The sequence below is a fragment of the Convolutriloba macropyga genome, chromosome 11 (assembly GCF_964194025.1).
Source record: "Convolutriloba macropyga chromosome 11, txConMacr16.3, whole genome shotgun sequence".
Classification (NCBI taxonomy): Eukaryota; Metazoa; Xenacoelomorpha; order Acoela; family Convolutidae; genus Convolutriloba; species Convolutriloba macropyga.
Genome location: NC_134478.1, coordinates 13,867,368 through 14,011,546, shown reverse-complemented (window position 1 = coordinate 14,011,546; position 144,179 = coordinate 13,867,368). Strand labels below are relative to the sequence as shown.

General features: G+C 34.8%; 5 protein-coding genes and 1 non-coding gene across 7 annotated transcripts in view; 4 read left to right on the top strand and 2 right to left on the bottom strand.

Annotated features, from left to right (window-relative positions):
- Positions 1-24,679, top strand: part of LOC142349618 (protein FRG1-like) — a 281,897-nt gene extending 257,218 nt beyond the window's left edge. Inside the window, exons 3-5 of one of the 2 annotated variants that reach the window (XR_012760838.1) lie at positions 16,932-17,222; positions 23,117-23,464; positions 24,278-24,410. Coding sequence is in view for 1 of the 2 variants with exons in the window: in XM_075401304.1 (XP_075257419.1) it covers positions 16,932-17,222; positions 23,117-23,377; positions 24,278-24,400 (675 nt within the window). In the remaining variant the exon portion in view is untranslated. Of the gene's footprint in view, positions 1-16,931; positions 17,223-23,116; positions 23,465-24,277 lie in introns of both variants that reach the window. The other variant, XM_075401304.1, reaches the window with a different exon arrangement.
- Positions 11,443-11,513, bottom strand: Trnag-gcc (transfer RNA glycine (anticodon GCC)). The gene has a single exon. It is a non-coding gene; the product is annotated as a tRNA-Gly (tRNA).
- Positions 24,680-24,897: 218 nt separating the features above from the next.
- On the bottom strand, positions 24,898-35,250 carry LOC142349622 (dynein light chain Tctex-type 5-like). Its single transcript, XM_075401313.1, has 3 exons — positions 34,736-35,250; positions 31,725-31,841; positions 24,898-25,463 (listed from the first exon to the last, which is right to left on the bottom strand). Exons 1-3 carry the CDS (start codon positions 34,883-34,885, stop codon positions 25,161-25,163), a joined length of 570 nt encoding a protein of 189 aa, XP_075257428.1. The 5' UTR covers positions 34,886-35,250; the 3' UTR covers positions 24,898-25,160.
- Positions 35,251-58,855: 23,605 nt separating this feature from the next.
- LOC142349747 (transaldolase-like) lies at positions 58,856-72,448 on the top strand. Its single transcript, XM_075401494.1, has 4 exons — positions 58,856-59,417; positions 61,466-61,642; positions 71,057-71,336; positions 71,887-72,448. Exons 1-4 carry the CDS (start codon positions 59,295-59,297, stop codon positions 72,255-72,257), a joined length of 951 nt encoding a protein of 316 aa, XP_075257609.1. The 5' UTR covers positions 58,856-59,294; the 3' UTR covers positions 72,258-72,448.
- Positions 72,449-77,298: 4,850 nt separating this feature from the next.
- LOC142349621 (mediator of RNA polymerase II transcription subunit 20-like) lies at positions 77,299-80,767 on the top strand. The gene is made up of 5 exons (XM_075401312.1): positions 77,299-77,360; positions 77,701-77,789; positions 78,174-78,333; positions 79,076-79,333; positions 80,434-80,767. Exons 2-5 carry the CDS (start codon positions 77,776-77,778, stop codon positions 80,680-80,682), a joined length of 681 nt encoding a protein of 226 aa, XP_075257427.1. The 5' UTR covers positions 77,299-77,360; positions 77,701-77,775; the 3' UTR covers positions 80,683-80,767.
- Positions 80,768-102,533: 21,766 nt separating this feature from the next.
- On the top strand, positions 102,534-114,266 carry LOC142349970 (uncharacterized). The gene is made up of 4 exons (XM_075401842.1): positions 102,534-102,657; positions 103,447-107,462; positions 111,233-111,295; positions 113,769-114,266. Exons 2-4 carry the CDS (start codon positions 103,451-103,453, stop codon positions 113,783-113,785), a joined length of 4,092 nt encoding a protein of 1,363 aa, XP_075257957.1. The 5' UTR covers positions 102,534-102,657; positions 103,447-103,450; the 3' UTR covers positions 113,786-114,266.
- Positions 114,267-144,179: the final 29,913 nt, after the last annotated feature.

Sequence of the window (144,179 nt, the reverse complement as noted above, 5' to 3'; positions counted from 1 at the left end):
GCACGGAGGTCTAAAGGTGCGTGCCCATGAGTGATGAATTCATCCAATGGGTTTTGTTCATGCATGGCGTTTATTTGTTGCGTTTCAGGTGCAAGAATTTGCAGTTGAACGTCAGCTCGAACATTCATAGGATCTTCTCCGCTGGTTTGTTTTCTCTCAAGTAAGTATGTTTTCATAATTTTGGGGGTATCGTCATTTTCTGAGCTGCTCAGATAACTGATTGAATTGTCAGGTGTATCTGCTGCTGTGTTGATTTCGATTTCGTGCATCGGTATGCGTGAGTTGATGCGTAGCTCGAGCTTCTCTTTCGGGTTTATGTGTATTCTCGACAGATAGTCCGCTGCTAAATTGGCTTTTCCGGGTATGTGTCCCAGTATGATGTCGAAGCTGAGTGCATGATCGAGAGCATTCCAAAGTGTTGGCGGTATGATTTTTGTTTGAAAGAACCTGGTTACCGATCTGTTGTCTGTCAAAATGAGAATTGGTTTTTTACATCCCCATATAATATTTGCAAAGGTATCTAGGGCAAAGTGAACTGCGAGGAATTCTTTCGCATATATCGAAAGTTTGAGTTGGTTTGGGTGGAAAATTCTAGATCCAAAACTGACGGGTGCATAAATTTTCAGTTCCTGATTATCATCATTTGTTGTGTAGTCTTCTATCATCAGTACGTATCCGGCTGCGTAAAAGGATGCATCAGCCATTATTACATATTGCTGGTCAACTTTGGGTAATCTGAGTGAAAGGTCACAGGCTGTTCTTAGATCATTTGTGAGCTTTTCCAGCATAACTTGGTGTTCTTCTTCTATCACGAAATTGGTGTCTTTCTTAAGTAGACGATAGAACGGTAAAAGTTTTTCAGCAAGTTCAGGGATAAAGGCTTTGTAAAATTGAAAAAATCCGATCATTCGCTTGACTTGTTTTGGGTTTCGCGGCATTCTGAATGTTTTCAGAAAGGTTGTAATCTTCTGTGTAATTGGTGTGAGACCCTCAGAGGTTATCGTATTACCAAGGAATTGTATTTCTCTGAGTCCAAATGCGCATTTGTCTGTTGCGAGTTTCATTCCTGATTCTCGGATGCATGTAAAGACTGCTCGAAGTTTTTCCAACATGTCGTTTGTGTCATGTGCTCCGATGCCAATGTCGTCGACGTACTGAAAGCATTTATCCGCGGTTATCACGGGGTCCAGGTTTTGACGCATGAATGAGCTAAAAGCGCTGACACTTCTGCTTAGTCCTTGGGCTAGTCTTTGAAAAGCATATGTTCTCGATGCGAAGTTGAAGGCCAGTAACTGTACTGATTGTTCATCTGCCATTGGTACAGAGAAGTAGCCGTGGCTGCCATCCATCTTGCAAAAGAGTTTCTTGCCGGCTAAGTGGGTGCCCGCATCTGCTAGTGTAGCTATCGGGAAATTGTTATTGTTGTAGTCGTTTCTAATGAGATGGTTTATTTTTCTTAGATCTACTAATATTCTGAGCTTCCCGTTTGGCTTCCGTTTTGCAAATATTGGAGATGAGTAGCGGCTGAAGGGGAGCGTTGTTATGACTCCGTAGTACTGGAGAAGGGCTAGTTCAACAAGCAAATCGTCTTTGAGATGGATTGAAATTCTTTGAGTTTTTGAGTATACAGGTCTGTTTGTGTCTGGTGTCAATTTGACTGAGAATTTGTGAGTGTAGCCAATGTCAAGGCGGTGCCTTGTGAATATGTCATTGAATTCGACTAGAAGCTGTTCTGTTCTTTCTTTATCTTTGTCAGAGAGTACGCTGTCGCTCCATTTGAATGCGTTAAGAAAAGTTTTCCTGTCTTCGTTTTTCGAAAGTGGTTGAATTGCTTCAAGATTTTTAAATTTAACAAGTTCGTCATATATGCGTTTTTCAACTTCACTCATCTTCGATGTGTCGGTATTGGTTTCTGGGGTCGGAAACCAGAATCCGTTTTCGTGTTTTATTGTTATATGATTTATTTCGCCTTTTGCTGTTCTCTCTATAGATTTTTCTATTTGCTTTATTGTTTTCTTTGAGTCGCTTGATGGGAGAAGTTTTGGCTCAAGTGGTATCAGGTAGCGTGCTTGCTCTGGTGTGATGATTTCGAATGTTGCTACTGGAGAGTCTTGTCTAATGTGCAGTGGAACTTCTGTTGTATTGATTGCAAGTAGGGTGGTAGTTTTGTTTTTTGTAAGTTTGTCAAGCGTGCTTGTTAGACCAAGGCCCAGTTTTTCAAATTTGACAGTAGGCTCTACGAGTCCAGTTCTTGTGCATCAGTTTCCTCCGATGGGATTAGTTCCAGAAATTTTTGTTCCCCAGGTGATAGCGTATAGGTTGTTTTGGTTTTGAGCATGATTTTTTTTCGGCTGTTGAGACGTTTTTGTTTGTTGTTGCCTTTTATGTGCATTAGATTTAGCTGAAAATTAAATTCTGGTGTTTGGAGTAGTCTGTTGTGGGCATCAATAATAATCTCATTTTTATCAAAGAAGGGAAAGCCAAGAAGGATAGCGGAAAGTGTTTCAAACACCATGAACTGTTCCTCAAATTGTAAATGGCCAATTTTGAATGTCAGTTGGACTGTAAATAAAATGGGTGATTGGTGTAGGAAAGCTTTAGAAACGTTTATTTCAGGAGGATTTGTTTTTTCTGGTTTTTGGTAGAGGTTTCTGCTTATTTTATCAAAATGTTTCTTTGACATGGCGCTGCTGAATGCTCCAGTGTCTGCTACTGCTTTCATTATTAATGTTTCGAACTGCAGAGGTATTATGAATACATTTTCGCTATAGTTTGTCATGCTATCTGGTATATGTTGTAGAAAAACATGCAGGTTATTTAGTTTTTTGATTGCTGATTGAATGGCATGTTTCCATCGCGGTATGCTGGTTGACGTTCTGGACAATCTCGGGCAGTGTGCTCCTTGCTAGCACATGTTCTGCAAAATGTTCTCATTGGTGTAGGAGATCTTTCGGTACGTCCATTACTTCGGTCGTTTCGTTGGAAGTTTGACCTTCCTCTCGGATAATTTCCTCGACCTCTCTGAAAGCTTCCACGGTTACGTCCTCTGCTGTTGTAGTTGTTACTGTATCCTCGGCCATTTTGGTTTCCATTATACTGGTATGTTTGTCTGTTGTGGTTGTAGCCTCTGTAGTTATTTCCTCTTCTGTAGCTAGGGTACCGAGTACTCTCCACGCGCTGATGCGGTGGCTGTGCTACTTGCATTGATGCTATGCCTGCCGCCATTATGCTTTCTATGGCTTGGGCCACAGCAGGGTTTCCTGATGCGTTTAGTGTATTGAATGCCGTGGTGTATTGTGGTTCGGGGTTTATCTGATCAATTCTGACTCGTCGTTTGATGATAGCGCATAGTTCGTTTACAGTGATGTTGTCATTCTCTTTCAGCAACACTTTCTTGTACTTGAAGGGCATGCCTTGAATGAATTGTTCTCTTATTCGTCTTGTTCTTTCGTCAGTGCGGTCTATGTGAGCTGCAGCATCGTCCACAATTGCGAGGTTGGCGAGGCGTTGCAGATCTGTGAGGAAGTCATCGGGTTGTTCTTTCACTGGATCAAACTTTCTCGATTGCAGATCGAGCTCAAAGTTTCTTCTTTGGTCTGCTCCTGCATATCGGTTGCGTAGTTGTTCAAGCGAATCGTCTAGATCGTTTCTTGTGTTTTCGGCGAGTCGAAGGTAATAGTTGAGTGCATTACCGGCTAAGTGTAGGTGAAGATATCTTGCACGTTGGTGGTTCGCTTCAGGAATTCTAGATACAGCAATGCTTGCTCTCAGTAGTCCTTCAAATTCAGGCCAGTTTTCGTTTGGTAGTCCTGAGAACCTTTTCAGATGTACGTGAGGCGGACTTGGATCTGCCATTTTCCTTTAGTCAGTTCGTTGTTGAAGTGTTTTTGTGGAAAGAGCAATTTGTGCGCTTCTCCAATTTAGCTGTGTCACAGAGTTTGCAGTTTAGGCTATTTGGTTGGTCTTTTTTGTTCTTCGCTGCAAGTTTTTGACTTACTTTTCTGTCGATTGTTTTGTCGTTGAAGAATACGAACGGGTTTCTAGGATGATAGCCTTCCAATAGTGTCATAGAAGTACTGTTGTGGCTTGCGTTGTATTTTCTCTTTGCTAGCAAAACAAAGAGGTTGATGCTCAAATAATTTTGAATGGGTAAAGTTGGTTTGTGCTTGTGGTTTGGTTAATTTCTCGAATTCGGTAGTTTTGAAAGAAATTGTAAAGTTCTGAGTCTTTTGTAATACGGATCCGTTTGATATCGGTTTGATTGTCTTCTTGTGCGATAAAATAAAGGCTAATTCCGGTGTTTGTTTTTCTAATGATTCGAAGATTGTAAGTTTTTCCGTTAATGGCTAATTCCATCAGTTGCAAATTTTTCTTTCTTTTTAACAGAAGTAAGCGTTCAACATCTCTGTCATCATATGATAACTCTCTTCTTAGTTTGCTTCTACCTTTTCTATCTTTTTAGAAGCAGCTATGTAGGGGCTAGTGCCAAGTACTATATTGTATGAAGACAGAGTTATCGTTGCAATATCCTTTCTAATAAAGGCTTTTAATTGCAAGTTTTTGCTAAGTGCTATTCGAAGCGCGGGTTCGGTAAAAACGCTCTTTTTCTGCTACAAGTTTTTCAATTCAAGTAATATGGAAAGCAACTGAACTGTACTGAGCACAATCGTCTGTCTGAATTTCAAGATAATAAAATGCGTGCTGTATGAATTTACAAAAGTCTTTTTCAACCAATCAAAATTTAGCATCGTCATACCAAGTCTTTTTCAAAAAATTCTGTATCAACGATAAGATAGCCTCCAAAGCAAATAACTCAGTGGAGTAAATGTTGATGCATTAGATTGCTGTAATATGTCAATATTAAGAAAGCGAGTCAAGATGAAAAGCAAAATCAAACAACAACAACAACAAACATTAATTACATCAAAAAATTTATGTCCCTCTTAAAAACTAAATTTAATAACAAAATCAACATACCGTCAGATAAACCCAAAACTAAACAAAAATAACTTATAAATCCCCAGAAAACATATGCGACCAGTCCATAAAAAGGTTTGGTAACAATTATACAAGAAAGAACAAAAACAGTAAAGTAAAAAAATTAACTTATTTTTTTGAAACAGTTAACTTCAAAGTAATAAATACCATTAGGAATCAATTAATATTACCACAAATTTATGATTTTCACTACTTCTATAGAAGGGCATTAGGACCTGTCCTTATTCATTTTTTAAAGCGGCTAAAAAGAACAACAAAGAACAAACAAAATTTCAATTGAAACTTGCCAGAAAACGCTGTCAAAACCGTCAAGCCAATTTTTGGCACTCAAAATACATTTGATTGCGCCTTCTTCAAACAGCTATAATTTAGTATGTGGCTATTCATTAGTAAGACTAGGTAGCAAGCAGACAAAAAAGCGAAGTGCTAAAGTATGTAATTTTTTTTTCGAAACAAAATTACATTTAATGTCATGAAAGGCATTAATAACAAAAAGAGCTATTTAAATAGGGTCGTTTATTCAAAAAAAGCCCTCGAGACCTGTAATTATCCAGAGTATTTCTTGCATCTACAAAAAGAACGTCAAATATGACAAAAATCACATTAGTTTACTTTTTTTTGTGAAAAACCGGTGTCGAAGCCAGTAAGGTCATAACAAATTCTTTAAAAGATTTTGGGACACCAATCCCTCTTATTCCTCTGACACCCATAATGTTATATTTGACCTGTAGTTAACTAACGAGATTAGGTAACAGAAAGAAACATAAAAAGAACAAAATTGCGAAGTTGAAAAAAAATTTTTTTTTAACTTTGGAAAACGATTGTTTTGATCGTCCTGAAAGCCATCAGCTATCTACTAATATCAGAATATCGGTTCTTCTACTCTTCTATGAAAAACCAATGAAAGCTATCACTATACAGGAAATTTCATACGACCGAAATGACAAAGTATAAATGACAGTTAGAGACTAAATTAAAAAATTCAATTGATTTCTTCAAGAAAGAGGCGTCGAGGCCGTTAAAACGATGATATATATCTTTCAGAATTTTAATATGTTCAATTGTGCCTTATTCTGAATGCTAATGAGGTGACATGAGAACCGTCAAAAATGTGATAATGTGACAAAATTAGAAAACGTGAAAAACTGGCAAATATCAAAACAAAAAAAATCTGAAATCTTGTGGTATCAAAGCCAGAAAACAATAATTTCTGGCTTAAAACTGCAACTGAGAATAAATGTTAAATAAGTAGAAAGAAGAAGCGGTCGTTTTTTTGCTGACATTAAGCTGGAAGTTGTACAAATTAAGAAAAAAAGTAGAGAAAAAGTTAATTAAGCCATTATTTATTGAAAGGTCAATTATTTTTAAAAAAAAGAAACGACCATAAATTTTCAATTAAAAAACTTAATGCATTAGCTTGGAGCTGCTTAACAAGCAAATCGGTTGGACCTATCACTCCTGAGCTTTGATTTGATATGTTCTGTTTTTTATTATTAAAAAAAGTCTTTTTTTTAAAAAAAAAAAGACCGACTGAATAAAACCCGATTTTTTTTTTGGATTGTAACAGTCCTAGAATGGCCAAAAACAAGCCCTAATAATACTTATTGTCCCTTAGGAATAACTGATTTTTCGAATGTTGTAGATATAGATAATTTGTTAGTTGAAAACTCAAAATAAATTCTGCGTTTTTGATAATCAACGAGTAAAGTTGGCAAAAAACGGCAAGGTTTTAACTACATTGCACTCTCAGCGGACTCTGAAGTAGAAATAGCCCCCCTCTGAGTCTACAAAGATTTTTTGAGTGTTGTTTGGGGATGTACTGTCGGCAAATTTAATCAAAGTTATTGACTAAATTAGCTTATTTCGTGCTGTTTTTGATGAAAAAAATTAAATCAAAACAATCAACAATGCTTTTTCGTCTTCAAAAATAAAATCAACGACACTATTCTTAAAAATTATAACAAATTTTAGCAAAATTGACGAAAATTTAGGCAAAAATTCCGGAAAATGTGAATAAAAACAACGTGAATTCACTCTTCTTTTCTCAGAATTTTAAACCTCGATAACTCTCTGTAGAAATCGAAAATTAAAAAAATCTTTTTAATTCCATATTCTACGCTGGATGAGCTTTCTAATGATACCAGTCTCAACTCTCTACGATGAATATATCGAGCGGCGAAAATTCACGGAACAAAAAAAAACCAGTTGAGTATATAGTTCCTCCCCCCTCAAGAGGGTCGGAACAATAATTGGTTTCTTGCCAAGTTGTTGCAGCCGATTTTTGTTCCAATCCTTCATGAAATGATAGTGAGGAGTTCAACTCCGGTCCGTTTTTTATTAAGTCCCATTTGCCGGATCAATATTTTGAATAAATAAAAAATGGTGGCCATCAATTAGAAAGGCATTTTTCATGGCTTGTCTCAGAAAAAAGGCCAGATTTTTTATTCTGTTTCACAATTGTTCACAATCATTGCGCTACTATACTTTAAATTATGGCTTTATTTTTACCTGAGGCGTTGTTTGTTGTAGTGGATTTTTATCTGACTCATTCGTGAAACCTGAAGCTATGGACAGAAATAATTCTAAGGCTATAGTTTTATCTCAAAAGTTGAAAATTAATTTAAGTTATTTCTGCTGTCAGTATAAAACGAAACGGCAAGATGCTACACCGTATGATCGACAACATGATTATATAAAGTATATAGCAATTTCGTAGCAATTATATAACAATTATATAAATTCGCAGATTGAAAGTCACAGTATTATCAGAATAAATTGTTTTTAGATCTCTAATGAAAAAAAAAACAGAAGCCTATTTTTATCCAGAACCTTTAAGATCGAAAAGAGGCTTAGAATACGCGTCTTTTCGATTCGAATATACAATTGCTAGGTGCAGCTCCAAACGATGCCTACTTTTATATTCTGATATACGTATATAAGTACAGTTTTTGATAATTTTTTCCTAAAACATAGAAATTACTAGCCTGTTACTTTCCACACTTGTCTTAATGTGTGATGCCTTTAATGAAGAAAAGGCAGATCAGTTACACTGATGACAATTTTTTACCTAATGAATAGATACATAATTTTTGCGCTTCTGTCGGGCTACAGATGTTTTGTGGGGCAAAAGTTAACACAAATTTTTGTATAGCTCAGGAAAAATTTTCGTGTTAACCAGATTTTTCATTAGTAGCCGCACAGTGATAGCTAGGGCTGTTATTGGTTTTCTCTTGGTTTTTTATTTTGTCAAGGTTGTTTTACAGCCATATGACGTCACATCCACTTCAAATCTGCTTTTTGTTCGTTCTTTCATGCAATTTCAACTGAAATTTTTACTCTTATTGGAGCGAGTTTTTTGTTCATTTGCGTAATGAAATTTTATACAGGTTCTTAATCAAAATATAACATCTTGGTCTGTTTTTTGCTATCGTTTTGAGACTGCGGATCAACAAAGCTATTGCGGCTTTTTTTCTGGCAATGTGCCAGCTATTTTCAATTTTTCTTGTATGCGCCTATATTGTGGCGAGAGCCGGACTTCAAAGATTGAAAGACGCTGTTCTCAACCATATATATTTTAAGATACTGTCCAGACTGCTATTTTGATGAGAATTTGCTGTTTTTACGCTAGCATATTTGAAAAATATGCTGTTTTTACGCTATCATATTTGAAAAATTTTTTAAAATAATTTTATATGTTAATTGCAATCTCTGTTGTCATCTTTGTGCAAGATTTGTCCTTATTTTTTTTTTACAATTTGGAAATTTTTATTTGTTCATGGGAGCTGCCTTACATTTTCCCCCACTTTTTGTCAGTGAGAATTGATGTAGAGTATAGATTTGAGTCTTACTTGCGTAGTAAAAACAGCAAAAATCTAGTTGTTGGCCGTGAACTTGGATCGAACTGCTTTTAAGGTAGAATGGGAAAACATTGAAAAGATTTTTGATGTTTTTCCTTTCTTTCCGCTTCTCTTGTTTCTGTGTTCTAATTAGCTGCGGTTGTTTGAAACCCTCAAAGTGCAGCTAAGAGTCAATGAGTTAAATACTATGTTTTCATAAAATATTAGTGACTTTTTAAGTTGTATGTCCGTTTTTGCAGATTTTTGTTGTCTGCTTCTCATTTGGGAAATTACTGATGATTTGCTGTCTATTGAGGATTAATTATATCTTAAATAGTTTCATTTCATATCTAACGGTTGAATGGACTCTATTTCTAACAGTACAAATGTCATTGATAAGTTCGTAGCAATTATTTTAAACGTTTTGGTATTTTTCTATGCAAATTTGTCGCTTGAGCGTTTTTGCGCTTTTCTTCTAGAACATTCTTTGACTTCTCAACTGACTTTTTGACGCTTTCGTTCTTCATTTTAGTGATTTCTATTGCTCTCACTCCGAAGTAAAGCTTGTTGCTAATAAAACGTTGGTTGCAGCATAGCAACAAGAAGGGCATGATAGCCGAGTGGGCAGTGCTTTTGGTTAGGGACCGTGAGGTCAGTGGTTCGAATCCCGCGTGGTCAAATGTTTTTCCAGCGCGCCTGTCGTTTGGGAGCAATTGTTCCGACATTAGTCGGTTCATGTTTCCTTTTTTCGTTGTCTTGTTTTTTATTCTCAGTAATGATAGGTCTTATCGACTTCCTGATTAGGCAAAAGTCAATCATTTTGTTGTTGTACTTTTTTTACTTTAAAATAGCTTTTTTACTTTAAAATATCTTGTTTTCAAGTAGTATTTGATTTTCTTCAGTTTGCTCGTATTTTCTGTTCGATTTCTAGTCTCCGTAACGACTAGTCTCACGGCCTCAGTGAAGAAAAGTTTAGTGTACTTGATGGTTTCAGTTTGAGATAACGGTTTCAAAGGCAGAGGCACTATTTGTTTTTAAAAATATTGACTTGTTGAGTTTTGAAATAGTTTGTCGCTTGTACTTTTTGTTACTTGTCACTGTCTAAGCAATATCCGGTGTTGTCGACTTTCTTGTTCGACAAATTTGAGTCTTTTGATAGATAGCAGTTTGTAGCTAACGAGTTTATTGACTGACTCAATTCGTTTCCAAAAATTCTCAGGGATTTTTTGGTAGCTGCATTTGATAATACTTTTATTACGCTTCATTTATGATATGCCTTTTGATATGCTTTCAAATGACTCAAGGTTTTAATAAGTGTTTAAATGACTTCGACTCTATTTAATTAAAAGACATTAGTAGTAGCAGCTGTTTTTTGAAAAGTTTTTCTATGCGGTCTAAGGCCGTGTACTGTGAGCATTTATCTGAATTTTTTTATTGAATTTATTTACATTGAAATGCTTGTTTTCTTTGAAAAGTGTGAAATCTAAATTGTTCTAGGTTTCTTTCTTTTGTTTGTTTTCATTTGTGTTCATATATGCTTTGTTGACTATACCATGCTGCTCATCTAATGTAGCTGATAGTCAAATGTTTACAGTAATCGACTGTTTGGATCGTAATTCAAGCTTTGTTCTGCTATGTCAATTTTCGTCGAACAAAAGCTTTTTCCGCGTTGCGTATATTTCCCTCAATAATTTTGTTAAATTTATAGAAATTTTTAGGCTGATTCAATTCATCACCTTTTCTACTTAAAGAGCAGTTGCTTATAAAATGAGATTAAATGGTGTCAATATTGAAAATGAAATCAAAATAGAAAAGGGATGAAGCGGTTTTTTAGATTCCAGTTTCTCGAACTTTATTCTATTTTTGGATCTTTTCCGTTTGTGCCCCCCAGCTTAGTGGATGCATATTATTTGCACCCCCATACGCACGTGCCATATTTCTACATAATGATTTACTATGTAATGGTACGTACTCTGTAACTGGGGTTGCATAACGTACGGGGGGGGGCACAAACGGAAAAGATCCCTATTTTTAGTTACTAGGTGTAATTGCTATTTCACTGGCCACGGTATCCACTCAATTAAGAAACAGGGGTAACTACCGTTACTCATAGGCTATTATCATACTTAAAATCTGTACTTTGGAGTCTTTGTTCTTTTTTCGTTCTTTCATTTTTTTTATTTCCAATCGGGGTTATGTGAATCCATCACGGTGAGTTTCCGACAATCTAATGGTGTAAAATATTTAAAAATATAGGCTTATTTGCTACTGGCGAAAAAGACAAGTTCACTCGAAAAGTTATCGGCCGAGAATCGAACCCTGGTTAATCTCGACACGCGACAATTCAACCACTGAATCACCGATTAGTGCTAAGAATTTCCGAACCTTAAAATTAAAATAATCGTGGAAATGTTTCAAGTCCGTGAACGTTGTATTTTTAATCAGCCTTTATAAGCAAACTAATGCTGGTTTTGCAACAGTGTTATATACATAGCTCGCGAAGAGCAGCGACTGGCCACTGAATTTAAAAGACATGACTTTAAAAGAATTTAAAAAATTATGACGGTGTACAATGCCAACATTTAGAACGAAGGTTACTGGAAAAGGATGCATCGGCCGGGAATCGAACCCGGGTCTATCGCGTGGCAGGCGACAATTCTACCACTGAACCACCGATGCTTGATCAATTGTAGTCCTCTCGAACCAAATTGGAAGCAATTGTAGTCTTTTGACAGTTTTTATCCTAAAATATTCCGCTTCTGTGACTTTTCATTCTTGACTTCTTGCGGCCAAGAGTTTGATTTTTATTGGTTTGCTGTCTTTTTTTCCAATCCAAGAATTGGATTGCATTGGTGCTGTCTTTCTGCAATCGAAGAATTGGATTGTATTGGTGCTCCCTCTCTTTTTTGTAAAAAGGTTTTTAAACCTTTTTTTAATGAGTTTCATTAGAGGCCCTTAGCTGCGTTTAGTAGACCTTCAAGTAGTTAGAGTGGTGCAGCTACTGGGAAGGCCTTATCTCATGGTTAGAAAGTCATTTTTAGGCGTTTTTGAGCCCAAAATTTTGCAATTTTTCGCGTTTTTCGTCGTTCTCGAATTTTTTGTTGAACCAGTGTAGAATTGAGATTTGTAAAATTTGATAAAGATTTTTTGATAGGAATAATTGCTTCTTATGTCCATTTTGTGAGCTATATGTTTTGCTACTCCAAACAAACACGCAAATTTATAATAAATTTTACAATTTTTTGCAAGTTTTTTGAGAATGGTTGTCATTAAATTTTTTCAGCCCTAGGGGCCAAGGAACCTCCTCTAGTGTTTGACAATAGGTTACTGCATAGTTTTTAGTGGAAATGGAATGGTCTCAACTTTTTAACATTACGAATTTTAGCAGTTTTTTTAAAACTTGCTTTTTTTAAAGTAGTTTTTGACATTTGTTGTCATTATTTAAGCTGATCCAGCCGAAAGCGCCAGGAAACCTCTTCTTAGGTTTGATAATAGGTTACCGCATAGTTTCTAATAGTAATGGAATGGTTTTCAACATTTTAATATCACGAATTTTATTAATTTTTGATAAAATTTGCAATTTTTTCCTATTTTTTGACATTGTCATTATTTAAATTTTTCTAGCCCCAGTGAGCAGTAAACCTCCTCTAGGGTTTGATAATAAGTTGCTGAAGAATTTTTATTGGCAATGGAGTGGTTTTCAACATTTAACTTCAGTACTTTTTATGATGAATCTTGCAGTTTTTGAAAATGTTTGTTTTTTCTTAGGTTTCTCTGGCCTCATGGGCCAAGGAACTTCCTCTAGCGTTTGATAGTATGTTATTGTTTAGTTTCTGGTGGTAGTGAATTGTTTTTAAGATTTTGATATCGCAAATTTAAAGCAATTTTTTTTGACGTCCTGCAATTTTTTCTGAAAGTTTAGTGTTTTTCCCTAGTAGACCTTCAAGTGCTTAGAGTGTTGCAGCTACTGGGAAGGCCTTATCTCATGGTTAGAAAATCATTTTTAGGCGTTTTTGAGCCCAAAATTTTTCAATTTTTCGCGTTTTTTGTCTTTCGCGAATTTTTTGTTGAACCAGTGTAGAATTGAGATTTGTAAAATTTGATAAAGATTTTTTGATAGGAATAATTGCTTATGTCCATTTTGTGAGCTATATGTTTTGCTAGTCCAAACAAACACGCAAATTTATAATAAATTTTACAATTTTTTGCAAGTTTTTTGAGAATGTTTGTCATTAATTTTTTTCAGCCCTAGGGGCCAAGGAACCTCCTCTAGTGTTTGACAATAGGTTACTGCATAGTTTTTAGTGGAAATGGAATGGTCTCAACTTTTTAACATTACGAATTTTAGCAGTTTTTTTAAAACTTGCTTTTTTTAAAGTAGTTTTTGACATTTGTTGTCATTATTTAAGCTGATCCAGCCGAAGGCGCCAGGAAACCTCTTCTTAGGTTTGATAATAGGTTACCGCATAACTTCTAATAGTAATGGAATGGTTTTCAACATTTTAATATCACGAATTTTATTAATTTTTGATAAAATTTGCAATTTTTTCCTATTTTTTGACATTGTCATTATTTAAATTTTTCTAGCCCCAGTGAGCAGCAAACCTCCTCTAGGGTTTGATAATAAGTTGCTGAAGATTTTTTATTGGCAATGGAGTGGTTTTCAACATTTAACTTCAGTACTTTTTATGATGAATCTTGCAGTTTTTGAAAATGTTTGTTTTTTCTTAGGTTTCTCTGGCCTCATGGGCAGAGGAACTTCCTCTAGCTTTTGATAGTATGTTATTGTTTAGTTTCTGGTGGTAGTGAATTGTTTTTAAGATTTTGATATCGCAAATTTAAAGCAATTTTTTTAAAGTCCTGCAATTTTTTCTGAAAGTTTAGTGTTTTTCCCTAGTAGACCTTCAAGTGCTTAGAGTGGTGCAGCTACTGGGAAGGCCTTATCTCATGGTTAGAAAATCATTTTTAGGCGTTTTTGAGCCCAAAATTTTTCAATTTTTGCGTTTTTTGTCTTTCGCGAATTTTTTGTTGAACCAGTGTAGAATTGAGATTTGTAAAATTTGATAAAGATTTTTTGATAGGAATAATTGCTTATGTCCATTTTGTGAGCTATATGTTTTGCTAGTCCAAACAAACACGCAAATTTATAATAAATTTTACAATTTTTTGCAAGTTTTTTGAGAATGTTTGTCATTAAATTTTTTCAGCCCTAGGGGCCGAGGGACCTCCTCTAGTGTTTGACAATAGGTTACTGCATAGTTTTTAGTGGAAATGGAATGGTCTCAACTTTTTAACATTACGAATTTTAGCCTTTTTTTAAAACTCGCTTTTTTTAAAGTAGTTTTTGACATTTGTTGTCAATTATTTAAGCTGATCCAGCCGAAGGCGCCAGGAAACCTCTTCTTAGGTTTGATAATAGGTTACTGCATAGTTTCTGATAGTAATGGAATGGTTTTCAACATTTTAATATCACGAATTTTATTAATTTTTGATAAAATTTGCAATTTTTTCCTACTTTTTGACATTGTCATTATTTAAATTTTTCTAGCCCCAGTGAGCAGTAAACCTCCTCTAGGGTTTGATAATAAGTTGCTGAAGAATTTTTATTGGCAATGGAGTGGTTTTCAACATTTAACTTCAGTACTTTTTATGATGAATCTTGCAGTTTTTGAAAATGTTTGTTTTTTCTTAGGTTTCTCTGGCCTCATGGGCCAAGGAACTTCCTCTAGCGTTTGATAGTATGTTATTGTTTAGTTTCTGGTGGTAGTGAATTGTTTTTAAGATTTTGATATCGCAAATTTAAAGCAATTTTTTTTGACGTCCTGCAATTTTTTCTGAAAGTTTAGTGTTTTTCCCTAGTAGACCTTCAAGTGCTTAGAGTGTTGCAGCTACTGGGAAGGCCTTATCTCATGGTTAGAAAATCATTTTTAGGCGTTTTTGAGCCCAAAATTTTTCAATTTTTGCGTTTTTTGTCTTTCGCGAATTTTTTGTTGAACCAGTGTAGAATTGAGATTTGTAAAATTTGATAAAGATTTTTTGATAGGAATAATTGCTTATGTCCATTTTGTGAGCTATATGTTTTGCTAGTCCAAACAAACACGCAAATTTATAATAAATTTTACAATTTTTTGCAAGTTTTTTGAGAATGTTTGTCATTAAATTTTTTCAGCCCTAGGGGCCAAGGAACCTCCTCTAGTGTTTGACAATAGGTTACTGCATAGTTTTTAGTGGAAATGGAATGGTCTCAACTTTTTAACATTACGAATTTTAGCCTTTTTTTAAAACTCGCTTTTTTTAAAGTAGTTTTTGACATTTGTTGTCAATTATTTAAGCTGATCCAACCGAAGGCGCCAGGAAACCTCTTCTTAGGTTTGATAATAGGTTACTGCATAGTTTCTGATAGTAATGGAATGGTTTTCAACATTTTAATATCACGAATTTTAGCAATTGTTCTTATTTTTTGACATTGTCATTTAATTTTTTCTAGCCCCAGGGGCACGAAACATCTTCGAGGGTTTGATATGTTGCTGAAGAATTTTTATTGACCATGGAGTGGTTTTCAACGTTTAATTTTAGCACTTCTATGATAAAACTTGCAGTTTTTGAAAATGTTTTTTTTAGGTTTCTCTGGCCTCAAGGGCCAAGGAATTTCTTCTAGCGTTTAATCGTAGGTTACTATTTTGTAGTAGGTTTAGTTTCTGGTGTTAATGAATTGTTTTTAAGATTTTGATATCGCAATTTTTTCAAGTCTTGCAATTTTTTCTGAAAGTTTAGTGTTTTTCCTAGTGACCAGGGAATCTCCTAAGGGTTTTCCTTGTATGTTACTACAGAGTTTCTTTTGGCATTGAAATTGTTTTTAACTCTAGCGAATATACCTAATATCGCAAACATTTTTGAAAGTTTCTTGGAAAGGTTTGAAATTTTTCCGGCAGCAAGGTCCACGAACCTCATCCATGTTTTGATAATAAGTTACTGCACTTTGCTCGAGGTAATGGAATGGTTATCAATATATAAATTACACATGTTGCAATTAGCAATTTCCTGACAATTTTTTTTCGAATTTTCTCAAATATCATGTTCCAAGTTAATCGATCTTTATGAGCCAGTGAAACTATTTAGGGCTTGAAAAAGGGATACTGGATAGTCTCTGGAGACAATGAAATGGTTCTGAAGATATTAATATCCCGCATTTCAGCAAGATGTTAAATTTTGCAATTGTTTTTAAAATTTTAGAATTTTTGTTATTTTGTGAGTTTAACGAGCTTTACTGGCCAACAAAACTTTTTAAAGCTAGGCTACATGACAGAACTCCAGAGACAAAAAAAATAGTTTTGAACATTTTTTTCCGCAAAATTACCTTTTTTGCTTTTTTCAGCTTTTGGAAGCATTTCAAAGCTTGTGCCTAAGTTAATGAGTGTATTGACTTGTCATATTTGGCCTTCAGGGTAAAAACGTCAAGAGATTTAGCAATGGTTTTCCATGTTTATTTTTTTAAAATTTTTTTAAGTTCTCAACTTTTGGGAGTTTGTCTTTGGGCTGGGAATTTTCAATTGATCTGCTGGTCAGATTATATTAGTTCTCAATTCTTCATTCAATTTTTGGATTATATTTTAGGACTTGTGCTGCTGTGGTTTTTTTTAAAAAAGTCTTCACACATTTTATGTTTTTTGAAGTCTAATTTGAGTAGTGATTTTGGTCACGCTAAAACAGGAAGTGGAGCAAAAAGCGTGCAGTTTTGTGGCGTGAAGTTTTTTCACTCTAGTTTTGTAGTAGAGTGAGAAAACAGTGTTTGAACAAAAATTTGCTTTCTCGCTAGTGGTTTTTTGTTCACATACGGCAAGTTCATTTTGATTGTACTGTTTTTTGGACCGGGTTTTTTTCTAAGTGGTATTCCCAATCTTTTCAGTTCATTCTAGTCCTAGTTTTTTGTTTGAACCAAACTTCCCTTTCTCTCTAGTGGTTTTTTGTTCACATTTAGATTTTGAATTGGTTTTCCCAATTCACTCAAGTCCGTTCTAGGTCTAGTTTTTTGTTTAAACAGTAAAAATTCTTTGAATTGTACGTCAGGACTTGTCCTGCTATGTTTTTTTATTTTAGATGAAAACAGCAGAAGTGTTCGTTACAAGCTCAATAGTAGCAATCCAGCAGGGAGTGTTGCGTCAGTTTTGGCGATCTCTGGACAACGGCAAAATAGTGCTTGGGCCTCCACGTGCAATGGGCGAAGGACCTGCACCTGAAGAGCAGTTTACAATTATCAAAACGGCAGACACAAATAAGTTTGGTCTGAAAACGGGCTTCATGAAGTATATTACTGTTGGGAAGGATAATACATTACAGGGAATTTCAGAAGCTATTGGACCAAGGGAGTGTTTCGAAGCTGTTTTTCAGGTTTGTTCTGTGTTTTTTAAAACTATTGTCAACCAGTAGTCAAACAGAAGGATAAATGCAAAAGAAGTTGTTTTTCATTACTTTCACGATTCTATTTTGAATTGCTCCCCCCAGTGCTGATCACAACGCTTTTAAAATTTAAGACCAGATAACTGCAGAGAACTGTCCTCCATCTAAAAAAGGTACGAGAGTTGACAAATCCAGCGCGTGAATCCAGAGCCTGACAACCTCCTCCCCATGCACGTCCTTTTTTGCATAAAGTTGTATGCTAATTTTTTTACTTTCAAAGGTATTTGTGGTCAGTTTTGACTTTCGAGTTGTTTTCTGGAAGTCTACCGTCCTTGTTTGTTTGAAAGATGTGTTCAAATTTTTGTGACTTTTGAAATCAATTGGAAGTGAAATTTGAGTGAAAATTTTATTCACAGCGAAAAAGTGAAGCATTTGAAACAAAAAATTTAGTTTAGAGGTGTGAATTCTTCGAAACTTCTGAAGTATGGATCGAGTTTTGAAAAAAAAAAAATTACGATACGTGATATATCTTCTGTTTTAAGTTTTTTTCTCCTACAATTTTTAGTGGGTTATATGTGATTTTTAATAAGCATTGTTTTGATTGTTTCGGGCATTCATTGGACAGCTAAAGGTTTCTATGACTCTAACATTATTTAAGGCTGCAAAATAACCGTTCAGTTTTGACTATTTGGTGTTCGTTTTGATGCTTTATCACAGGCTGGTTATTGACAAGTCTCACGAGCAGGTAATCATATATTCTTTATTGTTAAACGTTTTAGTATGTTGTAAATAACATTTTTACTGGCATGTGCTTTTGAATGATCCTTTGTCGAGATTTGTAAAAATTTCATCATGCAGTCAATTGAGTTTTCTGACCACTTGTTTTCGTTAAGTATGACCTCATGTATCGAGTTTTGCCGGCTGAACTTTTTTTTGCTACTGTGTCTGTGATTGGTATTAATATATTGTTATATGCTTGGGTTACAAGTTTCAATAGGTACTCGAGTGTTTTGCTGACTTTAAGCAACCTAAAAATGTAATCAAATTTCGATTCTCATATTTGTCCGGGTAACTTGATCCATTATCGGTGCTCCATAGATCTGCTACTGTACGTTTTGTAAAGACTATTATTTTGATATATTTGTAACCATATAGATAGTGGCTTTGATCACTTTCAGATCGCTATTTTTTCAATGGTGGGGGAATTTTTTAAAAGCATCGTTATTTGTTTAAAAAAGTAGTCATATTGTTTTTTTTTCTTTCGAAGAGTTTTCGATTAAAAATTTTTAAATTGTCCAGTTCTTTGGATGGCTGTTCAGGACTGGTCCTGATGCCAATTTTTAATTGGTATTCTCCATCATTTTTAGGTAATTCGTGTGAAACGGTGGTTTTTAATCATACATTACGTACCCTATACAAAGAGGACTTCCCTTCACTTTTATTTGAAATTTAGAATTTAAACTCTGACTGACAGTTAGACCAGATCTTCAAAACTATATTACCGCAGAGCTATATTACTTGAAAGACGTCAGAGCTCAAAGTTTGATCTAACAGATGGATGCTATTAAAAATCAGAAGTCCAATTTCTTGCTTAGCAAGAATTTTGTCTTTGGTATCCGTGGTCTCCTTTAATCGGGTGTGTCAGCGGTTTTTTTCACTGCTGTTCTCCGAAATTCTGTGCTGTGTTCTTCTTTATATCGGTTTGTTGTTTCAAAAATTGATATACAGCGGAGAAAAATTCTGTCAGTTTGTGTTGAAATGGCATCGCTCTCACGATTCTCAAGCAAGCGATCAAACAAACTGTCGTTTCAGTTTTCTCGCATGTTTGAACTTCAGAAATATTTGACCCAAAATTGCGCAACAAACGTTTATGTATAAACTAAACAATATTTTGTTTCCCATTGTTTTTTATTACAGATTTGAGGCATATGATCAACCGGATCGTTAGGTGCGAGACTATGTAGTCAATGTGATGTTTAGAAAGGCGACGAAAGGCTAGAAAATTTCGAGAAGGTGTTTAATTATAGCTGCGAAGCTGTAAGCTGAGCGGAGCTATATTGCGGTGCTCTTGGTTTTTTTACAATTCAAAGAATTTGAATTGTGTTGGAGCGCTGACTTTTTTGTAAAGATCTGGTCACACATTATCATGACTTTTGAAGTCAAATTGGAGTGGTGATTGGTCACGCCGAAACAGGAAGTGGAGCGGAAAATCGAGTGGTTTTGCGGCGTGAAATTTTTGCTCTAATTTTAAAGTAGAATGAGAAACGAAAATTCGCTTTCTCGCTAGTGGTTTTTTGTTCACATGCGGCAATTTCACGTTGAGTTTTTTTTTCGGTATTTCTGATCGGACTTTTTCTAAATAGTTTTCCCAATTCATTCATAGTTCTTTCTAGGCCTTATTTTCTGTTTGAAGCCAATTTCTATTTCTCGCTAGTGGTTTTTTTTCACTTTGCGTCATTTTGACATTGATTTTCTGTATTCTTTTTTTTGATCTGATTTTTTTAGAAATGGTTTTCCCAATTCACTCATAGTCTGTTTTAGGTCTAGTTTTTTGTTAAGTCTTTGATATTTTTTGTTTTGTCGTCTGACGCTCTTTCGTTTTACATTTGTCAATTCAGCAAAAATAAAGTCAAATTTAATGAATGACTTCTTCCTCTCACTAACGGCGTTTGCGCGCGTGACGTCCCTTCTCATTGTCTCTAGCGAAGGATTTAAGATGATTTGCGTGATTAGATTTTGATCATACGTGACTCACCTCACTCAATAAAATGACTTTTGCTTTTTAAAACTTAAGTGTAATTCGAATTATTTGAAAGTCAAAGGAATTTTTATGTGCAATTCCATTGTAAAAGGTTTCTGTGGAATGAATGTTATCAAGCTTTTTTAATTTATCGCTGAATGTTTTTTACCTAGCTTTTTGAGAGGCGTCGATTTTTCAATTTAGATCTGTATCTGTTTCTATCTCTATAATACGGCACCCAAGTCTATTCTTTCGCTGCTATTCCTGCAATCTGTCGGCTGTATTTTACTACCGTTCTGTTCGTTTTCACGCCATTATTTCGATAATTGTATGACGCATTTTTTTTTGAAAACAACTACAGTGCAAAAAATGTTTTTACCCTGTGACGATGCAACATTAAGTTATGTCAGCTTTTTCGTTTGCTTCTTTCTTTCCTTTCTTTCTTTCCTTTCTTTCTTTCTTTCCTTTCTTTCCTTTCTTTCCTTCTTTCTTTTCTTTTCTTTTTTCTTTCTTTCTTTTTTTTCTTTCTTTCATTTTTGTTTCTTTCTTTTTTTCTTTCTGTCTTTCTTCCTTTCTTTCTTTCTTTCTTTCTTTCTTGCTTTCTTTCTTTCTTTCTTTTTTCTTTCTTTTTTTCTTTCTTTTTCTTTCTTTTTTTTGTCTTTCTTTCTTTCTTTCTTTCTTTCTTTCTTTCTTTCTTTCTTTCTTTCTTTCTTTCTTGCTTGCTTTCTTTCCTTTTTTCTTTCTTTCTTTCTTTCTTTCTTTCCTTCTTTTTTTCTTTCTTTCTTTTTCTTTCTTTCTTTCTTTCTGTCTTTCTTAATTTCTTTCTTTCTTCCTTTCTTTCTTTCTTTCTTTCTTTATTTCTTTATTTCTTTCTTTCTTTCTTTCTTGCTTTCTTTCTTTCTTTCTTCTTTCTTTCGGTCTTTACTAATTACTTATTGATCCCCGTTGTGCGTAGAACACTGATCTCGCAATAATTCGCTGCCTTCAATTCAAATTCTATGTTTTGAAGACCAGCTGAGAGACTGGTGGCGGTACAATTAGTGGTTTGAAAAAATTTTAGCTATTTTTTAAATATTTTTTAAAATTTTTAATAAAAAATGCTGATTTCTTATCCGGTCACATTTCTCCTTTATCTGTATGGCCATGTTATAAAATTGTTCTAACGCAGAAGAGGCAGAGGATTTTCTCAGGTATTGCAGAAAGGTTAACAAGTTGTCAAGCTTCACTCTACGCACATTATTGATCCTCCTTGTTATAATGTGATTCATTCTCTAGAATCAAATATCACCTCACGCTTGAGAAATTTGATTTTGAAAAATCGCAACAATCTAGTACTTATTGTCGCGGAATTGATATCTTGAAATGGTACCAAAATTTCCAAACGCATTTACAAATATGAAAATGCCAGATCTAAACTGTGCAAGATTCTGCAAGATCTAATACATTCAATGCATAATTTTACAAGCTTCAAATGCATGTCTCCAGCATGGTTATATGACTGTCGAAGTCACATACAATATTGGTTTTTCAGATCTTAAAAAAACTTTTCAGCGATTGAATATTCAAAATTATTAACAATTTTTCATCTGCAATTAAGTTAGTGGGACAGCAGTTGTTTATACCTTCGGCGAAAAATTACTGATTGCAAGCTAGATTTAGAGAAATCAATTTCCTCTCTTGTTGACTGTTTTTCATACCATTCTTTACTACTGAATTCAGAAAAAAAACAGTGTTGTCTTTGGCACTTCATCTGAGAAAAAAAAAAACAGAGTTTGTTGTCTTTGGCACTTCATCTGCAGCAGAGTCTATTAAAGTTGACAACCATATAATAAAAGAATTTGAGAATGTCAAATATCTCGGAGTAATTTTGGACAAAAAGTAGTTGTACCAACAACAAGTTAATCAAATACTCAGCGAGATGGCGCAAGGAATAAAAACACTTTGTCCTCAGAAACGTTGTACCATACCATTTGCGCAAAATCCTGCTGAATTCTCTTGTGATTAGTCATCTCCAGTACTCAGCTGTTTTGCTTTCTTCCATTTCAAAAAATTTTCTGACAGCCTTAGAAAAGCAACTCAATGGGGCAGTAAAAGCCTGTTACTTTCATCGATTTAACAATTCTTCCTTCTGTATGAAACTAGATAATTATATACTGCCAATTAAACAATTGCTTGAATGCAGAACAGCGCTGTATGTCAGTCAACTCTTGACATATAAGAAACCTGCCTTCCGGAGAATAACAGGATTTAGCTTGCCAACTTAAAAGGGAATGAATCAAACAGGAGGGTTAAAAAGTCTTCAAAAACGCTTTCCAACAGTTTCAGAAGGACCCAATGGGAAACATTGTCGGCAATGTTTCTTGGAAAACTTTTAGGTTTAACTAACGCTTCATTTGTATACTCACATGTGATCTTAGAATTTGTCTCTTCTACTTAGAGAAAAAAATCTTTTTTCTGTTACTTATAATTTACTCATAATTTATGTTATTTTTTTACGCTGCCATTTGTGATATCTTTAGGTTACCTGACTCATCATACTCATTTGATAATTCAGTGTTTTTTCGTCTGTAGCTCTGTATGGTCTTTTTGGATTAGCTACAACAAAATTCTTCTTTTTGACGTCACTCTGGTGATGAAGAATATATTTGTGTTTATTTTTAAACCCGTAATTTATGAAAGATCAGAACTATTACGGAAAAGCCTGAACTTTATCCCCAGATGTCTAGAGTGATTAAATCAAGCTTAAAATTGTTCACCAAGTTTTCTTGGAAATGGCTTAATCTTTTTGACAAGGTCGGGTTGAACAGACATCAGACCTAGGAAATCCGATTTGTAGGCAAGTTAGGAATGACCCAAGAGAGCACCTGTTTTGTGCCCCCCCCCCCAGTTCTTTATGCACCCATTTAAGCACATGCCTTTACACAATGAATGCGCGCTGTGAGTTCAAATAATGTGCACCCTACTTACATGTATAATTCTTACATATATCCTTAGTTTAAATTTTTATTGATATCGCATTATCCCCGCTCCGCGTTTAGTAAACATAGAACGTACCCATTGCCGTCTATATATAGCATGATGGTGTTTATAATTTCGGGGAGTGTGGCAATAATGGGAAATACCCTTGAATTGATGTGGTCTTTAGGAGGGCAAAACTGCTTTAACCTGTGGAAACAGTTGTTTCGCCAGCATAGAAACAAACAGTTTATCAGCTGCATCATCATCATCGGCTTCTTCAAACCAGCCAATCAGCGCCTCAGCTTTCAAAGTGTCTGATAAAGAGCACGTATGTCTCAGGACCAATCTGGACAGGAATCGTAAGGCGGATCCCTCAGAGCAGGATGTTGATTTCGGACGGTTGGATGTGGCCGAATTGAGTTACGTCAAGAAGTTCCAGAGTTTCCAGGTGCTATGGAGTTACTAACTGACCTCTGTGATTAATCTGACGCGCTCAAACAATATCCTGATGGTCTTATGCGATTTTATGCTTGCGGTAATTGTTTCGCCCGACTGATTTGACTTTTTGTCAAGAGAAATGGAATGAAATAGTAAATCCCGGGTTCATTAGGTCGTTTCTCTGAGAGCCTGAATATTGTCTAAGCATACGCTTCACCGAAAATTATTGCCTAAGCATACGCTTCACCGAAAATAATGCTAGACACCCTTAACTTGAGGTAGCTAAACTCTTTGATTAATTGCTCTCAACTGAAGCCCTGTTGGTCTTTTTTTGTCTCACAGATTTGACTTTTCCAATAGAGAACTGGAATGAAGTGTTAGAGTCAGAGGGTATTAAGTCGCAGTCTCATTCTCTTAGAGCTTATCTAGTCTCTAAATGTGTGGCTCATCGAAATTACCTAGGAGACATAATTTCGTGTTGTAAAGTGGAAATTTAACAGGTTTTGATCGGTGTTAGGACAATTGTCCCATTTCCATTTTACCCAACCTGCCATTTTACCCCATGCCAATTTCTTTTTACCCTATTGTTATATTTACCAGAACGACTATTTAGCATAATAATATCTAAGGGCCATGGCCATGCCTCAGGGGCCCGTGGGTCTGGTCTTGATATGAAACTATCACAATCGAACATGGGATTAAATTAATGGCTTAAGTATGTTAAAAAATCCTTGTAATAGCGAATGCTAATTTCTAATGGGTTTAGTGAACGAAAAGATCAAAGTGCATTGGGCATAATGGAATTGGGTAAATAATCACGCAATCGTTTTGATCATTTTCCAACTTAACTTGTGTTACAAATGGGCGCTAATTAGTTAATATTTAAAATCCTCAAACAATCTTTTTTCAGGATCGAAGGATAAAAATAAACCCGGGAGATCGATCAGACCTAGCGAAAGCGAGAGAAGATGGAAAATTACACGAAGCATTACTGGACAGAAGAGCCAAAATGAAACATGACAAATTCTGCTAAGTGAACAACTAACTATGGCGTTACATCTCGAGTTGAAGTTTTACTTGGTCACGCCGAGAAGGGATGGTAATGTTTTGTGGCTGCGAAGAATTCAACTGGCCTAACAGAAAATATCAATGATGTTTTTGCTGTCATCGAATTTTTTTCTGAAATTTACTGTCTATTTGCAAACTTTTTGATCTGAATATGTTTTTTGGTGTTGTAATGTTTTTGTCAAATATTGACTCGTTAGATGATTAATAGTTTAAAAACAGAAGAATTTTAAACATCAAACTTAAATTTTTCTTACAATTACTTCTAAGTAGAAGTAGCTAAGTAATAAAACAGTAGTTATTACACACAATCTGAAATCAGGAACTGTTTTCTCTCCCGAGCTATCAATTTTCAGTTTCTAGTTTATCTTTATTTGATCTTTGAATTTTGGCAATTTATTCTTTTGTAATATATCAACGCTCTTTAATAATGTAAGCCATTAGTTTAGTTAATCTTTTGACAAAAAATATTTTAGCCTAAAAGTACTAAACTTATGGACATTTATGTCATAGGACCGAAAGCAGTTCCAAATGGTCATAGTAATTGAAGTTCTTGATAATTATAGCCCCTGCCCCCGCAAGTTTCCGTGACTAGAGCCTATATATACTCGGCCTATATATACTCGGCAGATGCCATGACTAGAGCCTAAACCATTGGGCATCTTTTTTCACGGAGAGGCTATAATGGAAAAGAACCAAAATCGATATGACCCCGAATGTTCTAGAATTTACTCAAGATAGACAGCATATATGGTACAGTAAGCAAAGATATTCCGGTGCATGAAATGTACGGTGAATGAAGTGTCAGTTTCACGATCCCACATTGCCCTTCCGGAGCACCGAACCGCCTGTCGTTTGTTCTGGCCCACGACACAGAACACGACGAATCTAGTTCTATCACACTTGTACTCTTTGGCCTTTTGTTTGACCATGTCTGATATTGTGCACGCTGCCTTATCGCATTGGTCGGCTTTGTATTCGGGCATTTGACCGAGGGTTGATTTCATTGTTTCGGTGATATATTCTTCCATCTGAAATGTTATATTTGATATTTTTTTCTGAAAATTTCAAAAAAGGTCGATGCAACAGAAAATGTGGACCAAGTTGCAATTGCTTCAAGTGTTTTCTTCAGTGATAGTGGTCTGCTATATCTTGTTAGAAAGAGTTGGGAGTATTCAAAGGGAAGCGAAAAGTACATTGAGAAGAAAAAGTGACCCCTAAATAAATAATTCAATTTTTTTTGCGAAATAGTTTTGAGGTGAGTTCCTGTTCTCAAGAAGGCGAAAGTTTTAATCGGTAGATACCCAGCATCCAAATTAAACCTCCACTAACATAGCACGTGCAATGCACTCAATTTATTGTTCCGACCCCTCTTGAGGGGGGGAGGAACTATATACTCAACTGGGATTTTTTTTGTTCTGTCAATTTTGACCGATCGATATATTCATCGTAGAGAGTTGAGACTGGTATCATTAGAAAGCTCGTCCAGTGTAGAATATGGAATTAAAAAGATTTTTTGATTTCCATTTTTGACAGGGAGATATCGAGGTTTAAACTTTCGAGAAAATAGAGTGAATTCCGTTGATTTCATTCACATTTTTTCGGAATTTTTGACTAAAATTTCGCCAACTTTGAGAAAATTTAATAAAATTTTTCATGAAAATGTTGTTGATTTTACGTTTAAAGACAAAATACATTGTCGTTTATTTTCATTGAATTTTTTTTGTCAGAAATTCCGGCTAAAAATTTCACAAAATTCAGTTTTCATCAAAAACAGCACGAAATAAGTTTCTTTAGTCCACTCTGATTAAATTTGCAGGAAGTGCACACCCACACACCACTAACACAATCTTTGTAGACTGAAAAGAGGACTAATTCCACTTCAACTTCCGTTGAGATTGCTCTGTAAATTAAACTTTGCCGTTTTTTGCTAACTTTATTCGTTGATTATCAAAAACGCAGCATTTACTTTTGATTTGTTAACAAACAAAATATCTATATCAAAGACATTCCAAAAATTAAATATTCCTAATGGACAATCAACATTAGCAGGACCAGTTTTGTACCAATTTGGACCGTTAACATCCAAAAATAATTCGGATTGTCATCAGTCGGTTTTTTATTAAAAAATTTCGATCTTTTGTATATTAATTAAATAACAGAACATTTCAAATCAAAGCTCACTAGTGATAAATCCTATTGGCTTCCTAATAAGCTCAAAATTAATTTATCTAGTTGATTGCTTGAAAGCTTATGGTTGTTTTGACTTTTGAAATATTTGATTTTTAAATAAAAAATGGCTTATTGAACTTTGCCTCCATTTTTCTCTTACTTTGGTCAACTTGTAGCTTAGGGTCAGCAATCAAAGAGTACTCCTTCTTTCTGCTGAAATCAATTTTAGTCTTTATTGCGGTTCTACGCCTTAAGTTATTGTGTTCTGAGTTTGATGCTAGCAGATTTTACAATTTTTTTTTAATTTTTAGGTATTTGGCCATTTTTCATGTTTTCTAATTTTGTCAAAATATCAAGTTATTGTCAATTCTTATATCACATTTTTCACGTTCACAATAATGCACAAATGATAATATTTAAAACCTTAAAGATATAGATTGTGGTTCTTTACCGCTTCGACAATACTTTCTCGAAGAATTTAATTGAATTTTTCAATTTTGTCTTTAACTGTCGTTTTTACTTTGTCTTTTTACTCGTATTGAATTTCCTGTAAAGTGACTGGTTTTGATTGGCTTTTCCTGGAAGTGTAGATGAGCCGATGTTCTGATATTAGCAGATAGATAATGGCTTTCATGACTTTGAAAACAATTGTTTTCCAAAATGAAAAAAAAATTCAACTTTGAAATTTTGTTCTTTTTATTTTCTGTTTGTTACCTGGTCTAGTTAATTAAAGGTTAAGGATGACATTATTTTTCTGAAGGGAAGGTGTCAAAAGGGATTGGTGTTACAAAATTTAGTGTTTTAAAAGAATTCGTTATGAATTTACTGGCTTCAACATGGGTTTTTCACAAAAAAAGTAAATTAATTTTCGATTTTTGTCATATTTGACGCTCTTTTTGTAGACGTAAGACATATTCTGGATAATTGAAGGTCTCGAGGGCTTCCTATGGAAGAATAAACGAATCTATTCAACTTTTTCATTTTGTAATTAATGGCTTTCATGTCTTTGGAAATAAATTTTCTTCGAAAAAAACAAGCATTACATAATTTTGCATATTTTTCTTTTTTGTCTAATTGTTGCTTATTTTCGTTAATAAGCGGCCACATAATACATTATCGGTGTTTGACAATCGAACATTCTTTGGGCGCCAAAGTATGGCTTTACGGCTTCCAAAGCATTTTCTGGCAAATTTTAATTGATTTTTAGTTTGTTTACTTGTTGTTCTTTTTGTAACTGCATAAAGAATTGAATACCAAGAGTTTTTAATTCACTTCTATAGAAGCATTGGTAATTTTAAACCTATGGGATATTTTAGTTGATTCCTAATGGTTTTATTACTTTGAAATTAATTGTTTTTTTAAAAAAAATTCAGCGAATTTTCTAACTTTAAAGTTTCTGTTCTTTTTTGTCTAATTGTTACCAAGCTTTATTATTAACTGGTAAATAAACATTTTTTTTCTGGTAAATTACAAGTTATTTTGTTTATTTTCAGTTTTATCTGACGCTATTTTGACGTTGTTATTAAGTTTTGTTTTTTAAAACGTACATAAATGTTTTGATGTAATTAATGTTTGTTGTTGTGGTTTGGTTTTGCCGTTCGTCTTCGCTGGCTTTCTTAAAATCAGCATATCTCATCAATCTAATGCATCATTTTTTACTCCACTGAGTTATTTGCTTTGGAGGCTATCTTTTCGTTCATACACCAGTTTTTTTTTGAAAAGTACTTGAATTTTTTGTGTTTTTCTGTCTGTTCCTCATTTGGTAGACAATTATGACAAAATTGTGGATGAGCGGGGTCGGAACCTTATGTGCGATCGCACATAACCGAGCCGCCTTGTTTAATGATAAATTAATTGATCTTAAACGCATCAGTTCTTCTCTTTAAATCAGTTGTCCTCCACCAGTTGTCTATTTTGTGTTTAACATTATTTTAAAAAATGAAGGTAATAATTGTCATATTATTTCGGTGACCATTGTACGTTTTCTACAGTAAAAATTCAATACCTAAAAGAACGAGCTAGAGGTGGGATGCTGACAAAAATTTTCTCAACTGATAGCCAATTTCCACATTTGATTTTTTTGTTGATAGTGAAACAAGAAAAATGTATTCATTGCCAAGATAGCTCTGTTTGTATCGTTATTTATTTTTTAATGTTGCAATTATTTTTATCCTTTTTATTGTTTCTTTAATTGCTCTCGAATGAGGCTTGAAGCAATAAGTGTTAACGTGTTGGTCCTTTTTATGAAAAATTTTTGCTTTTTAAATAAAAAATGGCTTATTGAACTTTGCCTCCATTTTTCTCTTACTTTGGTCAACTTGTAGCTTAGGGTCAGCAATCAAAGAGTACTCCTTCTTTCTGCTGAAATCAAATTTAGTCTTTATTGCGGTTCTACGCCTTAAGTTATTGTGTTCTGAGTTTGATGCTAGCAGATTTTACAATTTTTAATTTTTAGGTATTTGGCCATTTTTCATGTTTTCTAATTTTGTCAAAATATCAAGTTATTGTCAATTCTTATATCACATTTTTCACGTTCACAATAATGCACAATTGATAATATTTAAAACCTTAAAGATATAGATTGTGGTTCTTTACCGCTTCGACAATACTTTCTCGAAGAATTTAATTGAATTTTTCAATTTTGTCTTTAACTGTCGTTTTTACTTTGTCTTTTTAGTCGTATTGAATTTCCTGTACAGTGACCGGTTTTGATTGGCTTTTCCTGGAAGTGTAGATGAGCCGATGTTCTGATATTAGCAGATAGATAATGGCTTTCATGACTTTGAAAACAATTGTTTTCCAAAATGAAAAAAAAATTCAACTTTGAAATTTTGTTCCTTTTATTTTCTGTTTATTACCTGGTCTAGTTAATTAAAGGTTAAGGATGACATTATTTTTCTCAAGGGAAGGTGTCAAAAGGGATTGGTGTTACAAAATTTAGTGTTTTAAAAGAATTCGTTATGAATTTACTGGCTTCAACATGGGTTTTTCACAAAAAAAGTAAATTAATTTTCGATTTTTGTCATATTTGACGCTCTTTTTGTAGACGTAAGACATATTCTGGATATTTGCAGGTCTCGAGGGCTTCCTATGGAAGAATAAACGAATCTATTCAACCTTTTCATTTTGTAATTAATGGCTTTCATGTCTTTGGAAATAAATTTTCGAAAAAAACAAGCATTACATAATTTTGCATTTTTTTCTTTTTGTCTAATTGTTGCTTATTTTCATTAATAAGCGGCCACATAATACATTACCGGTGGTTGACAATCGAACATATTTTGGGGGCCAAAGTATGGCTTTACGGCTTCCAAAGCATTTTCTGGCAAATTTTAATTGATTTTTAGTTTGTTTATTTGTTGTTCTTTTTGTAACTGCATAAAGAATTGAATACCAAGAGTTTTTAATTCACTTCTATAGAAGCATTGGTAATTGTAAACCTATGGGATATTTTAGTTGATTCCTAATGGTTTTATTACTTTGAAATTAATTGTTTTTTTTTTAAAAAAATTCAGCGAATTTTCTAACTTTAAAGTTTCTGTTCTTTTTTGTCTAATTGTTACCAAGCTTTATTATTAACTGGTAAATAAACATTTTTTTTCTGGTAAATTACAAGTTATTTTGTTTATTTTCAGTTTTATCTGACGCTATTTTGACGTTGTTATTAAGTTTTGTTTTTTTAAAACGTACATAAATGTTTTGATGTAATTAATGTTTGTTGTTGTGGTTTGGTTTTGCTGTTCGTCTTCGCTGGCTTTCTTAAAATCAGCATATCTCATCAATCTAATGCATCATTTTTTACTCCACTGAGTTATTTGCTTTGGAGGCTATCTTTTCGTTCATACACCAGTTTTTTTTGAAAAGTACTTGAATTTTTTGTGTTTTTCTGTCTGTTCCTCATTTGGTAGACAATTATGACAAAATTGTGGATGAGCGGGGTCGGAACCTTATGTGCGATCGCACATTACCGAGCCGCCTTGTTTAATGATAAATTAATTGATCTTAAACGCATCAGTTCTTTTTTTTAAATCAGTTGTCCTCCACCAATTGTCTATTTTGTGTTTAACATTATTTTAAAAAATGAAGGTAATAATTGTCATATTATTTCGGTGACCATTGTACGTTTTCTACAGTAAAAATTCAATACCTAAAAGAACGAGCTAGAGGTGGGATGCTGACAAAAATTTTCTCAACTGATAGCCAATTTCCACATTTGATTTTTTTGTTGATAGTGAAACAAGAAAAATGTATTCATTGCCAAGATAGCTCTGTTTGTATCGTTATTTATTTTTTAATGTTGCAATTATTTTTATCCTTTTTATTGTTTCTTTAATTGCTCTCGAATAAGGCTTGAAGCAATAAGTGTTAACGTGTTGGTCCTTTTTATGAAAAATTTTTGCTTGGCCGTTTTTGCACTTTTGCTCTAGAACATTCTTTGACTCCTTGAGTGACTTTTTCACACTTTTGAGTTCTTCTTTTTTGAGTTTTAAGTTACTCTCGGTTTTAAATTAAGTGCGTTGGTGAAAGTTATTGTGAGCGAAACAAAATCAAGGGCAGTGTGGCTGAGTAGTTAACATGTCGGACTACCAACCTGGAGTTCAGGTGGGGTCGTTTTTTGAGCCCATAAAACATTTCTAAGCTACTCGCTCTGAATTAAAATGCTCCGCACCTGTCGTTCGACATTGGTCAGTCTATGTTTTTTTAATGTAAAATAATTGTATCAACATATGTGTTGTTTTAATTTGGTCCTGGAATTAATTCAAACTTTTTTCATTACTGTTGAAATTTTTATTATCAAGTTGGCGTTTCGTAATTATTTGCTGCAACCCCTTTGAACATGCGTTGTGCATTTTTGCCTATCACGTTTTTTTTACAATAAGTTTCAAATTCTGGCTGCAAATTTTAAACAGATCCTAAAGCTGAGCGTATAATTGGACGTCTCTTGATTTTTCCTGAATTCATTGAATGTGAAGTGTTTTCGGGCATTATGTTTTATTTTTTATTTTTCTTTGTTTAAGTAGAAGCCAAATTAATGTGGAGATTTTAGTCACACCAAAGGTTTAGTCCATATGAGGAGTTGTTGCAAGCAAAGTGTAAAAAAATTAGTTGGGAATACCGACCTTTCCTTTGTAAAGACTGAATGGACATGGGAATTCATTCTTCTCCTTCTTGAGTCGGTAAGTGTTCTGGTACTCCTTCTTCGGCTTTTCGTATTTCTCAGGCAGGGGAGGCTGAACCTTAAACAGAACTCAATTTAAAAGCAACAATTAATTGCAATAATTTGCGTCTTAAGGTTAATTGGTCTAAAACTGTTGCTTTTGCACCATATTTGATAGAAAGTTACTTGAAATGTGTACAGTGAAAATATTCGAATGAGACATTATAATTGCCCAGATTTTCTTAAATAGAATTTTAATTGAATACATTTCTTTTTGCCTATTTATTCTGGACTTCACAGTATCATAATTTATCTCACTCACAGCTTGTGTCTAAAATCGTCTTTTGGGTACGCTTTTCAATTTGACCTTGAGTGAATTTTTAAGTTCCTCTGCCTTAAAAAATCTATCTCCTTCATTCAGCTGTTTATCAGCTGAACTCAATCGGAGTCATTAGAAGCAATTTGTGTAGAGTGAAATTATATTTGTTTAATGTGAATTACCTAAGTTTCCCAACAATTAATACCACTTTTTTTTTATCGTTTTTGTGTATTCTAATTTTAGTCAATTTACAAGACAATTTACAAATTTTGATGTGAATGTTTTTAGTTGGCCAACAATGAATTCTGATGTGTCTTTTTGTGTCTGCTAGTATTTGTCAATTTGTAAGACAATTCGCAAATTTCTTCTTTGGATGTGAATTTTTTTTCTGGTACAGTACAAAACAATGAGACAATATCACAATGCATTGTAATGCGAAGCGGTATTGATTTTCAGTAAGGTTTGTTTAATGACTTCGGCTGTTGCTCTTCAATGAAGTTTGAAGCATTTATAGTTGACGTGTCTTTTTGTCTTAAGCTAAAGTTTTGCTTGACAATTTTGACATGGTTGACTTTTCGTGCTTGACCTTTTGAGTTTGCTTGATCTCAATTGCCCTCATTCACATTTTTAATCAGCAGAACGAAATAAGCAAAAGTTTACTACCAAGGCTCAAAATGGAGCGAGTCCTTTTTCGTTTTAGTTTATTCATTTTAGTGGTCTATAATGAACTTCAATAGAATAATTTAAAGGCCCTTCGTGAGTCTGTCCCCAGGGCTAAAACTCAGACCTCGTCTCCTCCTGGCTGAAGCCTGCTAACGCAGAGTCAAGCTTGTATGGGGTCCGATAGCAATTAGAAACAAAAGATATTTTTGCGCCCATTTTTTTGTCTTCATATTTGACATTTCGTCCTCACGGAATCATATACTGATTCATGTCACTTTTTTGACTTGTCGGACTTTCGTTCAGTCTGATTTTACAATGGTCAGACTTGGGCCAAGTGCACAAATAAAGTTCTGTACGAGGAGTGAACCCACAATCTCTCGCTCTCTAGACGTTCGTTCTCCTTCCTGCGCAACCATGACTGTTGAAAATCTGTCTTTTGCGCCGTTAATATACGCTTGAAACAAGCAAATTTCTAGGCAGAAAGCGAGCAAAATATATTACACTTGAGAATTGCTTTTACAATAACCCAGTACTGATTTTCGGTATGGGCTGCTGCTATAGCAAAGTTCGTTGTAATATAACAGGGAATAAGGGACCTGTAGCCTAGTGGTTAATGCAGCGGGTTCTTACGCCGCGGGATGGGGGTTCGAAGCTCTGTGTTGTCAAACGTTTTTGCACCCAAAATTGTTCTCAAATGTACACCTCCTATGAATAAAAGTTGGCCGCGATAACTTTTTTCCAAATCTGTTTGCATCTGTAATTTACGGCACCACGCAAGTCCATTCTTGAGCAGCCATTCCGGCAATCTGCCGGCTATGTTTATCGTTTTAAATCTTATTTTTGGACTCTTGACATCATTGGAAGGTTCCTAGTGAATCTGTTACTCTGCAATTGTCCTTCCCCTTGCTGAACCAAGATACAGTATCATTCATCCCCCCATTGTTTGTTCGAGAGCAATGGTCTGAATTAGTTTTTCATTTAAACTGCTAGATTATGGATGTAACAAAAAGCTTGTGGTATTTCTGAAAAACGTAAAATTTCTGAGACCTTCGCAGTTGTATACTGATCAGTTAGCTTTATCCTGTAGGCGTGAAATTAGCAGGGATTAAGAAGCAGGGCATTGGTTTCAATGGCAGTAGAATGAAATGCGAGGAGAATTTTTCTTTTTTCGATGTATCGAGTATTTCATGGATTGAAACGACGCGTTTTTGAAGCACTTAACACGAGTATCAATAGCAGTAGTATGTTTCACTTAATTTTTAAGCGTGCGTGATTTGAATGTCCAATTTTATTCAGTTATTATTAGACAGTTTGGTCCCCATTGTTTCATTGACAGAGTTAAAATCTTTTGTCTGGAAATGAATTTATGTCTTAGAACGACTATTTGTTCTCAAGTTGAAACTTAGAAGCAAACGAGTACTGGTTTTGTTTATGTCTATTTACCACCCGGCTATTTTCATTTTTGAACAATCCAGGCGTGACCCTTCTTTCTTAGGGATCATGTCGATTACCACAAATTATTTCACTCTGGAAGATTTACTTATGTGTTTTTTTTTCTGAGACTCCTTAAATGATCTCATATATGGTATCTAGTCGTCAATGTCGAAAAAAATTTTCATCCTCAAGTTCTGAATTGGACATGGGGCCTTGGGAACTTAGTCTATAATGCTACGATTTGTGAAGTTTTAAATGTGAAAGAAAATCAACATTTTGTTTACAAATTGGTCTGTGTTCGTTTCAAAGAAAAGAATATATTAAATAGAGAAACAAATTAAGATATTTAAACTGAACAAAAGTTTGTGTGATTGAAAACTTGAGTGGTTGAAAAAAGTTGAAACCATAAACTCCAGATTTCTTTGAAAATTTTCGAAGTTAAATTTTCATCACAAGCGGTGTTGGTAAATATTTAGAACCCAGCTAATTTTTGGTGATGTTTTTTTAAATGATTTATGATTCGGGCAAAGTGATTCAAAATCATAAACACAACTAACCGATGTGTCTTGGAAGTATTTGCCCTTAGCGTGAAGTTCGTCACACTTTAGTCGAAGCTGTCTTGCTAACTTCTTAGTCGCCAGCAGGCCTTTAATGCTCCCGACTCCACCTAGACCCCCAAATGCTGAGAAGTTAATCGCATCACCCATGATTAAAATTTTCTATCTATGATTGAAATAAAAATAAAGACCAGTGACGAAAGGTAACGTTTGATAGTTTTTTTTCTGCTTCACGTAAAATTGTATTTAACAATTTTCAGTTGTAAGGTATTGTTTTTATCAGTGTTCGTAATAATTGTTGCTAAGTCAGAAACAGAATAACTACAGAAGATTTGTACATAAACGAAAAGTGTTTAATATATACAGCTGCGGTGTTGTATGTTTGGTTTTCTTTTTCGTAAATAAAAAACGCATGTGTAAGTTTTTCTCTTCAATTGATAAAGGTATTCTTATTTACCTTCTGTGCTTTATTTGAAGTTAAAATACGTATTCTGATTTATATTCTCAAAAGTGCAAATTCTAAAAGTGCATTTTATAGTAAACAATATAAAAGCGCAGTTGTACATTTTGGATGGAGTTTTGAATTTTTTATCGGTGCTTTTTCATGGCCGTTTTCAGATTTTTGAATTGCTTTCGAGCAGCGGTTTAAGGAATTGAGCGATTGTTTTTTTTTGACGGACAGATTAGCAAATGCTTTTCCAAGCCAAAACAAAAGCTCTGTCGGTGGATAAATAGAGTGCATAGGTGTTCCAATTCTATTGCAGATTTTAGGTGTGAAGGAGCTTGTAAATTTGATTGATTGCAACTGAATGAGGGTGCGTTGAATGTGGCATTATTGACCAAAAGGTGGTCGCGATTGAAGAATTTGATTCAATCCAACTGCAAAACACCTTAATGTAATGTACTTAAGGTTAATGTCAAATTCAAATTGAAGTATCGTTTATACGAGCATTTGTAATAAAAACACTTTAATTTGAAGTTAGATATGTAATACCATGACAAATGGAGCGTACATTGAGTTAAAAAGATAATATTTTTAAGCACTCAAGTAGGCAAAAATTAAGCTTACATACAGTTAAGTGCGGTCAGTGGATTTTTGCAAAATGAAACTTTTATATTTTATCCCAGAAATGCTTGTTCAGGATATCAAATTTAGATGTCTCAGAGCCGCAAAATCTTGATGCAACACTTCACAAAAAAACTTGGCGGTGGTTAAATTATGTTGTTTCTTCAGGGCGACGGTGGCCAAATACTTATTGTCAAGCTATGGGTTGATGTATGTGGAATGCAAAGTCAGCAATCAAAATCTCCCAATTTGTGTCCACCCTGTTGCATTTCTGACAACTCGTTTTTAAGAAAATCTCAAAACGTAATGGTTAAGAGAACATTTTTAAATGCTAAATAGCACCGTGCTGGTTCACGAAAAAATGCAATTAGGCAGAAATGTTTCGAAATTCAGCACCCAAATAGTTAGGTTATACCTACGTCTAAAGCGCAACAATTTTTGTTTTTTAATTTCTGCTTTAAAAGGGCTGCTAAAGAATGGTAATAGCATTTTGTATAAGTACATCAACAGCGTTGTTTTTTGCCAAAGCAACTCTGAAAATTTGATATCCTGAATTTTACGCAGAGTCCGGACCAATTTTAGCAAAATTTATCACTATTTCTTAGAACGGAGCCGTTTTTGTTCGATATGTCAACTTAAGGGATAACAGTTGGTATCAGATTGTTATGCATGCGGAGATATTTCAAAAGTACGTTCTTCGAGAAAACACTTGGTTTCGTCGTTAACAACAAAGTGATATTACCAACAAAAATGTTGATCACCATAAAAATTTGTTGATCAACCTAATTAAATTTTAAACGGCACTTCGTCGCTTCTGCAAATACAAGTTTTCAAACAAAAAATAAAAAATGCTTTTGTTCAATAATTTCAAATGTTTATTGTTGTCCTAATTTCAAGATTTCCTCCATAGCAATTGCGGCAAAAATGAAATCTGAGCTTAGAAAGAGGTTTTCAATTTTCTGAGGTGGCCCTTCTTACAACTAAAGAAAATAGCAAAACAATGTTTTAAACATTTTATTTTCGAACTCTAAAATTGATACAACAGCAATTGATTGTGAATTTGGATTCAACATAATATCTGATTCAACTAAATATTAGAGCATATTAAACGAGGTTATAGCATGTCATTATCTCTTCTTATTTTTTTGTTTTTAATTCGCGAGGTCAATAGATTGATCGTAACTCCTGTCGGCATTTTTTTTTAGTTTTTAGATTTAGTTGTTCCAATATAGGTTTTGCAAAGGTTTGAATAATTTTTCATAACTTGCTCGAAGTGGTGGTTTTTTTAGTTGCTCCCGGTTTGTTTGTGAAGCAATTATTGTAATCATGTGCTAATTTTTGCTTGCTAGTTTTTGACTTTTCGAATGATTTTTGTGTCTTGAGTGTTTTGAGTTTTTTCTCATTTAATTTGATATATCATCTACAACTTTAAACAGATGAGCTCAGTTGGCGGTGTTTTATTTCTAAAGGTCAAAATTGTGCCAAAATCGTTTTCATTTTTCACTTCAAATTGTTAGTTTTCTATAATAACCTCTGATGACGTAATTTGAAAGCTCCTATTGAGTTTAGGCCTTCCTACAACCCACTTAACCTCAGACAGGCTAGAATTGAATGGAGGCGCAACAAATAATTTGACAGCAGTTTGTACGACGTTAGCCTGTTGCGTTGTGTTAACTATTTTTGTTTTTTTAGGTCAGGCTTGTATACTGCAAATTTTAGCTGTGTTTTTTTTTATGTTGTTAGCTCTTAATTGTTCTTAATTTTGATTAAATTAAAGGCTCAATCTTTATCTCAATTGCTTGAGCACTGTGTCGTAATTATCACGCAAAACCAGATGATTTTCAATATTGATGTTTTCTTTTTCGTAAAATTAACTTTCGGATTTATTCGTCAGTGTTGTACCTATTAAGTGGTTCCTTTTCGATTGACCAGCTCTTTGGCTGTTCAATTTAAAGGTTGGTTTAAAAAAATGGTTGAATTCAATTAATGGCTTTCCGAAAAAGAACGTCCATGGTTTTTATAATTCTTTGTCAGTTAAGAATACTAATACCGCCAATAAATAACTCAGAACTCTCAATAATTCACATATATATTCTTAACTGACAAGGAAATATAAAAACCCTCAACGTTTTTTTTCGGTAGATTATTATCTGAATTCAACTATTTATTTAAATTAACCTTCGAATTCAACAGGCACACAGCTGGTCAATAGGTAAATATATGTATATGTATATAAAATGTATAAAAAATACGTGTATTCCGAAAACCAACGTTATTGGTTTTTATTTCCTTGTCGGTTAAGAACACTAATACCGCCAGTAAATAATTCATAACTCTTCGTATGGCGTCAATTATTTACTCTTTGTTGTGAATTGATGAAATAATAAAAATAGAAAGATGCTTTCGAAAGATGCTTAAACTTTTAATTAAAGTTATCGAGAATTTTACAACTTGTTTATTTTTCAAAAAAAGATTTTAATTGTCTATCATAGAACTGGGGAACATTTATATCCAGTAAAAAAACTGACAAGATCTATCTTTTAATCTCGAGTAATTGGTCTGTATAAAGAGATAATGTAAAAGGAACTGAACCATATCGAGTTTTATAATGATTTACAACTTTCTCATTCATCGCTTTTTAAATCCTTCACCTATCACTTTACATGTAAAGTGAACAACAAAGAAGAGGGGGGTTGAAAAATGATTTCATGCAGATATTAGGGCCACCCAGTCGTTCCAAAGGTAAGTCGAGAAACATTGTAATTGCGCAGACACAAAAGCCAAGCTCACACTGTAGACAGAACCTCTCTGTAGTTTTTTTTAGAGGTAGCTTTTTCACATTTTCGGGGATTTTTGAACCATAATTTTTGAATTATTTGGATGTCTGAGTTTGAAATTAAGAAACAGCAGTAATAAACCAAAGATAATTATCAATTTATAATAATCATTCTCAAAAATAGTGTCGTCAAATTAGCTAATGTAGTCAGATTATGTATTTCACTTTATCAAATGATCAAATTGGAAATCATAAAGGATTAGTAAAATGTGCAAATTAGTAAACCATTGTTCCAACTCAGATATTTTTAAATCAAAAACGGGCCTTATAGTCTGAAAAAGGGCAAAATTTTGAAACAAATGAAGCCGCCATGTCAGTTCCTGCCACACACGGACCCATACACCCCCATGCATATGTTTACACGAATATACGCAGACAAATAAAAACATAGTTGGCAAGCATTGCTGGGAAAGTAAAGCCGTGTGTTATTGTCAAGTGTACCGCTCTTTAAAACAGAAAGCCATGCATATGAACTATAATAAATTGTTTACAAGTAGATTATGAGCATTACTGTATTTAACCAAGCTACAGCAAAATCCAACTCATTGCTAGGTCATCAAAATGTCCGTACGGTGCTTATGATAACTCTCTTCTTATTGTTTGCTTCTTCCTTTTTTATCTTTTTAGAAGCAGCTATGTAGGTGCTAGTGCCAAGTACTATATTGTATGAAGACAGAGTTTGTATGAAGACTATATTGTATGAAGCAACTGAACTGTACTGAGCACAATCGTCTGTCTGAATTTCAAGATAATAAAATGCGTGCTGTATGAATTTATAAAAGTCTTTTTCAACCAATCAAAATTTAGCATCGTCATATTACGGCTCTTTAGAAAAAGCGGAGGCGATGGGTTTCGAACCTGTAATCTTATGATTATAAACAGGGTTGCCTAGTGTGCTGTGCCAAGTGGGTCTTGATTAGTGGTATTGTCAAAGTCAAGGGATTTACTGGGCTAATTAAGTATAAATGGAAAGCAACATCAATAGTGGTTTGTTCTAAGTTTTTATTGAGTATTCCAGATCAAAATGCTGAAAGTTTACTGTCTGTTTGCTCTTTTGTGGCCTCTTGTTTTGTCGTCTGATGTATGCGAAGAAATTGAGCTGGGGAACGCGACCGCTGTATGTTGTGAAAAGAATACTACATTCCGCGTTGGCCAAGTGGATGTGAGTTTCGTGCCATATCGGAGCCATATGTGTCCAGTTGGTGATGGTGGGATTGAAGATTTGTGTCCTCGATTCTTGCCAAGTGTTTCAATGATGTTCGTGTTGGTCGTGGCAGGCGTAGTAAGCATGCAGTAGAAAAATAGAGACGTGCAGTGTTGTATAAAAATAGATTAAAAATGTCGGATGACGTAGTGATGAGGCTCGATTCGTAAATTAAGGGCCTCCTGACCGCCCACAACTCTCCTTAAATGAGGCATAAGGCTGCTTCGTCTAGGAATGAGGGCTGTTTTTCTGAGTACGTCCAGGTTCGTGGGCTCGCCCTGCCACACGTAGGTAATTTGCACGTAAGTGCGGTAAATGGGCGTCTGTGGTATGCCCATTTTTATAAGCAGGGCGAGCCTCCCGTCGAAGGAGAAGAGTTGTGGGGGGTCAGGCTGATAGTTCATTTTCTCTGCTACTGTTTTCTTCGCTGTTAACAATGAAAGTGGGACTGAATAGATAAAGTGATGAATAGTTTCTTTTTTTTCCTGAGTAAGGTTAGAGTGGGAGGCCGTTCATTAGATTTTGTATCAGTATGACAGTTGTTTGATAATCTCTTCGGGTTTATTTGCATTTTTCCGAGGAAGATTAATGTAGTAGTGATCTGTCAAGTGTGGCAGTTCCATTTGCTCCACGTTGTGAGGGGAGTAAAGTAATGAAGTAAATCCCTCGGCATGGCAGTAAATGACAGTCACTAATGGAGTTTTCGGAAGTAATTCCCTCGGTATGGCAGTAATTGACAGTCACTAATGGAAGTTTTGGAGGAAAGTAAATTGAGAACAGTGTGATTGACTGCTCTATTGATCTAGTTATTCAGAATACGTTTACTGCGGAGAGGTCAAACTTTAATAGCGGCGTTACTCATCGACTATTGGATCTTTTATCGAAGCTTTGCAAAAACGATTGTAATAACGAAGAAACGGAATATTCTATTTTATCAAAGTATGGACACTAAAAGGTTCGTTAATTACTTATAACAATTTAGGATTTCATAGGCTAGCATTAATATATTTTTTTTAAAACAGAATTATCGTGTTTAGAACGACACGAGGCAGACAAGATTTGCTAATCGAAATGAACGAGTTCAAACATCAGTACTACGATCGGAAAAAATTAATAAGTCTCGGATGGAAAGAAGTGGAAACAGTCGATGGGCGGGGTATAAATAGTTGGAACTCCTTAAAGAATAAATTAACTATAGAAGGTAAAGGGGGACTGGTTGGAGAGAATGGTTGGCCAAAGGTACCATTGGCAATAAATAATGAAGAAATTGTGGGATTGCAAGAAAGTTTAGTGGAAGGGTTCCGGGGCTGTAGAAATCAGGGCGATGTGTATAATTATGTTAGTAAATTAAAGTTGGAGAGTGGTGATAGCAGGTTGTATCAAGAAGTGTGGTCGTATGCTGGTTTGTGTAATTCAATAGGTTGGACGTTTTGTGTGGATGGTTTGATGAGTGGTGTTTTGCCTGATGGTTTTACTGGTGTAAGGAGAGATGCCATGGTACAATGGAATGAGTGGTGGACGGCGGCACATGTTGAAATTGGGGGTAATGATAGTGTTTCGAAAACGCCGTGTGGTGAGAAATTGTTTCTCATTTGTGGAAGTTATCAGACATCAAGGGATTTTAATAATGTTATGGGTACTCAGCAATATTTTATGGATTTAATTAAGAGGGGTCCTTCTGCAAGTGGTTTGGGAAAGGATGTTTGGTTTTTCATTCCGACGAAAGATAATGTGTTGTGCCAGCCTTCGTTGTGTGCGCATGCTGTTTTAACTTTTACAAGAGGTTTGTCGTTGGTGACTGGCTGGGAGGCGCGTGATCAATCGAATCAAGTTGTTGTTGATCGGACTTTGGGATCGTTTGCTTATGGTGTACGTAAAGGTGTGGTAAAAAGAATTGTAATATCAAATAAAAATAAAAAGGCAGTGTTAGACTGGGCGAAAGAAAGAGAAGTATCAACTGGTGGTGCTAGTGATGTGACTGAGCATGTGCAAAGTTTTGCTAATAGTGGTCTAATTTTAAAAACAAATAACAAACGAGGTAATCGAAGAAAATGGGGTGGGAAACGGGAAACGAAAACGCAATCGAACGATAACGAGAATTTTGTGTATTCGTTTCTTCCTCCAAAGGATCCTTCAATGGAATGAGTGAGTTGTTCAACTTTAATTTACATTTTTTTTTTGGGTTGGAACTATACTGCCAGGGTTTTTTTTTCAAATTTTTTGAGGTTTTATTATTTCAAGCCCGTGCCCTTTCAACGTGTTTTGAAAGGATCTTTTTTTGTTGATACTGAGCAATCGGTAAGGGTCCTGTCTGTGTTAGTTTGGTTTTGTTTTGGAAAAAAAATGATGTTTCGTGAGTTTTTTGGGTCGTTATTTTGCACAGTCGTATGTAGTGTAAGCAATTAATATTTTGACTTTCAATCGCGTGCCCTTCGAAGTGATAACAAGGTGGGATGTTAATTTTTGTTGATAATGGTTGGGAATAGATTGGTTAATAATAGTTTGCTATGTTAGGGGTGCTTGCTCATTGTGCTCACGAGTTGTGACTCACGAGTAAAAAAAATTTTTTTTTTGGACAGAAGTAAAAAATTAAATTGGTAAGAAATTAAAAATAAGAAGAGGAGGCGTTACATTTGAATAATTTGCGGTGTTTATAAAATAAGTACTACATTAAATTAATTGCGACTCATGAAAAAAGATTTTAAAAAAGTATTTCGGATAAAAATTAGAGAAAATTATGCAAGTCTAAGTGAATACACGGATGCCAACAGGGTCGAACTCAATGGGGTCGTCATTGTCCATTTGAATAAAATCCCAGAATTGGTGGGCTAGTTGGGTACCTTGGGATGAAGTAATGAAATGGTAAACGTAGGTGTAATATTCCCAGGTTGTGTAGAAAAAACATTTTTTCGTGAGAAGGCCTGTATGGGAGTGTGCCCAGATCACGATGGTTCCATTTTGTAATATTGCGTATTCGTTGAAAAAACATTCCCTATATTGGATTCCGACTTTTACGCAAACGTTGATGTTGTGGCTGGTGTGTAATTTTGGGGCGATGTCTTCTGGGCCGACGTAATTTCGGATTTGGTCCCAAATGCTTGTCATGATTTTTAAGAAAATTCAAAATTGTTGAGGTGCTAGGTTTTGAGATTTGTAAATATCAGGGAAAGAATAAGTAAATATGGTTTTTTTAAAAAAAAATTACAGGTCAAATTCGCCTTCTAAAAATTCTTCTTCGGTGTTCTGTAAGAAATTCAAAAAGGTAAGAAAATTTGGATGATCTGGTTCCAAAGTGATTTTTTTGTCTTGATTATTGTCCAAGAAGTTAATCCAGAAGCATAAGGTATTGCAGGGGAATATGAAGTATTCAGAAAAGACTGCAAGTTTTATATCAAAATCAGTGAGAAAGTATGCATAAAGTGGAAATTGGGTTGGAATTGGAGAGATGTAAGGAATGGTGTCTTCTGACTGGTCATTTGTGGTGAAAGTTGGGGTTGGTGGATAAGACATAAGATAAGATTTTTAATGGAATATAAATGCAAATGTTTGAGGAAATTTACATGGAGTCATCTGAGAATGGAATGGGTGATGGGGGAGAAATTGGAATATAATTTAATTCAGTTGAATTGTGGTCTGATGTAGGGTCAGGGCTTTCGGGACTTTCAGAAATGGTTGGTTGCGATGGTTCTACTGCAACTGGTTCTCCTTCTGAGTTAAGGTAGAAATTCACATTAATATAATTATTTCCGGATTGTGTACATTGTAGAATTGTTTGCCATACGGCTGATGTCTCATTCACTGTAAGGGGGATAAAAGAAATTGAGTAAATATTGTTGACAATATTGTCTTGTTGCATGTTAATACTGATTAGTGCTTCACGATCTGTAAAAAAGGCAATGCTGTATTCAGTAATATAAGCTGGCTGGCCGTTGAATGTAGTGTTGATGCGCGGCTCAACTTTAATTCTGAAGTGATATACTGGATTCATTATAAAATGTTTGAAATAATGCAAAAGGTAAAATTTTAGTTGTAGGAAAATTGTTTAAGTTGTTTGAAATAATTTCCAAGTTTCTATCCGCGAAGAAATTGTTATAGGTTGAGAGAATGAACAGTTAGCAATAAAGAGTGTTGCTGGTAGTTAGCAGGCAGAAAGTAGTTTGAATGATTGATAGTGTTGCGGGGGAAGTGGGGGAAATTTGACATTTCGATTAATTGGGATTGTGGGGAATTATCCCTGGTTGGGTTGATTAGTGTTCCATTATAGGCTGTCATTGTGATTGATGGACAGTTCGCCTTCCGGGTTAATGGATTTCCTTCTTTTTCTCGGTTTGACAGATAATTGATAAGTTTCCTTCGGGAGTTGCATCTTATTACTCCGTTGTTTAGTGCGTCAGTATAAATTCTTTATAAAAATAAATTCGTCGGTGGATAAAAAGGTAGGGAGCAAATCCCCGCCTTTAACAATGGAGGTTTAAGGGGAATTGCTCTGTAATTTTTCTTTGTTGATTTTTCTCAAAGAATAATTGCAAGTAATGAAAATTTTGGTTAAATACTCGAGTAATATCAAAATTTTGAATTAAGTTTTCGCAAATATAATGGTGGGTACTTTGCCGATGGAGGATAGGTCCCTCTGGTTTATTTAGGGCTATTATAAATGTTGTTCATTAATAATTATTTTTTTTTTTAAAAAAAATTTATTTTTAAATTTTGTTTTCCTTGCTCAGTGCTAACACAAAATTTCTAATTTGCGGCAGAGTAGAAGTGAATGTAATTGATAACTTTTAACAAGTGACTTAGTTCAGTGGTTAGTATCTCTGGCCGTTGAGCTGGGGTTCCGGGTTCGAATCCCGGCGGGTTCCCGGTGCTTCCATAATGTGGGAAAATCTGGGAAAGGGCAAAGGGGTGTAAGGGTAAGCTAGGGTGAGGGTAAGGGGGTAGAGAAAAGGGGAAGGGTAAAAAAAATTTAACTTTTTTTTTTCCTTTTTTGATTTATAAGCTGTTTTTACGGACCACGCGGCCGTCCCACTTAGCGCAGTTGGTAGCGCGCTGCACTCTCATGCTGAAGTTGAGGGTTCGAGTCCCAGTCAGGTTTTTTTTTTTAAACGTTCCCTGTATTGATCGTTCTGAGAGGGTAAGCTCCGTAATGGGATATCGGCGGGTGTTCCGGTATATGTGTATAGATGGGCTGACTCGGTGCGGCAGGCCTGTTGACATGATCAATTTTGATAGTTGGTTCTTCGTTACGTTTTAGTCTCCTGATGTAGTCTCTTAGGAATGTGTAAGGAGTGCGAATTTTATTTATGTTTTCTTCGTTTTGGTTTTCGAACTCAGTTTTAATTTCGAGTGGTAGTACTAATGAGCATTTGTGCAGGGGATGTTCTGGATGTTCTTGTAGGTATTCATAGTCATTTAATGCGACAACTTGTACTGGTTTTGTTTTTATTCGCCGTCCTTCGTGTGTTATTCGGAAAGGGAAACGTCGGTGAAGTTTTGCCCATTTGTGTAAAAGATGCGAATAAGTTAGATGTAGTAATACGCTAATCAAGAAGGATAAAAATCCGAAAAGAAGAGACATTTTCCATGGTATGTACTGTTCGAATCGGTGTTCGAGTTCGGGCTTGAATGCTCTTATTCTTTCTAAAATTGGTTCGGCCATTTGTTCTATTGATTTGCTGTTTGTTCGCCGTGTTTCCATTTGTTTGAACTCTGGTTGAATTTGCTGAAGAATTTGAATTTGTGCCTCAGATCTTGATGAGAAGTTTGGTAGTTCATCCAATGGGGGCAGTAGTTTAAAGAGTGTACTTATTGGATCTGGCAATTGAAAATCTAACCGTATTGCCGGTACTGTGTCACAAGCAGTGAGGTCTGAGCGAAGATGAACATTTGGTCCTCTAAGCTGTTTTCCACATCCCAGTGTGATGATACACACTCTGCACCCAGGATGCTCAATTCTTGCCAATGGATTGCTGCCATTACCAGCGCTTTCGATGAGTGTATAATCGTCTTTGGACGATGTTATTAACCAACGACCGAAGCCGAGATTGCGTGCTTTTTCAGTCAACGGCAATTCTACTACATCCAGTTGACAGCGTTGCAATGCAAGTAGCTCGTCATCGTGGTAAAGTAAAGTAGCCATACAGGACTGATAAGTCTGTTCTGTTGGAATGGCTTTGGTGCATATTGCGTATTTTTGGGATCCGATACAATTTGCGAGCTCGTCTTCACCGATAAACGCTAGTTCTTCTCCGTCGTCTGAGACGGCCATGTATTTGGCTTCAAGTCGCCAAACTAAAGCTTTACCCGTATCCCCGTCCGGCATTGGGATCGGAATGGCATGCAATACGTTCATAACTGTACTTTTTGAAGCCATTGGAATTGCAAGTGTAAGTATAAGACCTGCATCAATTGCCTCGACTTGTGTGACTAATTTGGTTTCATAGTATGAGAGAATCTCTTGGATTGGTACGGCTAGAGATAATCGATCCTGTTGTCCATTTTGTTGCAAATGAACAATCGTAAGAATTTCATGCAACTGCTCCCTTGGGACTAATGACATTGGTAATAGCTGATTCATGAGAGGCGTCAAGGCATTCAGTATGTTGATTCGAAATGTATAAAGGGCCGATCGGTATGTTTTGATGTTAGCAAGTATTGCTTGAAAAATATTGCTAAGTACAAGACTATGTTGATTGATTTGTTCTCTTACGTATAAGTATTGGATGCAGTTTCTCATGTGGTGCACGTTTTGTCGTAACGCCTTGAGTTGTCCTTCAGCAAGTTCCCAGTTCCTGTTTTGTGTCTCTATAATTTCGTTCTGGGCTTCTTTGATGGCTTTCAGTTCACCTGATACAACATAGAATTTTTCATTGTTTTGGATTGTTATTTGTTCAACATGATCGGTTAGGTATTGAAGATAAGCCATTGCTTGTCTGATGTTTTTCTGGTTTCTAGCCACTCTTTTGTCGCATCCTCCAATCACTGATTTGATGAAGCATAGTAATTTGTCGCCTGTTCCTATTCCAATTCCAAGCACTGCGGCTGCTGCTGCTGCGGCAGCCGCACCGCGGGGTTGTCTTTGCAGTGTTGTAGAAGTTTGACTGTTTGCTCTTAGTAGTGTGTTCATTTCCAATTTGAGGTTTACAATGTCGTGTTGGGCCTGTTGGTTTTCTATCATTGTTTGTTGCGCTATCCAGTGGAGGCCTGCTGTCGAGTCAGTCATATTTGTGAAGTTCAATGGGCATCCATAATTTTCTGAAGTCCACATTTTGTCTATCTCTTTTGTCAGGTTGATCAGTTTGTCTTCCACTGTTTTGTTATATATTGGGTAGGGGACCAGGATTTCAGTTTTGACAAATTTTTCTGTCAATAGAATTTTCTGATGAAGGTTGAATAATACTCCATCTTTTGTTGCCACCGATGGTTGGTTCGTTTTTATCAGGGGTAAAGCTGTAGTAAAAATAATACGGTATTGAGCATTTTGGCTAAATAGGCTTGTTTGTGAAATTCAATTAGAGTCTTTGTGCGACTGATTTTCAGGTACAGAGTTGTGGAAAATGATTTGAGCTGTATCTTTTTTCCTTTTAAATTAGGATTTTTTTTGGAGTGTTTTCATTAGTTGGTGACGTATCTAATGTGTATGTATAATAGAGAATTGGTGCTCAATTCCTATTGGCTGTCATCTTCGAAGCCAAAAGTTTGGTGAAGGTTTCCGTTGATCTCCCGACGGTGAAGTGTAAGCGGAACAATTCTTCGTCTGTTTTGAAGGTCCGGTAGTTCTCTGTTGGATACTCTTTGAGGAAGTGGTGAAGATGTGCTTGGGTTATCGTGTTGAGAAATAGCACTATTGCTCTCGTTATTTTCAATTTGTGAAATGTTGCCTCCTATAAGGGACTGCTCATTGTTCTCGTCGGATATCGGTTGTTGGACATCATCGCTTGAGGTTGTATTGTTGTAAATATCGTTGATCGAGTTGGTCCGGTATAAGGTTTCGCCTGTAGTGTCTAATATTGGGGGCGTGTAGACGGGGCTATTAACGTCACCAAATAGATCGCCAAGATTTTCAGATGAATCGAACGTGAATTCATTGAGACTCTGGTTTCGCGACTGTGCGCTTGTCGCTTGTGAGTCTGCAATGCTCTCATCGTGATCAGTTTCTGTTGTATCAATTGTCAGGTTTGGGTCTGGGATGTGGTCAAGTGGGAAGTAAGTTATGACTTTTACCTGTTCTTCCTTTGCTTTTTCTGATGGTTGCAAGAGGTTATATAGCGAGTTTTCTCGGGCCAATGCCAGATGATCATTTCTGCGAAGGTTGTATCGTCGATTTGAGCCAAAACGACTGTCGGACGGTAAGAAGTTTGAGTTGTTTAAGACGTAGTCTCCTGTATCAATTGATTCTGGTGTTTCTTGCGTGTTTGCGCTTGGAACTGAGCCTTCCACGAAGAATGCATCTTGGTCAAACGTCGGTTCGTGTGTCATATCATGAAATTGTATTGGCGGGTCTTCAGAAGAAAAATTAGCTGTTTGGATGTTTGAGTTGAAAGAAACTGACTGGGCATCTGGTGTTGTTATGGGTAGCTGCATGTTGTCTTCGTTAATGTGGTGCCTGACTTGGTTGTCGAACAGCTGTGGTTCTCTCTCTTGTTCTGGTATGGTGGGATCTGCTTCAAAGTTTTCGGGGTCTACATGTTCGAGGTCTTCTACTTGATATTGAGGTTTCACAGGTCGAAGTCTCATTCGATGGATACATTGCGTGTAATTTGTGTTGGTTTTGCGTACAATGTAGTTTGCATTCGTGAGCACTTTTTCTACTCTGTATAATGGTATCCACCTGCTTTGCTGTTTATTCATCACTGCTACCTGTGTTGTGCTTTTTGGGTCAAGGATCAGGCAGTATGATTTGGGTTTTAGTGGTGTGGCGTTGGCTTTTCTGTCATAGTACTTTTTATATTTCAGATAAGACGAGATAAGGTTGTCTTTTACGCTGGAGAAAAGCTCCGTAGTTTTGTCTTGTAGCTCTTTAATGCAGTCGTATTTTGGGTGAGACTCCCATAATTTTGTATTCTGAAATCTGAGGTCCAAAGGATTTATCGGTGTTCTGCCGTGAAAGACGTCAGATGGCGTGCACCCAAGAGCTGGTGCAAATGTTGTGTTGTGTATGAATACTGCAATGTCAACGTATCTATGCCAGTCCGAGGAAGTTTGGTTTTCGTTAATTCTCAAGATTTGTTTGAGCGGTGCGTGGTTTCTTTCAAGTAAGCCAATGGTTTGCGCATGTTTCAGTGTGCAATGTTTGAGCTCTACCTCCAATAGGTTTGCTAGTTCGCTCATTAGTTCGGATGTAAACGCAGTACCAAGGTCACATATGATTCTTGAGGGAATGTAGGAGTGTCTCAGAAAAATTGAGACAAGGGCTCGTGCTACGATGTCTGCGTCGCCTTTCATAAGAGGTGTGGCGAAAAGGTACTTCGAGAACACGTCAATACCTGAGAGAATGTACGTGTAGGGAGAAGGGTGCATCTTTCCCACCAGATCTATTAGTAAAAGGTCTGCTGGGAAGTTTTTTAGAGACGAAAGTGGTTGTAATGGAGGTTTCAATGCAGATGTTGGTGCTGGTTTTGTTTGCAAGCATGTGAGACAGTTTCTGATATATTCTGTTAGGCGTTCAGTGAAGTTCGGGAAGTAAAATCGTTTTCTGAATTCTGCTATTGTCAGTGAGACTCCTTTGTGCCCACTCCAAACACTGTTATGAATTCTGTAGAGTACTTCCTTCTGTAAGTGCGACGGGACGCAATATTGTTTAATAAATTGGTTTCCAGTGTGGTTATAGAACTTGCGATGAAGGACGCCTTCTGTTATCGATAGTCTTGGGAACTGCTTGAGATACTTTTTTAGGTCACTGGATAGATATTGTCCTGTAGTCGGTGAACCTCTCTCAAACCAGAGCAGTACCCGTTTGATATCTTTGTCTTGTTGTTGTTCGGCACGCAGGTCTAAAGGTCCGTGCCCGTGAGTGACGAATTCATCCAATGGGTTTTGTTCATGCATGGCGTTTATTTGTTGCGTTGCAGGTGCAAGAATTTGCAGTTGAACGTCAGCTCGAACATTCATAGGATCTTCTCCGCTGGTTTGTTTTCTCTCAAGTAAGTATGTTTTCATAATTTTGGGGGTATCGTCATTTTCTGAGCTGTTCAGATAACTGATTGAATTGTCAGGTGTATCTGCTGCTGTGTTGATTTCGATTTCGTGCATCGGTATGCGTGAGTTGATGCGTAGCTCGAGCTTTTCTTTCGGGTTTATGTGTATTCTCGACAGATAGTCCGCTGCTAAATTGGCTTTTCCGGGTATGTGTCCCAGTATGATGTCGAAGCTGAGCACATGATCGAGAGCATTCCAAAGTGTTGGCGGTATGATTTTTGTTTGAAAGAACCGGGTTACTGATCTGTTGTCTGTCAAAATGAGAATTGGTTTTTTACATCCCCATATAATATTTGCAAAGGTGTCTAGGGCAAAGTGAACTGCGAGGAATTCTTTCGCATATATCGAAAGTTTGAGTTGGTTTGGGTGGAAAATTCTAGATCCAAAACTGACGGGTGCATAAATTTTCAGTTCCTGATTATCATCATTTGTTGTGTAGTCTTCTATCATTAGTACGTATCCGGCTGCGTAAAAGGATGCATCGGCCATTATTACATTTTGCTGGTCAACTTTGGGTAATCTGAGTGAAAGGTCACAGGCTGTTCTTAGATCATTTGTGAGTTTTTCCAGCATAGTTTGGTGATCTTCTTCTATCACAAAATTGGTGTCTTTCTTAAGTAGACGATAGAACGGTAAAAGTTTTTCAGCGAGTTCAGGGATAAAGGCTTTGTAAAATTGAAAAAATCCGATCATTCGTTTGACTTGTTTTGGGTTTCGCGGCATTCTGAATGTTTTCAGAAAAGTTGTAATCTTCTGTGTAATTGGTGTGAGACCCTCAGAGGTTATCGTATTACCGAGGAATTGTATTTCTCTGAGTCCAAATGCGCATTTGTCTGTTGCGAGTTTCATTCCTGATTCTCGGATGCATGTAGAGACTGCTCGAAGTTTTTCCAACATGTCATTTGTGTCATGTGCTCCGATGCCAGTGTCGTCGACGTACTGAAAGCATTTATCCGCTGTTATCACGGGGTCCAGGTTTTGACGCATGAATGAGCTAAAGGCGCTGACACTTCTGCTTAGTCCTTGGGCTAGTCTTTGAAAAGCATATGTTCTCGATGCGAAGTTGAAGGCCAGTAACTGTACTGATTGTTCATCTGCCATTGGTACAGAGAAGTAGCCGTGGCTGCCATCCATCTTGCAAAAGAGTTTCTTGCCGGCTAAGTGGGTGCCTGCATCTGCTAGTGTAGCTATCGGGAAGTTGTTATTGTTGTAGTCGTTTCTAATGAGATGGTTTATTTTTCTTAGATCTACTAATATTCTGAGCTTCCCGTTTGGCTTCCGTTTTGCAAATATTGGAGATGAGTAGCGGCTGAAGGGGAGCGTTGTTATGACTCCGTAGTACTGGAGAAGGCCTAGTTCAACAAGCAAATCGTCTTTGAGATGGATTGAAATTCTTTGAGTTTTTGAGTATACAGGTCTGTTTGTGTCTGGTGTCAATTTGACTGAGAATTTGTGAGTGTAGCCAATGTCAAGGCGGTGCCTTGTGAATATGTCATTGAATTCGACTAGAAGCTGTTCTGTTCTTTCTTTATCTTTGTCAGAGAGTACGCTGTCGCTCCATTTGAATGCGTTAAGAAAAGTTTTCCTGTCTTCGTTTCTCGAGAGTGGTTGAATTGCTTCAAGATTTTTAAATTTAACAAGTTCGTCATACATGCGTTTTTCAACTTCACTCATCTTGGATGTGTCGGGATTGGTTTCTGGGGTCGGAAACCAGAATCCGTTTTCGTGTTTTATTGTTATATGATTTATTTCGCCTTTTGCTGTTCTCTCTATAGATTTTTCTATTTGCTTTATTGTTTTCTTTGAGTCGCTTGATGGGAAAATTTTTGGTTCAAGTGGTATCAGGTAGCGTGCTTGCTCTGGTGTGATGATTTCGAATGTTGCTACTGGAGAGTCTTGTCTAATGTGAAGTGGAACTTCTGTTGTATTGATTGCAAGTAGGGTGGTTGTTTTGTTTTTTGTAAGTTTGTCAAGCGTGCTTGTTAGACCAAGGCCCATTTTTTCAAATTTGACAGTAGGCTCTTCGAGTCCAATTTGTTCTTGTGCATCAGTTTCCTCCGATGGGATTAGTTCCAGGGATTTTTGTTCCCCAGGTGAGAGCGTATAGGTTGTTTTGGTTTTGAGCATGATTTTTTTTCGGCTGTTGAGACGTTTTTGTTTGTTGTTACCTTTTATGTGCATTAGATTTAGCTGAAAAGTAAATTCTGGTGTTTGGAGTAGTCTGTTGTGGGCATCAATAATAATCTCATTTTTATCAAAGAAGGGAAAGCCAAGAAGGATAGCGGAAAATGTTTCAAACACCATGAACTGTTCCTCAAATTGTAAGTGGCCAATTTTGAATGTCAGTTTGACTGTAAATAAAATAGGTGATTGGTGTAGGAAAGCTGTGGAAACGTTTATTTCAGGAGGATTTGTTTTTTCTGGTTTTTGGTAGAGGTTTCTGCTTATTTTATCAAAATGTTTCTTTGACATGGCGCTACTGAATGCTCCAGTGTCTGCTACTGCTTTCATTATTAATGTTTCGAACTGTAGAGGTATTATAAATACATTTTCGCTATAGTTTGTCATGCTATCTGGTATATGTTGTAGAAAAACATGCAAGTTATTTAGTTTTTTGATTGCTGATTGAATGGCATATTTCCATCGCGGTATGCTGGTTGACGTTCTGGACAATCTCGGGCAGTGTGCTCATTGCTAGCACATGTTCTGCAAAATGTCCTCATTGGTGTAGGAGATCTTTCGGTACGTCCATTACTTCGGTCGTTTTGTTGGAAGTTTGACCTTCCTCTCGGATAATTTCCTCGACCTCTCTGAAAGCTTCCACGGTTACGTCCTCTGCTGTTGTAGTTGTTACTGTATCCTCGGCCATTTTGGTTTCCATTGTACTGGTATGTTTGTCTGTTGTAGTTGTAGCCTCTGTAGTTATTTCCTCTTCTGTAGCTAGGGTACTGAGTACTCTCCACGCGTTGATGCGGTGGCTGTGCTACTTGCATTGATGCTATGCCTGCCGCCATTATGCTTTCTATGGCTTGGGCCACAGCAGGGTTTCCCGATGCGTTTAGTGTATTGAATGCCGTGGTGTATTGTGAATCGGGGTTTATCTGATCAATTCTGACTCGTCGTATGATGATAGCGCATAGTTCGTTTACAGTGATGTTGTCATTCTCTTTCAGCAACACTTTCTTGTACTTGAAGGGCATGCCTTGAATGAATTGTTCTCTTATTCGTCTTGTTCTTTCGTCAGTGCGGTCTATGTGAGCTGCAGGATCGTCCACAATTGCGAGGTTGGCGAGGCGTTGCAGATCTGTGAGGAAGTCATCTGGTTGTTCTTTCACTGGATCAAACTTTCTCGATTGCAGATCGAGCTCAAAGTTTCTTCTTTGGTCTGCTCCTGCATATCGGTTGCGTAGTTGTTCAAGCGAATCGTCTAGATCGTTTCTTGTGTTTTCGGCGAGTCGAAGGTAATAGTTGAGTGCATTACCGGCTAAGTGTAGGTGAAGATATCTTGCACGTTGGTGGTTCGCTTCAGGAATTCTAGATACAGCAATGCTTGCTCTCAGTAGTCCTTCAAATTCAGGCCAGTTTTCGTTTGGTAATCCTGAGAACCTTTTCAGATGTACGTGAGGCGGACTTGGATCTGCCATTTTCTTTTAGTCAGTTTGTTGTTGAAGTGTTTCTGTGGAAAGAGCAATTTGTGCGCTTCTCCAATTTAGCTGTGTCTCAGAGTTTGCAGTTTAGGCTATTTGGTTGGTCTTTTTTGTTCTTCGCTGCAAGTTTTTTACTTACTTTTCTGTCGATTGTTTTGTCGTTGAAGAATACGAACGGGTTTCTAGGATGATAGCCTTCCAATAGTGTCATAGAAGGACTGTTGTGGCTTGCGTTGTATTTTTTTCTTTGCTAGCAAAACAAAGAGGTTGATGCTCAAATAATTTTGAATGGGTAAAGTTGGTTTGTGCTTGTGGTTTGGTTAATTTCTCGAATTCGGTAGTTTTGAAAGAAATTGTAAAGTTCTGAGTTTTTTGTAATACGGATCCGTTTGATGTCGGTTTGATTGTCTTCTTGTGCGATAAAATAAAGGCTGATTCCAGTGTTTGTTTTTCTAATGATTGGAAGATTGTAAGTTGTTCCGTTAATGGCTATTTCCATGAGTTGCAAATTTTTCTTTTTAACAGAAGTAAGCGTTCAACATCTCTGTCGCCATATGATAACTCTCTTCTTATTGTTTGCTTCTTCCTTTTTTATCTTTTTAGAAGCAGCTATGTAGGTGCTAGTGCCAAGTACTATATTGTATGAAGACAGAGTTATCGTTGCAATATCCTTTCTAATAAAGGCTTTTAATTGCAAGTTTTTGCTAAGTGCTATTCGAAGCGCGGGTTCGGTAAAAACGCTCTTTTTCTGCTACAAGTTTTTCAATTCAAGTAATATGGAAAGCAACTGAACTGTACTGAGCACAATCGTCTGTCTGAATTTCAAGATAATAAAATGCGTGCTGTATGAATTTATAAAAGTCTTTTTCAACCAATCAAAATTTAGCATCGTCATAGTGCTAGTCGAATGATGCCAAATAGCAGCACTAAGGTTTCTCGGAGAACTAGAGCATAAGAGGATGGCAGAAAAAATCAGGGTAGATCAATGGAATAGAGTGGAGATAACTTCGTTGTTTGCAAAATAGTTATTCTAAAAAAGTCTAAAAAAGTTTTGCTAATTTTTAGTTAAAATCAAGTTCGAGTTAAAGTCTGAAGTCTAGTGGTTTGTGAACTCTAGCAGCAATTCGTTTAGGGCTTACACCACTCACCCTGCTGGTTACTTTTAGCTGTCGCTATTGTTTTAATTTCTTGTTCCGTTATAAGGCCATCAAAAAAAAAACTGACTTCACATTGTTTTCTTAGTATTTCAATTAGGTTTTCGACTAGCTCAAAAACATAAAGTGTTTTTACTTTGTATATCTTCTGTTCTTCTCTTAGTACTGAGGTAGAGTCTGATTTCTTTACTGCGAATTGTCCTGCTTATTTGCTTTTTTTATTCTAACAGAGGTGTCTACTTGATTTGGCTGCTTGTACACTGAGGCGCCTTTCTGTACAATTGCATGCACATAAATTCTGTATGTTGTTACATGTTGTGCGGTTGTTAGTATAGGTTTGAGTCCATAAAACGGCCCGCAAAATTTTGAGTTTCTCGCATAGGACTTTTGAATTTGAACTAACCATTGTGACAACCCGTATTCTACGTTTTGGAAACTAGAGCGTAGATTGCTAGAGTTTACGCATTGCTGCGCGGCAGTCAAATAAGATTTAAAAAGCTCCTGCACGTGATTAACATCTACAAATGCCAGTTTCTCTTATATAGTGTGTTGGACAGTGTGAAACATTTCCGTAGATCTTTCAACACTGCCGTTGTCTCTGTAGTATTGCTTTCTCGATCCTCTCTGGTACTTTCCAAAAAGTTTACAAGTGCTTCAAGAGTTCCTTTTCTTTGCCGAAAACGAAAATGATTTTCAGTGATTATGCAATGTTTTTTAAAAGCTGTCATCCTCCTTTTGTGGATTAACTTTTCTAGAATTTCAACTATTGCTGGCCATAAACTGATAGGTCTGTAATTTTCCACTTCACGAAAATTTCCGACCCAATGAATTGGCAGTACAATAACTCTTTAAGAAATTCGAGGAAACTGTTTTCCAAACATTTGTAATTTAGAATTTCAAGCATTGGAACCATGTCATACTTGATTTTCTTATGAACAAATTTTTTAAATTCATGTTAAGTGCTTTAATTGTTTTTCAAAGCATCAATCGTAAATATATTTTTTGATTAGTTATCATCAAATATGCTATTTAGATTATGTTTAATACTACGCCTTCACCCAAGAGTTTTTAATTTGTCAGCTAGAGGTTTGTTCTCGTGTGCTATTGTGTTAAAATAACTTTTCTGGTTCTTGAAAATATAATTTGTTCTTTTTTGGTTTCTCGTTTTACGGTTCTTATTGCGTTGAAGTTCATCGGGTTGTTTCTGGAATTTGATGCTCAATTTTTTGTAGAGAACTGTTTTTTCTGTTTTTAGTCTTCCTGAATTTTTTTCCTGATTTTCCTGAATCTAACCTCAAATTTTTTTTGTTCTTGTGATTCTGGTTTTGTATATAGTTTTGATACAACCTCTCTTTTTTAATGCTAAGTTTTTTTATTGTGTTGTCGGTCCAGCTTTTCTGGCGTAAATCGTGCGTACTCTTTTTCGGGCCAACATAATTCTGTATTTCTCCAGTGATAAATTCATGGAAGCTTTTCAAAGGACATCACATTCCATAGAATCCTTCTGTGAGCTATAAGATTGCAGTTTATTTTACAATTTTAATGTTTTTTTCCATCAGTAGATTTTTTTTCAATTACCGACTTTTTTTAAATAAAAATTATCAGTTTTAGAAGTTGATCTCTGATATTGTTGAAATGTCTCTCATTGATTTGAAGAGGGTAGTGGTCAGTAATAGTTTTATTATTTGGAGTTACTTTTCAGGAACTGTATACATCTATCCTGGTTTTGGATTTGACTGTCTCCCTAGTGTAACAATCACATGATATATTTGATAAACTATTTGATTTAAAGATGTATTTGAGGACCTGCATGTTTTTGTTGCTTCTGCTGTGGTTGATTTTCAAGTCTCGTAACAATGACTGATGATGTTGAGTTCCATTATTAATTTTTCCAGATAGCTCTGCACATCTTATAGAAAATTCGCGTTTCACTTCAGGTAGACAACCGTTAAACTGCGGTTTTGATCCAATTTTTTCCCGTCAATTTTAACTGTTAGCAATTGACAGATTTTGCGGCTGAATTTTTGCACTAGTTTTCCTGTTCTCCTTTCGTTGCAGAAATGGCAACACCTCTTTTTGAATTTTCCGAATTGCCTTTTGTTATCTTCTTGTATCCTTCAGTTGATATGCAATTCCGTGTTACAGATTTTTTTTTTCAGAGCCACGTTGCTATGAGGCAAATGGCCAATGGTAAAGTGTTCTGCTGCTTTAAAAAAATCTCACATTTCAAATTTTATATTGATCTAATATTTTGCTGAATAATAGTTTTTTCCATACTGTGATTTTAACGTTCCTCAACTTATCGTCTTTAAATCGGCTTTGAGATTCTATGATTTGTAAAATGGAAGTCAAAGATCATCTAAAAAAAGTTTGTTTAATTGCTTTTGAACGAAGTTCATAGCAATTATTGCAAACGTGTGTGTCTTTTTACGACTCGAAGAGAAGTTTTGATATTCTACAGGTTTTTTTTAGCAGAAAGCAAGTTTGTTCATGACTTGAATTTTGAGTAATTTGTATTCGTGCTTTTACCTCCGTTTTTGATTGTTGACTTCTGTTTTCGAACATGGGACTTTAACAATAGCTTAGTTTGTAATGTATAGCAATTGGTAACGGTCTGTATTTCAAAGTGAAGAGGTCAATTTGAGAAAATTTGATCCCATTTAACAACCTACCCCGCCCCACCCAAAAAACTACCCTCCCCCCACGTACCTAACCCCCCCCCCCCCCCCGACGTATCTACCCCCCCACTCGTACCTACCCCCCCACTCGTACCTACCCCCCCCCCCCCGCAACGTACCTACCAAACCCCCCCCCCGCAACGTACCTACCAACCCCCCCCCCCCCCCCCGCACCACCTGCACCTACCCACACCTCTCAAATGAAAAAATTTTAACGCTTTTTGTGTTATATTGGTCTACTATTTTTTTTAATTCGAGTGTTTTTTCGATATTTTGACTTTGTCCAAGTTAGGCTTGAGATTATTTTGCACGACGATTCGAGTAGTTTCCGGTATTCTACCGGCTTTTTTATGCAAAATTTTCGATTGACAATTTTGACTTTTCGAGTGACTTTTACGCCCTTGACTTTTTGCGTTTTGCGTGATCTAAAATTCCCTCTCAATCACAATTTCAAACAGCTGAATTCATGTGGCGGCAATTTAGTACTAAAAGTCAAATGAAAAGTGCGCCGAAAAAGTGTGCCATTTTTTACTTTAAATCTTAATAGTGGTATATGTTAACCTCTAATGTGGTTATTTGAAGCCCACTATTGAACTTTTTAGTCCCATTTAGGCTCTCCCCCCCGACTGAAGCAGGCTGCAATTGATTAGAGCTTCCACTAGTCGTTCGAGAGCAATTCTTCCGACGTTTAGTCGGTCATGTTTTCTCTTAGAAAATCACTGATAGCAGTCAACTCCAGCTAACATTCAATTTTGGCGTATATAGCCAATAATTGGAGCTGGAGGACACCACTGACAACAGCCTAGGACAGCATTGCGCTGATGGTGCTTGCAATTGATAAGATTTTGATAAGTTTATAGAAAAATGGTGGTATCTAAAATGGCAATTGGTTAAGATCTTTTTTTTAAAAATCTTGTCTGATGCGAATTTGTTTTGAGGCACTTGAAGTTACTGCTTGTGCTCAGACTTTTCAATTGCTGTATGGCGGCATATGAGTTTTTAGCGGACAAATGTAGCGTGCCCATCAAAAAACTTTTGCAATTTCTTACTTTCAATTTCATCATTTTTTTTCAAATTGAAGCATACTCTCCTCAAAGCTCTGGAACTCATTTGTTAAAAAAAACTTATTCACCGTTGTTGGCTGGGCTCCAGTTTTTTTCTTAATCTTCAGATTAAATTCACTCCATTTTAGTGGAGCAAATTTAATTAAACGCTTAATTAATACTCATTAAGACAAACCGTTCATGTCTTTTGAAAGAACTCTAATTCAAAGCGAAGCTGAATAACCGTTCTACGAAGTTTCAAGCTTTGTGTTCATATATTTGTTCTTGTTTCAGATCTGTTCGTGGTCACAATTTGGTTATAATTTTAAGCAGATCAACTACAACAACCAAGCTATAGTTTAACCACACCAAGTAAACCTTCGCAGCTTTAATCATCAGTATTTAATCTCGCTATTATCAGCAGATATTGGACCAGCAGCCGCCCTGAACAAATTGACATCTGACATCAGGAGAAAGTGGTCAACGTTTGGGCTTAGAACAGCTGGGATCTTTGAAATTTATCAGAGTTAATTACAAATTAAGCTGCATTAATCTCTGTAGTGTTTAATATATCAATATTTTCTAATTTCGAGAGGAGGTCTATATCGGATTCAAGTACATTCCATTAAGGGTAAAGTTGCCATTTTCAAAGTTCTGAATTCTAGAAAATCAAACGAATTTTAACTTGACGCAAAGAGGTCCAAAATATTACTCAGGAATTGTTAGTTTTTGAAGTGATGTCGTCTTCGTTGGATCAATTGAAAGCAATGACTGTGGTGGTAGCAGATACAGGTGACTTCAACTCAATTGAGAAGTACAAGCCAACTGATGCCACTACCAATCCTTCTCTGCTTCTACAGGTGGGAAAAATAGTTTCATGAATTATGTGAACCCGTTTTCTCCTATCTGCTGTATATGCTGGCATGCGTTTTTTTGGTTTACTGCAGTTAACAAAAAATGCTCAAATTAAAACTAAGAATCTTTAAGTAAAGGACCAAAATGTCATCAAGTTGATTCTATTAAACTTGACGACATTTCGATAAAATTTTCTTCCTTCAATTTGATCATTTTTTGTTAACGGAAGTACACCGTCCTCAGAGCTCTAATTTGTACTGATTTGTAAATCTTCTTGCCATTTGTTTTGTGCATTTATGTATTTTGGCGTAATGTTCGGCTGGAAAAAAGAACATGCGTTTTTGCATCTCTGATTGCTACTATTGCAAGCTTGAAACGCTGCTTAAATAGGCAAATACCACCTGACACCAATCCAGTAATCAATTTAATTAGGTCCTGGCATCCGTCCAGTACGTCCTGGCATCCGTCAATTTATTAAAATTGGTAGTGTATTGAAAAGAAATTTATTTCGAATTTTCGATTTATTTCAATTCCTTGACTTCTCAAGTTTTGCGTGATCTAAGTTGTTCTCCCATTCACAATGTGATTGAACTCAAGTGGTGGTCATTTTCGCTCAGATTGACATTTTTCCTTATTTGGGTAACATTCTATATTATTGGGTTATTTAAAAAGTCTATTTAATACTTATTACATGTCCGAAAAGACAAATTTGAAATTTTACGTTTTGTGGAAATTGCGTTTTGAGTTACCGTACCGGTCCCCATTTTTCACGACCCCTGGGCCCTTTTCGATTATGAAGTTAAGTTATGCAAAACTGGGAAATATGTTCCTTATAATGCGGAAAGCGCCTACATTTTGTATCAAGCGTAACCCCTTGCCACAACTTTGAACGTGTAATTAGCCTAAAACTTCATTGCCCGAATTTTGTAATTACTTGAGACCCAATTCAAAAACTTAACTGTTCTTGTGAAAATGATGTGTAATCCGAGTTCTGCTAATTACCCTCTTATTTTGCAATTAGTATTGCGCGTGACATAACTGAAGTTATTCACCAATTGGGCTTTCTTTCATTTCGGCCTAATGAGCGTGATCTTAGTTAATTGGAAAGAGTTACTTATTGTGTGGAAACTAGTGACTTATAGCTTAGAATTTTAGTGACGAAAGATTATCCCAAGATTTCACGTGAGATCGAAAAACACGTTGTGAAAAATGAGAGCAGGGATACCTAATTTTGAAGCAAATTGGAACTAAATTAGCCTAGTGTCTCTTGTTCCACACTCTTAAAACTCTAAGCTTAATATATTGATCGTGAAAATGCCCAACAAAATCGGGTGTGCATGCTCGATATTTTGGACATTGGTCAATCAATGCTTTCTTTTAACTATTTTGCTATCTAATGATGGCTTTTCTTGGTTCTTGGGCAACATTCGTTTCAAAAGAAACATTTTAATTTTATGAGAGCATGGAATTTTTGGGAGAGTTCTGATTATCGCTAAAACATGATCATTTTAAAGTCCATTCTTCATCTGACGAAGGTTTGGCGATAATCAGAACTCTCATCAGTTCCTTGTTCCTATAAAATTACAAAATATTTTTCTGAACGAATTTTGCCAAAGAACCAAGAAATGCCATTTATTCTTGATCACAATAAAAAGTTAACAAGAAAGTATAAAAATTGACTTTTTAAGATACCCATGGCTTCCAAATTTTACCAAAATTCTGAAAATTACTGGCAGTCTGAAAATTACTGTAGATAATTTGTTTTGGAAAACTGCCCTTAGATTGAAATCTAGCCCGAGTTCCAAAACAATTTATCTGTTGTAATTTTTAGATTGACATCTTTTTCAGTTTTTCAGTAAAATCTTAAAGCCTTGGGTAATTAAAAAAAGTCAATTGCAAGTCAGTTGTACTTTCTTGCCACTTTTTTATTGCGATCTTTGAATTCGCTTCAATATTATGTTTTTCATTCAGATTACTCATTTTTTATAGTTCCAACGAAGAGAAAGTTTTTGGCAATTTTGTGGGAATACATTTAGGGATAATTTTTTTCCAGGCTGCGAAGATGCCTCAATACCAGGACTTGGTAAAGAGCATTGTGTCCGATTCGGCGTCTGTTGAGGAGGCTTTTGATAAACTGTTTGTGGAGTTCGGATCCAAAATACTTGACATTGTGCCTGGGAGAGTATCGACAGAAGTGGACGCCAGACTGTCTTACGATGTTGACGCACAGGTATAATGCTCAGGCTGCAGTTTCTGTGTTGAACCTTTGAAATTGTATTTTAATATTTTGGCGCGTTTTTGCTAACATGGTTAACGAAATAGAAAATGCATTATGTATTATTATAAGATGACTTTGCCATATTCTGAATGAATTATTCCATATTTGCTGAGCCAAATTAAGCCAGAGGTCATTCGCTGAAATTGGGAAACAAACGGAAACAAGAAGGCTCGCATGATTCGGTGCGTGGTACAGTTGGTTCCGATATTCGCTTTTGAAAGCATACAATGCATCATATTAGCACATCTCACTTGATGTTGCAATAAAGTTTGTCTCAGCAATAAATTGTTTTAGCAAGATAACTAAAGTTTGCAAAAAAGGAGAAAAAGAAAAACACTTGAGCTTTTGGACGAACTAACCATCCTTTTAATAACGAAAAATTATATATTAGCGCCTTTAAAAAAATAATTGAAGAGTTGTCATGAAACTAGCACAGACGAGTTAAGTATCAAATTTTTCTGTTATTTTTGAAGTTGCCTCAGCAGTTCATCTGGCCTTTGTAAATAAGTTTTAACACTCTGAGAATTTTAACAATTTTAAAGTCAGTTTGGTTGGCTCTCAAAGCAAAGTTAGCTGTACTTGATGCTGTGTTTTTCACATGGAGCACATTGTGGCCGGGAACAATAGCAAATATAATATGACTGTAGATGTTCATTTGAATTTATACAAATTTCATGTTTTTAATAGCCGCACAGCGATAGCTGGGGCTATTATTGGCCTTCTCTTGGTTTTTTTTACAATTCAAAGAATTTGAATTGTATTGGGGCGCTGTCTTTTTTTTTAAGATCTGTTCACACATTTTCATGATTTTTGAAGTCAAATTGGAGTAGTGATTTTGGTCACGCCGAAACAGGAAATGGAGCGAAAAAGCGAGTGGTTTTGCGGCGTGAATTTTTTTCGCTCTAATTTGAAAGTAGAGTGAGAAAACGGTGTTTGAACAAAAATTCGGTTTCTCGGTAGCAGTTTTTTGTTCACATGCGGCAATTTCTCTCTGATTTTTACTGTTTTCGATTTTTTGGATCGGATTTTTTTCTAACTGGTTTTCCCAATCCATTCACAGCTCATTCTAGGCCTAGTTTTTTGTTTGAATTAAATTTTCATTTCTCGCTAGGGGTTTTTTTGTTCACATGCGGTATTTTGATATTGATTTTCTGTTTTTTTTTCTTATTTTTTTGTTCTGATTTTTTCTGTGTTTTCTGAATGTTTTTCTGAATTCACTCATAGTCAATTCTAGGTCTAGTTTTTCTGTTTAGTCAATGAAAATTCTTTGAATTGTACGTCAGGACTTGTCCTGCTATGTTTTTTAATTTCGTCGTCATGATTTTTGTTACAACCATATGACGTCACAGCCACTTTTTGTTCATTCGTTCATGCAATTTCAACTGAATTGCATGTGTGACGTCATTTTTCGCTCTTAGTGGAGCGAGTTTTTTCATGCGCGTGATTAAATTTTTGGTCACACTTGACTTACCTCACTCTTAAAAATGACTTCCTCACTTTGAAATTGACTTTTATTTACTTTAATTCAAAGAGATAAGGTCAAATGGGTGTGTGTCACTCTAAATGAAGGTTATTTGAGATCAGCTAATAGAGGCAGCAATAACTTATACAGATTTTTAATCAAAATATAACAGATCAGCCTTCAATGAAAAGACGAATTTTTTTGGTCTGTCTTTTTTACTGTTTTTTTTAGACTGCCGGTCTACAAATCTATTGAGGCTATTTTCTGGCAATCTGCCAGCTATGTTCATTATTTATCTGAATAATCGAAAACGAACCCAAAAAATGAAAAAAGCAGATTCAACTTTATCACCTAGGCCTGTATTCAGAGCATTTTTCTCATTACGGGCTATTCGCAATCATAATATGCAGAATTAGTGTACATTGAGGCGAAACATATACTGATGTGAATTTGGTAGATCTCATTACACCAAGATAATAATAAATTGTTTCCAGAGTATTGATTAGAAAAAAAAGAAACTTGCTCTTTTACATTTAAAAGTTAATATCGAAATTCATTAATGCATTAAATACTCCAGGAGAACACTTTTAGGCCAAGGTTGGCCTGTTATCAAGTGTCTCTAGCGAAAGAGATCGTAAACATCAAAGATTATATGTAAAGATTATGAAATTTTACTAGCTACATTTAAAAAACTGTTGGAAGCTTCGTGTTTAGTACTCGGTTTGTTCTTACATTTTAAACAAAGATAGCAACTCATCGTTGTCAATAATATATAAGTCCAAAAACTTGTGACAAAAGTCCTTTACTTGCCGCTTTGAGAGATCAAAAATAAATTTGTCAAAATTGGGAAAAATTTTAGCAAGCATTTAACCACTTTACGAATTTTTGGGTTGCAGTGAGAAGTTGTCGAACTTGTTCTTAAATAAACACAATTTGCGAGAACTGTTTCGCGCATTTGCTATTTTGAGAGGCTCTTCCCTTGAGATACAGTTTTTTAAAACTGGGATTTTACATTCTTTTCGTATTATTATTGCCATTTTGAGTATTTCATACATGTGGAGCTCTGATACATTATAGAGTAGCAGTTCTTTCCGCTTACTTGTTATGGAGTCAAACTTTTTTTGAATGTTATGATTATGGCTATTTTTTTCACCATTTGATTTAGGGGTTTGAGTACCTGATTGCTTTTGTTAGCGTAAACTAAGACTCCGTATTGAATTACTGGTTGCACATATGTTCGATAGGCTTGAACTAACTGATTTGTTGTTAGGACCTTCCTAATTCGGTAGAGAAGTGAGCAGAAACCTAACATTCTTTTCGTTAAATTTTTAGCATGTTCTTGAAAGCTTATTTTATGGTCTACCTGAATCCCTAGATACTTAAACGTTTCAACTTTTTGTGTTGTTTTACTGTTAATATACACGCTTTCAGACTTCTTTTGCACTCTTTTCGAAAATTCGACGCATTTTGTCTTCTAAACGTTTAATATCAGTCGATTTCTATTCAACCAGGAGGTTGTTTTCTGAAGAATTACATTGCTTTTAGTTTCATTTTTATTGGGTTTTCTTTTTGTATAAACTGAAGTTTCATATGCATAGAGGATTTTATGTCAGATTTATCTAGGGTGAGGTCATTTATGTATATAACAAAAAGCAAAGGACCCATTATTGAGCCTTGTGGGACACCAATTTCTATGCTCCTCATGGATGACTTCTTCGAGCCTATTTCAGTGTATTGAAGTCTTCTGCTCAAATAGGATTTCCAAAACTTTCAAAACATTTCCTCTTAGACCTTAACTGGAGCACTTTGTTAGTAAGATTTGGTGGTCCACGGTGTCAAAGGCTTTTTTGAGGTCCGAGAAAGTACTGATCGTATTCTGTTTACTATTTAGCCAATTTAATCGAACAGTTTCGCTGAGTTCCACCAGTGCATCAATTGTTCTACCGTTTTGTCGAAAACCAAATTGATTTTCATTTAACACTTTTTCTTTATCAAGGAAAACAATAATTCTGTTGTAGATAATTTTTCCAAAAATTTTACTTACCACCGGTAGCAGTGATATTGGACGATAATTTGATGGATCACTTTCATTCCCTTCCTTGAATATTGTGAGTACTTTTGCATTTTTCAGGCAATCAGGAAAGAAACCAAAATTTAGACAAGAGTTGAAGACTTTGCAGAGAAAAGGTGAAATTGATGGCGCAAGCAACAGTTTGCAATAGTTATTCAAATTGAAAGCATCTACAAGGCATTTGTTTTTCGTATCACTCAAAATTTTGCTTATCTCCGTTATTGTTTTTTTTGGAGAAATAGACTGTTGACATTTTTTTTGTGTAGGTCTCATTGCGTTTAGTACTGAACTTTTCTGTAAGTTTTTTTCCCTATGTCTGCAAAGAAATTATTAAACGATTCCAGGTTTGACTCTACTTCCTTTAGCTCTAGGTTTTTGGATTCACCCATTAATTTTTTTTACAGCATCAAAAAAAGTTTCGGGTGGTTTGACAAGCTTTTTGATTTATCTATGTTTGATAGTATTGTCTCATCTTTTTCCTGACAAGTTTCTTTTCCACTTTGGATTGATTTTCATATTTCTCTTTGGCTGATGAAGATTTTTCTTTTAAATACAATTGCCTTAAGTGATGTTTTTTGTAGGAGCATTTTTGACTTCGTTGTCAATCCAGTTCCTCTTGTTTTTAACAGATCGTTTTTTTCCGGAATTATTTTGTTCAGTTCAATGTTTAAAAAGTCTTGGAATTTAATCAATGACTCATTGCATTTGATGGAATTTATTTTTTTATTGAGCAGAAAGTTGCTGTAAGACACATTTTGGTCTTATTTGATTGAGAGTATCTCTGTTCTGTAATTTTGACAATACTCGTATTTTATTACTTTTTTGCTGGAAAATTTGGTATTTTCAGAAAATAATAATTTAATGGTATAGTGATCGCTTACAGATGTTTTCAGCACTTTTTGAGAGGATTTGAAATTCGTAAAAAACACATCAAGTAACGTTTTTGAGTAATTGGTTTCTCTTGTTGCATCTTGTGATCACCAAAAAGTGAGCTAAGTGTTGATATTAGCTTGTCATATTTTTTTCCTTTGTGAAAAAAATTAATATTCAGGTCTCCACAAAGTATATGTTTCGTATTTGGTTTGAGAACTATTTCATCCGAATAACTTTCTAAAGTTGAAAACGTAGCTTCATTGGTGGAGTTTGGTGGTATATATACACAGGTTATAACTAATTCAGTCCCTCTATAATTTATCAGAACTGATATAGCCTGAATTGAGTCTTTTTCCAATTTTGCGGGCAATTTTGCATCAACCGCGCAATTTACAAATATTCCAACGCCACCACCCCTCTTTTTTCTTTCCGAACTAAATAAGCTACTATAATTTGCCAGATTAAAAATTTGTTTGTTATCTGTTGGCTTTAGCCACGTTTCAGTTAAGCAAATGGCAAATGACTCTTTCTCAATTTCTTGAAATATTTTGAGTTCGTCAAAGTTTTTCGACAGTGATCTTATATTCTGCACAAGCATTGAGTTTTTTCTTTGTTTTTAGTGGAGATTTGAGAAGTCATTTTAAGAAATAAAGGAGCAGCGCGATTTGGCAGCAAATTTAAGCCAATTGAAACCATCCCCCTCTTCATTGTTTTATTTCAGATCATCGCATTTATTATCAATTGAATTGTTTTAGTTAGAAGTAGTTTAAAAAAGAGAGAAAGAAAGTATGAATTAAAAGTTTCTTTTATCTTTTCTTTTCTTTTTTGTGCTTCCGCTGCGGAAATCACAGAGGTTTTTTTTAGTATAGTATAACCATCTCTGGCTATCAGCAAAACTGCGTACATCACAGTTTGCTAATGACAACTTGCGTAAATCACATGCAAGACAGTCACGCTTATTGAGGAGAAAACACACTAAATTAACCTTAGCTGATCCTAATTGATCTCTTGCGCTGTTAATAAATTTAACCACACGTTAAATTCTGTTATAATAACAGTTCAGTTTTTTGTAATGTGTTAACAAAAATGTTTGAGTTTCACCAATACTTCTAATATAATGAAGTTTTTGTCATTGGCAGTATTGTCTTGTGTTCTGCTTTTTGTGAGGCGGTGAATAATGATCATCATGGTCAGTGTTGTTTGACCTCGCGTTGTACGTATTTTTCTTCACAGCCAAAACATTATCCAAGTCTTCAACATCATTGATCTTTTGGTATGTTGGTTTTTGGCTTCCTCGATCAACCAAAACAAAGACAGTGCAGTTATGTGTACTGACAATTATATTTCTTTTCACTGCTTTGGCTTTTATCTGTGCCTTGATTTCGGGTAGTGGCTCGTTCAGGTATGTTCTTATTATCAATATGATTTTTGGCTTTCCTCAGCGCTTTTTTCTTCTTGAAAACTTCCAACTTCTCATTGAAGTAAATGAACTGGCATATCACTGTTGACATTTGGTATTGTCTCAGTGTTGGGTTTTAATGACACGCTTTAATGCTATCAACAGTTAAATTCTCTCCCTGAAAATCGTCAAAAAATTTTAGTCACATTTTTACTAATGCGCGCGTTAAAAAGGAGGGTTCACATTGAGTACATTATCTTTCCGAGAATACCTCTCTTGGGCCCGCAATCGTTCATTGATGTTTTTTTGCTTTGCCCGAAGAATTTGTAGTTCCTGATCTTATATTTTTTTTTGTTATTTCTTCTTGATATTTTTTGTTTAAGATCTTTCTTAAAAGTACTCCTTACAAAATAACCTCCTTACAAAGTGCTTTAATTTTTTGTTGTGGGTTATTGTTACTCACGACCTCAGATGTCACTGGTACTGATGGATGTTCGTTGCTCTCCATGGTGATAATACGATAAACAAAATTAAAAGAAAAGTAATGAATAGTATAGAAAAAAAATCGTTTAGATATGATATCAATAAAGATTTCAGTAAGAAACCATGCTTTAAGAGATGTTTTTGAAAGGCTTTCGCCGCTTTAAATGCATAAGAGTTTTTAGAGCATTCTTTTTCTCAAGGACATCACGTTTTCAGGAGATTATCAGAAATCTTTTTAAAGTGAATTGAATATAAACAATCAAGATAAAAACATCAGATCTAGTAAAAGTCTTCCAATTCTAGAGTTCTAGTAAAAATTCCTTAGTAAATGTGACATACTGGAATGTGACTGGCGTCGAAATTGTGTTTAGTGAAGAGCTCCTGGACCTTATATAGAGTCATGACTTGTTATTTCAGAAATGCGGCATTATTGTACAGAGAAGCAATATCTTTCGTATTATTTTTCCAAAGTTGTCCAATTTTTTCGACAAAGTTGTCCTGTTTCTGGCCTGTTTTTGTTGAGCACGGCTGTCACAAAATTACGTTGAAGGAATGAAATTAGCCTGTAAACATGCAAAAGATTTCACGCGATATTTTAAAAAAGCTGGAAAGCAGTTTAAGAGAAACATGCATGTTTGATGGAGCGAAAAAATTACGAAACATCCTATGATTTACGATGCTGCGAGAAGAAACCACATAGAGCTGACTGATTCGATTACATGCAAGACTTTCGATTTTGAGTAATTCAAATTAATTTAAAATCTAGCAGTCAATTTCAAAAATCAATTTTGTGAACTCTAAAAGTCATTTGTTGTTGGCATACGGATCAAACTGAGTACCTCATGAAGGTAGCCACTGGGGCATGAATTGAGGCTAAAATGATCGAACTGAATTGAGCTTTAAATGGATTAAAACTTTTGGAAATAATTGCTACGTTTTAAACTCGCTTCAGCAGAAAATCACGTATAATTAGAAAAGCATAAAAATGCATCATTGAAACATACGACAGAAATTTGGAGCCGAACTCAAAGTCTTGCAAACTTTTCTGTCAAACAATTATGTACCAAAGTAGTTAGAACCATTAGCTATGTACGAGTAAGTTGACTTAGAACATGCTATGTGATATGTTAATAGAAATCACTTTAGATGTGACAATTATTTTGTGCATGACAAAGTAGAAATGAAACAGCATGGAACTTCAGCATTGGCTATTGAATAAGGTTTTCTGAACAAATGGTGTCAAAATATACTGACGGAACAAATGATGGAAGTTTTTATTATTTTTAACCAACCAGCTCGAGAAATAAGACTAAGGGGGAGAAAGTTTGAGAGAATTCTGAAAACATTCAGGAAGTCAGTAAAGTAGTAAGTGTGAGTAATTTTTAGTAGTGAAGTTGTTTGTCTCTGAACTCTAAAATGAAATCTGAAAACAGATGGGGCTTTGTCTCACTACAAAGCAGATAAGACCTCTCATTTATGATGCTCAGATTAATGATCAAAAATTAACGCAGTGAGGGGAGGTCTACAAAATTCCCTAACATTTTATCAAAACAAAGGGCGTATGTCAAAAAGTAATAGTAAGTCAATAATTGATTCCCGCAACTGCTATAAGGAATCAGTATTTTATTTGCTTAATTGCAGTCGAAGATATTTGACAATGAAGAGCAAAATAGTAAAAATTGTGCTCATAATACTGCACGTAAACACAATTTGTTCCGACTGACTGTTTCCTCTCGCACTTCCAGTGTAGCTCTTGATGCCCTGACGCTAATCAATTTTTCGTGCCTGTACTGCTCAGTCGGGACTAATCACGCTCCAAGTGTGACTTTGATTGACATTGAAAGCAGATGCTTAATTAGAATCTATTTTGTATGAATAGTAGAATAGTAGCTGACCACTTATATGACGTCATTGAAAACTCACCTCAACATTGGCAACGCGGAATGTAGTATTTCTGTCACAAAATATAGCAGTCGCGTTCCCCAGCTCAATTTCTTCACATACATCAGATGAGAAAATAAGAGGACAAATCAGAGCAAACAGAAAGTAAACTTTCAGCATTTTGATCTGGAAATTTCAATTAAAACTTATAGCAAAGCATTATTATTGCTGCATTCCATTTATACTTAGCAGATTCAGTAAATCTCTTGACTTTGACAATACAACTAATCAAGATCCACTTGGCGCAGCACACTAGGCAACCCCGTTTTTAAGCACAAGATAAAAGGTTCGAAACCCATGGCCTCCGCTTTTTCTAAAAAGCCGTAATATGAGGATACTAAATTTTGATTAGTTGAAAAACACTTCTTTAAATTCATACAGCCCGCTTTTAATGTTTTGAAATTCAAAAAGTAGATTCTGCTTATTCCAGTTGAGTTGCTTGCTAAAATACTTAAATAAAAACCTCCAAGCAGGAAAGAGCGTTTTTACCAAACTCGTGCTCCGAATAGCACTTAGCAAAAACCGCAATTAAAGGCCTTTATTAGAAAGGAAATTGCAAACGATAACTGAGACTTCATACAATATAGCACTTGGCGCTATCACCTACATAGCTGCTTGAAAAAGATAGAAAAAGAATAAGCAAAAGAAGAGAGTTAGCATAGTATCATAAAAGGGTTTCATATAAGCTGTTCAATTTCTGAAAAAGAGCTCTGTCATTCTAAAATTCGCCGCCACTGGTTGATTTTTCTAAACTGGCCAGTGGATGCAAAAAGCAACCGTACTGTTTCTGTGGTTTGAGTTTACAAAATTTTGAATCACAGTTTTGCATAGCAAACGAGAAACGGAGTTTTTCGACGGCGTTTTTTGATAGCAAACGGGAAACGGAATATTCAAGTAACTCATAATTGTTTATGAGTTACTGGAATGTATTGCATTCGAAATTGTTTTGTGTCGTTTTGAAATTCTTGGAATTAAGGCATCTAGTTTATGAGTATTTTCAGTATTTGCAATTTGTTACTTGGGAACGAAATCCGGTTACTGGTCTAAAAATCCGGTTTATTACTACTGTTCTTATGCTGCTTGATGCTTGCTTCTAATATTATCAATCAACACTGAAAAACTTCAAACATCTTCCAGGTGACAAAAGCGAAGAAACTGATCGGAATGTACGAGAAACGAGGCATATCACGTGACCGAATCCTGATCAAACTGAGCAGCACTTACGAGGGAATCGCAGCCTGTAAGATCCTGGAAGCAGAGGGAATCCACTGCAACATGACCCTCATATTCTCGATAGCCCAGGCTGTCTTGTGTGGTGAGGCGAGTGCTACTTTGATCTCCCCCTTCGTAGGAAGGATTCTGGACTGGTTTGTGGCCAATACAGACAAGAAGTCGTACGAGGGGCACGAAGATCCAGGCTAGTTGATTTGACTAACTTATTTGTATTGTATTAGGTTTCTGAATTAACAAATTCTTTCATGAAAAGTCTTGCATAATAAAAATATGTATCAACTCAATGGTTACTATGATCGTTTACGAAGTAATTATTCGATGTAATCAAAATTTTGTTGTACGTAGTTGAGGAAAATTTTCAGATCTGTTTCCTTTCCCCGTGAAAGAATATTCTATGTGAGTTTTCTATGTGAATATTCTACGTGAACTAATGCGTGTTTTGTGCTAACTATATTATGCCTTGTAAAAGCTAAAAAGAGGTGGGAATAGGCATCGCAATTTATATATTACATTATTTTATGTAATTATCAAAAATAGAATTTATTCTACCGGTTCAGTTTCAGATCTGGACAGTTTCAGACCGGCTAATCTCTGTCTTGTATCAACTTTCTGCATTAACTAATTCGAGCTGAGCCTTCTGTTTATTGTCTCATTGGTAACTGGAAGCTGTGTCAGATAATCAAAATTTTTTCAATTCACTGTCATAATTTAACGGAAAATGCTTCATTTTATAGGCGTTGTGCGTGTTACACAAATCTACAATTACTACAAAAAGCATGGATACAAAACAGAAGTGATGGGCGCTAGTTTCAGAAATGTGGGCGAGATTATGGCCCTTGCAGGGTGCGACCTCCTGACCATCAACCCAAAACTCCTGGAACCCTTGTCGTCGTCCACGGACCCTGTCACTCGATTCCTCTCGCCTGAGAAGGCATTGGAAGCCGAGAGTCCGAAATTGTCTTATGACGAGGCTCAATTTCGTGAAGCAATTAAAAACGACAAAATGGCTGACGAGAAATTACACGGAGGAGTTGATACGTTTTCAGCAGACGCTGTCAAGTTGGAAGAACAGCTTAAATCCATGTTTGAAGAGCTCAAAAAATGAAATCGAATCATTTTTCATTATGAGAATAATTATCATTTTTCTTTATGATGGTAACAGTTTAACAGAAATGATTTGTCTTGATTTCTGTTATTTGTAAATGTAAATTGTGGAATAAGTATCGGTAGCAATGCTATTTGCACGGATTGTATAAATCCTGTATCGGTTCAAAGTTAATTAATTCTGTGAATTGGCGCTTTTTTGCTCATTTTTCTCACTCTGACAATGATTTTGTTAACGTTAGAATGTTTTCATTAGTGGAGTTAATTTTTTGATGATTATAATAAGTAAACGTGCATAAAAAATTTTTTACAAATTGATAACCACAAGCGATGGTGATAATTTTTTGGGTTTTTCCCATTATAGCCCCCCATAAAATTACAGCCTCCCATTATGGTTTAATTACCATGATGGAGGGCTATAGGTTATCTGACCACTAAGCTGGGGGGGGGGGCTAAAATGGGAAAGACCCAGTTTTTTGACCGGAACTTTTTTTGATTGCTTATTAATGCTATTCGGCTATTGGTCTTGCTATTAAGACTAATTTCAAAGAATATTTAAATTTCTGACTTTCCCAAATCAGAGCCGAAATTCAATCATATTTTATATACTGATATTCGCGCCATTTTATGGAATATGGTGAAACAAAATATATGTGGTGAAAATTTTGCGTAATTACGTGATAAGCGGTGGTTAAAAACGTGAAACTCCTTTCTATAAATAGGTGCTGGGACAAAACATTGAAAGACAATAGATCGAAAGCGAAAATTGGTACAATAGATTAAAAATAAAGTTAGTCAATTTGCGTATTGGCCAATCAGACGTAAGCGCTCATTTATTATACAGCGTATGTTCTGTTGTGCTATTTTGTTCGGTTGTTATTCATATCAAGTCCACGGGCCGCAAAGGCATGGCCACGACTTGCGAGGCATGGTCAGATGTGTTAATTTTTTGGCAGCTCGCAGATGACACCTAATTTCAGCCAATGAGAATTGAGATTAATTTTCGATCTATTGTCCCAATTTTTCTGTTTTCGATCTATTGTCCTTTCGATCTATCGCCTGGTCACCCTCTGAATAATATAAGAGAAACAAAATCCAACATAAAGTCACTTCTTTCGTCAAAATCAAGCAATAGTGGAAATAACTAATTAGAAACGATGTAGATTGGGTAAGGGAAAATAAAGGAATTGGTTTCCGTTATATTGCGAATACATCGTTAGTCTTCTTATTTCAAGAATGGCATTGGTATAATGGCATTGGGTATATTGGCATTGGGTATAATGGCATTGTGTAAATTGTCCTGACACCTTATTTTAAAATTAGTAAGCAATCATTTATTACTTGTAGGAAATTCAATCGTTTTTGAGTAGCCGGGAAGCGATAGTCAAGGTCATTAGTGATCTTTTCCTGGTTTTTTTGTTTAAGTCATTGTCTGTTGTAATGTCTCTAGCGACGCCTCAAGAAATCAAACATTTTATCAGTCATTTCTTCTGCACAAAAAAGAAAATGACTCCTGGACCCAAATATGACATCGCACGATCTAATTATTGAAGTTCAGTAGAATTCACCAAAACCTGAATAGTACTAGACTGTCCGCCTTGTAAGGCATTAGTGTTTAATTTGAGATCAGAATTTCAAAATGTGCCCGCTGCACATCTATTGACTTGTCACAGTGACGTCTTTTAACTAGGGTTCTCCGCACTGTATTTTTCGGCTATTGACCATCATCGACATTTATCCTTTCGTTGTGCCAATGCTGTTGTATCGTCAGCAATTCAACAACAGTCACCGTCCAATCAAAAACAAACTGGTAAAACAAGGTTGTCATAAATAATGATAGTCATATGAGGACATAGAGAATTGAGATTATCATCTTAGTTTTCCGCGGCATTCGAGGAAATTTATCAGCATGACAAAGTTTAGCAATTATATTAGTCCTGATGGTCTTTCTTTAATGCGATTTTTCGCTTGACCGATTTTTCGTCTGACCCATTTGACTTTTCGTCCTCAAAAACGGGATAAGCAGGTAGCACGCAGCGGGCATTAAGTGCTCTTAGAGCCTTTCAGCTCACTAGTCTCCAAGTATACGATTCACAGAAACTGTTTTGGAGACTTATACTCATGGTGTGAAGGGCGGTTCTTGGAAATTGACCCCCACCCACAACACCCCCCCCCCCCATCCCCACCCCTGCACATCGTTCAGGCCGTAAGGGCCCGTCAGAAAAGACCCCCCCCCCCCTCTGTCGTTGCCCCCACCCCCTCCGGTGCACCTCACCCCCCCCCCGCTGCGCTGACCTCACGCCCTTCAATTAGCTAAAGCTAGACTCACTAAGCCGGGTGACGCGACGAAGCCAACCACTCGCCGGTCGTTTGAGAGCAATTTGCCCTACGTTGGTCGGTTATGATTTATTTAATTGCTCAATTTAAATTTACTAGCTGTTCTAGTCATCAACCCTCTCTCTAATCAATTATGTTAGTTTTGCAAGTGGAATCCTTGGCCAAATAAACAATTGTATCGGCACTAAGAATTTAAAATTTTGATACTATACGTCACTTCACCCAAATATGAGCTGGCATGGACAGATTATATTAGAAATAATTCGTAGACTGATCATCAATGCATCGTAAAATTGCTTTTTTTGTGTTAACATGGTATTAGAGAGTAAATTAGGTGTTTGGTGAGTTCTGTGTGGTAAAGAAATCCACGGTGCAAGGGCAATCGATTAACATTTACGCAACGAGTATACAGATTGACATAATTTTTTCTTTTTTTAGATATCTTTTTAAGCGCTTTATATTTAATTAGAGGAGAACAGAAGGTTCTATAATATATATAAAGAGATATACCTGAGTACCAATTGAGCTTTTCTTTATCAAAAGGACATACTATTAATGAGTAAATTGCAATTGCAGAAAATTTAATTGCCAATTTCTATATGCTTGACTTTTTTACGTGATCTAAATTTCTCTGTCATTCACAAGTGTCAGCAGCTTAACGCAAGTGGCTGCAGTTCACTACTAAAAGTCAAATAACAATTGCGCCAAAATTGGTGTAATTTTTTCACTTTCCACTTGCGAAAGCATTGTGGTTGTGAGTTTGATGCCTACCTTATCAGTTACATTCAGAATACTTGAAATACGGTTCATCAAAGATTATTTTGTAACAAATCATGCTAGATTTTTTGACACAGTGATGCACCAACGTCTTAATGGACTGCCTTTGAATTAATAATGCTATTTAGAACGTCAGGCGTTTGCCGAAAATATTGAGGAATAAAAGACCATTTCTTAAATTTTGTATTACCGTTGTATGCTTTTTAGATTTTCTCTATTTTTTCCTTCTAATTTTGTTACATGTTGCTATTTTTCTAATTTTAATTTTAAAAAAAATATATATTTGTACAATTTCTTTATTTTTAAAATAGTTTTGTCATGGTCTTGTTTGCTTTTGTTGCTTGACTGAATTTCGCCAGTTTTTTTCGTAACTTTTATTCACAAAAATTAGTTACTCGAATTATGAACAGCGGATGAAATCTTGGAAAAAGCATGAGTTATGTTTCAATTATTTACAGAGGAACGTAACCCATTTCCACTAGTTTGATCTTGCGGCTAGCCTAGAAGTTTATTACCCGAATTTTATTAGTAATTGCTTGAGATCCAATTCAAAGACATAATTGTTCTTGTGAACAGCCATATGGGTTATTGCAATTCTGCTAATTGTCTTCTTAATCCACAATTAGTGTCGAGAGGGACATCTCTGAAACAAATCACTAATTAGGTTTTCTTTCGTTGTTAATTGACTCTATCTCATTTATTAGATACTGCAACTGTGGACAAAAATTACGCGAGGAAATGAGTTAATTTAGTGTACGTGGAAAACTGACAACATATAGTCTCTATGGTTCACGCCAGCCCCGAAGAGTACCATCGTGAAAAATTGTGATGAACGTAATCAAAGTTCAAGCTAATTTGAACTAAATTCGCTTACACACCAATTTACACACCGGCTCATAACCCTAATCTAAAAACATGGTCGCTAAAAATGCCGATAAAATCTAATAAATTTACTCGAAAAATCCGGCATTTGTCATGTAATGTGCTATACGCTTCTTCTTTTCAGCTCGATTTATTTAATCCCGCACACCTTAACCCCATATTACTTCAGCCGCTCTATTATTTCACACCGCAAACTTTTACCCCAACACTATTTTTAATAGCCGCGAAGCGATAGCTGGGGCTATTATTGGCCTTCTCTTGGTTTTTTCAATTCGAAAAATTTAAATTGTATTGGGGCGCTGTCTTTTTAAGATCTCTTGACAAATTTTCATGATTTTTGAAGTCGTGAGTAGTGATTTTGGTCACGCTGAAACATGAAGTGGAGCGAGAAAGCGAGTGATTTTGCGGCGTGAAATTTTTAACATTGATTTTAAAGTAGAGTGAACAAGCAGTGTTTGAACAAAAATTTGCTTTCTTGCTAGTGGATTTTTGTTCACATGTGGCAAATTCACTTTGAGTTTTACTGTTTTTTCGATTTTTTGGATCGGATTTTTTTCTAAATGGTTTTCCCAATTCATTCTTAGTTCATTCTAGGTCTGGTTTTTTGTCTGAAACAAATTTCCCTTTCTCGCTAGTGGTTTTTTGTTGACATGCGGCATTCTGCCATTGATCTTCAGTTTTTTAAAAAAATTTTTACCTGGTTTTTTTTTGGAAATGGTTTTCCCAATTCACTCAGTCTGTTCTAGGTCTAGTTTTTGCTTAATCAATGAAAATTCTTTCAATTGTACGTCAGGACTTGTCCTGCTTAATTTTTTTTATTTCGTCGTCAAGATTTTTGTGACGACTATATGACGTCACAATCACTTCAAATCTGCTTTTTGTTCATTAGTTCATGCAGTTTCAACTCAATTTCGCGTGTGACGTCATTTTTCACTCTTAGTGGAGCATGTTTTTTGTTCATTCGCGTGAACAAGTTTTTGGTCACACGTGACTTACCTGACTCTGAAATTGACTTTTCTTTACTTTAATTCAAAGAGATAAGGTCAAGTGAGTGCGTGTCACCCTTATTGAAGGTTATTTGAGAGCAGCTAATAGAAGCAGCAAAAACGTAAGCAGATTCTGAATCAAAATATAGTGTCTCAGCATTCAATAAAAAAAGAGGTTTTTGGTCTTTTTCTTACACTATCCTTTGAGACTTCAGATCTACAAAGCTATTGCGCATATTTTCTGGCAATCCGCCAGCTACGTTCTAAAACTTTTCCTAACTTTTGAATGCTGATTGTACGTACCGATTATTTAATGAGATACAATCGGGCTGACATGACAGAAAGGGCTGGAGAATAGGGGTGAAACAAATAAGGGGGTGACAAAGCGAGACACTATAATGCAAATATACTTCTGCCAAATGACTCAGATTAATGACCCCGATATTGTTATCTCTGTTTCAGATGCGATTGGCAATCTGATTTTGTGTGAAAGACTTTCTGGACCATAATTCTTGGAATCATCAAACCATAAATGCAATGGGAGTGTCAGTGTAAGTTTGCAGTCTATTCCTTTTACTAGCTCTTGATTGCTATATTCAATTTTGGCCATCAATACTTGGATTGAAGAAAGAGTAAAATAAGCCGCTTCATGGAAAATTAGTTGTTGAGTTCATTATAGTTTTTAATTCATTTTTTCAAATACTCTTAAATTTGTCAGGAATTGTTGTGAACTGAACTGAGCTGAACGGCAGATAAGCGTATACAGCTGATGCTTTTTCTAAGAAAGCTATAATTGATTGGCCGTTATTTTTTTGACTTTTCTAGAAAAGAGTTCTGGAGTTTAGAACTCCAGAATCCCCTTTTTCGCACGAAAAAGTTGAAACCGCTTGCATCTTTCACATGCAGGGTTTGTATATGATAGTTGTTTTGTTTAGTGTTGTGCCGTTTGCATCGATAGCAGCTGAAAACATTACTCAGATATCACGCGATGAAGTGACGAAACGACTGGCCTATCTGGGAGCTACAAAGATCTCAAATTTTGTAATTGACTATGACGTCTTGTACCCTGTGGTGGCCATTGATGGACAATCACAGGAATAAATTGTTACCCTTTCACTACCTTGTTTGCCATGTAAAATATTTTGCGAGAAAAATATGGGAGCTTTTCCCGGAAAACGATGAGAGAAATTATGTTGTTTGTCAGCACATTTTTAATAGACTAAAATCTTGTGCACACGGTTGTGTGCGTGTCTGGGGAGGGGGGAGGGGGAGGGGGAGGGGGAGGGGGGTAAGAACACGTTACATAGCAAAGTGTGCAGCTAATGTGATGGTAATTCTTTGATCTCCACCCAAGAGCCGCATAAAAGCCGCGAAATTGTGCAAAAGTATTATCATAGACTTCGCTTTTTTTGTGAGCGAGATTTCCCGACGTTGAAGGAATTAAATCTAATTTAAGGCTTAAATATAATCTATTCTGATATTTTAATAAGCCATGCCTTTTTAATGCGTTATGTATGATAAGTTATGAATGAGTAAGCTCAATTTGAAATTTTGTCTCCAACACTCTAATCTGAACTTCTACCATTTAAGTTTAGTAAAATTGATTTAAAAATGTGTGATTTATTGAAAAGCAAGATCGAGCATTGTTAAATTTCTGCCGCAATTTGATCACTTAAACTTTTCATGACTAATGAACAGGCCTTTGAAAAAATAAAGTAATAGATAGTGCTTGAGCAAGCCGCACACATCATCATCCTTTCGGAAAATAATAATATATTTATATTTGTTATTTTGGCAAAATTTTTCAAAAATGGTAACAGATTTGAACTTGGAACAGACAAACAACATTCACCTCTTCCATCACAGCGAATGTCCCCACAGCTCTTTCAGTATTCTGGACTCGGGTGCCAAAATGACATGCGAGAGCTCATTCGACGGTGTGTTGGCCAAAATGAAGCCGTTTTTCAGTCCGAAGAAAACTCAGACTGGAACTAGTGTCATTGAAATCAAGGGCAGTGTTTACTCGTATGTGGATTTTGTGTTCAGAATTGGTGGTATATATTTTGGACCTAACCCGAAGTATTTCACATTTGAGGTATGTATCCTATGATACTATCACTTAAAGGGTGGCGGAGTTGTCTAGAAATGCTCTGATTAAAGAGTCGCTAGAATTTTTAAAAACTTTTAATTTGATTTTTAGTGGATGTCCTAACTTGATACACGTTTCTTTCTTAACATTTTGAGGAGCCACTAACTAGCTGTTCGGCCCCACATACTACCCCTTCCCTGCTACCAAATCTCGTCGCCCATATCTCCCCCATCTAACATAACATTGTGATGTTAATTTTGGTCGCAATTTTTGAAAGTTTTTTTTGGGTTTTTTCTTTTGCACTTTTTTTTTTGGGCATGTTTAGCTCTTAAGGTTATTTTGCGCGATTCTTCGTTTTCAGTATTCTAGCTGTATGACTGCTGTGATTTTTCACAAGCTCTTTTTCAGTTTCCACAGCTCATTATCTGAAGAACTTTGCAAACAAATATCTCAGTTGAAATTTTTCTCAAAGTTAAAAATTTCAACTGAGAAATTTGTTTGCAAAGTTCTTCAGATAATGAAGGTGTGTCCCTACTTTTTTTTGGTTGACTGATGTTGCTCTGTCACGTTAATTTGGTTCTTAGTGGTGTTAGCTGATGATTCTGTTGCTGATAATTTTGATATTGGTTTGAGTTTGCAAAAATAATGATTGCTTTGACATACTGTGAGTTCGGAAAATACACTTTTGATGTTGAAATTAGATTCAAATCTGTTCCTAAAAGAAAGCAGAATTAAAACTGTTAACTCTAAGCGAACCAGGGCGAAAAATCAATTGAACTTTATTTTCTAAATTTTTGGAGTATATTGAAGCTTTTCTTCTGAATGTAGTTTCATTTCTTAGTCTCATCGAACAACATTGGTTCACAAGGTTGACGATTCTTTTGCAAGTATTTTTCTACTGTTTTTTACTACGTTTTTGAAGAAGCAGCTTGAAAAGGCTTTTGAAATTGTAAAACAGAGGGTTGAACTTCTCAATCAGTAGAAATGCTATGTGTTGTGGCAAGTTAGAAAAACCTATTACTGTAAAAGCCAGCTTTAAGTTTGAGGCACGTGTGTGAAATGAAGTTTTTTCTCAGGGTAGAGTTATATATAAAATAATTTTCCAGGTAGAGTACACTCCCTGCAACTACCAGTCACGATGCAAAGCTCTCATTGACGAAGTCTTCTCGGATATTTTGGGAAATGACGTAGTGAGAAACTTCAACTCCCATTGGTCAACGGAACCAGCCAATAAGAGCTCGTCTGACATTGAAGAACCGTTTCAAACAATTGATTGTATTGCAAAGTACTGGAGCATTTTGACCAAGATTAAGCAAGGAAACTTCTCAACTGCTTATGACTATAATTTCAGCTGATTTTGGGTCATATTTGTGTTGTTCTGAAGTCTTCAAATAATTTTGGTGTTTTTGTTCTCCATTTAAATTAAATATAAAGAAATTGTGCCTTCATATTGTTAGAAAGTTATTGTTGAGACAAACCAAATGTAAATTACGTATAACATAGCATTGAAATAGCTCTTCAAGAAGCTCTACTTGTTTAAAGAAAAAATGGCTATAGAGAGATGAAGCCTGGAAGAACTCTTTTCTTCACAAAAATTTGAATCAGTGAGCGGCCAATTATTAACAAGTGATACTAAACGGTGTGCAGAGATAGTACATCAAAAACGGGTTGAGGCACTGAATACGTTTTTTACCGCTTAAGCCATCAAAACAAGGCGCGAAGAAAGAGTGGATTGATAGAGAAAAAAATGTTCAGAAAAAAATACCAATTTTGGAAGCGTTACTTAACAACAATGTCTCAAAGTTATAAAGAAGCGTACGAAAAGCATTCTAAATTATTGAGGGAAAAGATACGAAATTTATGAAAAGCAAATATTGACGGAAGCTGGAAACAGAAATCGGATATTTTGTTAGTTTGTTAACGAAGTAGTCAATACCAGTGGGGATAAAAAATAATAGAACAGAACTTTGTTGAAGATATTGATAAGTTCAATAGTTCTTTCTACAATAGGAGCTAACTTAGCAAACAGTTTTCCTTCACCAAAACTGACACAGAGAGCAAAACAAATTTTCTTTTTCAGAAAAATTGATATAAAACAAGAGCAAATCAGAGAACTACAGAACCATCTCATTTTTACCCATCATTGGCAAAGTATTCGAATTTCTAATTTTCGGTAGAATAAAAAACCGTATAGAAGAAACCGTATAGATTACACAGATCCACGAAGTCTGTACAAGTCATGCATCGATTAGACAAATTTCTAGACAACAGATCTCATTTTCTAAATGTAATGTATTTTTTTCATTGTCTAACGGCAAACCTGTTTTGTTACCATATTATCAAACAAATCAAGAACTTTGGAACTTCTAAAATTACGAAAATGAATATGCAATCAATGCGTGAAAATGATGGTTAACAAATATTATATAGGCTTCAAATGTGTGTTAGCAATAATTGTTCCGACCCCCACTTTAGTGGGGAGGGAGGAACTATATACTCAAATAGGTTTTTTTTGTTCAGTCAATTTTGGCCGATCGATGTAATCATCTTAGAGAGTGGTGTGTGGTATCATTAGAAAGCCAGTCCAGCGTAGAATAAGGAATTAAAAAGATTTTTTCCTTTTCGCTCATTATAGGGAATTATTGAGGTCTAAAGTTTCGCGAATAATTGCTGTTTTTATTCACATTTTCAGTATTTTTGACCAAATTTTTGTCAATTTTGCTTAGAAAAATTAAAAAATTGTTAACTGTACTGCTTCTTATTTCATCGCTAAAGATAAAAGAGGGTTGTTGAGTTGTTCGATCTGAGTTTTTTGGCTAGAATTTATGCTAAATTTTGCAAAAATCAGACTTTTTTTTCGAGATTAATAGGACCACATTTGCTCTTTTTTTAGCCCACTTGCTTTAAATTTGCTGGAATTGGACACCTTAAAACTGCGGTCGAAATCTTCTTAAGCTCAGAAAGGAGCTAGTCGTATTCCTGCTGGCTTTATGAGTCTTCTGGATCAGAATTTTGATAGCTTTTTTGCAAATTTAAAATCGATAATTACAAAAAAAAGTATTTGTTTTTTGACAAATTGAAAATTTTGTTTAAAAAAATTGATCTACTTCGCAATCATTTGACTAAAATAATGTTTTGATAGACGAGCCGCATTATCTGGGCTGATCTTGATCTCACCGTGGATCCTTAGGATAAAAAATTTTTTAGATTTAATGGGGCGCGACCTTTTTTCAAAGATTTTCCGCTATGTAAATGTTTTTATGTAAATTACTGACAAGAATCTCAAATAAGGGCTCAATAAATGTCAGGTACTATTTGCAAAAAAGATGTCCAACAAAACTAAAATATGGTTTAAGAGTTAAGCTCAGGGTCTTTATGGCTTTGACAAACTGCTTTCGTAAAAATTTTATAAGACTTCTTGAGTTTTGCCTTCATTTGTAATACTTTTTGTAGCCCAACAACTTATTGTCCCTAATTAAAGATGCAGTTAGTTTTTTTACAAGTATAGATGAACCTAGACAATTCTTTCAGTTGTTATTTAATGTCTCTTATGACTTTGAATATATTTGTTTTAAGAAAAGATCGGTTACTTTTTGAACTTGCAACTATTTTATCTTACTTCTCTCAATTTCGGGCGCAGCCTGTAAAAACAGGCTAATACCATTTCCGTGTGAGTAATAGATTATTCTTGGAATCGGTTTTTTATTCAACTTATGTTTTCCTCTTTTTGATACTACGCGTTTTCAAATAATTTTTTTTTTTGATTTTCATTTTTGAGGATAATTGCATTTTTTATGAGTCCATTTCGTTTCTTTGTCGAAATATCACATTGTTGGCAAATCTAATTGAAAGAAAACATAGTGGGAACTTTGAACTTTGCGTATCTGTATATTTTAATTGTTATTGTTGAATAATTTATGCTTTTTGTGCTGAGACCAAGTTATCTCGCAAAATTTTGTGTTTTTTTTGTTTTTTTTTCAATGTTTGTGTTTCCTTTTTGTTTTCGTCCGCCATCTACTTGATAAAGATAAGTCTAAATTGCTTAATTGCTTGCCCAGGACGTATAACTCCACCTAGATAAAGATTTCAGTTTATAGCTGTTTGTTTTAATGACTTTCAAATTAAATTTTTTAAAACAGTTTTTTCAACTGTCCCTTTTTGCTTTCAATTTGATCAGCATGCAACTCAATCTCACTGATTATAAGTCTCAATTACGTTTGATGATTCATCCACTTTTATTGCGCTTTGTTATACGTTGTGACTGGTTGATTCGACCAATTATTCTCAGAAAAATGTTTTCGAGATTTATACACTGTTCAATTTTCGGGTTTCTTTTTGTTGTCGTGTCTACGTTGTCCTTTTATAGGGAAGGCTTGTTGATGTTAGGATGAGGAGAAAATGATGATTTACAGTTCTTGTGGATAACATCTTATAGGTAAAGTGCCTTGAATAGTGTGATGTAAAATTGAAGTTTTGGCTTCTTTGTGTGTTTATGTATTTGTTATTTTGTTTGGGGTCGTAGCGTGGTCTCATTTTTAATAGGCCCAATAGGCTTCCTGAGGTGTTGCAACTTAATAAGCCGCTTTTTGTTGAAATCTTAAATCTGTTATGACTTTTGGAAATTTTTGTTACCAAAAGAAATTTGGGTTTTTGAGCTTTGTCATTTTTTAAAATAGTTGCTTGGTCGAATTGTAGTTCAGTCTTTATAAACACAGGTCACAACCCGTTTGCAGTGATCTTTAAATTAACTCATGTAGAAGTTTTAGCTTCAAACTTTTCTCGGATTTTTTACTACTTTTACTACGAGACTTCATAAAATTTTTGAGATTTTTAAATATTTGTACCTTTTAGAGGATTTTTGTTTTATTTTTGGTTTATAACAATAATCGTAAGTCCCATTGGCTTTAAAATTTTGCGCAATTGAAGATTGGATTCTGGTATGTCTCAATTGCTTCCTATGGAGATATAAATGAAAATTTCAGTGATTTCTGTGAAGTTAATTGTTTTCAAAAATAGCAACGTATTTTTTGACTTTGCTCTTTTTTCGCTTTTTTGTCGACCTGTTAAACAGTTGCATTGAGAACCGGTCCCATAATTTTTCTAATGAAGTACAGGTTAAACTGTTTTGTTTAGATTTTATCTGACGCGAGTTTGATTTTGGTTAAGATTTTTATTGTAGACATCGAGTTGTTGTAAATAATATTTGTTTTTTGATTTCTCAATGGTCCTTTGTAGCAGTTCTATTATCAAAAAGTGTCATCGGCCCTCTAGCGTGGCATTATTATACTCCATTGGTTGTTTATTGAACAATATCTAAGTTTTTTATCTCTGCATCATTTGGTAGCCAATTAAGTTAAGAATGTGGATGAGCGGGTTCGGAACATTATGTGCGTACGCACATTACCGAGCCTCCTTGTTGATCTCTATGCTTACTTTTACTTGTATCCTGTGTTCATCATTTGCTCGTCATATGGATCCCGAAAACGATAAATTTTGACCACTACCCAGAAATAGACTTATGAGGTAGGCAGAAGGTTATGGCCGAACATCTACCTCGGGGTGGTGACAAGGTGACCGCTAAATTATGAGACTACTTCATTACTTTGAACTCAACATGAATTTAAAGTGGCAATCACAGACACAGAAGAGAAGATTTGAAAAACCCAGGAGAGAAGAACAGGAAAATCTGTTTTGATCCTGAAAAGTGTACTTTTTATAGAACATAAGGCAGCCAAAATCCTTGGAACCCAATTCCCAGGCTAAAAAAGGCAAAAACGCTAAACACCGTCTGGACCTCGACTTTTGAAAAGACAATGCTCGACCAAAATGTGCCATGAAAAGACCATACTCGACTTATTTGATCTATGAAAAGATTTTGGCTGGACTTTAAGGCACGCTGGACTTTAGCTCCTCTAAGATTTTTCACAAGACTTTTTGCTGGACCTAAAATGTTTACAAAAGACAAAGTTTTTTAAAACTTTAGCTCGACCCAAAATCCACGGAGAGAACCTTGACCGCTTGAATTTGGGAAATATGAGTACAAAGTCCGTAAATTGTTCAGAGAAAAAAGAAACGGCACAGATATCAAATTCTGGTACAAAAGTAACAAGCAACTGACAAACTACACATTGGCAAAACAGAACCAAGGAATAACCAAAACTTCATACAATCGATACTCTTAACCAACCTCCGAAAAGGAAAACCAGCAGATGTATAAAGAGAGCTGAACAAGTCTTTCTTAGAACAACAGAAACATCTGAACATCAATGAACAACAAAAGATCCACAGAAATAAAAGAAATTCTCCAACTTACTTTTTTCGTGAAAACCAACATATGTTGCTGAAGTTAAGAGGCGAGTCGGCCTTGAATACTAGCTGTAACTCAGTGGCGGGTGAAATTTGATTGCCCAGAACAGGACGTTTTTACCTCAAACAATTTTTCCAAGAAACGAGTGTGATTGCATGGGTGATTGCATGGGTTGAACTGATAACAATGATCGTTTATGAACCAAGACTTTCTAATTAATTCTTGTTATTTTTTGAAACCAACATATTGGACATGCAACATAAACAGTTCGATAACTACTAGAAACCATTCAACACAAACGAAGCAGTCAAAAATTTAGGTACAATTTTATTGTAGACAATTGTAAATCAGAACAGCAGAATTGTAGGGTCGTTCCGAAACAGCTAAAAAACAAAGCAAAATTTGAATTGGGGACAAACAACTACACGAGGGTCAAGAAGTAACCTGAGAAAAAATGGGGACGGCCACTTGCTATGTCCAGGTATAATTACACACAAGAGTGATGGTTCAGTAAAAATTGCAACAGATTCGAAACAGATTTGAAGAAAATAATGTGAAAAAAATGCAAATACAAACATTGAATATATAAAATTGCAGAAATCTCGGTTGAAATCTCAAAAAGCAAAGAGCTGCCATTATACCTCTGATCAAAATGCTTGGAATATTATGTGACATTTTAATGTCACATAATTTACTCGGGCGGAAATGTGCGATGCAATTGGATCACAAAGCACGAGTTGGAGACCTAGAAAAACAAAAATCGAGAGAAATATAGAACAGTTGATTCATCAGATGGAACCAGTATGTCTATTAACTGCCATCTTTGATATTAGATATTGCAAGTGACAACTATTGGGGTTCACAGAACTACTATCATGGAATCGCGAATACCGAGAAGCCGAAACAGAGGACTTTACTCCATACATTCAATATTAATTTCTTAGATCATTCCGACAGAATTAAAAACGACCAGCTGTACGATTCAGTATAATAAGCACAATTACTCAATGAGTTTATCGGCAAACAGAATACCCACAATTTTGGTCAGCAATCAAATGAGATTTTCGTTTTATCACTGCATTATGCCGAAACGCCCACAAACAAGAGCTGCTTATTTTAATTTAAGAATCAGAAATAGAAACAGTAGGAAGTGAGGAAACGATGACTGGCATAAAAACACCCGATAAAACCAACAATTTTACGGAGAAGGAGCACTCCGCGTTATCACTGACGGCTGAAAAAAACCCGGAAGAAAGTATACTGTATCTTAACCGCAAGATCCACTTGTTGCTGTCAACAATGGCTTATGCCCATGAAAACAGCAAATAATTAAAGTGAATCGCTTGGGAAACAGATCTCCAACTTCATAGAATTTGCCGTCATCTATGATTCAATAGAGGACGCTAAAAAACTCAGACAGTGAAATCAATCCACCAGGAAATGAGACACTGTCCATACTTCTATGGCGGAAACCGGAACTTTCGGTACAAGCTTGTGGCCCCACAGTCGTGAAGCTATGATCGAATCCAAGGAATATGCATCTGTATCCAAAATCAATTAATCCGAATAACGAAAATCTTGGAAATCGCCTTTCATGATTTCCTGGTGTACCTTATTACAGTAGGACACGTCCTAAGATAAAACAATGAAACAAAAAATTTTGGATAGCAAATCCATTAAAAAAAATAATCAAAACAAAAGGAAAATGAGTACACTGTTACGTCAATCGGTAAAAGTTACCTTGAACTCAGCATGCATAAGACCACTAACTGTAGGCCAATATAACCAAATAACTTGTTTTTAGAGGAAAAGCAGCCCAAAAAACACCGCATAAAGACCCAAAAAAACCAACAAAACCGAGAAGGACACGAACAAAAAGTATCCAAGTATCCATTTTACAGTATCCAAAACGAAACCCCATCGGTTGAACAGGATAATAGTCACAAACTGTTTGGTGGAGTAACATTTAATTTTTGGCGTATATTTATAGAATTTGTATCTATTTTCATATTCAAAGCTATTTGTAGAATATAAAATTCAGCTCAGGTGGTTCGGGGGCCTTAGCCTCTAAATTCCAAAAAGTTTTTAAAATAATTCCTAAGTATTGTTTTTCTCTAAGTTAGGCCTCTAGGTGACTTTAATTCTCTTAAAGACCTTCTGCCCTATCTAACTTATAAAGAAAAACGGGCACAATCTTATACTTAGAAAAAGTTAACTTACACCAGCTAAATTCTAGTACTTATGCCTACTCAGAAAACTATAACAAGAACAAGCCAAAATCTAACTACGACATCTTTGTCTTACCAACAGAAAGGAGAGACTTCACTTCCAAAATTAAACTGAAAAGAAGCTCTGAAAATCTACAAAAATCAAGCGGTATATATATATACACCGCAAAAGTAAATAATAGAGATATAATCAAGTCCGATTTCTTTTTATAAATAAATCCACCGATCATCATCATTGTCGTCGTTGGTTGCGGGGATGTTCAAACTCAAGTCTTATGACCTGCCCACAGTAACAGCAAGACCCACGTATGTCTGTCGCCTCAACTCTTTGGTGATCTCCCCATCGAGCAGTCCTTTTGTAAAAATCCAGTTAGCCAATCTATCCAACTCTGCCTCTGCGACAAAGGGGTTGTCACGTACACAAATCTGATACGCTCTGTCTGCCCAGTTCATGAGTGTTTCTCCCTGATGCTGACTGATGTTGTACATGGAGATTGACATGGTTTTGAGGATGTTTGTCTATAATATTTAAGGGGTTTAACAGCTTGTCAAACAGAAAACTTCGTCCAAGAGTACGGAGTAAACAAAGTCTTGATTGTTCTTTAATTTAAAACAACTATTGATAGCTATCTCCATAACAAACGTGTCCCTTAGTCAAATTTTCTGCAGTGCCCCCTTTTTTGTTTTAAAAAAATCATAGGTGAGTTTTGTGAAATTTTATTTGAAACGATATTATCCCAAAAAACGAAGATTATATATCAAGCAGGTGATTTTTGAATGAAATTGAGTCGATAGAAACTATTCCACGGAAAATGTTCATAACAGAAGCGGTCAACGATTCACCCTTTGGATAACCTTGCCCGGACATCTATCGTTTTTCAGGCCAGTTAGCCGATTATATCAATCGAGGACTGATATAAACAGGGAATCTAGGCTTTTGCTATGATGAAACACTCTATTTTTCAACTGGTATGAAAAGTAAAAGAATTAATAACTTAACGCTTAGACAGGAGAAATCTGAAGAAGTAAAAGAACTTTTTAAAATTAATTTTGAATCCTCGCGAGCAGTTCAGAATGTTCCGAAACTTCACTAGCAAAACATTAATAACCGTAAACCCCAACGAAACATTCCTGAATCCCATCCCATGCCTGTCGCCAATGTAGAATTGAAAATTCAGCTAAGGTGATTTGGGGACCTTAGCCTCTAAATTCCAAAAAAGTTTTTAAAATTATTTCTAAGTATTGTTTTTCTCTAAGTTAGGCCTCTAGATGACTTTAATTCTCTTAACGACCTTCTGCCCTATCTAACTAATAAAGAAAAACGGGCACAATCTTATACTTAGAAAAAGTTAACTTACACCAGCTAATTTCTAGTACTTATGCCTACTCAGAAAACTATAACAAGAACCAGCCAAAATCTAACTACGACATCTTTGTCTTACCAACAGAAAGGAGAGACTTCACTTCCAAAATTAAACTGAAAAGAAGCTCTGAAAATCTACAAAAATCAAGCGGTATATATATATACTCCGCAAAAGTAAATATTAGAGATATAATCAAGTCCGATTTCTTTTTATAAATAAATCCACCGATCATCATCATTGTCGTCGTTGGTTGCGGGGATGTTCAAACTCAAGTCTTATGACCAGCCCACAGTAACAGCAAGACCCACGTATGTCTGTCGCCTCAACTCTTTGGTGATCTCCCCATCGAGCAGTCCTTGTAAAAATCCAGTTAGCCAATCTATCCAACTCTGCCTCTGCGACCAAGGGGTTGTCACGTACACAAATCTGATACGCTCTGTCTGCCCAGTTCATGAGTGTTTCTCCCTGATGCTGACTGATGTTGTACATGGAGATTGACATGGTTTTGAGGATGTTTGTCTATAATATTTAAGGGGTTTAACAGCTTGTCAAACAGAAGACTTCGTCCAAGAGTACGGAGTAAACAAAGTCTTGATTGTTCTTTAATTTAAAACAACTGCTGATAGCTATCTCCATAACAAACGTGTCTCTTAGTCAAATTTTCTGCAGTCCCCCTTTTTCGTTTTAAAAAAATCAAAGGTGAGTTTTGTGAAATTTTATTTGAAACAATATTATCCAAAAAACGAAGATTATATATCAAGCAGGTGATATTTGAATGAAATTGAAATGATAGAAACTATTCCACGGAAAATGTTCATAACAGAAGCGGTCAACGATTCGCCGTTTGGATAACCTTGCCCGGACATCTATCGTTTTTCAGGCCAGTTAGCCGATTATATCAATCGAGGACTGATATAAACAGGGAATCTAGGCTTTTGCAATGATGAAACACTCCATTTTTCAACTGGTAGTTAATGAAAAGTAAAAGAATTAATAACTTAACGCTTAGACAGGAGAAATCTGAAGTAGTAAAAAGAACTTTTCAAAATTAGTTTTGAAATCTCGCGAGCAGTTCAGAATTGTCCGAAACTTCACTAGCCAAACATTAATAACCGTTAACCCCAACGAAAAATTCCTGAATCCCATCCCATGCCTGTCGCCAAAGTAGAATTGAAAATTCAGCTAAGGTGATTTGGGGACCTTAGCCTCTAAATTCAAAAAATTTTTTAAAATAATTTCTAAGTATTGTTTTTCTCTAAGTTAGGCCTCTAGGTGACTTTAATTCTCTTAAAGACCTTCTGCCCTATCTAACTTATAAAGAAAAACGGGCACAATCTTATACTTAGAAAAAGTTAACTTACACAGCTAATTTCTAGTACTTATGCCTACTTAGAAAACTATATCAAGAACAAGCCGAAATCTAACTACGACATCTTTGTCTTACCAACGGAAAGGACTTCACTTCCAAAACTAAACTGAAAACAAGCTCTGAAAATCTACAAAAATCAAGCGGTATATATATATATACTCCGCAAAAGTAAATATTAGAGATATAATCAAGTCCGATTTCTTTTTATAATTAAATCCACCGATCATCATCATTGTCGTCGTTGATTGCTGGGATGTTCAAACTCAAGTCTTATGACTTGCCCACAGTAACAGCAAGACCCACGTATGTCTGTCGCCTCAACTTTTTGGTGATCTCCCCATCGAGCAATCCTTCTGCAAAAATCCAGTTAGCCAATCTATCCAATTCTGCCTCTGTTAGCAATATGATTTTCGATTTTTGCTCTTCTGTGGAAAACTGTTTTTGCTATCTGTCAGACAGCTAGCGTTTCAAATAAGGGTTGGTCAGCATCGTTGGTTTCGTTATTTTCGGAAACTGAATTGAATCTTGACAGCGCTCTTCCTTTTTTGACTATCTGCAGCGTCTTCCTATGCGTCTTTTTCTGGCAGGGATGGATTTCTTGATGTTGAAACAACCTTAAACTGAGTTTAACTATACTATGTTGTAATTTTTGCCCTATTCGTTGGCTACTATCTCAATATTCAGAAATGTTGATTTTGTACGTCATTTTCATTATTTTGGGTTTTTTTACTATCCGACGCACTTTAGTGGGTTTTTTTGTTCAATCAAATTTGTGCGATCGATATAATCATTGTAGAGAATTGTGAGTGGTATCTTTAGAAAGCCCGTCCAACGCAAAATACAGTAAACTTAAAACGTTTTCTGATTTTCGCTTTTTTACAGGGACTTGTCGAGGTTTAAAATTCTGTTGATAGTACACGATTTTACCTTGTTAAATTTAAGAATTTCAGAATTTTTTCCGAACTTTTTGTCTATTTTTTATAAAATACGAAAAAATTGTTAGTGCAGTGTTTTTGATTTTATCTTTAAAGATAGAGAAGGGTTGCTGATTTGTTCGATCCGTGTTTTTTGGCCAGAATATATTCAAAATTTTTCAAAACTCAGCTTTTTTTGTCAAAAATGGGACCAATATGCTTTTTTTTAGCCCATTTTCGTTTAATTTGCTGGAAGTGGACACCTTGAAACTGCGGTCATGTTCTTTGTATACACAAACAGAGAGCTTGTTGTACTCTTTCTGGCTTTAAAAGTCTTCTGAATTTATGGTTTTGCCAGTTTTTGTCAAATTTAATCTCGACTTATTTTGATATAATGACAAAAATGCGTTTGAAAATTGATCCGCTTTGCAAGAATTTGAGCAATTGAGTGTTTTTTTAGCCGCGCAACAACATCAGGGTTGATCATGATCTCATCATGAGTCCTTACGGTAAGAAACTTTTTAGATTTTAACGAGGAGCGACCTTTTAAAAGATATTTCCGCATTTACATTTCTTTATGTTAATTACTGACACAAATTTAAAATCAGACTTGATTTGTTTGCAGACACTTTTTTTCAAAAAATGAGGCTCAATGACCATATACTGTAGTTTCAGAGTTAAGCTCAAGGTTTTTATGGCTCTGACCAATTGTTTTCGTAAAACTTTATGGACTTCTTACGTTTTGTTTTCATTTGATATAATTTTTAGTCCGATGAACTAATCTCCCCAATCAAAGAGTTAATTGGTTTTTGGAAAGGTCAAAAAGAGGTATAAGTGAACCTAGACGATGCTTTCAATTGATACCTAATGTCTGTTATTACTTTGAATTGATTTGTTATAAGGAAAAATTGGGGAATTTTCGAACTTTTCCACTACTTTATCTTATTTCTCTCAACCTCTAGCGTACTCTCATTACATACAGTCGGAAAACCATTTCCTGTGAGTTATAAAATATTATGTGTAACTGTTATAAATTTATGTAATGGCTTCTTGGTTTTGATAAGACGAAATTTCAAAAAAAAAGTTTTTAGAGCATAATTGAAGATTTCATAAGTGCATTCTGTTTCCTTGTCGAATTATCATTTTATTGACTAATCGAATTGAAGAAAAGGGTATTTGGGAAAAGCACAGCGTTGAAAAAAGGTGTATCAGAATTTGTCGTTTTTGTTGAATAATTTATGCTTTTGAGCTGAGACAAAGTTTTATCGCAAAACATTCAAAAACTGAATTTCCATAATGTTTGCAAATGTTTGGCTTCCTTTGTTGTTGTTCAACTTATACCTCAGAATGATAGGTCTCAATTGCTTCCCAGCACGTATAACTGAACCTATTTAAAGATTTCATTTTATAGCATTTAGATTGATTTTCAAAAAAAAGTTTTTTTCAACTGTTTCCTTGTTGCTCTCATTTTTGTCACCATGTAGATAAACCTCACTGATAAAAGTGTCGACTATTTTTGTTCATTCAAACCATTTATTTTGGTCGGTTAAATGTTTTGGTTGATGACTTCGACCATTTACTTTCATAAAAATTTTTCAAGATTTCTATACTGTTCAATTTATGGGTTTGTTGCTTCGCCCTTTCATAAGGAAGACCCATTGAAGTTCAGATAAGAAGAAAACCATGAATTACAGTTCTGCAACATAATAACTTGTAATTATAATGCCTTGACTACCCTTACTAAGGAATTTCAGAAACTTTGTGTTTTTTATATATTTGTACATGTAAAAGGATTTGTTTTCTTTTTGAACTACAACATTAATGGTAGGTACCAATGGCTTTGAAATTTTGCGCAGTTGAAAATTTTTGACGCTCTTAGTGACGAATGTATAATTTTGACGGCTTAACTGCCATTTTTGCATAAATTTTAATTGGACTTTTCAAGTTCTGCCTGTCTTTATCCTTCTTTTTGTAGTTGTGTGACGTACGCTGAATATTTACAGGTCTCAGCTACTTCCAATCGAGATATAAATTAACATTTTAGAACTTTCAGTTAATAGCTACTGATATAAGCCACTCTGAAATTATTAGTTTTCAAAAATGGAGGCGTATTTTTGCAATTCGCATCTTTTTGCTCTTTTTTGTCGATCTGTAGATATCGAGGACAGGTCAATTAACTTTTCTAAACAAGTATAGATTAATTTGTTTTGTTGAGGTTTTATCTGGTGCGAGTGCGAGTTCGATTTTTTTAAATGATTTTTTTATTATAGACATCGAATTTTGGTCGTTGTTTTTGTTTGTTAATTGATTATTCTCCTTTCCAGTAGCCCTATAAACAGCAAGTTCCATCGGCTCCCTGGCGTGGCTTAATTGTATTACATTAGTGGTTTTTAGAACGAAATTTATTTTTTTGAAAGTTTTCTATCTCCTCATTATTTCGTAGAAAATGAAGTCAAGAATGTGTGTGAGCCGGGTCAAAAAATGATGCTTATTGCTGAGCATCCTTTTTTCATCCAAAGTTGTGTTAGTATTTCGGGAAGTAGTGAGCGTTGGAATGACTTTTTTGTTGTTTGGGTTGCTGGAAAGCCCTGGAGCCTATTTGATTATTTATTTGTTCGATTGAAGAATTGATGCCATATGTTTGTCTCAATTTCTCAACTAAATTTTAGGACTATGGTCATCTTCTGGTCAACTTTTGCCTATTTTTTTGTTTTCATTTCAGAAATTTGCTATTTTTTTTACAAAAGTTCAGCCTGCTGTTTCTACAAAATTGCGCTTGGAACTCTCTGAACATGAAATAATCTTGTAATTGTTTTGTTTCTATCTTTTTTAGCAATGGAGTTGTTGACAATTTCGATTGATATAATCATCGTAGAGAGTAGAGAGTGATATCATTAGACAGTTTTCTAGCGTAAATTCTGGAAATAAAGATTTTTCATTTTTTTACAAGTAGTTGTTGAGGATTAAAATTTTGTGAATAATACCCGATATTGACTTGTTTTTACTCACATTTTCAGATTTTTTCCGAACTTTTTGTCAATTTTGGTAACAAAAATACGTTAAAATTGTCAAAAGTAGTGTTATAGCTTTTTTTAATAATACAGAACGGTTACTGAATTGTTCGAGCTGTGTTTTTGGCTTGAATATATGCCAAATTTTTCGGAATTCAGAACTTTCTCTTTAAAAATTGACCAATATGCTTTACTAGCCCGCTTTCTTTAAATTTGATTAAAGTGGTCACCTTAAAACTGCAGTCAAATTGTTTGTAAGCACGAAACAGAATTGCTTGTACTCTTGCTGGCTTTAAGAGTCTTCTGAGTTTTTGGCAAATTCAGTCTCAAAGTTTATAGAAATTGCATGGTTTATTTTTGATACACTGAAAAATTGTTTGTTAAAATTGATTTATTTCGGTTTGAAAAAATGATTGTTTTTGGGCCGCGCAGCACTATCAAGGTTGATCTTGATCTCATCATGAATCCTTGCGGTAGGAAAATTTTCAGATTTTAATGGTGTGCGGAATTTTTTTTTGTTTTACCGGATTTATAGTTTTTTGATGTTAATTATTGAGAAAAATTTCAAATCAGGCCTCAATTATGGGCAGATACTATTTGAAAAAAAGAAGCTGAGTGACCATACATTATGGTTTCAGATTTAAGCTCGTGGATTTTTTTGCACTGACCAATTGAATTCGTAAATTATTATGGACTTCTTACGTTTTGCTTATTTTTTTAAAAATTTTTTTCGTTGTCGAATGACTTAGTTTCTCTGATCAAAAACCCAATTAGTTTTTAAGAAATCAAAAAGAAGTATAAGTGAACTTTGACAAGGCTTTCAATTGATATCTAATGACTCTTGTGACTTTGATTTGATTTGTTTTAAGCTAATGGTTTCTTGGTTTACTTGGTTAAGATAAAACCAAATTTTGAAAAACGAAGGAAAGCATTGTTGGAAGAAACCACAGCCTTGAAAAAATGTATCTGAATATGTAGTTCTTAGAATTTTTGCTGAGACACAGTTCTCTCTTAAACATTAGAGTTTTTTATTTATTTGCAAATGTATGTTTTTGTTTTTGTCGTTGGAAGGCATATACCTGTTAATCGTATGTCTCAAATGCTTCCTTAGGGCGTATAACTGACCCTATTCAAAAATTAGTTTTATGGCAAATATTTCAATTGTCTCATTGTTAATGCTGTGTAGTACTTATCAGGCAGACAGCAACTCCGATGTTAGACCTTCAGGCCGCAGTATACCGAGTTAACCTCAGGAGGCAGATTTTGGGAGAGCATGATGTGAAAATCAACAAAGTCTTTCATTGGACCGATTCATCAACAGTGTTGCAATGGCTGCTACAACCACAACAAAAGGACAGTTGTTTTTTTCCAGTGGAATAGCAGAAATTCTAGAAGGTTCTTCAAGAGATAAATAAAGACAAAATGAAGGCACTCAAATCCCTGCAAGTATCGGCACGAGAGGAATGTACTCTGAAGGCCTCAAAGATTCCGAGAGGCTAAATGAACCAGCATGGCTCCAGAAGGATGAAGAAAGTTGGCAACAGCCGTGGTGATAAGAGAACGACGCACGTTGAAGATATGGTGCTGCCTTTTCGTTTGTCTAACAACAAGAACAGTACACACCGAAGTTGCACATTCATTAGATACTGAACCATGTCTAGCTGCAATAACACGATTCATTGCAAGATGTGGCTACCCAAGTAGAGTCATCAGCTAAAACGGGACAAATTTCGTTAAACGTGAATTAACTTAGAAAAAGTCAGTTTGGAAGTCTTACCCTCCAGGAGCCCCACACTTTGGTGGAATCTAAGAAAGACTGGTTCAAAGTTGGGAAAATGTCATAATTGTAACCTTGGACAACCGAGGCCTCACTGACAAGCTAATCAGTATAAAATGAGTCTTGTAGAGCAAACTCAACGCAAGATCCGTAAGAGCAGAAAAGGCGATCCTGAGGACTTGACGACATTGACACTTATTAAATTGCTAATAGGAAAAAATGCCAGTGCAACATTTATGCCATCCATTGATCAATATCGAGACCTTAGAAAATCCTTAAAATGGCTCAAGCATATGCCGCCATGATTTGGAAAAGATGAACGCGTGAATATCTTCCACAATGGAACGAGAGATCGAAATGGTCAAAATTTGATGTGCGGAAACTGGAAGAACGTAAATTATTATTGCCAAAAAAGACTCTGTGAAACTCTGTGAATTCATGCTGTGACAAATTTTTGAGATCTTCACTGGCGACAACAGTGTTGTGCAATCAGTGAGAGTCAAAATTGCAAAAGGAGAGTTGAACCCGCCAGTCCTGAAGTTAACACCGGTATTTTATGATGGTTCTTCCGAGACCAAAAACAGCGCCGCCATTGAACAGAAGCAAGAGCTATTAGACAGCAAGAAATAGCTTTTGAAATGAGAAAAACTTCGATTTTGTTGGGACTCCGAATTCGTCCACCTTCCGATTTTCTGAAGAGAAAACTTGAGAAACCGACGCTCTTATCACCTTGTTAAGGTAACTCCTAAGCTATCCCTGGACCCCACGCACGCTCTTGCTTTAGATCTAAAAGTGTAAAGTGTCGCTATTAACACTTATTTGGTGCAAGGGTGCAATTTTTCATATATTTCTTATTTATAGCTAGATTTCTTTTTATGTTAATTACGTGAAGTCTTAGTTCTTTTGGTTTGTTTTCAAGTGCTATGTAAATAAAACATCTAAAGCTCCGCACGAATTATCCGTGTTTGTGTCAACAAAAGCAAATACTGCAGTTACTTCTCATTTACATTGTATATATTGAGCTATATCACTTTAAATAATTAAACAAGTAGAAACGAGTTATGATGATTATATAGCTGATATTTAACTTTTTTTTCGTTTTAGTACCTTTATTTGTATAATGAAAAGGTATCATATTCAGAACCATCAGAAAAGGTTCCTAAGAGCAGTTGTCGCTCAGAGAAGACTTCAATTCGATTCTTCACCAAACTTAGGCTTTTTTGCTAATTTGCTGAATCTTAATATCTTTCAATTTTTACGTTGGTGGAACATTCTTGACAAACATTTTGCAAAACTTGTGTCAAATGGCTGAAACGTTACAAACTTAAGCACGAGATTGAGTATAGTTTATGACTAAAGGTTTTCTTATTTTCAATCAAATCAATTACGAATTTAAAGTTACAGTCCGTTAATAGAACCAAGCGACTAATCGTTTCGACGAGAGTGTTACTCAATTGGAACCCAGTGAAGAAACAAGCCGGCGTAAAGGTCGAGAACTAGGCCGTGATAATTTGGGTCCACTGAGACTCTTGTGCAGCCGCAACAGGCTTGCTGCAGTTTCTCTTATGGGGTTGTTATTTTAGCCCCACTAGGTCTTTAAAGAACAACTCTCAAGCCTTAATTATAATTTGTGTTCGTCTCGGAGTCTTCTGTTTTAATTTAAAGGCCCCAGAAACTGTATTTTATTAGATTGGGTCTCTACGGTTACATAGCTTTCTTGACTGCTTCGATAAATTTTTCTCTATTTCGCACTTTTTTGTGAAGATTCGTTTCTTTCAAACAAAAGCCTATGGCTTTTTGAATCATTTGTCTAGCAAATTCTTAGTCTCGCCAATGACAACCCTAAACTATGTTCAATTTAACATGGTGGGGGGTTAGAATTTCATGTGAGGGATCTAAAAAAAGAAAGGTGCGATGTTTTAACCTCCACAGTCGAACGTTTTTACTCAATTAAAGAAGCTGGCAATAAAATTCACATTCCGACGCTTTTTATTTGGTTTCCAAATGTGAACAGCGTAAATTATTGCACCTTTAAAGCTGAAAAAAAGCGACCAAAAAAATATTTTTTTATTTCCACACATTTTTACTGGCGTCTTTTGAGATCGCCAGTGAAAAACTTGTACATACATTTTGAAAAATGCAGATTTTTTGCCATATCATCTTGGCTCTTTATTAAAATTTTTCTGGCTTACTTGATTCTATTTTTGCGTAAACCCCGTGTTTGCGTAAACTTGTCTTAGAAGAAAAGGTTTGAATTGAACGTCAGATCCCATTCAAAAGCTTTTAAATGGTGTTTACATCATCAAATATTTACAGAGTGTAATTGATTCATTCGTTTTGAGAGTTTATATATTTTTGAATTTCTGACAGCTTTAAAAATGAGGCACAATAAAGTTCTTGATCTTCTTATTAAAGTATCTCTTTCACAGCATTTGCAGACGCACAACCTTTCCTACTACCTGTGATAGCCTTCCATGCAGTTTAAATACTTGTGCAGGCAGTTTCCATAACACATCGCGATCACTCTTCTGTTTTTGGGGGAACAATCTGTCAGCCCATGCTGATCAACGAACATTAATTAATTTTGATAGAAAACTTTTTTGTCAAAATGTAATTAATCACTCTGCCCCAGACTTTCCAAAAAATTCCTTCAATATTGCAGCAGTGTTTCTTTATCTTTATTTCAAATAGATCGCTGGTGTTAATATTGAGGCTATTAGTTGCTTCCTGAAAAACAATTGAGTTAAACAGACAAAATGTAGATATAAAATTGTGGGTCTTTCCAATTATAGCCCCCCCATGAAATTATAGCCCCCATTATGGTGTATTTACCATGATGGGGGGGGGGGGCTATAAGTTATCTGACCACTAATCTGGGGGGCTGTAAAGGGAAAGACCCAAAATTGTTTTATTTCGCACGTTGAGTGTTTTATTAATGATTGAAACGAATTGATGGGCTTCTTAACTTAACGGTTTTAGAGGTGCTTTTGATAAAAGTTGTAAAAACTTGACTCCTAACCGAAGGTGTTTGTGTACGTGATTGGTTTTTCAGATAGAAAAGGTTATCGTCTTTCGCTGGTTGACCTCATCTTCTGATTTTGACTGCTTTTGTCTTTGCCATGATAACATTCGAGTCATTTCTGGATCAGTATAAATCAAACTTGATTATACTTTTTTATGAATGACTGCTTCTAAAGAGTACTAGGTTGTCGGAATAGATGGTTAATTCTAAATCAATACGTTTCAACTCTCAGTACAAATGAGCAAAAGGAAAAACTGAAAAGAAAATGTGAGATATTGACTCTTTGACTCTTTGGGCAACAGTTTTCTCTATCTTCATTTCATCCGATAGCATTTCCTCATTGAAAATTTTAGGCAGTTTTCACAATAGAACTGATTTCAAAATTGCTCGGATTATCCCGTGAAAACCCAACTTAACTAGTATTGATTTCAACGGATTCCGATCGGAAAAATTAAATGGCTTTTCGTTAATAATCATTCATTTTGATTAGTATTTGAGATGGGATTAGTATTTGAAATGTCGAGAGTCCATGTCGAAAACTGTGTTGGCTTGGTGGTATTATTCCGCAAGTTTCCATTATTTTATACGAAAAGCCATTTGACCAAGCCAATTGGCTTTTGTTAACGAAAAGCCATATGAAACTATCGTCCAATAAGTATTTTATGCAAACTTTCGTCGGCATTTGAACGTATTTTGTTCATTTTTATTTATCCAAAGGTGAAATTTTTAATTTGCAAACAGCAACACGGATTCATGAAATTAAGGAGCACTGTAACTCAAATGATTGATTACTTAGATATCGTTCATAAATCTCAAGACAATAGCTCTCCTGCACTTTCAGTTTATTTTGACATTAGGAAGGCCTTTGACACCGTTTCTCATCACTTTTTGCTGTCTAAACTTCAAGTTCTTGGCTTCTGTCCTGGTTTTTTGGTACTTTTTGAGTCTTATTTATCTGATCGCTTACAGTGCGTCAAAGTGAGTGACACTTTTGTTCCTTTCTGGAATGTGACATCTGGTGTACCACAAGGCAGTGTCCTCGGACCACTTCTTTTTCTGTTATTTATCAATGATATGCCAAATGTAATCTCACATGGATCGTATTCTTTGTACGCTGATGATTTGAAAATTTTTACATGCTGCGAGCCACAACTTATACAACAAGACCTTAACGCCTTACAGCAGTGGTCAGTTTCAAATTGCTTGAATTTTCATCCGTCTAAATGTAAAGATTTATCTTTCAATTTTGACCGTTCGCAAGTATTAAAACTGGGTGAGACAGCACTGGATTATATTGACTATAATGAAGACCTTGGCTTAACCATATCAAGTAATTTGAGCTGGCAACGTCATAAACAAAATTAGCTAAATGCAAAAAGATCTTCTATTTCATAAAGCGAAACGTGCCTTTCACGATCTCAGCAAGGAGGAAACTTTTATTGTATCAAAGCCTCGTCCTCTCCATCCTTCTTTACGGTTGTTCTGTATGGCAGCCTTCCGTAACCTATATGCGCAAGCTGGAGAAATTTCAATCAAGAGTTTTCAGATGGATTATTTCTGATCTCGATTGTTTCTAAACTTCAAAGACTTTCTTTCTTGCCGGTTTGCTACCAGAAGATTGAGTCGGACATGGCCTTGCTTTGGAAAACGATCAATAAACAAGCTGAGGTTCAGAGTGAAATACAAAGTAGTTTTTTCAACACAAGGTCATCGACTCTTGGATAGTTTAGCGTGCCTAAAACGCAGAAGTTTTGCTCTGAAGATAATTTTTTTGTCAGGGCCACCAGATGTGCAAATGAACTGCTAAAGCTAAATGTTATTAAATTCGATATGCCGCTGGGCATATTTCGTAATAAAGTACATATTTTTCTAGTTGAAAAACTTACTTATTTTAACATTGTTATCTCTTGTTCTTAATTTGTAAAATGTTTTTGTAATAATTGTCGCTCTTAATTTCTCTTTATGCCTATTTAAAAATAACGCGCATGCCAAACTTTAATAATTTTTGTAGCAAATTATTGACGCGGAGAAATCCATTACGTGGGCAAACAAATTGAACCTTTCAGCGAGTTTTTTTTAAACTCCGAATACTGTTTTTATTTAGTGTTTCAATCAATTCTCATCTGAAACACTTCAAATTAAAGTGCACAAAGGCTACAAACTCACTGAGGTCTAAAGTCGATTTCCATAAAATCAATTTTCGGAGCGCTTACAGGCTGCTGGAAGCAGTTATTAAGCCTGTCGCGACTTACGGCGTCTCCGTTTTTGCATCATTACAGAATTGCCATTGGACGATACTGGAAGCGCTGGGTCAACATCTCCAAGTTCAACAGAAACAGATACTTTCTAAAACACTTGTATGAAGACAACTTTCTGGGCATTCAGAGCAAAAAACCATGCAATAGACGTCCCTCTGCCCTATTTTATGCCAACGGTTTATACCAGCTGATGTGCAGTACCGGAGGTTGTTACAGTCAAAATGAGCCAAGTACATTCAACAATCCGATCTTCAGGAAGTTTCACCTTTTCTCCTGCAAGGCCAGGCAACCTGGAAATGAACGACAAAAAGTACTAAGTCTCTACCATAGCTCTATAGATCTCACTTATCGATTGATGCATGTTTTGTGTTATAAATGCCTGTACATGTGCGTTTTCTTTAATGTTTCGTTGCTTAGTTCTGTTTTAAAATGGTCTTTTAATACTGTCTATATGAAGACGTAATTCATTTTCTCTCTCTCTTTCTCTTTTTTATGTAGCAAACTCTTATCTCGCCAATTATAGCCCACAAATGATGTTAAATTGACCATACAGTCCAATGCTTTTTCTTAAATAATGAAGTTTGCAAAACATTTCACATCCGACATTTTTTAGTCGGTTTCTATTGTGATACCAACTATTGATACCTTAGAACTAAAATTTTTCTGATCGAAAATATCGACCTCTCTTCCGCCCATTTTTAATGACGCCTTTAGACATCGCCAGTGAAAAGCTTGCTGTATTATCCTGTTTATTTAGTACATATGGAGAAACATGAATCTACTGAATAATAATAATAATATACTGTTTCACTCATTCTCCGTGTTGGCTTTAACTTATTTTAAATCATGCAATGGAATTCTTAATTTTCGTTTGATCGCGTTCTGAACGAGGCATGTCAACAAACAAATTATGCTCAGAGGAGCCTATTATATCGTCCTTTCTGAAGACTTGAAAGCTGTTTTTCACAAAGTGTACGTTAGAGCCTATCTTTAGGATGTCCTTGTGATGGTGGATGGGAAATGGATGCATGGTTGATAAAGATATGTCAATTTCTGCCAACGACATACCCCTGTCGTAACGTACGTGTGCAGTCCTTAAATATTTCGATTTGAATAATTAGCGCCCACTAACTGTTCAGTTTTTGTGCTCTCGTTTTACGGCGATGCTATCATACTGCCTTAACTAAAGATAGATTATAGATTATATCGACTGATTTCGCTCAGATGTGAGGTTTTATGGACTGATTTTGCTCATATGGATTACTATTACCTTGCATTTGGATCTGGTTCCGAGTTGCAGTAGAAATGAAAGAAAATGTTGATTTCTTCTCAAGCATAACTATGATTTTTTTGTAGTTCAATCCTGTTTCAATTGCTTCCCAGAGTAAACTTCTGCTAGCGCTCCTTCAAATTTCAGATAATTGAAATTTGAGCTATTTTCTCGCATATATGCTATTGTATGCTCATAGAAAATATTTTGTGACCGAGCGCCCTTCCAAGAGTGTAATCTCCATAGAATGAGGTCATAGTGAGCTGTTTCAGCTATCAAAGAGAGACTCGATCAAATCAAATGTCCATGACGCGGTTATAATTTGACTATGTGTAATTATAATTTTAAATAAAAGTAATAAAATATATGAGTCAGCGTCAGAACACTCCCTAAAATTAATTGAACCGGAAATTACGCCAGGTAGTGTAATTTTACTTATTCAATGCTTGCTTCCAAAGTGTTTTATTTAATTTGAACTTTATTTGCGGTTGGAAACTGCGCAGTTTTGTTTTCATTTTTAATGTTTTGTATCCCGTGTAACTAGTCTTTCTAATTGTTTTAACATTTCCAACATAATCGGAAACACATATGTTCTTCAGGAGGATGAATGACAATACTCTAATCAAGGAAATAAACAGTCTGAATTTTGAAAGAGGGGAATTGATGAAATTGCAGAATGATCAACATTTGTATACAGTTATCTCCAACAAAATGTCTTCATCTGTGAAGGCGAAACAATTACTGTTCAAAGTGTTTTGTTGGTCTAAATCTAGAGATGCTGGAAACGATTACCGCTTGTTCGTTATAAAATATGGGGGATTAAAGGCTTCTTCAGAAATTGAGATTTCTGATAAAGTATTTGGAGCAGATTCAAAAACGAAATACAAGATCCCTCCCATATCAAGAGGTTCTATTTATCTTGAAGCTGTTCGGAGCCTTTACAAATCTTGCAATTATGCTGACCGAAATTTGAGCAAACTCAAAGTTACAAGTGGCTCCAAACTCAGTAAGAAGGCGCTCCAGATTAAAACAGTGGAGTCTGCTTCGGATAATAAAGAGGAACCGGAAAAGCAGTTACTGTACGATGCAGTAAAAGAATGGATTTGGGAAAATCTTACTGATAGTCTAGAGTCTCAAAGCTTTTTTGATATACCTTTTGAAGGTGATCAAATTAATGGTCTAGCTTTATTGGAGGACAATGAAAACTTACCATCTGCTTACAGTAGCGATCTCGATGAATCAACGAGCTATGATAAACAGTCTATAAATCACTGCGAGGTAGACGATACGTCGTCTGGAAATCTACCCCTCGAGATGGAATCACGCTCGGAAACACCTACTTCACGTAGTAGCTCCTCGCCAGTTTCCATGGATGAAAATTCGAATACCAGCTTGAGTGCGAGCTGTAAATTAAAACTGCTGAATTTCGAGAAAATCAGGACTCGAAATCAGGGTCGAATTTTGGATCCCCATACTTTTGATACAGTGCCTCTTGCAGATCATGCAGACGATTCAGAGTTGCAGTCAATGTCTGCCTGTGGTGAATTATTTTGCAACATGGGTTGTATCTGTGACTCCATTTCGACTAATTATTCACGAGAGGAGACGTGTGGACTGATCGAGTGCGTTTTCAGTTGTTCATGTACACCTGTATTTCTGCCAGCAAATGGTTCAGCCTCTTCTGACTCTGGATTTATTACATTTGTTGCCAAAAGACCTAAACGAAATGTTCGACCGCCCTCAAAAATTCGAGATTTTGCTGTTGTCACCAATTTTCAGACAGAATCAACCGCAAAATCGGAGAGTGGAGTTTTCAAGAAAAAGCGGATGTATCTTTTAGATCCCGAAAAATTAAAAGCATCTCGTGAAACTCCGGAAGGAGGTACCATTAGGTTTCGTAGTTTGAAAAAAATGAAAGAGCCTTCCAAAAAGCCGCCACTTTTCGCATCTCGAAAGTCATCTCAAAAGAAAACAGCATCACGCAAAACTATTCAATCAAAAGTTGAGCAATCTGCTATTGAAGATGGAAAGAAGTTAAAAGTAGTGTTAACCAAACTTGACGTTGACCCGGGAGATGATTCGCCTGAAAACAAGAAAAGGAAATTAGGAAAAGCGAAACCCCAAACCATCAATAGCCAGCTGCAGACTTGGCTACTTCGCCGACAACAAAGTGATGTAAGCAGCTTGACGTTAAATAAACGACGTCAAGCACAGAAACTGTTAGCTCAGGCATCGCCTTTTGTATCTCCTGTCAAAAAAGTTTTGACCGTTGACAAAAAGGTACCTCTAAAGCATTCGAAAGCAAATAAAGTTGTCAACAATACGGTCACTTTGAAAAGTAAAGCACCTAAAAGTAAAGCATCAATTGCAGTTCCTGTTAAAGAAAGTAATTCAAAGTCTCTAGAACCAAAACAAGAAGATGTGAAGAAAGAGGAAGAAGTAAAACCTACTATTGCGGTCCTAGAATCAGAAAAACGCAAACAATTGCCAAAAACTTCAGCTCGAAAGTTGGGAGTTAAGGCCAGGGAAAATAGAACGGCCAGCAAACTGAAGAGCCAAATAAAATCGAGAGGATTGAAACGGAAAGCCGCCTCAGTAGTGAAGCCAAAACCCTCGGGAGTTTCCAAGAATCGAAAATTTCCAAAGCGCGAGCCTGAAAATAATCAAGTTGACGACCACATCGACTTAATTTTGGATGCTTCAGATGATGAACAAGATAAAGATAGCGTTCCGTTGATTTATAACAAGGAGCTTTTCCAGTTTTCATCAAATAGCTTAATTACCAGCGATACGCTAGGCATCAAACTTACGGTTGCAACGGTACCCGAGTCCGATAATCACGCACAGCCTCTGTCGAAATCAAAGTTGAAGCAAAACGCAACTTCTGAGACATCAGTTCTGGGCAACAAATCACGCAAAAATAAAAATTCTTCTGAGAAAGCTGGTCTGCTTTCATCAGATTATGCTTCTGAGCATTGGCAACTCGTGCAAGAAAATTTACAGTTGGAAATTGGTAATCAGAAATCAGAAGGTAAAAGTTTATCCAATCACGAAAACTTGCCGCTGATCGAAAACACATCACCAGGCGAGGAACAGCTCAGCGATACGTTTGAAAAGAAATACCCATTTATGGCTAGAGCGCCCCCGAAAACCCTTGAAGACCGCATGAAGTGTGCCCGGGTTAATTCGACAAACTTTTTGCTAACTTGCGCAAGGTGCAGACCTGTAAGCGAGCGATTTTTCATGAAAAATGCTATTCGAGCTGAACAAAACGATATTTTAGTAAAATGGCGAGAAAATTTAGCTGAAAACTCTTCTTCTGTTTCTTATGATTTGAACACTGACACAAATTTTGCAGAGAGTAATAATGTCGATGGAAACAGAATTTCTGAAAAGAACGAATCAACTAATAATGAATCTTCAAACTATACGCCTGAAGATTTTGCAGAGTTCAAATCAACATATGTTTATCTAAACGGAAATCGAGTAGAAATTTTCAGTAACTGTAATTGGAGCTCCAAAAAACTCAAAATTTACGAGAGAGTGTTAAAAAACATGGAAAACCCGCAAACGTTCAAGTTTAGAATCGGAGTTTTCTGTGTCGAGATAATAGACAACCTTAACAAAAATTTAACCCACGAGAAAATGAGGCACGATTTTGACAATATCAGAAAAATTGTTGTGATAAAGTATAAATTGACTGTCGATAATGACACGGAGGCGAATAAAGGTTCTAAAGAAAGTGTTGAAAATATAATGGCTGCACTGGGCAAAGATGGTCAAACGTTGCAAGACGAAAAAAATCACGACAAAGTTTCAGGTGTACTTTTACCTGAAGAACTTTTGAACTATGATGGGGTTCCCGAAAACGCGACAAATGATAATTGCAACCAAAGTTCGAAACCAGAAACACAACAAATTTCAAAAGACGTTCAAGGGAAGCCGAGAAAGTTGATTATTTTGTCCAAGAAAGAAGATTATGCTCAATTTGCACAGCAGAAAGCAATTATGACTCTTCAAGCTGTGAATAAAGATTTAGCGAAAGTGTCAGAAAATCCCGAAAACAAAGAAATTGAAGAAAAATTAGATAAGGATATAGCTTGTGATGAAACATTTGATCATAGTTTGTACACATTTAACAGTGGAACAAATTCAAAGACCTCAGCCACGGATTTGAAGGAGTCGAAAAAGTTACAAGTTGAAAGTCATCCTAAAATTGTGCAAAAAGAAGTTGTCAAGTTAGCACCCGCAGCTCAAAGTGAAAAACAAACAAATAAACTACATAGAGTGATGAAAGTTTCAGTCAATTCGCTCCTGTCGGAAAAAGACAAACAATACTCAGGGAAAGTTGTAAAGTCCTCCGAAATTGCCAAAGCTATTTCTCAACGGTGGCATTCACAAAAACTTGAACGAAAATCTGCTGAAATATTTGAGCGGAACAAAATCCTAAGAGCGAAGTTGCATGCAAATTCACTGCAGAATGTGAAGCCAAGTCTAATTGTGGCTGGACAGCGAAATACATCTAATAGTTTAGCTCTGAATCCGCCCCCTGATCAGCAAAAGCCAATTGTAATTTACAGGAATATCACTGATCGGAAACGAAGCCACAACTCAGGTTACCATTTTTTAAATCAGTTTCGATTTTTTTACAAGCGCTGAATGCTTATCATCTGGTTCGTAATAATTTTTTAACGGTTCGATGATAATAAAATGTATTTCATATTTTGCATCAAATTTTTTTTACGTCACCGAGGTAAGTCTCGGTGAAAATGTTAAATTGATCTCAAACGAAATGCTGGTGGTTTTGGATGCGATTTTTAGTACTACCGACTTTTCTTCTAGGAAAGCATCAAGTCGCTGAGCAGTTATTTTAGAGCCTTACTACCATTTAAGCATGTAATTTTTCGACATAAATTCATGTTGTGAAGTGCGGTTCTCAAAAGTCTGACCCCTCTCGCACTCTCCCTCCTCCTTCTCCCCCTGACATTCTCCCCATCCCATCCTCCCCCCTCATCTTCCCCCTTGCCCCCCCCTCATCTTCCCCCTTTCCTCTCGCCTCATCTCCCCTACTCACCTCCTCCATCCCCACCCTCGTTCACCTGTAACCCCACTCGCCCCGTTTCGCTCCCCTTCCTCGTTTTCTACCACCTCAGTAAAATTATTTAAACTAGCTTCCTCTGCTACTTAAGCTAGCTATTGACGAAGCTCGCCGGCGCTAGCCGCAGTGGTTCAGGAGCAATTCGCCTATCGGTAGTCAATCGTTTGTGTTTTAATTGTTAGTTTCCTACTCTGCTCAAATTTTAAGTTTTGTCTTTATCTACAAAAATTTCTGTCCCTAGCGTATTATGCAATCACTATTTGTTTTTTTAGTATTTAATCGAGCAAGCTAGGCATTGCTAGGCATAGGCTAGTTTTTATAATTGTTGATTAAATTTGGATTGAAAAATTGCAGACGCATTGAGTGGTGCCTTTGTTTAAAATTGGATCTGAAGAACCATAGCAAATTGGAGATTAAAGTGGTTAATTCGCAGTTTTTTTGCTGATTTCTCTGCGATTACGTCTGTACACGATTTTCTTTCGCTCTCAAAACTTGTTTTTGAAGTTCTCGGATCTGTTAAAAGCGTTTTTGCTTCCTCTAGGATAGATGCGTAGGAAATTGGGAAGGTTATCAGATAGCGTAGTTTTGCGCAAAAAACGCCGTTAGTCTGAGATGTTTTTTTTTCATTTTTTTGGTTTTAATAAAGACGGAAAGTAAATCTATTCAATTTTAATGTTTTTTTTATACAGACAAGTTGCCTTTTTACAGATATATTGCCTTTTTTTAAAGAAAATATTTTATTAATTTTTTAATACTGAGTGCCGAACTGGCTAAATGAACTGTAAGTTTCCTGAACGAGTAAGTTAGTTGACCGTTTTTCTTCTTTTTTGATATGATGCCTGCAGTGAAGGAAAAAGATTCTCTATGCGTGTTGGGACCGGTTTTCTTTTCAATTTTCATTGATGATATGATTGATGTACCCGTAGTATCAAAAGTTTTCTGCTACGCTGGCGACACGAAATTGCTCTGCAATGGCGACTTCTGCTTGTATAGTGCTCAAAATGATCTATGCTCGTTGCGGTTATGGGCTTATTGTAACTATTTGTCTTTTAATTCAGCTAAAAGCGGTTATTTACATATTAGTAGAATGTCATTGGATAATATACTTCTTGGTGATGTCGAGATTCCTTCGCTTGATAATTATACGGATCTGGGAATTGAGGTATCAAAAACGTTGAAATGGAGTCTTCTTATTCAAACAAAAATAGTAAAAGCCCGTCGGTCGTTCAATTACCTGAAGCACAGTGTTCCAATTTATTCAAGGCATGTGTTTTATCGGTTCTTCTATATGGATATCCTGCTTGGTTTCCTGAAATTTTGGATCTACGAAAATTAGAACAGCTCAATATCCGTGGCCTGCGTTGGTGCCTTGGTTACAATGACTTTTTCTCCCTGCTTAAATTATCCAACTCTCTGCCAATATGCTATCAATTTATCGAGCGTGACATACGTGTTTTTACGGCTATCTTAAACAATGAGAATTGCATATCTTTTGACAAATTTTTCAAGTTGGACTCAAAGGTATTAACCTACGCACTTTTGATCGTGAACGTCTGGCACTCACACGAGCTAGGAAAAGAAGGTATACAGAAAAATCGTTTTTCTTCAGAGTTGAACGTATTATAATTGACGCCGCGGATTTACTTGATGTAAGCATCAGTTTTTTCAAGGATACTTGCAAAAGGGCAATCCCAAATCTACTAATGGCAATGAGAACTGATAAATTTGGTTTCGACTTATCTTTCACGTGGTACCTTAGGTGTAGATGTCGTTTCTGTATAGCATTGCTTTCTGTTCAACTAATAATTTTTTTGTAGCTGTTACATAATTTATATCATTTTTTTAATCTTTGTGCTATCATCATCCTTGTTTATACCCTCAGAAGGTTATTGAAGTCTTATACTACTACTACTATGGCACCCCTCTTAGATATTGTTCGCCTGTAGCATGGTCAACAAAAGTTCACAAACCTTAGCGTCGAAGATCAGTAAAATTGAAAAAATCCATCGCTTTTTCTCGATTTCAGCTTGACAGCCATGAAAACGTAATAATTTCATCAAATTGTAAAAATCTTCGAGTTCTTGAGCTCAATTTCTTATAAATTAAGTTTTTGCTCTGCTAGATGTTATACTGGCAAATTCTGCATATGTCAGCTGAATGCTCTGGATTTTTGCTTTATTGATTTCAAAAATTCTACCTTCAGTTTGAGCGAAGCTTCTATCAACAACGTTTGACGCTTTTTGTCATCTGTTTGTTTTCAATTTTTGCTCATTGTTGAAAAATTGTCGATCAGTACGCTACAGGGCAGTGGCAAAGGTTCTCCCAAATTTTGGTTTTCCACCGAGTTGTCTTTTTATTGTTTTTTTTTTAAAGTTATGTTGAGTGGCAAGTTAATGGTCGGGGTACCAATTTTTTCTGTCTTATCGATGGGTGCTTTTAGAGCAAAAGCGTAGGTGATAGGCCTTACCGTACTCGCTATCAAAAAATATGCAAAATGTTAAGCCTTCCCATTTTCGGGCTTTTTGCAAAAAAGACCGGGTGGGTAACAACCGTTAGGCATCAATAAGATTAAGGTTTTTAATTTTTATGCAATTTGCCAAAAAAATGCATTTGAATTGTACCGCTTAGTGAAATTGTTTTTTGTTGAAATAATGTACTAAGCTTTATTTGCTTCTTTGGCAATGATGCGAAATGTGATGTCTTTTTAAATGGCAAAGATTGTTTCAATCTTTGTTTTCATTGTCTTCAAATTTGTTCTTCTGTTTTTAATACGTAAGGTCTCCTGTCAATTACTACTCATGCTTGTATGAAGTGCACTAACCATTAAAAACAATGAGTATTTTCAATTAATTTTTCAGAAGGAAGTGTTCATTAAATTTAGTTTTAGAAGGAAAACAACCACACTAGACTTTTTTTATTGAACATAGTTTCTGAAAGTTATAGTATTTTAAATACTTACGTTTATCGGTCAATACATATAAAAATTAAGACACCGACGTCAGATGTTTTAAGAAAAAAATGTCTCGAAAGGGGGGAATCTCTTCCAGGTGAATTAAGATTTGAACGTTCGATTTTATTGACAACTGTAGATCGTCTTATTTCTAATTTATCTATGAACTGAGTCTATGATGAAAAAGGGCTGAGAATTATGTCTCTGTTCAATTCGTTATACTCAAATGACCAATCAATTGCCGTGAAACTTATGGCGTTTTGCCCATGTATTAATCCAATAAGGTTTGGTCATCGGAAGTTAAAATATCTGTTTCGAAATATCTATTCTGCTTTAGGTGCTTCTAACCCGAAAGATGACGTCACCAACCTACTCAATGGCAAACATCGGAAGATAAGCGGTTAGTAACAATCTGTGGATGCAGTGTTGTTAAAAATTAATAACTTACGCACATTGTAGGCTAACATGAGTCGTTGTCTTTGTAAAAGGCGTGAAAAATTGCCGAGCAAAGCCTTAAATTATAAGAGGGATTAGTTTTTTAGTAGTTTTTTCGGAGGAGTTTCGCTTTTTTTTCTGAATCCAGGAAAGCAAATTGCGTTTAAACTGGTTTAATGCAAATAATTCAAAACCCATTACTGATGTGAAAAAAGGGTAACCGTGAAATTTTTCTACCGGACGCCAACTAATAAGCTTGAGAAAATTTGAAGATAATTTGATTTCCCAAAGTAGAAGGTGACAACCTGTAGTTGATAGTTTTACTCTTCTGTAGTGATATATGTGAATTGTAATATTGCGCCTCTTATTAGGTCATGCAAACCATTATCAGTGGTGCATAAACAAGCATTGGTGTGTTGAAGAAATATTTTAAAGAAAGACTAAAAATTATGGTTCGTACGGGAAAGGGAACAGTGCTTTCGAATATTTTATCACATAGTGTTCTGTTAATTCCGTCATTTTTGTTGTTATTGGTAATAGTTTCTATCTAGTTGCTTTTTAAGAATTTTTGTTTTTTTTTGGTTGGAGAGCTAATTGTTTCATTGCATTTCGTGGATAGAAGACTTCCGATTTGGCCTCTCACTTGCAGTGTTAAATTTGTAGAAATGCCATTACATTAACAGAAATTATAAATATATCCAGAACAGGCCAATTTTTGCAAATATTTTAGAAGTCGTAAACTGTCAAATTATATTATAGCCAATAGAAATTAAATATCAAAAGTATATTTTCTCAAAATTGTTAGATTAGTAGTAACTCTTACCGACTTTAGAGAAAAAACGGGAAAAAATAAATCCGACAATTTCACTTTAAAACAAGTTGAGATTTATAGATTTTATTCACTCGCTTTACTGTTTATCGCTGCCTCAGAATTTGTTTTCAAACAGTGGGTAGATCTGGTCAATTTTTGGAATGTTCATTTCAATTTGAAGGAAATTTTCTATTCTAATCAAAGAGAGAATAAATACTGCTTAAATAGTCAAATTTGACCTTGAGACATATGAAAACGTTGGTTAGAATTTTTGTTCAATTGTTCGAATTTAGTTGGGGCTAGTAGTTTCATGACAGTCTTGATTTTTGTCAAGTTAATTCTGGCCGATCTTTTGCAGCATAGAATTCGGCTGATCGACATAAAGAGTGTTGAGCAACCGAGTTCTTTTATGTTTGTATCTCCCAGCCTACACCTTTGTTTCTTAATTTCTGTTAAGAAGTCACTATATTCGTTTTCATATAAGTCATCCAATGTTTGACTTCGTTGCTCCTATGTTATTTATAGCTTGGATTTTCCCGTGTCAAATCGCAATTTGTATGTAAATTTCGAGAAAGTTTCACCATAAATATATTGTTCCACATTTGTAACCAAAATGGCGCAAATGTAATAGTATAAATGTCGATCTATTTTAGACTCCAATTAGGGAGACTGTTAGGATTGAAGTGTTCAGTAGAAATTTTCTGGGAATGCAAGACTAAGGCCGAAGATCATGAACAAAGTGTGATATTATTGTAAAGCTTTTGAAAACTGCAAAAATACTTCCAAATCTACATTGAATATCTGTTTCATTTTCCATTAAAATCCAGAGGCTCCGTCAACTTCAGGTGGTTTCAATAGATCCTCGATGACTTGCTAATGCAGTAAGCGAAGTCAGCAAAATTTTCCGTTTTTTCATAGTTGGGTTGTGATTGACATTAATGGCCGCCAAAAGATCCAGTTCAATGACCATTTCTGCTTTGTCAATTTTTATTAATGTAAGGGCTCAAGATGATCGTATAGTTGTGATATTTTCAATCGTGACAATGTTTAATATTTTATTATCTTTAATTGTTTAGTGTCTGTTAAGCGCCCATTTAATTGACTAATGTTAATGAATTAAAAGTAAAGGAATGTGATTTCTTCCCCCTTCCCCCCACCCACCCATCCCCATTGACCCCCTCTCACCTACTCCCCATCTCCCCTCCGTGCCCCCCCCCCCCCCCATTGACCACCTCCCCTTTTCATTTTTAAAACATTGTCTATTGTTTGATTAGGCTATAGGCTATCAATTTCTTCGTTATTTCTTTTTGATATTTTCATATTGCAGTACTCTTCATATTTTTTCATATCGAGTTGTTTTTGGTATTCTACCGGCTATGTTTTTAATGCAAAATTTTCGCTTGACCGATTTGACTTTTCGAGTGACTTTAGTGCCCTTGAGTTTTTCGTTTTGCGCCATTTGTTTTTCGTAGCGGCAGTTCGCTACTGAAAGTCAAATGAAGAGCGCCGAAATTGGTGGCACTTTTCACTTTAAATTTTATTAATGGTTATAATGGTATGTAGTAATCTCTAATGACGTCATTTGAAGCCCCCTTTTTAGTTGGTTATGTTTTGATCTTTTTTTCAGGTGTGTCCCAAAGTTGACCGACGTCCATTCAACTAATCGTGAGCGTGATACAATTTCTGCTTCTTTCTCTGCGATGAGTTTCCTCAACTATCTGCATGAAGGAAGAAAAACTTGAGAGAAAATACAAAGATATACGGAAAAAAAAGACTTTTGAAACATCAGTTTTTCATCTAATATTTTGGTGCTTTTGTCGCAATGCGACCTTACTTTTGATGACGTAACAGATCGGCAAACAATCAGTGCGAAATGAGTTTGAATTATTCTTTCTAGATTAATTAGTTAATAAGTTATTGATTAAAAAGAGTGGATTTACTTATCGAGTGGGTTAAATCTTGTGCCATAAGTACCTTGATAAATTTCACTTGGGTATTCTTATTACAATTACGCGGAAAACAAGTGGAGGCTTAAAATAGTTATAAATGGATTATTGTCATATTATTCTTGTCCAATCTTACTATAATTGTGTTGATTTATTCTCAGAAGTTTATTTAAACTTAATTCTCTTTTTTATGAGCGCTTTTTTCAGGATGCTCATCTCTAGGTTATTTATGTTAGAAATACTTGGTAATTATAACTCAATATGTTGCGGCAACTTTGAGATCAGATTGGTAATAATCTTTTCGTGGGCAAACATGAGTCGAAAAGAAAAGCTATTCTTGCATGATTTTATAACATTATTACTTAAAAGATCTTGTCAAATTTTTGATATATTTTGCAAGTTTACCTTTTGTTTGAGGTTATTTGTATCTATTAGGTAAAGGATTAAATTCAGGGTTAAAAGATGGAGGTCAAACCAATATGGGGAGAAAAGGCGGGACGCCCTAATTTCTTATCTGGTACTGTGTGTATTTAATAATAATAATAATTGTGGTTTCTGCGTAATCGCAGTGGAACAGCTTTAGGCCTACAGTAGCCTGTTTTCAGCTGTCCTTTTTCTTATTATTCCCCACATTTCAGACTGATCTTTTTATGAGCAGCATTGCTCTTTTTTTGGTGACTATAGCCACTTTTTTTTGCGTCTGAAACTTTCACGTGGTACCATCATTGCAGCCAACATTGGTCAGGCTATGGTCAACCTGAAGCTATGGTTAAGTAAGAGCTCATCCTCACACAGACAGCTTCACGGAGGCAGGGGATTGAACTCTCAATCATTGACGTGTGAACCACACACCTTACCTCTCGGCTATCATTTCAAAATGTCTGCTTTTTTGGAGAAATTTTGTATTCCTATCTTTTCTTTTTCCACCATCTTCATCTGATTTGTTCAATTTACCATGCATAGATAAGGATTATGTGGTACGTTTTGGTTATGAAAATAAGGGCTTAATGTTTTACAAAGAAAGAAAGAAAGAATTAATTTCTTCATGTGTAAGTGAACGTTTTAAAGTTAAATGATATCAGAAAACTTTAGAATTTAACACAAATTAGATAGATAAAAAAGGACTGACTGGCTTTATGGAAACTGTAACATGAAGAGGACAGATAACAAGACCAGATGGTCTACAATGATCTGCCTTGATTGATGAGTAACAAAACATTAAAATTAATTTAATAAAATAAAAAGTTGAACTGTAGTCGTAAAAAACATAAAGATACCAAATCAAAGCTGAAGCAAAGTCGGTGGTGAAAAGTAGAAAGGGTGGCAATAATAACATTATTCCATTGTACCAACGCACATCAAATATTTTACTGCCTTCTAAACTTTTTGTCAATTTTCAACTATAATTCAGAGAGTTATATTAAGAGTTAGAACCCAGTAGAGTTCCTATGATATGGTCGTCATTTTTGAGCTGAACTGTCCTTCACTTTATCCTCATTGCAGGTTGTGAAAATATAAACACTTAGGGAATGAAGACCTGGAACTATTTTAGCTTCGTTCCTTCAGTTTTACAAGCGTTTACAAACTATTTCGTCGTCGGCCTCTTATTGGCTATTATTAGGCGCTCTCCTTTTTACAGTCCACAGTATTTGGATTGTATTGGTGTGCTCTCCTTTTTTACGACTCGAAGAGGAGTATTGGTGGAGCGTCTTTTTTGATCGATAATTTTTTGGAGTGTAGATTTAGGTCAAATGACTGAACTAATTGAAGAGCAGAGAGAAGAGAGTAATTGTTTGACCATGCCTCATCTTTGAGATAGTGGAAAAGTAGGTGTAAAAAAATTTGCTAAGTGAGAAAAATTTTTTGACGTGCGGCTTTTTCAAAGTAGTTTTTTTTAGTTTTAACTCGAAGAGGTGTTTTTTTATTTATATAATTTTCCGCCCAAGAGGTGTTTCCGCCATAGAGGTGTTCCTTTTATTTATATACTTAAGTAATAGTGTGTCTGAAATTTGAAAAGAGTTTTGACCACTTGAAGCCATTTACAGTTTGAGATTCATTTTTTAAAACCATTTTGCTTTGATTTAAGCTTTTTTCCAGTTTTTATTCTTTTCATTTGTTATGTTCTATCAATTGGTGTTTATTAATTTTTTTTGCCGATTTTGGTCTGTTTTAAAATTTTTTTTGCCTATTTCTATTAATTTATGTTCCAGGCTGTAGTTTTTCCTGGTCTATTCTTGATGGAGAGCAATTGTATGGGTTTTGTTAATATGAAGGGACATTTGAACGTTGGAGTGGGCTCTTTTCATTGAAATAAATTACACAATTTTTTTCAGGTGTGCTCTTTCCATTTATCTAATTGTTGTTTAATATTTCTCTGTCACGTATTGGGTATATGACTAATCGACTAGAATTTGTAATGAACGTTTAGAATAAGGGTTCGGAAGTTCCATTAAAGCATTTTAGAGATATTATTCATAGAGAACGTTTTCCGATTTTGTTCTCTCCCTTTCCATTACCTTTCCTCCATCTTTTTTCCTTTTCCTCCGTTTCTTCTTCAAAAACCATTTTTGTTTCTTCTTTACAAACCACTTTCACGAACCATCTCTCAGTTGAATTTATTTTTTGCAAAATACCTGTATTCCAAGATCTTTTGCCTTTTTTGTCAGTTATTTTCTCATATTGGTTTTTTTCTCAAAATGTTCAGTTAAAGATATGTTCACATTTTTTCGGCTTTTTACGTCAGTGAGAAATCAAATTAGAGTAGTGATTTTATTCACGCTGGAGTACTGAAGGGAGCGGAAAAGTGAGAAGTTTGAAAGCGTGATTTTTTTCCAATGTACCTTTAAACTGGAGTGAGATATTGGAATGTGAACAAATTTTTGGTTTTTGAAAGCATTTTTTTCAGGTGGAGCAATTTGACTTTTAGTTTGAAGTATTTCATCTCTTGATTGTTATCATTATGATGCCTATGTTTTCGATGCAAGCCCATTTTTAATTGTTGCATTTCATCGCCGTCCAGCTAATGCCTTTTATGACTTTGACAATATTTTGTTGTCATAAAATATTAGCGAATATTTGATTTCTGCCAGCTTGTTTTTCTTTTATTTTGTGTTTTCAACTAGTTTAGTTAATAACAAGCGTCATTGGTTAATGAGGCGTAAATAAGCTTAATAACTGGTTTGACTTCACGGCTATTTTTTTCATGATTTTGGCTCTACTTGTTCTCAAAAATGTTTTTTTTTTCAATTTTGTTATTTTACTTTTTGTGGTCTTATTAAGGACGATTCTCATAGTTTGATAACAGGGATTATTTAAATTGTTGCTTACTCGTTTCAGTTGAAAGCTAATGTTTTCGAGAAATGTTATCCAATTTTTGAGTTTTGCCGGTTTTTATTGTTCAATTTATTTTCGTATCTCTAAGTCTCCTTAGTAACAGGTCACAGTTGTTGCTAATTATGTGTAAGTTTATCAAATTAATTGTTTCAGTCTTTAGTTTTTGGTTTCTAGGCTTCATGCGTTGTTCGTTTTCTGAAACTTTTTTAGTGATTTTTTAAGGTTTACTAGTCTTTGTATTGATTGCTATCTTATGACCAATTTCATAAATGACGTTTTTAATTGTTTGCTGATAGCAATAAGTGAAGCTCATTAGTTTAGAAATATAAGCTTTTGTCGGCGGCGTATTTTTGGTCAATTTTTGTTGGGGGCGTATATTTGGTCAGTTTGATTGCGATTCAACTTTTATCTAATGTTTTCTTTGACTGAGATATCATTTGTTTTCGAAATGTTCAGGTGAATTTGTGAATCTTGCCTTTATTTGCAGCAACTGCTAAAAGGTATTTATGACTTCTGAAGTTTTTTGTTATGATATGGTTAAGTATTTTTGCTTTTTTTGAGGTTTTTCGTTGTCGCCACCGGTTTTCAAAGATTTTTTTTTTCCAATTTCTTTAGTTTTTGCCTCATTTCTGCTTTGGGTGTGATTAATAAGGCTGTTGTTTTTTGTGATCATTCTTAGGAAACGTAGAGTTAATATATCCATAAAGTGTTGTTATTTTTAGTGCTTATTACGGCTGATATAAGGTCATGGGTTTTGTTGATAGTACTGTAAGAATGTTGATTGTCAGATCGTTAGTGAAATCAATTCTTTGGATTGTACTTCAGGAATTGTCCTGATTTTTTTTGTCTTGCAATCAAGTTTTTTTGTTATACATAAAGGATTTTCAATTTGACTCGTGAGTTACCACATTCACTGTTTCGCCTGAATAGATTTTAAGTTATTTCAAGCACTGAAGTGCGCAATGCAGCGATGAAGCCAGGTCATTAGGTCAAAGTGCATTAGGCTATCGAAGTTCATTAGAGTGATTGCTAGCTCAAACTAAGTAAAAGTACTGTGACTTTTTTCCTTTTTCTCTTTCAATCCTGATGTTCGTCAATGGCGGCTATTCTCCGGGTGTTTTCCAGCTATGTTTGATTAGTTGATTTGAACCGAGAAACTAAAATGATTTCATCGCTCTCTTTGCCCTCATTTAAATCTGAAAAATAGTTTGGAGTCATTGTTTAAGTGGGTGAGCTGCTATGGGGATTGAAGCTTGTTTACAATTAATGTTTTCTAAGAAAAATTGGTTTTTTATCTTAAATGAAAAATCTGAAAATGGCACTATTGAAACAGTTTTGAAAACTGGGCTGTTGATCTTATAGAAGGTTTCAGTGTATCGCTAGCAAACTCAACTCATCCAGGAAAGTCTGATTGTTGGTTCTCAGTTAACACTCAATTCTTGTTTTAGATTCCTTTAGAAAATGTCTCTTATCTCATTTTCTCCTTGAAATAATCTTTTAGATGAAATTTTTTAGCGTGAAATCTTATTGAAGTCGGAACTCTTTTGTTGTGGTTTGTATATGTTGGCCAAAAATTATAGAGATTTCTGCGATCAGTTGAAGGGGTTCTAATGGAAAATTGCTAAACTAATTTCTATGACGTCCAGATAATTATTGATTTTGATAAATATTGATTCATTTCCCCTATTATTTTGCAAGTCAAAAAAAATTTTGAATACTTTAAATTATTTTTTAATGTATTGTTACACGTCTCATTTGTTAAAATACTACTGAAGGTTTTAAAATTTTGTAGTTTTACATTAAAGTCATGAAAAATTTGGACAAAGAGTTGGAAGTGAAAAGTTTGGACATATTAATTGCTTTTATTTGGCTATTTGCGGTTATTTTTACTCGATGGAATCTGTACATTAGATTGGATATATTTCATTTTAATTATAGGGGATTGAACAAATCAGCCTTCTTAACTTGAGGAGAAGCCTCCAACCAAAGTAAAACCACCCCTTTTTCTTCTATATCGTAACAAGAAAATTATAAAGTTTTACAATTCATTAAACTTATCTAAAAATGAGAAGTCATTTTGATATTTGTTTTGAGGTGGGAGTTTCTGTCGGTTTAATTTTAACTGCTAATTTGTTTTGCTAATTAAGGTTATAATTTTTAAAAAAATTATGATATAGGTTTTGTTTTCTGTCTCTATAATATCACATTCCCGTTCCTAAGTTGTTAGCGTTGGATGCGTTATCGTTGGGTAAATATAACTATAAATAAATCTTATGTATCTGGACCAAATTTTGCAGCCCTCACTTGAGACTGCCAATTTCAAGAGAGCTAGTGAGGTCATTTAGGTAATTTACCTTATAAAATGATTTTTGTATTTGAATCACAAAATATTATTTTTTCTTTTGAACGAGTGAAGCATTGAAGTTGCATCGATAAGTAGAATCCAATTTGGTCAGCTGTAAGAAATTGGAAATGAAAGACTTCAATTACCTTTCACGGGTTGAAACAAAATTAATCAATGGCATCAACAGAGCAAGGAAATCGCTCTCAACAGACTAATATTTACAAAAATATACATAAAGAGCGCACGATGCATTAATGTTACATTGAAACTTTAGAGCACACGTGCAATGAAAATTTTGATCATAATTATTGTTTCGCGATGTCACAAGAAGCTCGTTCTTCAATCGGTATGATTTAAGTTTCGTTTTTAAAAAAGTAAAATCAACATTGATCGGGTCATCAGAATGATTAACTAAACGCTCGATAAATAAAAGATTTCTCCGTGTATTCCTTCGTAGTTTGCGTTGCGTGAGCTTTATTTTTTTTTCCTGTCGATGTTGCGTAGATTAATGCAAATTCTATCTACTAGATTGAAAGATGACATCAAACGAGAGGAATCAGAGGACACTTTTAAAGCTGGTTACAAACGGGCGATAACTTTGACATCATCGTCAGCGTGCTGTAATCGGCTTGACCATAACACCAGCACAAGCCCTGTTTATAAGTTAATTCAGGTGACGTACCTCGAGAAAACATGCTGAGTAGCCGTATAAAGGAACAGATAAAACACACGCTCTGACGTTCAATTTCCACATTATCGAAAATTATGCTTCGTCTCAAATTACTGAAGGCACGTCGCGTTTTGTCAGTCAGTTTAACTTGTAAATTGTGCTTCTATTATCAATTCATCGAAATGTCAATTCCAAGTTCTGTTGATTGTTACAGTTCATCTTTGTTACATGCTCATCTTTTTTTAAATTTACAGTTCATCTTATTAGACAAAACGAGAAATTCTGGAAAGGAAGAACATTGATAGCAAAAATTTGTCCGTCAACAAGTTTCATAATTTTTGTCTGCTCTCTTAGAACGCTCAACTGTTATTCCAAACAGGTAGATCAAAATCAGTATATAGTTTCTAACTAATTTTTATTGCACTAGGAGCGAGATAATGATAAATTACATTTTTGGGTAGGTAATCCTAGTATGAAATTATTATATGAGTATCAAAGTTTGATTAAATGTTTTACGAATAGTGTGGCTGAAACTTATATTTAAACTGACATTACCTTCCTTTTTATTGGGGATTAAAAATTATCGAGAGAAAATTTAGTTTTATTTTTTTGTTCTTTTTTTGTGACTCGCCAGCTATATTGACAGTCCTTTTTGAGTTTTTTCCTGTCAAAGAAAGGGCTACGTGTATTTACCCCTTCTAGAATATGAAATTTAAAGGCGTATTTTAAATAATCAAAACTATTGATGCATTTTTCACCTTACTTCTTTATATTACTTTCGCAAAAATTTTATGAACGTACGGTTAAACTAATTTTCCGAGAACCTCCGAAAATTCGCACATTTTGATGAACATTATTAGTACTGCAAGTAAATCTTATAAGCCGAAGAAAGTTCAAAAAGAGATGTAAAACAGCTCTTACGAGAACGCGTTAACAAGCTGTATTCTTTTTGTGTATCTTAATTTGAATGAATTTTTGTGCATTCTTGGTGTTATAACTAGCTTTAAACTAACTGCAGGTGTTATAACGCGCTAGATGAATAAATGAACTAATAAAACTGAAAATGTCGTCATTGTAATCATTACACCTTCAATCAGAGATTACAGAATTAAGCGTGACTAGAATGTATACGACTTTAAGTTTTTGAGGTGTAGATAGTCTTGCGTAATAATGTTGTAACAAGTTTTAAAAGTTCATGTATTCGCAATAGTTACCGAAAAATGGTACGCAAAAATAATAATAATTTTTGCTTTTCTGGCTACTTTAACTTTCAAACTATTTATATTTAAATTGTTACAAAAGTAGGACTACTAAGCAGCATTTATGATTGACGAAAAAATGTCTGAAAATTTGATTCTTGTTAAATCTACTTTACTTCATTTATTTAGATTTAATCTTGCTAATTCCGATTTGCAATCCATTTGTGACGATCTTGAACGACTTAATGTCAAAATCTTTGACGCTTCTAACGATTTTTCTGTTTTCTGCGATATTTTAAAGGTGAAATTTGGAACTATTGATTGGACGAATTTCCAGAATTATTGGAATCTTTTTCCAAAATGGGTCGAGTTTGGGAAGTTACTTGGAAACGAAAAATTGCAAACAGACACTAACTCCAGAGAGCCTATGGATGTCACAAAAGACAAGGATGATGTTGAAAAAAACGAAAGTTGCCCAGAGAGTCGGCGGGCGTCTTATAGCGAGTGCGACATCGGAAGCGAAGATGAAGACGACCAAAACTCGGAAGGGAATGAAACGAAAACCAAAATAGATCCAGAAAAACATGCTCAGGGGTCAGAATCCCCGGTTGTAGAATACCCAGACATACAAAAAAGAAACCGAAAAAGTACGATCCGTTTGAGGGTCCCACTATTATCTTCTGCGCCACCGTCTGTAGCGCCAAAGCCATCGGTTAGAAAAGTTCTCAAATTTGACCAAAATTGGAAACCTGTTCCAGAAAGTCCGGAAAGTCCGATTTCTCCCTTTCTGCATGTTGATATCGAGCCCAGACCCGCGTCTCGGCAATCGCTCTCAACGTCTAATGTAAACTCGGAAGTCATCGAGATCTCGACAAACGTCGGGAACTCGTCAAGAACAGAAGCGTTATCGGTTGACACGATTCCTCGAGATTCAGCGCATCAATCTGATGAACATCGTGTGAGTTACCCAACGTTGCAGAGAGTTTCCTCGGATAACAACTTCGTTGACGAGAATCGGGGCGACCGCCAAAGTGAGAGTTGTACTTTGTATTATCCACAAAGCTCGGACCAAATTGACAATATGTCGCAACTCCATGAATTGAGTTGCGATAAAAGATCGAATACTTTGAGAGCAGAAACTTTGAGATCTGATAACAATGAAAGTCCGAAAAAATCGAAGCACTCGAACAAAATCTTTGTCATGAAAAAACTCTCAAAATCGAAGAAAACAATTTCGAAATCTGTCGGTAATTTGTTTAACTGATTAGTTAGAAAAAAACTTTTTTGCTTTTCCTAAGGCAAAGATATTTTATCTATAGATGATTTGTCTTTTTTTATTTACTTTTTCATGAGGTTTTATAAAAATTAGAATTCGAGTTTTCCCTAGAGCTCTTTTGGATCAAATTTTAACAATGTTTATTATTTTAACACAGATTATAATTTATTGCAGGAGTTCAGATATCTTATTGAACCCCCCCCCCCCTGTTAAAGTAACTGGGTTATATAGTTAACGGGTTACGTAGTTAAGAGCATTTTGCCATATAAATAGTATCACTTTAAATTAGCAAAAAATGTATCCATTTTTTGCCGAAATTCTAGACAATAAATTTTATTCTATTAAATGATTTTAGAAAATAAATTTTGCCTGCAGAAGTTGCCGTGGTGACCTGAAGTTTACAATTTCGCGTAATTTTAGTCTGACAATTCGCAACATTGACAACAGTTTTTGCATAAATATCTAGCATAAAACCATTAGTATGTAAATATTTCAAAGTTAGACATCGGTTCTTGCGTTCAGTGCATATCAATTATTGAACCTTCTACAGCAAAAGGTTGAAAATGGAGCTAAATTGAAAGGAAGGTTGACAAGCTGTTTTCTTCAGTTTGAAGAAATATTGGAATGGTCATGAAGTAGTGGATAAAACAAGGAAACCAACCACCAGCAAACCAGCCTTTCTCCAAACGCTAATCGCGCATGTCGAATCGGGCCAAATTTTACTGCTTGTTGGTTTCCTTGTTTTATCCACTACTACATATTACCTTTATATTCACTCAAAATCTATCATTTCTTGTCTCACTTAGTGCAATCCACTAGTACAGAGTTAAGCTGGTAATTGTCCATTATCAGACGGATAGTTCGGGTTCTATCCCCACTGACTCCGGTGGACGTATCCCAGATACTAGTGTAACTAGAGAGACCGTGTAAAGCACGTAAACAAACTTGCGAAAAAAACTTGAACAAAAAAGAAAACTTGAACAAAAATTGAAAGAAATATTAAAATCATAATTATCAAATGTTCCGCAATCAATATTTATTCAATCTAAAACTAAAACTTTCTGTCTCACTTGGCGTAGTGGTTAAATCATCGAGTCTAGTTAAGTTGCTTTAGCAAACGAAAGGTTTGGGGTTCCTTCCTCACTGACTCCAGTGAACGTCCCCGGCTCTGATGAATTACTATGAAACTAAGTGAGATAAAACAAACCAAATTCATAGTTCTTAAAGAGGATGATCCCTGCTGTGAGACTGTATATGGGACACACTGTGATGGGTATACAGTCAAAAAATTGAGATCGGTGGAAACACAGTGATTAAGGTTTTTCAGTATAACTTGAACAAAAAACCAGCTTATCTCTTTTATAAATTTTAAGTGTAGCTAATATTTATATAATATTAAGATCCTTGTTATTTATTTACTACTTGGTTAAGTCATAATTAAGCTAGAACCCAAAGTAATAGCAAAATTTAATAATGTATTTAAAAAAATAAAGCAAATTTCAAAATAAGAGCGAAATCCCTCTTTTAAAAGCGAATCACTCTTTAAGAGCTAAATCGCCCCTATCCGAGTGATGCCCCAGTACAAAATTACTATTTATCGCGCTTAAAGAGTGAAATCCCTCTTTTTAGAAAACATTTAAAATTATTTAAAATTTTAAATAAATTTTTATTTTATTGTTCTAAATTTTTTAATTTAATTTATCTATACTCTTCAATAAATTTATATTCTCTTTTACTTTTTCTATATTTATTACATTATTAATAAAAAAGATACAAGATTATAATATTTACACGAACAACCTTCCCCAGATTGGTTAATATCTCTTTGAGGGGTTAAATTTCTAGTAAATCATTTAGGTAATTCTACATCTGGATGTTGTTTCTTTACATGAGCTCTTATTCCATCATATCTCACAACAGAAGGACGAAATAGACAATTAACTTTAGCTGAAGTACAATTTCTACAAGTATTTCTTACTCTCATCAAAATCAGTTAGTGGTTTTACAGAATTACATTTATTACAACTTCTAGTTAAGACTTTGGTGTTAAAGTTAGAGTTAGAGCTATAGTTAGAGTTAATGCTAGAACTAGAGCTAGAGTTAGAGCTAGAGTTGGAGTTAATACTAGAGCTAGAGTTATATCCAGATTCATCTTTAAAAGAACAATCAGTTTTCATCGGCGAATTTGCAAAACAACTTTGTTGAGCAAGTTCCTTGATACAAATACCACTTAATGTTTTATCACCATATTCAAATTTACCAATTTTATCTTCAATAAATATTGAATAATCAAAAGCTAAATTAAAAGGGAGTCCACATTTATGTTTACACTCTAAACATTTTGTAACCATTTATAATTGGTCAAAATCCGCGAATTTAGCCAATATCTCAATTAAATCTGTAGTATTATCTTTAGACAGGATACACTTAGCTAAATATTCCTTCCCCGTCGTATTGAATGTCTTAGTTCTATGTCTTCTATCTAAAATCTCTTTAAGGTCTAATTCTTTTTTATCTCTAACAAAATTTATAATTTCTTCTCTAAATTCTTTATTTTTTTCATATAGTTTACTTAAATATTTTTGTCCCTTTCTATTTAAAGTTCCCTTCTCTTCATCTATATATTCTTCTTGTATCGTTTCTATTGTATTAGCAAAGCTACTTTGTAAATCATCTGCAAACGAGCTTTGCTCATGGTTCTCCAACAGGCTTTGCAGATCTTCACCATAACCATAACTAACTAATATACTTGCTCTACTTAACATACTACCTGCACCCATCGATACAAGTCCAGCATTTTTGACTATCATATCAGGATAAATATAATTATATATCATAAAACCCCGACTTATAATTCCTAAAATAGTTGATTTTAATCTAAAACCATCAGCTTTAATTTTTTCTTGTGTTAAAACATCATTCTGTATTTTAATACCTTTTAATATAAGAAGTTCATTAAAGTAGAACTGATAATTATCATGATCAGTAGTATTTCTATCTGTAGCATTTATCATGAGTGGTTTCATATATGCCATAAGTTTATTTTTGTCTTCACTTTCTAATTTATCTTTTAAACTAAGAGCTTTTAAATCAAGGAAACCAACTCTCGAATCATATATCATAGTTCTATTCTTATCATTAATAATAAAAATATTCTCTTTCCTATTTTATTTAATTATACCATAACGAAGTTCATCTGACATTCCATCTGTACAATTATAATTGCTACTATTTAACTCACTAATTATTTTATTGAAGTTATGTTCACATTTATATTTTTCATTAAAATTTTTAAATAGATCAGCTCCATTATAAGTTGTTAAATAAATAGTATTACAACTCATTCTTGCTGTATTAATTATTTGGGCTTGTTTATGACACATTACAATCATTTGAATATTATAATGTCTTCCATCTGTGAAATAATAAGCTATATCCCTATTTAACGTATCACCCATATCATCAAGTACTATTACACTATCTTTGAATTTAGACTTATTTTTTGATGTGATCATGATTATATTGCATGTATTAAATCCAATATGAAATCGAGCAGTCTCATGATCTATCCAATCTCTATCATCTTTGCATACAATGATTATATTTTTAGCTTGCTGTTGGTTTTGATTTTGATCGGTGTAACCGCTTGGTTTACCACAGACGTTGTCTGTTCGCGGATCTAAGTTTAATTTTAAATTTTGTCTAATAAAATATGTTTTGCTTGTACCAGTTCCACCATAAACAATAGTATGTAATGGTGACTTTTCATATTCAAATCTAACTAGACTCCTATTCATAAATCCACCAAAGCTTTCTTCTAGTTTTGTATATTTACTTGGTATTGAACCATATATTATATAACAAATTCCAATCAAGAAAATAAAAATCATAACTGTGCTACCTGTCTCCATTTTTATACCTATTAAAAATGCTTATCCTAACTTTTGAGGAATTCAATAATAAATTTAATATTGATAATAATGCTATGAGTGATATCAGAATAAAAGATATAGAAAAAGATTTAAGTCTAACACCAATTGAAATTGTAATGAGAGATCAAACTCCAGATAACACAAATGAACCTAACGTCAACATTATTGTTAATCTACATTCAACTGATGGTACACATTGGGTTTTAATTATAAGAAGAGAAGGTGGTCCTGTGTATTACTTTGATAGTTTTGGTGTAGAAACCCCACCATTATTTTTAGAAGAATATGTTGATCTAGGCTCTAATGAGAGAATACAACATTATGATGAATCTTATTGTGGGGCTTATTGTTTATTTATGATCTATCTTATTGATAGAGGATTTAGAATTAACAATGCTTTGAATATTCTAGTTAATCAATGTAAATATCCATGAATATATAATGAGTGTTTTTGTTTAGGTTGTAGTAAACATAATGATAATGTTAATGATAATGATAATGTTAATGATAATGATAATGATCTACGAAGTAGCTTTGCTAATAATGATAATTGTGATCCCGCGCTAGTTGCTGTCTGAGATCTGCTCCGAGAGGAGGAGATTCTATGTCGGATACTTTAGTATCTGTAGGTAGATATGATCTATCTAATATAACAGTGGATTGTAAATGTTGATCCCTGAGGAATTGTGTGTTTGTATGCTCCAGTGTTGAATGTGAACTTTTGACTTTGAAAGAGGGTTTAGGTCAAGAATGTTTCTTGGCCACGAACCGACTGTATCTGTTCGGCTTTATTTTCGTCTGCACTTTACACAAGTGTGAAAGCGCGATATAACGCAACTACCTGCTAAATGACAGGCGATAAAAATGAACAACTAACAACTCGCAACTCACATCTCTCCTATTAGAGATTACGTATGTACAAATGAAATTAGTTATATAACATAAGAGTTTATAAATAAAGATACTAATACTTATAAGCTTGGTTACATTAGTGAAGTTTTAGGTGTTCCGAGTGGAGCCGGTATCTCACTTCCGCCCCTTCGGGAGAAATCCAATTTATTTGATTACGTTTAGTGCTCTAATATCATCCTCGTCGAGGTCTGAAATAGTGTCTGGTTGGGGCGATGACGGGGGCGTGTTGTATATCAGTGAGCTAGCTGGGCTCTTCTGTCTCTACCTGGAGGTGCTTTGGTAGCCCGTCCTTGTTCGACGTACTTGGTTGTTGTAGTTCCGCAATGGCCTTGTCTCCATTTGGGGCTTGCTCCGATTGTGACGGTTGAGTGTAGTCTGCTCCGTTCGAAGAGTTTGAGGAGTCCGAGTAAATCACTTGTGGCTCTGGGCTATTGATAGTATCTTCTTGTTCTGGATGTTCCTTTACGGCGTTGATTGTGTTGATCTTTTCAACATTTTTGTCTATTTTCTTTGTGGACTTATTGAACTCTAGATCTTGGTCGTTGTTACTTGGAGTGTTGTTGCCCAATGACGATGTTGCAATTAGTTGGGGTCTTTGAGTTTGAGGACTCATTGAGCTTGTTTCCATGAAATCAGTGGGATCGTTGCTTGCTATGATTTCGAAAGGAGCATTTCTTGGTAGGTCAGTCTCGACGTTAAATATTTGGATCGAAGGTGGTTGAGGAGTGGGTGTGTTGAAGATAAGAAAAGACCTGTTTGTGTCCGTGTCCGATGTTACCGATTGGAGTCTCCGTGCGGAGGCAGTCAGTGATTGTCTTAGTGCTGCTTGCTTAGCTTTTTCGTTAAAGCTTTGGACTGGAGTGCTCTGTTTGTTCTTTTTGTTTTTTTGCTTTCTTTTGAGTGTTGTTGCTCCCTTTGATTTTTTATTGCTAATTTTATTACTTTCTCTTTTGACCATTTTGTGTTTGTTGTTTCCTTCTTGTAATTCCTCTTTTTGGGTTTGTTACTGGACTCGAAGTCTGATCGTGTCCGTTTGGGGGCGCTCGTTGTTTGTTGACTTGGCATTCGTGATGGTCCTGGAATTTCTTGGGGTTTGTTTGAATCTGTAAATGACAGGCGTTAAAATGAACAACTAACTACTCGCAACTCACATCTCTCCTATTGGAAATTACGTATGTACAAATAAAATTAGTTATATAACATAAGAGTTTATAAATAAAGATACTAATACTTATAAGCTTGGTTACATTAGTGAAGTTTTAGGTGTTCCGAGTGGAGCCGGTATCTCAATAATGTTAATGTTAATGATAATGTTAATGATAATGATAATGTTAATGATAATGATAATGTTAATGATAATGTTATTGATAATGATAATGTTTGATAATATTAATGATAATGATAATGTTAATGACAGTTTTATATATCTATTTGATGAAATATATCAAAGGGGTAAACCTAACAACAAAGAACGTCCTAGTAACAATATCTCTGTAAACATAAATGAAAATCTACAATCATGGCTAAATGATGATAATATAATTACTGAAGCTACACTCCCAGAGAACTTTAGTTGTAAAATATCTGGTCCCAGTGAATGTGGTAAGACATTCTTATTAAAAAAAATAATTCTGGCTAGAATATACTTTGATAAGCTATACATCATTGGTCCTACTGGTGATCAATATGAAGGTGTAGAGAGTTATAATCGAAGAAGTCGCAACTCTGTTGACGATAAAGCAGATGTTGAATTTGTTAAAGACATAAAAGATTTACCCCTCCCGATCAACTACCAAAAGACTTAAAGAAACTAATGATATTCGATGATGTTAGAGCCAAAGAACCAGTTGTTAATGAATACTTTTGCAGGGGTGGACATAATAATTGTAATATGATACATCTTAATCAAAATCTATTCACAATAGATAGACAGAGTGTTAGCGAGAATTGTAATCTATTTATTTTGTTTGAACAAAGAGGTAAAGTCCTCATATCTATATATCAAGATTTCTTTAATAATGTTGAACTTAGTTATAATGATTTTGCTAATATATGTAATAAGACATGGAAAGAGCCTTATAATTACATTGTCATTGATATAACTAAAAATAAGAATTTTAATGGTAAACTAAGAATTAATTGGGATCGGAGAGTTTTGTAGTTTATATCTATACTAGATGGTGGCTTTGCCAAGCTTGTTACACCAGATGTAAAGTAAAACTTAATACATCACCATTAAAGTCTATAGGTCATCCATGCTCATCTTTAATATGAAATTCAATATATTCTATTCTATCTTTAGTTACATTTTGATATAAGATATTAGTTGGTATAATATTTATCAAGTAACCTGGTGGTTTTGTTAGATTAAATGTATATAATGTATCTGTATCCTTACCATTATCTTTAGCTTTAGATATAATGTTGCAATGAATATTAATTGTATTGAAACCCATTATATCAATAATTTTATTTGTAGTATACTTACCTCTTGAATATATTTGTTTATCAAATCCTAGTAATGATGCTACCGAGTTTTCTACATCAAATTTAATAACACCTTGTAATACTTCCATTTTACATTTCATTGTATTCTTTTTAGGTTCTATTATAACATTACCATTAGTTTCTTCTTTTAATATTTCTGCTATTTCGATTAGTTCATATGCACCCGGTATAACAGCTAAAACTTCGCCTTCATATAAGAATTGATTGTTCCTTCTATTCACATTAAACACCGAATTATAAACAGAAAATCTAATTAAACCTAATTTTGATTAGTTAAGTATAGGTTCACTGAAGTTAAATTTTTCTGTTGGCTTTATCATTCTAAAGTTAAGTGTATGCGCTTCTTTAGTTTTAGTTAGAGTTTCATGTATCCTTTGTAGTTCATATAGAATAAAGTTCTCAGTCATTTTTTTATATTCAAATATTAGTTTATAATTATGGTGAAACATGGGCGAAGCCTCATAGTTATAACTACAGCTTTGGTTATAGTCATAGTTATAGTTATAATTATAGTTATAGTTAAAGTTAAATTTTCTGATTATAAAAATGGATTTTAATTTGAATACAATTTATGGTTATAATAATGATATACACAAAAGTAAGATTAAAAAGTAAAAACCATATAATCTAGCAACAACGAATACGGTTAATACCAATATTAATATCATTCTCAATAGAGAAGAGAATCATTTTAATTTACATGATTCATATCTAGAGATAGAGTTTGTTGTATTAGATGATGCTGGTGGTGTATTTGCTAATAATGCTAATATCAGATTAGTTAATTATGGTATGAGGCTATTGTTTAGTTCAGTTAAACGTGAAACTAGTGGTGTTAGGACTATTGAATATATAGATCATTGTCATCCCAATCTATTGATGTATAAGTTATTAACTACTACTGATCATGAATATGAGAGTGGTTTTGTTAGAGATAAAGGCAATAGAGATAGTCAACTTAAAGGAGACCATTTTGCTGCAGAACGAGGTCATATGTATATGATGATTAAGAAGAGTGGTCTATTTGGTTTTGTAAATGATTTAGAAAAGATTTTACATGGTTTAGGATTTAAACTAATATTAAAAAGAAACAATATTGATAGAGCTCTATTTAGAGTTAATGCTGGTGCTGATGCAGTTGGTAATGATGTTAATATAGATAATAGAGATATATCATAGAGTGTGCCTAGTATTGATCCTAGAAATGACAATAGAATTATTCTGCAAAAGTGTTTAAGTAAAAAGAATATTGTAGACTTAAGCTATTATGAAAGAAATATATTTTATAAGAATGTACCCAATGCTAATAACTTCTTGTTTGATCTTGGTATGGAAAGTGGGATGGAAAGGCCGCAAAATATAATAAATGGTTTTGAAAACAATTATGTTAATGAGCGAATTCATGATGCAAGTACATTTCATATAATGAATGTTACTGATTGTTATTGTAAGGTTGGTAGTGAGTTTTATCCCGAGGATGGAATGAATACTAATAATGGTATCAATAATTATAATGAGGTTTTTAAAGAGATTGTTAGCTTTAATAAAGATTATAATTGGCTACGACATAATATAAAACCATATATAAATCATAGAACAATCAAAAGTAATTATAGAATATATGTATTCGATACTAGATATCAAAGTGATCATATAGGTCCACAACCAATACAACTTAATTTTGAATTTAGTGCTGCAGTTGCCGATGTTATATGTCATGCATTAGTATTAACTAGAAAGGTTATTAGTGTTAATAGTAATGGTAATAAGATGGTTGATATTATATCTTAGGCCTATTTATAGTCATGGTCATTGTTATAGTGATTGTTATAATTATAGACATTGTTATGGTGAAACATGGGCGAAGCTAACATAGCTCTAAACTATTTCCTACTAGTCTTAACAAAGCCCCTAGCTTAAATAATATCTAATTTCTTTTCATTCTCTTGAGCTAGGACTCCGTCCATCCGGGAACCGGTTTCACCGATGCTACGCCATAGGCCCTTAGCTTCAAGCTTTGTCTTAGGATTAGTCTTCGAGCTTCGCTCGCAGGTGGAACTCGTAGTCTTAGGGTTTGGTTTAACAACAAAGGGATTATACTTTTTTAACTTCGATTTTTTTATGTATAGAAATGAGTCTTTTAAATAAGTTCAAATCTAAACCATATTGCGTTGGTGGTAGACATCATAGGTGTACTAATAACATAAGAGGTTTAATTACTTCAAAAGGTACTAAGATGTTAAAGGGTAATTTTGTTAAGTCTAAGAGAAATAAGTCAATGACTGTCAGTGATGCAACAATAGAAGCAGAGGGATTGAAAGATTTTAAAAGTGTTGGTAGAGCTACGGTTAACTTTGGAAAGAAAGTTGCAAATGATCCAGTAAGAGCATTAAAAATAGCAAGTGAAATAGGAAGTGCAACTGCATCTAGAAACCCTAGAGCTGCTTTATCAGCCACATCTGATTTAATTAAATTTGCAACTACTGGTGAAGGTATAAAGGTAGTACAAAAAGGAAGAGGGTGATACTTAGGTACAAAGAAAAGATAATTTAGTTATGGCTAAGACTAAGACTATAGTTTCAGTTAAAACTCTATATCTATCTATAAATATTAATACTAATATTATTACTAAAAACATTGTTATTACTAAGCACTAATAGCTTTAATCTAAAAAAAACACTTAACTTATTTTTCTTGTTCTTCTTATATTCTTCATATACCTTGACAAATTCATTATTTCCATCATTATCTATTTTATTATCATTCATTGATTTAGTATATAGTTTATTAAACTTGTCGCTAAACTGTTTACCTAAAACATACATTTGTGAATACTTTATAGTTTTATTTCTTATTTTAGTATTAATTGTTTTTGATAATGAACCACAAACAGTTGCTGTAGCAAAAGCTGTTGGTATAGAATAAGGTAATCCTATACCTGTTAATGCAACTGATGTTGTTGTTGCAATTGATGATAATAGTATTTCTGTTATCTCAGCTACGTTAATATAATTTTTATATCTATTTAACTTCTTTTTATAGTTATTAACTTCAGTTTCATAATAATTTCTAATATCTTTTATAATGTTAATATTGTTGTTAATTTTATTATTAGCTAGGGTTTTATCGTTTACGTATTGTTCATTAACGGTTGACAAGTTGGGATATAGTAATCTCTCACTCGGTGCTGTTGGATTGGTCATTTTCTTTAGTAAAATAACTCTCAATATCTTTCATTATGTCTTCTTGTTTAAAATCATAATGCATCTCTAGTCTTGCTTGTTCTTTATTGTCTACTACCTTACTTTCTAGTAATATAGCTATTATATATTATAACTATCTTCATCATTAATATATGGTTTTCTCTTAAACCTCTCCATCTATCAACACATGCATCACCTAATTGAATATTAGTAATTGGCTGATTAAACGTATTGTTGTCAAACTCCACTTTTAATTCATTATATTTAGAAATGGTATCAGCAGAAACTTTGTTGCCAAAATGAACAATATTAGTTTCAACTTCCGTCAATTTATTGGCTAATGTGGATATATTAGATGAGTTAAGAGAAACTAGTTCAACTGTATCACCATCAATCCATACGGTATCCCCATCCCCATTGGTTGTAGATGATGGCAAACCCATACTGTTTGCTTTTAGTCGGCCAATTGTAGCTTCTTCAAATTTACCTTTTCTTAGTTCAGTTATGTTTTCACTTAAAGTATCTATTTTATTATTAGAAGATAATAAGTTATTGTCACAATACTCTTTATTAACAACATCTTTTTCATCTATCGGAGAATGTACATCTGTAATTTTATAGGTATCCTTCATATCAATATTATCATTATCTTCTAGGAATAATCCACGAGCCTTACTTAGTGTTAAGATGATCCTCGATGGACCTCTGGTCATGCTTTGCCATTGATGTTTCGCTTGGTTAAATCTATTTCTGGTCCTCTTTGTATTTATTTACAGAAAGAATTATATTTAATGATTCTAAAACTTTATTATTAGATTCAAAGTCAAACTCGGATTTTAATAATTCCTGTTCGTAATTTTTACCTTCTATTATCTCACCATTAATATCTTCTATTTGATACATTGGTGGCTGTGTTTTTAAAAACATCCTTAACTTTAAACAACTCTCTATTCCAATTAGAAGTGTATCCCTTAGAGAAGATATTACGTCTATCTGCATTTCTAACATAATCACCAACTTTAAATTTTGGTGTTGCTTTGGTAGATTTAACATGGTATCTAACTCTATCAGGATTGTTAGAAGCATCAACTGGTGTCATATTAATTGTTGAATGAATGTTATTGTTATATGTTATGACTGCATCATTTAGTATATTTACCCAATTACCATCACCATTGATGAACATTTGTTTATTAATTTTGTGTAATAAAGTCCTATTGAATCTCTCTATAAACACAGCCCTTAAATCACTATAAGTAGAATATAGTTTTGTTTCATATTCTTTAAGTAAAGATTTAAATGTTTTATTGTAAAGCTCACTACCTCTATCCACCCATGACTTTTCTGATTTTCGACTTTCAGAACCACCTTGTGGACCTTCTGATAGGATTGTTTTAAAACCATTAGTTATAGATAAACCAGATTTATTCTTTAATGGAATAGCCCATGCATATTTTGTGAATATATCTATAACAGTTAATATAAACTTATAGTTATTATTGTTTTTAGTTAGAGATGACTTATCAATTAAATCAGCTGACCATGTTTCATCTCTGTATAATGGTTTTATTCTTTCTCTTCTAAACTTTGTTTTTTCAGGACTGAATACTTCTTTAGCTAATAGTTGTTGTTGTTGTTGTTTTTCTATCATTATTCATTTACCATAGTTAAAAATAAAATTATCTAGTTGCTCTTGATTAATAATATTCATAGATAATAGTTGCTTAGAGATATCCAGCATTTCATCATATAGTCCATCATGACCAGCTTTTGTTTCTATTATTAATAAATCTAATCTTTCTACTAAATTATTTGGCCTAGGGTTGCTAATTAAACCCCTGCCAAATACATAATCTTTTACCCCCATTATGTGTTTTTTTGTTCTATATCTAGCGCTTTTGTTCATATCACCTTTTCTTACATCATATCTAATATCCTTTAAAAACTTTTTAATTTTGTTTTCATCTTCCTCAATTTTATCATCATATGTTGCATTTGATTTAGTAAGAAAGTTAATAAAACCATCTGAAATTCATATATTTTATCCTTAACTAAAAAAGAACCCTGCTCTAGAGTTATTTCAACATCATTCATTTTATAGCTTCTATTAGGCAAATCTAAAAGATTTAGTTTTATTTGGGGATTAGTTTGACCCCCCATTAAATGAAGAATATTGGCTGTCTTTGTATCAACAAAAACTGGTGCTATATCTTGAGTTTTTTTTATGATTTCATTGGACAAATCGGGCTTCATTAATGCCTGGATTCTAGTTTGCTCTATCATCTTAGTTTGTTTATCTAACTCTTGATCTTGCCAATCTATTGCCCTTAATGTTTGTTAACTTAAGGCTAGATTGTGTTCATTGTTTGCATTTAGTGTTTTAGTTAAAGGATCAAATAACTCTTCTATTTCACCATAATATTCTTGTTGTTTTAATTTATCTTCTAATCTATTTCTTCTGTTTTGTTTTTCTAGATTGTTTAATTTTATAAGTGTTTCTAGGTTATTAATTTTTTATAATTATAAAAAATCATTATATAATCTAAAAGCAGCTTCAATTAACTTTCTATCATCATTAATGGTTAGTTCTAGAATATTATTAACCAGTAGGTCTTTGTCTCCATCTAATGATGCATTCTGAATCAGGGAACCTGCTTCGCAGATTTTATTTACTAGATCTTTTTTGAATAGAAATAGATTCTCATCATGAGAATAGCTTTTAATATTATTTACATAAAATCTTTTATCATCAAATGTGTTTAGACTAATCTTACTTGTTTTTGTTGTTGTCATGTTATCACCAGCTTTTCGTATTCTACATTCATATACACTTCTCTCTGTGTTATACAGCAGTGCATTATAATACTCCTCATGTTTAGCATTGTTACAATTCTTTATTTCTTCCTCTTTAGTGTTCTTAGGATATTCTTTGAAACTGTATGTATTTGGTGAGAGGGCTATAAACTTTTCTATAACTTTACTACCTAATTCATGTTTGAATCTGCCTGGAACTTTATTATTAGTTTTGATTGAAGGTTCGAGATTGGATAGGTCCATGTGTTCATTGTCGACATTACCCTCGCTAAAAAATAATAAAAACTATCAGTATCCATATAATGGAGTTGTAGATCTTTGAGAGATGGTTGAAGAATACTATAGAATACATCATGAATGTGTAATTTACTTAATTCTAGCATAGTAACACCTACATATACCGGAGAATCGTATTCTATTTTTTGCTTTATATATTCAATTTGGCTATAATCCTTATATCTAGTTATATTTCTAAATGTTGGTTTTCTTATACTTTTCATTATCTTCTCTTCATCATGTAAAGAATTTACTTTGAAGGAAGTGTAGGGGATTCATGCACATTCTTTCATATAGTGAATTGTTCATTAATTTCCTTACATCCTTTTCTGTTTCAGTTTTAGCTGTTGCTCTTTTACTTGTATTGTTTTTTATATAATCTCTACATATATAATCTTGTTTAAATTTAATTACTCTATGTATTTTGGTTACTTTTACTCCCATCTTAACATAGAACTTCAACATCCTATAATGAACCATATATTCTGTTTTGTTGTTTTGATCTAAGATTAATTTTTCTGATCTTGCTTTGCCTCCATCTATTTCTCGGTATTCTAATTCATTATCTTTTATCTTTCTCTTATCAGGCATTAGTGCTAACTATTCTGTTCTCTCTTTGCAACTATTAGTATAATCAATATCACAAACTATATAGTAACCATGATTACTATCATCTGGATTATTCATTATTGCATCTAGAGTAGTAGTAGTAGTAGTATATTGGAAGTCCTTATAAGGTAGTTCTTGCATCATTGCATAACCATATAGGTTGTTTGCGTCTATGTACCATATGGACTTACCATCAATGTTATTAATATATCTATCACCCATTATACCACATATACCACCTCTCTTTGCCTCAACGAAATCATCCAGCATTTGTTTCTCCTGTAACGTATCTAATTCTACACCGCTTGTCATTAACCAATAATCAAAGCGTTAGCTTGGCAGACTTACATAGTGTAGGGGATTGAGCTTCGATTCATTCATACTTAGTTTAGCATATTCATGCAGTAGTCTAATATTTCCACATCATTTTGTAAATACTCTATAGTTAGATCTTTACCAGTTTTATGACTGTTGTCTTCACTAAAAATATCTACTTCTCGTGTTGGTAATTTATTCGAGAGAAGGGATTTGAAGTCTTCTATTTTTAGATTACCTATAACTTCTTGGTAGGTAGCTTTGCTACCCTTGGCAGCTTCGCTGTCATACAACTTTGTCGTGGTTCCAAAGTTGATTAAACCAAAGTATTCATATGGATATAATGTTTTAGTTTTACACCCATATATCTTCGCCATGTGTTTTAGAGGCATAGCTAAGAAGTTAAAACTATCTAAGAATTTTAGATAACTAATGCTAAACATAGCCATAGCCAGAGCCATTTTGGAATATTACAGGAATGAAGTTTTGTTGTTTAAACCTCAGATTACATACTTAACATGCTGGTCCTCTATATTTACCAGTTTCATGGCAATGATCTTTTACTTTGTTAATACATGTTTTTCTGCAGATATGACCAGTGTTTTTAGTTTCATGATATAATTTATCTTCTTCATTGAATATCATTTGTTTGCTGCGCTTGAAGTTATTCTCAGTTTCTATTTCTAATAGATCACTAGCAAATCCTTTGATACAATCAAGACCGAAATAGTATTTGAAATTACCATGCCAGATGTAACCCACACTTATTTGTATGTGTTCAGCTATTACATATTTGCTAGTTGAGGTCGAGACGTTGGTTACACAACATTCTATGTCAGCAGTTATAATGGTTTTTTTTTATTCTGACGTATGTGTTCATTTATAAAAGTAATTTTTTTCTTCTTAGGACAAACCGCCTCGGGTTTGAAAGAGTTGTTACTTTCATGTTTGTTGTATTTAATTTGTGAATCAAACCAATATGTACGTCTATCACAATAATAATATTTAATGTTATTTTTATTTAGTCGATCTAACAAGGTTTCTATGTTTTTAACTAGAGCACAGTGTTCTGTAGTACCATCCCCCCAAACCAACATTCTGACATCTTTTCTATCTTTATCAAAATCATCCACTGGTTTAAACAATTCTACTTTACCCCCACCACAAGGTGTGTATACCCAAAAATTAATATTGTACAATTTTTGAATTCTTAATATATAGCCGAAATCGTCTTCATCTCGTTGTCGTGCTTCAATTAGATTATTTACATATTTACTCTCGCGTGTTGCATTATTGAGAAAGCCACTTCGAGGATCGATAGCAGGATATAGCAGCGGTAATAGTCAGTTGCAATCAGTTATATTTGGAATTGCGTATATCCAATATTGATTTAGTGTTTTTGAGATCGGGGGGTAAATCTATATAACTACCAATAGATGCTTTAGTTGGTTCAATATTTATGTGAATACTTTCTAATCCGAGAAACTCAAAGTCGTAGCCATAACCCTCATTTATTTCCTTTTCAAAGTTTAACCATTGTGTGAAGTCTCCATATTCATATATTATATTATAATATAGTCAGTATTGAAAAATATCTTAGTAGTTTTAAGTTCTTCTTTGGTTATCTTTTTATACTCACACTCGGCTGCGATCTTATATTTAAAACTCTTAACTTTTCTGAACTGGTAACAGTTTTTAATTTCTTCTAAAGAGTAATTAGTTGCTTCGTCTATGTCTTCAATGTAATTCCCACCTTTATCAGTAATAAAAAATTCTCTCATGTTCTGACTGGAGTTTATATCGAAGTTTTCTGTGTTTTCTAAATACATGCGATTTTGACTATATGAGTGAGTAGTTAGAGCTGTTTTATTCCTAATTTCTTCACGACATTGTTTACATTCAAACTTAATTCTGGTGTAGATATTATCATCAGTAGCTGTTTTAGTTTAGCTTTAGTTTCAGTTTTAGTTTTAATAATATCCTTAGTATTATTAGCAAAGCTAATTCGTAGACCTTTAGGTCTGAGAACGTAATCATCTTCATCTGGATTATACACCCCCTCCAAGATTTCATCGGTGAAGCCGCTTTGCCGATCTTCCACTTCATCCTCATACTCCTTTCTCGCCTTGTTTAAGTGTTCATCACTTAAATTATGTTTGACAAATTGTTTCCTTGTTTCAATGGCCAAATCACAAATATAACAAAAGTTTACGTTTTCTACTTTAGACATCTTTTTTTTATAGACAAAAAAATTCATTTTTGAAAACATACAAGTTGAAAATTTCTACATCAGTAAAATGTGGTGGTTGTAAAGATAAATCATGGAGAGAATGTTGTGATAACTGTTTAGATAGTTCATTTGATTGTTATATCTGTAAGAGTTACTTTAAGAATAGAGATTATATTAATCATATGAATATACATTATAATGATCCTAGTCTATTAATAACTTGTATTATGTGTAATGAAAATCAACACATCAGTGGATTTAGATTTAAAAATTTTCAGTGTAGATTATGTATTTAGTTACATAGATATAGATATACACATACAAAAGATAGATTCGAGGAATAAGCTGAAAGATTTAACATAAAAGTGTGAAAAAACGAAAAAAGTGGTGAAATTACAAATTAGCTTATTATTATTTTCTAGATTAAGCCATTTCTTAATTTAATGTTACACTTAGAGTGAATATGTAGTAGTGGATAAAACAAGGAAACCAACCAGCAGTAAAATTTGGCTTGATTCGACATGCGCGATTAGCGTTTAGAGAAAGGGACAAATTTTGCTGGTGGTTTGTTTCCTTGTTTTATCCACTACTTCATGAATGAAAGGATCAATTGAAGAGTGCTCATTCGATTTCGACAAAAATCGAATATGCGGCAAGAAATTGTAATCTATACAAAAACTTGAAATCTGTAGGCAGTTCCGACTTTTTCTCTTTGAAATCAGTCAACACTGCTTCAATTTCTATTGTCAGTAGTATCGTATATATGCAGGAATATGGGGGCGGAGGGGAGAGATCCTTCAAGAACCTTTTGGCAGAGGGGTATCGTTGATCCCGTAGGGAAGACATTTTACGTTAGGAAGGTGGTAATTGCGCTACATGTATTTTTGTGGCAGGATTTTTTGTTGGTATATAGATTTTGTGCGATTCTAGTTTCAGAGAGAGGGGAGATCCTTCATGTTAAAAGATTGTCGGAATATACTTTGGTTCAAAACTCAAGTGGGGAGGTTATCCTCGGAGGTAAGATTAAAAATCATTTTGCCAGAATAATGTTAGGCGAAAAGGAGTGCGAAACGATAGCAACCATTAATCTGAAAATTATTCATGAAATTTACCTGCAGGTAAGTAACAATTATCCGAATTAAGGTCAAATGTTTCTATATTTTCTAGCTGCTTGTCAATACTTTGATCCTGATATTAATTTGGAGGTAACGTTGAAATTGAGACCGTATGGCGGTCTAATTGGAATTATTATCTCGTCATCGGACAACTACTTCAAATCATTCTAAATACTTCGACTTCATGCAATACTCCACGACGCATTTGGTTTTATAGCGGAGTACAGTCATAAAGGCCCTGGATATTCTTATGTCCTACCTTGTCCAATTACGAACGAGTTTTTAGGTCATTTCACAGGAATGGCTTTCTGTTTTCTGTGAAGACTTTAAAAACCAGTTTGTTCACTTTGCTGGAATGCTGAAACAAGAAATAGTGATTTAAGACTTTGAAGGTTTTCGTTACAAGAAAACTGATTTTCGAATAAAAGAGTTATCTCATTGTTCAAATAATTGTTCGGACACAATTCTTCTCCTTCAACCAGTTTCCTACAACTGACTTTCCGCTAATGACAGAAGATCTCATAAAAGGTTTACTAAATTTGTTTGTCTTGGAACAGCGGCACCTAACCCTACTGGTTTCTGTCACAGTTTTTTGTCGCCATTAAACTTCGATTTCCGTTAAAGAAAATTTATGCCAAACGGAAAGAGAAAACACAATCAGTTCAAACTCTCTTGCAGAAAGATTCGGAAACGCAATAGATTTGGAAACTCTTCTATGTCCGAAAGTTGGAGATATTAACTTGTCAACTGACAAAATTACTTGAGCTCTGCACTCTTTCTACCTATCAGAAAAGCAAAAAAAGGAACATTGAAGAAAAGGAAAGCACAGTTGTATTTTATTAGATCTTCCTGTCCTTCGAAGAGCCGTCGAGTGAAGAAGGCAGCTCGGTCAGTTCTTCAGGTGAATTTATCTCCAAGTTTGACTGTATGCAAATACATAACGAATGATAGTCAGTTGACATTTACTTTTTTTAAAGAAGAGAAATTAGAGTCACGGGGACAGATTTTTCTGCAAAAACAACAGATTGTGTGCAACTTTAAGGAAGTTGAGATGCTGAAGAAGTACCTTTCAAAACTTGAATAGTTTCAATTGTACCATGTCATTACAACAGAAAATGGAAAAACTGAAACTAACTCTTTTACTTACGCCCAAGTGGCCAGCACCAGTTCAAGTACCTCTGGACGATGACGATCTCCCTGATGAAATTACAATGTTGGTCAGTAAAGGCAACGTAGAGTCTATTGTCTACCATGGAAGTGGTTACGGCATGCAGAAAACTATAAAGTGACTAACAAGACAGACGACAAAAACTCTCGATATAGTAATTATGAATTCTTTTTAAAGAGAGAATAACAAAAAGCAATTTAAACTAATAAACTTTGTGTTTATTCATTTTTGCAAATAACTTATTTTCAATTGAGTTTTAAAGAAAACCATGTAGACTCCCCTAAATGAGGCGTTTTGGCTGCTTAAGTTTTTGATGAGGAATATCAAGAGAGGCATTCGTGAAGGTTTTTTAAATTACCGGCTACCACGTTTCGAAGTCGTTTATTTTGCTCAATTTTTAATAATAACTTTTTTTTCCTGTAGTGTCTTTAACCAAGCTTGTGTTTTGGGCACTTGATTGCGAAGAATCAACACTTTGGTTTTCATTGATCTTTCGTGCACAGTTGGTTACCCTCTTCCAAATGCAATGCTATGAACAAAATAATATCCGCCTGCGATAGGTTTTTTATGGCTGTTTGTGGTCCGTCATGTTGTGGAAAAATAGAACCTATTTCTCAAATGTTTTTAAGAAACATTTTTAATCTAAATTGTAGCTCTATTTACTACTTCTATCAACATGAGCAGCCAAAGTTCAGCACAATAAAAAACATCAGACTTTTTGCGTTGTTGATCAAAATTTGTACAACCAGGTGCAACAGTTTTTTATCTACCTTCTTTCAAAGCGGTTATCACCACTTTGAAAGATGAGAGAGAAAGGGTTATGGATGCTAAAGCAAATGCTCGAGCTGCTGGAGATCAATTTCAAAAATTTCCTCAAACAAGCACCAAACAACTTTTATAAAATTTCCTTGTGAGTGTTTGCTCATTGTGGTCAATGGCAATGTCCCATTAAACAAACAATTACTTAAAAACCAGAAGAGTTCATTTCAACAATTGTTATCAAAGGAAACCTTTTTGGAGAAAAAACGAAGTGTTTTAACCAAAAAAATCAGACCTCATTCAAGCGTTGGGATTGTCGTGCTATATTTTCTTAAAGGTTGAATAATGCATGCAGAACAGTTTGTTTTGATCCACAGAAGAATGTTCATTTCAAAAAACCCAACCAAGAAGGAAATCTTTGATAGTTTGATTAACCAGCAAGAAGCAACTCAGTTAGCACTCCTGCAAAGGACTAACCCAAATTTTGAGCAAAATTTTGAGAAAAAAAGTACGAGATGCAGACACAAGATGCAGATCGATCAAGAGAACAAAGAGTAGCGGCGATGCAACAAGTGATGCAGACGATGTAAAAACAAAATCATTTTTTAGTGTTGATAGTGTCTGAAAAAACGGAACGATTCAGCATTTGAATCATTAATGTTAAGCAAATTGGTGGATGAAAACAGAACCAAAAGAGCTGCAATCATCCTAAATAAAATTTTCAGTTCAAATAGTATTTCTATTCGTGAAGAGATTAAAATTCTCCAGATTGACGATGAGCCTCAAGGAGTAGAGGTAAAACGCTATTTGTACAAATTACAACAATCTACAAAAAATTGACTCGTCAAAGTATTTCAAAATCTTGAGTGAACTTGATTTGTCAGCCGAATCGGTTTATAATACCCACGCAAAGTTTTGGATAAGTTTTATAGTGAAGATTTTAAAGAAAACTGTATCAAAACAACCGAAGCAAAAAGAAAAAAACAGCGAGAAGGAAGACGATTTGAAGCAAAGGAAAAAGCGCAAAGCCAAGAGTCGATGAAAGAGTTAACTTGTAATTATCTTGTAGATCGAATGGTTAACTTATAAGAGCCTTGTAAGTTGAATGGTTAACTTGTAAGAATCGCCTTGTAAGTTTCTGCCAGAAACTTGCAAGTTCTTACAAGATAACCATTCGGCCTCGACCCGGGCTAAAAGCAGTTCTTTTGTGATTAAGAGTAATCTCGTACAGTCACAGCATCTCAGCTACTTTGCGTTGGCTTTGTTACTTATTATCCCTTATACGTGCCCAGAGACCTGCCCTTCCTGGCCTACCCATTGATGATAGAGTGAGGACTTGCCTTCTGCTATCTTAGTGTATGAATACCCTCGTTTATAAAATTTATATTGGCAACAAATTTTGACTTATACAGGACACAAACCATCAAAA

Coding starts and splice junctions, on each gene's coding strand:
- LOC142349622 (XM_075401313.1), bottom strand. CDS start 34,885: ATGGGTGATGCGATTAACTTCTCAGCATTTGGGGGTCTAGGTGGAGTC. Junction 31,842..34,735: donor AATACTTCCAAGACACATCG/GTTAGTTGTGTT, acceptor GTTCTGTTTAAG/GTTCAGCCTCCCCTGCCTGA. Junction 25,464..31,724: donor TCAGTCTTTACAAAGGAAAG/GTCGGTATTCCC, acceptor ATAACATTTCAG/ATGGAAGAATATATCACCGA.
- LOC142349747 (XM_075401494.1), top strand. CDS start 59,295: ATGTCGTCTTCGTTGGATCAATTGAAAGCAATGACTGTGGTGGTAGCA. Junction 59,418..61,465: donor ATCCTTCTCTGCTTCTACAG/GTGGGAAAAATA, acceptor ATTTTTTTCCAG/GCTGCGAAGATGCCTCAATA. Junction 61,643..71,056: donor CTTACGATGTTGACGCACAG/GTATAATGCTCA, acceptor AACATCTTCCAG/GTGACAAAAGCGAAGAAACT.
- LOC142349621 (XM_075401312.1), top strand. Junction 78,334..79,075: donor CCATTGATGGACAATCACAG/GAATAAATTGTT, acceptor AACTTGGAACAG/ACAAACAACATTCACCTCTT. Junction 79,334..80,433: donor CGAAGTATTTCACATTTGAG/GTATGTATCCTA, acceptor ATAATTTTCCAG/GTAGAGTACACTCCCTGCAA.
- LOC142349970 (XM_075401842.1), top strand. CDS start 103,451: ATGAATGACAATACTCTAATCAAGGAAATAAACAGTCTGAATTTTGAA. Junction 107,463..111,232: donor GAAACGAAGCCACAACTCAG/GTTACCATTTTT, acceptor ATTCTGCTTTAG/GTGCTTCTAACCCGAAAGAT.